A 144,179-nucleotide genomic window follows, 5' to 3' on the forward strand; every position below is an offset into this window, starting at 1 on the left:
AACCACTAGAGAGCTGATGGGAAAGAGACTGTTTCATCCTTCATAAAGAACAGGGTAACAGCTGACCATAGTTATACACAAGAAGATTGGCATCTTCTCTGAAATCCAGTCTCAGAAAGTTGCCTGGAGCCCTGAGAAGGCTTGCCCAGGGTCATGCAGGCAAGATAGGCCTGCAGCACGACTTGAACCCAAGGCTTCCTGGCCCCAAGACTAGCTCTCTGTTCACTATCCCACAATGGCTTTGTGGAAGTATAGAAGGAGGAGCTCTAGGAAAAGGGAGCAGAGGCTGTAGGGAATTCCTTCTGTATCACATGGTCCCACTGGGGCCTGGGCCTTAATGGAATACAGCTCCCTAGGAGGGGCCAGGACCAAGAGTTAGTTATGCTTGAGGAAACCCATAGATAGCAATGACAGGTAAAAATTAACCACTATATTTTACTGATTAATACTGATGTCAGTGATTTCATTTTTTAGATAATTAAAAGCTTGAAAATTTAGAATTGAAATTTTGATCTTAGGTCTTGTATTTTGGACTATGTGAGTGAGGCACCTACCACCTCCTCCAGGCAGTGGACCCTAATTACAAGAAAAATATTTAAGAGGAGAAAACACCTAAAGTGTCCAAAATGCCCACCTAAAGTAACAGAAGGACCCCATTGCTATATCATACAGAAAAATGACACAAGATTGTACATGTTTAGCTGAAGGAGTAGGATTGTGTTAAGCTCTTTACTGAAATAAAGATATCTGTATCTTTGACAGCAATGATAAACATTAGAAGTCAACTGAAATATTCTGAGCACACCAGGTGGTCAAAATTAAAATTTTCTACTGTGCATAATCAGCATGACATTTTGAAACTTTAATAATTAGTTCAATTTCAAAGCAATGCTTCTCCAAATTGTTGTCTGTCTTCAACTCCATGTGGAGTTTCCTGTGGAAGAACATAGTCTTTGAAGTCGTGGGAGCTCTGCAGGGATGATGATGAAAATTTAGCCATTTAAATTGACTATAAGAGACCTTACCAGTGACACTGACTGTGCTGGCCAAGTTTGGAACCTGAAACAGCTTCTGTTTGTCATGTATCCAAAGCAACAATGTTGTGGCAACTTACTGAAATCTATAAAGGGTTCATGCTGTCATGGAGAATCAATTAACTAAAGGAATTCCAAAAAATTGTGAAAAATAGGCCTACATTTACCCACTGCACTGGTTTCAAGAACACTAGACTAAAAGTCAAAAGATCTGTGTTCTAGTCCTGTTCAGTCATTGACTTAAATGTGTGACTTTGAGCAAATCACTCCCCTCATCCCCAGAGGCAACACAGTACAGTGGAAAGATGACTGGATCTGGAACCAGAGGTTCTGGATCAAAATAACACATCTCTTTCTCTCTGTGAAGTGTATTCTTCAACATACATGTTGCTATTCCCTTAAAACTCTCAAAGTCTGCTTGGTCATACCTTCGATCTTGCAATAACCCCCAAATTTTCCATTTCCATGCTCAAGAATTCTGAAGTTCCTTTTTCTGATCATAAGTTTTTATCTTTCCATCAATCCCTAGTCTTTACTCCTCCTAAAATGACTGTGTATTCCCCAAGAACACTGATTCCTCTACTCCACAGTATTCCCGGCCTTCATCCTTGCTCTAGCTACAACCTCCTCTCATCCCAATCTCAACCTCAGTTCAGTTATACACTATTTGAATCCTGAAGCCCTTGTTCTCTGGTCCTGTTACTGATCAATCCTTGCCAAACACAAGCCTAGGTCACCCCTTTGTTTGCCTCCTTCACAGCCATTCACTTGCTATGAATCATAAAACCATGCTGCATGTGGCCATTCCATATTTAATGCTATTTAATCTCAACTGGGCTTTCAGTGCATGAAGCAATCCTTCTACTCCTCCATCGATTCCCTAATCCACTCACAACCTCAGCTATGCTAAGCGCTCCCTTCTGTCCTCAAGCCTCCCATATCACAGACTTTCCCTACACTCTCAGTAGAGGAATTTGGCTTCAGGCCTCGTGCAAAAAAATAGAGGGCATTTACCAAGAGCTTCCTCTTCTCTCCTTCTCCTTATCTAATATCCCTCTGACATCACCTCCCCCACCAATGTCTTCCTTCACTCCAGTCTTACTTGAAGAGTGGTCCTTTGGTTTTCCAAGGCCAACCCCTCTTCATTCATCCTTGATCCTCTACTCTCCTGTCTTTTTCCAGGAGGATGTCCCTAGTCTCTTTACTACTCAATCTGTCCCTATCTATTGATTCCTTCACTTCTGTATAAAACATGCCCACATCTCCTTCATCCTTAATAGTCCTTACTAGATACTACCATGGTAGCTATTGGCCTATTTTTCCCCCCCTTATTAACTAAATTCCTTGTAAAAGCTGTTTACCCTGGGTATTTGCACATATTCTTCTCTCACTCTGTTACGTATTTCAGACTGGATATCCTGTAGGCATCTCAAACTCAGTATGTCCAAAACAGAACTGATTTCTGTTCTCCCCTCTCCCCATCCGCTCCTTGCTCAAATCTGCTTCTCTTCTGAACTTTCCTGTTTCTAGAAATCAAGGGTACTAGTATCCTTTTAGTCACCCAGGCCCTCAACTGCCCTTCCATCCTCAAATCCTCATTCTTGTCCCACATATCGAATCAGTTGCCAAATCTTGTATTTTCTCTTTAAAACAAATCTCTCTTGCTTATCTCTCCTTTTCTCCACTCACACAGCTATCACTCCAGTTCAGGACCTCATCGCCTTTTCTTTGGGCTATTGTAATAACTGTCTATTGGACTTGATGTCTTAAGTGTCTCCCCACTGCAGTCAGCCTCCACGCAGCTGCCAAAGGGATATCCCTAAATTATAGGGCTGACCACGTGCCATACCTTCCCCATATTGAGGAGGTGCTTTTCGGCACCCAGGATGTTCCATTCCCCGTCTCCATGCTTTCGCACTGACTGTCACCTGTGTAAGCTCATGTGGGCTTGGGATTGGCTTATTTTTGTCTTTGCATCCTCATTACATAACTTGACTTGGCCCCTAATACATGCTGCATAAATGCTTTTTGAAATGAAGAAGGCATTTGATGCATTCCTTCTTACTCCTTAAACAGTGAAAAGCATGTCCAATAGGCAGGTAGAGATACAAGACTAGAGATCGGAAAAGAGGTTGGGACTTGATAAAAAGATCTGAGAATCCTCTACATAGAAATCTTCATTGAGTTCATGGGAGCTGATAATATCATTCAGGCAAGATCATGTAGCAGGAGAAGAGGGAGCAGACCAGAACCCTATGGAACCCCATGGTTCCATATTGGACATCTCAGACTAGATACTCTATAGACACTGAACTGAACTCAGTGTCTTTCCCCCAAAAACCTTCCTCTCTTAACTTCCCTTTTACTGTTTTTTTTTGAGGCAGTAAGATCTGAGGACAGATTTGAACTCAGGTCTTCCTGACTCCAGGGCCTAGATGCCCCCAACTTCCCTTTTATTCTTGAGCACACCACCATCCTCCCTGTCATTCAGGCATTGCAACCTAGGTGTCATCACTGTTGACTCTTTAATCTCTCTTACTTCCTTTGCACTCTCACCTCCATATCCCATGTGTTTCCAAGTCCTGCCACTTCTACCTTCATACCATCTCCCATTTATGCCCTGTTTCTCTCCTCTGACCCTGCCACTACCTTAGTATAAGCCCTCCTTTGGAGTATTAAGTTTTACTTCTACATAATCTGAGTTTGAATACCACTGGCCTCCTCTTCCCACAAAACACTCTATTGCCCACCTCTACATTTTCACTGACTGTCCCTCTAAATGCTAATGCCTTCCCTCCGAGATTACTTGCAATTTATCCAATATATATTTTGTTTTTAAACAGCTGTTTGTATGTTTCTCTCCCATTAGAGTGTGAGCTCCTTAAGATTATTTTTGCCTTTTGTTTGTATCCTTAGCTCTTACAACAGTGCCTGGTACATAGTAGGCACTCAATAAATGCTTGTTGACTTGGTGAGCTGTGGTAGAGGGGGAAATCCTTGGTAGAAAGACTTGGAATATTAAGACCCATAAGAAGATGAAACATTGCCTCATATTACCCAGTAAAAGCAAAAATCATTGCTTCCTGAACTGTCAACTAGAATAGCATCTGTATGCTAATTTAGACCCAGAGAGAATGACTTCTAGGAAGGTACTTTGTAAACTTCAAAGTCAGGCACTTGAACTTGGCTTTTACAATTGGAATGCTACTTCTGTTTATTAGTTTAATAATTTCTAATGATTTATCAATGGCACAGTGGTGGATGATTATCCCGGTAAGAAAAAGGAGAAAAGAAGAAAATCAAAAATCATCAAAATAAACATTCTCAGCATTAAGAGCAAATAGTCATTCAGGCTCCTCTTTGGGAGGCCACTGTTGGAATTTGGAGGCACTAAATTACATTAGAGCTTAATTTAAAGGCCACGTGAGTTTGTTTTACAAAAATCCAATACATTATACAAGGGTCAAGCAATGTTTCTTCTTCCCTCTGGATAGTGATTGTCAGATTAGCAGGACCATTTACAGCCAAGCTTGTTTCCAGCTTTGTTTAAAGTTTGGAATCTTCAGCATTTTTCGACCTAGGCCAGCATGGCTACTCTCCATTTGATTTTCCTTTCCACTTACATAATGGAGCTTTTCTGGCTGGAACCTAGTAATTTTAAGATTAGAATTCTTTGTTTGAAAGGCAGAAACCATTGGCTGACCTTAACCCCTTCCATTTTCTATCATGATTTTATCTAAAGCCAGCACACAGAACCTCCATTTTTAAAGGCACAATTTCATTTTTCGCTATTATTTGTCAGGAGAAAATAAAGTCAACCTAAAGCTTCTGCTCTCTGAATTATTTCCTCATCCTTTGTGTAAGGGAAAGTTTCAAGTGGCTGCTGAATCTCTTTATGCAAAGGTTCATCTCCTGTCCTAAGCATTGGCTCTCCAGAGTTCCTTAGAGCAAGAAAGCTCATACTCTTGGTGACCTATTCTGGACTCCTAATTATCAATTCATGTGGAAATTTGTCTCATTCAATCCAATCCAACAAACATTTATTAAGTGCCTACCATGTGCAAGTTTGGCAGCTAGTTGGCACAGAGGCCAGAGCGCCAACTCTGAAATCAGAAGGACCTGATTTCAAATGTGACCTGGGACGTGTCCTTGCTGTGTGACCTTGGGCAAGTCACTTTGCCTTGGTTCCCCATCTGTAAAATGAGCCGGAGAAGGAAATGGCAAACCACTCCAGGGTCTTTGCCATGAAAATCCCTAACAGAGAGTTGGATATGACTGAAATGACTCAACAAGAAAAATAATGTACAAGTCACTCTACTAGGCACTGGGAATACAAAATAAACAAACTCAACAGTTCTTGTCCTGTCCTCAGGGAGTGCTCCTTCTTGGGTTGGGGAGGGGGAGATGCAACTTGTAAATAGTTAAGTATACACAGGCTAATTTGAGGAAGAGGGAGAAAATACGGACAGGAGTATCAGGAAAAGATTCCTTTTGGAGTTTTCACCTGAGTGCAGCTTTGAAGGAACCTAGGGAGTCTAAGAGATAGAAGTAAGGAGGAAGGGCATTACAGGCATGGGGCATGACCTGTGCAAAGATATGGAGATGGGAAAAAGAGTACTGACTTTGGGGAACAGGAAGTAGGCCAATTTGGCTAAAACACAGAGCCCCTGAAGAAATGTAAGGTGCCATTAGCCTGGAAAGGTAGGCTGGAACCAAATTGTCAAGAGCTCCAAATGCTAAGCTGATGCGTTATATTATTATTCTAGAGGCAATATGGAGCCACTGATGCTTCTTGAGCAGATACATGACATACCCAGACTTATACTTTAGGAAGGTTTTTTTTTTCAAATCAAAGCATTATACAGGGGAGGGATTGAAAACCAGAAGCCCAGGTGTGGCCTCCAGGCAAATGGGGACCTTAGGTCATTTATATCTGCATACATTATCTATGGAGAACATACTTTGTTTACCTTACCCACCCACACCACTGTGTAACCACCAAAATGAAGTGATTTTGTTGTTTGTTTGTTTGTTAGGGTTTTTTTTTTTTTGGTGTTCCCACATTGGGAGTTACTCACTTTGAAGAAATCATGGATGTAACATTCAGTTTAGAAAATGTACACTTGGAAAAAAAACCCACCCATTGCTAGAATTATCCTTATTAGTGCTTAGGATGGTACAAAACAAGGTCATTATCTGTTTTATTTCCTCACTGGAGTCAAGTTTACCCAAGTTAAGCCTTTCCAACTGGGCTGTGTTGTTTTTTCCCTGCTGTATGTATTTTCAATCAAAAAATATTTTCTGCTCTGCTTAAATGGTACATTTGATTGACTAGATTGTGTTGCTAAGATAGCCCAAAGCACCATATTGACTTTTTCAAGCTGATGTTTACATCTGTGCAGCAGAATGGACCCCAGGAGTACTAAAGATAAGACAGAGTGTTAACCAGGACCACATATGTAGGGAGTGAAGTTCAATACCCCCTCTTATCTTCCACAACCTGGGTTAGCTATCTCCAGAGGGAGGAACAGGGAACTGATTTTGTCTTCAGTCTGTTCTTTCATTAAACATTTAAATATGCCCTTTGGGGCCTGGAAATGAATTTGGATAGTATTCTGGGCCAGGCCTAACTCAGGCCAGTCCAGTGATTTCAGGCTTGGAATTAAAATACAGTTACATACTTGTGGACCATAAAATGCAATCAAAACAATTTACTAAGGAAAATTACAAATGTTGGAGAGGATGTGGAAAAATTGGAACTCTAATGCACTGTTGGTAGAGTTGTGAACTGATCCAACCTTTCTGGAGAACAATTTGGAGCTATGCCCAAAGGGCTATAAAATTGTGAATATTCTTTGACCCCACTACTAGGTTTGTATTCCCAAAGAAATTTTTTTTTTTACAAAAAGGACAAGGGCCTATATGTACAAAAATATTTATAGCAGCTCTGTTTGTGGTGGCAAAGAATTGGAAATTGAGGGGATGCCCATCAATTGGGGAATGGCTAACCAAGTTGTGGTATATGATTATGATAGAATACTGTTGTGCTATAAGAAATGATGAGCGGGATGGTTTCAGAAAAGCCTAGGAAGACTTACATGAACTGATGAAAAGGAAAGTGAGCAAAACCAGGAGAAACAGTAATGGCAATATTGCATGATCAACTGTGAATAATTTAGCTATTCCCAGCAATAAAATTATCTAAGACAGTTCTGAAGGACTTATGATGAAAAAATGACTTATAAAAAATCTACCTCCAGAGAAAGAACTGATAGAGTTTGAATGTAGAAAGAACCATACTTTTTAAAAAAAAAAAACTTCTGTATTTCCCTTGGGGTTTTTTTGGTCTGTGTTTTCTTTTGCAGCATGGCTAATATAGAAATATTTTGTGTGACTGCATATGTTTAAGTTATATCAAATTGCCTTCTCAAGTTGGGGTGAGGAGGGGAGGGAGGGAGAAAATTTGGAACTCAAAATTTTGAAAAAAATAAATGTTAAAATTTTTTAACATATAATTTAAAAAAATAAAATATAAAAATTTGAAAAAAAACAAGTTAGAATGGTTAAAAACAATACAATTCCTAAAGTAAAAATTATATCAATTTAAATAAAATATTACTCACCTTTATGTTTCACATTCACCATGGCAAGCAGCCATGCTTGGTCAGAAAGGAGTTTTTGCAGGGTAGTAGTAATTCTGCTAAAACTTCTGAAGCCAATTCCATGCCTCAGATGGTCTGGAAGCCAAAACAATGACAATCCCAAGAAGAATTCACCCCTAAAGGGAAACCAACCTAACCTGCATAAAACAGTTATTGTTCCTAAGCTGGGTAACTTCTCATGATATGAATCTATGGGAAGGTTTCCATGGATAGTAAGTTTCCCTTTATTCCTTTCCCTATACTCATACCAGCCCCCAACTGGAAAGTGTGAAAATGACACATTATTCCATTGGCCCTTAGTACAACCCAGGCCACTTTGGAAATTTCCATTAGCATAGCATCATGGAATCAGAATCCCGGAAATTCAGAGCTGGGAGGGACTTCAGTGGCCATCAAGTTCAACCCATCTCCCACCCCCAAAAGAATTTCCCCTACAATATACTCGACAAGTAGTCATCCAGCCTTTGCTTAAAGACCCTAGGGAGGAGAAAATTTACTCTGTATTCAAGCAGATCATTTCACTTTTTGAATGCTCTAATTGTTAGAAAGTTTTGCCTTATATCCAGCCTAAATTTGGGCTCATTGCAGTTCGCACCCAGAACAAGTCTAATCTGTCTTTTACATAATAATATTTCAAGCACTTGAAGACAGCTGTCACCTTTCCTCCAGCACCTTTTCTTCCCCTGACAAAACATTCCCTTTCTTTCAACCCATTGTCATAGGGCAAGGCCTTGAGGCCCTGGTGGGCCTCTGGATGTTTTATAGTTTATCAGCCATCTTCCTAAGTTATAGAGCTCAGACCTGAACACAGTCCTCTAGATTTAGTCTGAGCAAGAAACAGTACAAATTAAAATCTCTGGTGAATCAGTTCCAGTTTGATAACAGTTATTCTAATGTAATCCTTCCTGGGACAGTGAATAGTTTTACTAAGAAACAACTACTCACTTCCATAGAGACTGCTTTATTCTTTTTCAAAGCATTCCTTTAGCATTTAGTCCCCAAGTATGCTAGTCTGCCTCAGATATCTGCAGAAATAGCCACAAGAAATGGCCAAGCAGGTTGGCACCAATCAGACACATGTACATGATGCAAGCCTGGAGTTCGTTTGTAGAAAGATTCCTTTCTATCAGGGCTGAATCCAGGCAGTACGAACAATAACAGAAGGGAGATTTTTATTTATCTCGATGAGCTTGGATCCACACGTAGTATGCAACATCATGGAACTAAGTCTTATTTTCTCATTAATGAGCAATTTAAAAAATTCAGTGCACCTAGACAATGGAGTGATTCAGTGGGAATTGGTCTTGAAAGACCTTGGATAAGGATAGTAGAGCCAAAGAGCTCTGTAACCTTGGACATGTCACTTAATATTTCTGGACCTCAGTTTTCTCATCTGTTAAGTGGGGATAATAAAAGGAGTTTTACTGCACAGCTTGTTGTAAGAAGAAATGAAATAATATATATGAAAATGCTATGTGTTATAAATTATGATCTCACCTTCATCTGATCTAATATGATTTTGCACTCTTGTGGATTGAACAAATTCCAATCTGTTTAACATTTATCTCTGTATATGGCTTATCTTGCTGGATGGATTCAAAGTTCCTAGAGAAGAGAAACCTTTTTTTTTCTTTTTGAATCTTTTTAAAAAAGGAAAGTACCTAGTATAGTGTTTTAAGCTCAAGTGCTTATTAAGGTTGGTTGAATAAATGAATGAATTGGTTAATAGTGTTTAGTAGAGCAAGAGGAAATGTGGAATCATAGATTGAATGCTGGCCTTAGGTATGGAAGACCTGGGTTTATATGCCACCTCTGACATTAGCTCTGTCTGAGCAAGTCATTTAACCTTCATACACTTCAAGAAACTCCCCATCTCTAATCTATACAGAGAAGGAGAGATAGCATATTTTGTTTTGGGCGGGGAGTTTCCCCCTGCTATTTGGAGAATTAGAGTAATATGACATTTGTAGGGTGGAACGCAACTGTTGTACCTTAAATATGAGATGAGAAAAATGACCTTTCGTAGCAGTACTTTTTTTTTTATTCCATGGCTACGTTTCTTTAAAAACCAGTTAGAGCTAGAAGAAACAACCATTTGATCTTTGGTAAATATTGATAAATACTAAAAAACATTTGCCTTTTCATGAAGTGTGCTTGTGTTTCAGAGAATATTTTTTTTCCTTCAGGATACATAAGTCATCTTCCTTCATGGTTTGCCACTGTACTATTTCTTGATCAGACCAACTCAAATATTGGTTCCAAATGAAGTGAAACAAGAATAATTGAAAGTGGGGGTGTCTTTCCCAGGAGATCACATGAAAGTAGATTGTGCAGTCATGTACAAATAGGACTTAGTTATGGAAGGGGAATAGACCCTGCAGTTCCATGTGATGGTATATGGACAGTGCAGTAGGAAAAATATCCTTACACAAATTTTTTTTCTTGTAGTTGTTTTTTTCTTGTACTTCATCACACCTCCAGAAATGACTGAGAAATTTTCCATGGGCTTGCAATAGTTAAAAAAGTTGAGCACTTCCTAATTATTTGACCAGTTTTTATATAAATAATGAGGCAAACAAATGAACATAGCTCCAGCTGGGGTTCCTTTGCTAAGCCTAATTCCAGTGTGGTGTCTTCAGGATCGGAAAATGAGTCTGAATTTTTCAAGCCTAAACCAGAGGAAAGTGAAGTCAGGAAGATTTTACAATCCTGGAAGGGCTTCAAGTCCGGTGCCAGCAACAGAGTAGGTCTACTTTCCAAAGACAAGTGTACTAGGCGCTTGTGATCCAAAGAAGGCCAAACAACCCCTGCCCTCAAGGGGCTCACAGTCTAACAGAGGAGACAACATGCAAGCAACCATGTACAAACAGGATCTAGACAGGATCTATTAGATGCAATGTCAGAGGGAAGACACTAGCATGAAGGAGGACTGGGAAAAGGCCTCTTGTAGAAGGTGAGATTTCAGCTGAGACTTCAGGGAAGCAGAAGGTAGATGAGGAAGAAGAGCATTCCAGGAATGGAAAAAGCTCAGAATGGGGAGAAGGAGGGTCTTGTGGAAGGGACAGAAAGGAGCCTGTTGGTGTTGGATCCAGGAAGCAAGGTGCAGAAAGACTGGAAAAATAGAAAAGGGCCAGGTTATAAAGAGTCTTAAAAGCTAAATGGTGGATTTTATATTTTATCCTGAAGGTAATAGGGAGTTTGTTGGTTTGGGTGGGGGAGGTGTGACATGGTCAGAATTGTACTTTAAGAAGATCACTTAGATAGCTAGCAGAGGATGGTCTGAAGAAACCTAGATCAGGCTCCTTAGCAGTAAGCTCCTTTGTGATGAATTCTTTGGCCAGGGCAAGTTGTGAATCCCAGAAAAGCACAAACTAGCCCTTAGTCCTAGAATGCGAGCCTTCTTCCCCACCTTTCCATTTCCCATCTTTATCCTCCTTCCCATTACAGCCTTTATTTCACCCTGAAGGATGAGAAGATACAAAAACTCACATGTTGGGATTTGGGTGGGGGTGGGACGCCGCTTAGGGCTGGGTGGAGGGTGGGGCAGGGACTACAGCTTTCCGGGTATAACGCTTTTCCGGGTATATCGCTGGGCGGTGCCGGCTTAGGATGAAGCCCGTCCATATAAGGCAATGTTATAGCTCTCGCCACTGGATTGGCTGCAATAGGTTATATAATGTACGGGGATAGGGGAAGAGAGTCAGAGTCGAGCAGTCGCCGTGGAAGATGTACCAATAAAGACTGTGAGCGAGATCCTCTGGCGTTCTGTCTGGTGAATTCCGGTCTGGGTGGAGGCCAGGCCGGCCGGTGACGACCGAAGGCTCGGTGTAGGAGCAGAAGAGGTCCCCCGGGGAGGACTGCCCGCGACCCCCGGCCCAGGAAGAGGCCTAGGGGGAACGCGGCAGGTTGGCGCCCGAACAGGGACCGGCCTAGGACGGCTGGACCGTTGCAGAGTTCCGGAAGAGCCCCGGTGATAGGGGGGACTAGCCCGACTAGGGCGGACCAGACAGCTTCTCCGTGCAGGTAACGGGGGAAAGGCCCGGAGATGGGGCAAGCGCGCAGCCTCCCTTTGCTGCGGCCAGAGGATCGGGACTTATTAACTTTACAGGTCAGAACTGCTTTGTCTAAACGGGGGTTGTCCGCCTCCACGGAGCAGCTAAAGCGGCTCGTGGAAAAGTTGCTGGTGGTGGCTCCGTGGCTCATATACTCGGGGTTTCAGCCGGACCGTTTTCCGGTCTTACAGCAGCAAATGCTGTCTTATCAAAAACAGTGCCCGGGTTTTCTTCTTCCGGAGGACTTTGGCTTGATGGCCGCCATTAAGGAGTTGCTCGACCCCAGGCCTCCTCCGGACACCAGCACGGCAGAGACTCAGACGGAGACCCGGCCGCTCGGTGGGGGCCCGGGAGGGGAGACTGATCTGACTGAGGTGGTGGTAACTGGGCCAAGGCCCGCGGCCTCTGCTCCCCCGTTGTACCCTTGGGAGGATATGCAGGAGGCGGGAAATGAGCGGCCTCAGGCGGAACATACAGGACAATGGCCCCTTTTAGAGACGAAAAGACTAGTCTCGGAGAACTGCTACCACGCTTCAGGCGCAGTTCGACTTTTTGGAGCGGTGGGCGCACCCAGCAAAGATGGCGCCGGTTTCCGGCCGAGGGAGGAGTCGCGGGCGATTCCCTCCTGCGGGGAAGGGGAGGCGAGGGAGGGGTGGTGTGCCAGAGGGCCGCCCACTGCCCCGCCCTCCAGAACAGGAACGCAGATCTACTTCCTCTTTTCCCCACTCTGACGGCGAAAGCGAAAGCCGCTATGAGCGGCTCAGCCCGGGGGATAGATCAGGCGGGTACCTTCCTCTGATACCTCGCGCGATCCGCGAAGCTATGCGGTCCGGAGAGGTGGTGGACTCAGAAATCTCTGAGGCATTTCCATTATTTCTGGATAATGGTACCCGAGTTTTTCAGCCCCTGCCGCTGAAGACCATTAGGGAATTTAAGCAGGCGGTGCAGGAGAATGGCCCCGCTTCCCCCGTTGGCACAGCGCCTTCTTTCTAATATGACTGTCTCCACAGTCTGGACCCCGCGTGATTTCGATGACCTCGCGTTGGGGGTCCTGAGCCCTGTGGACTACACGGCGTTCCAGGCTATCAAAGAATCGGAGGCTAGAGCGCTCCAAGCGCGCACCGGGGGGCCCCCGGGGCGGGTAGACCTGTTGTTGGGCCGGGGACAATACAGTGATCCCCGGGTACAGGCCACTTTTAGTAACCAGGAGCTGGAGGATGTGCGGGTAGTGCATCAACAGGCATGGCAAAGGCTGGGGCGTACCTCTGCAGGAACCCCAGCTGGCCTGGCCGATATGCGCCAGAAGCCAGGGGAGAGCGCACTTGAGTTTGCCACGCGAGTGCGGAGATACGTGGACAGCACGTTTGCAGGGCCGGGCCGGGAACTCATCATTAAGCAGATCCTCCGAGAGGGGTTCCGGGGGGAGGCGAAGACAGCTCTGGCGGCCTTGCCCCCCGACGCCACCCCGGACCAAATGATAGAAAAGGTGATGTCCCTCGCTCCTCCCTGTCCCATGGAAGTCTTGGCGACGGCCATAGAACGGGACCGGAGGGATCGCTTGAAAGAGGAGGCCGCGAGAAATGACGCCCTGGTAGAGGCTTTGAACCGCCTCGCGGTCTCCCGGGACTCCGGATCCGACCGTCGGTGCTTTAAATGTGGTCAGCTGGGTCACTTTCGAGCCCAGTGTCCACAAAGCTGCGGGTCGGGACGAGGCACCCCAAATTGCTTCCGCTGCGGAAAGCCTGGCCATATGGCGAAATTTTGCCGCTCCGACCAAAGGAACCCCACCCAGGAGTCGGGAAACGAGCACGGGGGGCCGAGAAAGCGGGCAACTCGCCCCCCCCGGGTCCAGTCCTTACGGCCCGAGACTCAACCACCCTTCCCTCGTGGGGGGCAATAGAAATCCCGGTCCAAGGGCCAGCAGGAGTGCTCCTGGCCACGGGGAACCCTTTTCAGTCCCGCTATACCGTTCCCACCCAGGTGCTGGCCCCCGGTGACCCGTTACTGGTAGTTAACCCACACCCTATTCTAGTTGATATTTTTCCAGGTGAGGTCCTCGCTCAGGCAGTGCCGTTCCAGGACACAGAGGCTGATTCTTGCCTTTGGATGGAGAAGATCACAATGGACCGCCCCATGATGATCCTCCTGGTGGAGGGACAGCCAGTGCGGGGTCTCGTAGACACGGGAGCCGATCGCTCCGCGCTGCCCCGCAACCAGTGGCCTCCTCAAATTCCACGCCGACGAGCTGGCAAGCCAGTAAAGGGAGTGGGAGGAGTAGTGGAGGCATGGGAGGCCGCCAGGCCTATGACTTGGAGACGGGACGCGCTTGAGGGCCAGTTTAGCCCTTTGTGCGTTCCCGGTCTCACCTATGCACTATGGGGTCGTGACATCCTTGCCTTCAGGGCCAAATTAGGCCCTCCACTAGCCCTTACAATTCTCCTGCCTTTGTCATTAAAAAACGCGGTGGAAAAGGCCGCTGGAGACTCCTGGTGGACTTGCGGGCCATCAACCGTATTATGTTACCAATGGGGAAGCTCCAGCCCGGGCTTCCTTCTCCCACGGCCATTCCGGCTGGATGGCCTTTGGCCGTGGTGGACATAAAGGACTGCTTTTTCTCCATTCCCCTCCACCCGAAAGACACCCCCAAGTTTGCGTTCTCTCTGCCATCTACTAATGTTTCTCGTCCCCACAGGCGGTTCCTTTTCTTTCCTTTTTCAGCCATGTGCCCGACACCTGGACTTCGCCTGCTCGGGGGGTTCCTCATCGTTCACCGGGAGCGGCGGTTCTCTCTTGGGAGAAAGAGGGAAAAAATTGGACCTTGACTCCTCAGACTGTTCCCCCCCAGGACGTTTGCGTCCAACCCCCTTTCTTCTGGCTCCTCATCAACGCATCTCTCTCCGACCCCCTTCTCAACTGTTCAAAGGTTGAATGTTACCTCTCCCCTTGCTGGAATGGCTCCTTTGCGCCAACTGCGGTGGTGGCCCTACCTGGCTGCTGCGGCGGCCTTCCTCGCCCTGCTTATTGCGGTCCGCGTTCTTTGCGCCCGCATCTCCCTGCTTTCTCGCCGCCAGCGGGTTGGTTACCGCGCCCTGCGGGCCGTAGGTGTGGGGGAGGACCCCTCAGGTTGGTTGGATCTTGATTCCGCTTTGTGAGCACTGCCCTATGTTTCCCCTTCTTCCTTTTAATTTTAGTTTAAGGGGTGAATTGTTGGGATTTGGGTGGGGGTGGGACGCCGCTTAGGGCTGGGTGGAGGGTGGGGCAGGGACTACAGCTTTCCGGGTATAACGCTTTTCCGGGTATATCGCTGGGCGGTGCCGGCTTAGGATGAAGCCCGTCCATATAAGGCAATGTTATAGCTCTCGCCACTGGATTGGCTGCAATAGGTTATATAATGTACGGGGATAGGGGAAGAGAGTCAGAGTCGAGCAGTCGCCGTGGAAGATGTACCAATAAAGACCGTGAGCGAGATCCTCTGGCGTTCTGTCTGGTGAATTCCGGTCTGGGTGGAGGCCAGGCCGGCCGGTGACGACCGAAGGCTCGGTGTAGGAGCAGAAGAGGTCCCCCGGGGAGGACTGCCCGCGACCCCCGGCCCAGGAAGAGGCCTAGGGGGAACGCGGCACTCACAGGAATCCATTAACAGACAGAAAACATAGCAGCACTCAAATAGCACAGAAGATCCCCTTGGAAAAGAACTGAACCTAAGGTTGACATTTGGGCAACATTTAAGATGAACGCTCCCGTAAGGTATTGCACCATGTCCCCAAGACTTATCATACCAGTCCATGGTTTGGACTCCCCACACAAGGTAAACATAAGCAATCCCCTGGGACTTATTTTGCTTAGACAACTCACTGTAATGGAAAGGGGATGTGCCAAGGTCTAACAGTCCTGATTCCCAAAGGCCCGCCCTGCCCCCAGTAATGAGACAGAGAGACAGGATGGTGATTATCAGAAATGCTCTAATTATACCTCTTTCTATTCCCAGATGCCATTGCATTGGGTTCTGGAACCTATTAAAATCCAGACTAGATAAGAGCCTGGTGAGGGCACCTTGGCATGGGCACCAGTTGCATTCATCTATGTTACTTTTCTGTTTTCTTCACCTTGATAGTCCCTTTTCATATTTACCACTGGACAGGAGGTGCCAAGTACAATCGTACAAGTATGCCTAATTATGGACTTGCAACCCTTATGGAAACACTTGGGTATCTGATTTTTGTCTCCATGAAATCTCAATTTAAAATTAGACTCCTGCCTGACTGTATAAAAATCCACTTCCCACATCTCCATTTGGCTATTCGCATCATCCCGTGTTGCTCATGGTAAGAATCCAAACACAGACAATCAGCTCTTGATTATCTGCAGGTGCAGGGCCAGCCCTCAGCAAAATCATGAAGTAACATGGTTTGTCTTAAGTGGCCCTCCTCCTTTTCTGATCCCCTGTTCCCTTTTCAACCTCTCCTCATCTCTCTTCTGCACCTGGCATCTCTAGTACTTTCTCATTGCCCTAGGACTCCAACTTGGATATAATCACGAAACATCTTAGAATAGATTAATGTCTAACCTTTCCCAGGAATACTTAAACGATGGCATGGGAAGGATCCCAAAGGAATGAATTTTCAGTGTTGGCATTTTCAACATTGTAGCACCTGAATGGAAGAAATATTTGGGGCAAAAGAAACTTTCTAAATTGCAAGCTGTAGGCTCTTCCTCTGCTTATGCATGAGGCCAGTCCCATGCTTGCTGATTATTCATACCTGGGTTTATCTTGCAACTTTTATTTTAAGTTTTTTTTTATAGCACCTAATGCAAGATGGTAACTAGAGACTTTAAACAATCTCCATTTATTCTTATTTAGTACGTAGCCTCTTCAATTTCCCATATGCAAAAAACAGAATTTGGGATGAGGGATCCCTAAGGTTCTTTCTACCTCCAACCATATATGAATTTCCATGCAACAGAGAAGTCCTTTTAAACCACAAAATTTAAGTGTTCTTCAGCTTAGGAAAAATTTGAGTCAGGGAGAAGGGAACCTGAGTGATTTTAATCTGAAAGGTGCTATTCCCTATCCTCAGTAAGGGTGGGTGGGGAGCAGGAACTAGTCAAACCAAGAACAGAGAAATTGTTCTGCTTTTAAGTTTCTCTTGAGTAAGATTATCATGTGACTTCACTAATTTATTGGAAGTATTGGGAATTCCCCAAACATCTGACACACTCATATTTAAATGGCAGTGCGAAAGCATATGTCCGAATCAAGCCTGTCCTTTTTTATAATCTGTCTTCTGGGATGGTCCATACCTGTTCTCTCCCTTCCTTTAGAGCAGATAATTATAAATTGAGTCAGTATAGGGATGTTGTAAGAATTAGCTAAGAACTTTGAGAAATAAAAGTGTTATATAGATGAGGAGTGGCATATATAAACTTTCTATTAATCTTTTTTTTTTTTGAGACCAAGTCACCTTATCTTGCCCAGGCTGGAAGTTCAGTGGCCTTTCATAGGCCACTGCACTTTCCAGTACTAATTGGCCCCAAAGCTTTAACCTGCCCTACTTTTTCTAAACTGAGCTAGTTCTCTCCTCTTTAGGCAGCCTGGTGGTCCTTCACTCCTGACAGGGGTGAGTGTGGGGCTGTACTTAGTGCAGACACATGATTGACTTTAGCTCTACCGCAGCTTGGAATTCTTGAACCCAAGTGATCTACCAGCCTTACCCTTCCCAGCAGCTGGGACTACAAGTGTATGTCACCTTGCCCAGCCTCATAAACATTTACAAATAAGGAGAACCATCATCAACTTTTAGGCAAGCAGACTAGTTTGATAAAACTGACATTTGATAGTTGAGTTGTCATATTGGCTCTTGTTGACTTATGAAAGGTAAGGCTAGGTACCTTTCCCATGTTTTTATATCTATGACTTGCTGTATGGTTGTAGAATCATAGAGCCTCAGAGTTGGAAAAGAGCTAAGTGTCCATCTTACCCAATGAGTGCCCGACTGAGAATCCCCTTTACAATAGCCTCAACCAGTGGACGTTCCAGCCTCTACTCAAAGACCTCCTGGAAGAGAACTGCTGTCTTTTGAGGTAACCCATTGTGCTTCTGTATAGCTCTTACTACATGGAGCTTACTAAATCTAAAGCTCTCTACAACTTTCATTCTTTTTTATTCCTTTGGCCTTTTGGGGCCAAGATGGCCTTCCCAGAATAAGCGGATTACTTCCAATCTCACCACCATGCTGCTAACTCATGCCTTGGATACCACCTTCCTCATAGCCTCTTCTTCCTCTGATTGGAGGGCTGGAGGGTGGAGTACCAAACTCCACCCAGTTCCTTCCTTTCAGAGGTAGAAACTGGGCTTCCAGCTCACTTTATTCTCCATCTGTCTGGTTTCAACTCCATTGAACAAGATAACCCCTGGTTTCCTCCCATCCCCTGCCTTGCTTTCCAGCTCCTTTTTGTGTGTGTTGTTTTTCCTCATTAGATTGTAAGTGCCTTGGGGGCAGGATGATATTTTTCTTATTTGTACCCCCAGCATTTAGTACAGTGCTTGGCACACAGTAGGTGTTTAGGTGGTACAGGGCAGTTAGGTGGCACAATGGAAAGAGTTGCTAGGCTTAGAATCAGGAAGGCCTGAGTTCAAATCCGGCCTCAGACACTTGGCACATGTACTAGCTGTGTGACCTTGAGCAAGTCACTTAACCCCAATTGCCCTGCCAAAACAACAACAACAACAACAACAAAGATGAGCTGGAGAAGGAAATGGCAAAATATGCAGTATGGGGTCACAGAGAGTGAGACATGACTGAAACGACTAAACAGCAACAGGTGCTTAATAAATGTGTATTGTATTGTATTATTATATTGTGTTATAAGAACAAGTCTAACCCCTCTTACTCATGGTTATGTTTTAAACACTTGAAGACAGCTATCACATCTCCTCAGTCCCAAGTCTCCATTCTACATGTCACGTGTTCCTAACTCCTTCAAATGATCTTTGTTCTGGACCTTACGGTTCTTTCAATGCAGCATAAGATTACATTCACATTCTTAGCTACCACAAAATGTTTTGGACTCACATTGAGTTCACACTGGTGTAGATTATAAGACTACAATTTGGTGTTTTTGGTATAGTTACATGGGACAAAAAAACCCAAACAATATATTTGTTTTTCAGATTTTCTTTTTAGGTCAGCGAAATAAAATGGCAGAGTTTGGACTTTCAGCTCTAGATATGGGCTGCTCTTAGTTTCATAGGCTTTTCTCTTCTCTGATTGGCCTGCTACCAAGTTGAGATAGGCTGAGAGCTTCCAAAAGCAGCCTCTGTCAAATGTGCCAGCCCAACCCATAATCCTTGTTTCCTGCAAGTCTGGCTTTCCTTCCACAGTATTGTCAATTTCCTTCCCACCAGGGAACACTCTTTACCCAACCAGCTTTAGGGGACAGAATGAAAGTTGCTTGGCAACTGGAAACTATCACTCTAGGTTCTTCTAATCTGGGGTCCCTATTCTTGGCTCAATAAATCCCTTGCCCTGTGAGGTCCACATCCTAAATGAGACAAAAGAGTCTATTCCTTGAGACCCCTTAATCTGCCAGCCCCACCTACTTCTAATTTAGCTACAGGATTTATTGGTAGCATACAAACTACCCAGAAGATGTAGGGGCAAGACTGCTGCATCTCAAGTGAAGGGAGCTGGGTTGATGAAATCCTGACTCTGCCAAATATTACCTAGGACTAATCACTTCATCTTTCTGGGCTTCATTTTCTTCATCTGTAAAATGAAAGAATTGGATCTACTTTGAAGCATTTATTAAGTACCTGCCATATGCCAGGCATTGTACAATAGTGGGAACAAATAAAACAGCCCCTGCCCTCTTTGGGAAGAGAAGACATGTACACATATGTACAAAGTAGCTACAAAGAAAATGCAGTGCAAGCTAATTTTGAAAGGGGATCAGAAAAGGGCCCAAGTGGAAGGTGAATGAACTTTGCAGGAACCTAGGAATTCTAAGAGGGGAAAGTGAGAAGGGAGCAAATTCCAAGCATGTGAGACAGCCAAAGACTGTCTATGCAAAGACACAGAGGTGGGAGATCAGAGCTAAGTAGGAGAAAGTTTGGGAATCGCTTTAAATACCCAAGAGAAGAGTTTGTATTTGACTGGAGAGCCAATAGAGAAGTACTGGAGGTTATTAAATAGGGGAGTGATATGGACAAGCATATGCTTGAAGCAGGGAGACCAATTAAGAATCTATTGCTTCTGGGTCACATGAGCAACAACATTAGACATTTTCTCCAATCCCTGTGACCTCTCAAACTCTCCAAAACAGAAAGATAAAGCAACTTCAACTGTTTCTGTGGTCTAGGATACCTAGAATCCAAAAGTTTAAAAAACCCAGGAATTGATGTTTGCTGATGCTGAGTTCACTCAATACCCCTCCCTTACCTCCTATGCTATTGGCAGTGAGGCTGCCCTAGCAGACCCAAGGACACAATACAGGCTTTCCTCAAAATCCGCCCCTGCACTATAGTCCCTCCTTTCTCTTTCCAATTCATGGAGATGCAGGCTCTAGCCTGTGGAAGTTTGGTCAGACCTTGACAGTCAGTTTGGCCATAGCCCTTCCAGAGCAAAAGCCTACCAGGGGCTGCAACCCAGAAGCATCAGTGCTGCAAAGCTTTGAATTGCTGGTGCTGGGCCAGAGAACAGAGGAATAGAGGGGGTGGGACATGTCACAAGTTCAGGATACTATGTATGTGGAGTGCTATGCTACACTCTACCAAGCCTGAGGGAAAGAACACAGTATCCATCAGGGGCCAGTTCTGACCAACCCAAAAGTCAGTTGGGGCAGAGATGTGTAGAGACAACCTAAGGAGCATAGGTCTCCCAGAATAAGATGCAGGATAAAAAAATATCTTTCACATACTAATGAAGAAAATAATAGAAGAGAACTACCTAGAAGTTCTAAACATAGAAAATGAAATTCCAATTGAAAGAATTCACAGATCAGCTCCAAAGAAAAAAATTAACGAGCATGCAAACTTCAAGACACAGGGTGATTAAATTTTAACAATTCAATTCAGAAGCTAGTTGAAGCAAGCCATCAGGAGAAAGACCTTCAAATACAAAATAAATGGGCATTCAAATAGTGCAAGACTATTCTACATCCACTAGAAAAGGGAAGAAGGAATGGAATCATGTGTGAAGAGCACCAGAGTTCAGGATGCAGCCCAGGGTGACCCATCTTGCAGATCTGAGCTAAACAATACAGTACAAAAGATGAATATGAAATAATAAAAAGGAGTTCAAAACATTTTTTAAAAGAAAACTAGAATTAAGCAATTATTTGCCTCTCAACCACCTCAAACAACAGAAATGCAGCAAGGGTAAATAGATGTTGCAGCCAAGCACAGTAACATCAACAGAGAGATCAATAAGAGACTTTTTTCTAAATGTACAGGAGGAAACAAGGGTAAAGGCAGAAATGTGGTAGAAGTAACAGTGAAGAGGTGGACCTGAGGGCCTTATGGACAGAACCTGGCAACACCCTGCCTATAAGTTGATACTTCTTTTGTGAGACTACATTACAACATGAAAGGGTGTATATAAGGGAGGGGAGCAGGAGAATAGAGAGTAGTGAAGGATGTGCTGGGGTCAAAACAAGAGTTAGCAATGAAAGAAAAGTGACCTCTCTGGTCTCAGAAAGAGAAAAAGCCTATAGGGGAATGGATGAGGAAGAAGGGAAAAAGATCAAAAAAGGGAAGGGGAAAGAAAGGAGGCTTTATTTGGAGGTAGGAGGGGTTTCACACTGATGAATGCTTTTTGTGCTAAAGAGAGATGGTCAGTAAGAGGAGATCAGGATTTTATACTGCATGAGGCCTACAGGATTTGGTATTTGGGAAGTCTATTGTCCTGGAAGAGGGAAAGTTGGAATGCCTGGGGGCAACTAGTACCTGGAAGAGTGGGAGAGCATGGATACAGGAAGGAGATTTCCAGGTAAATGTAGAAAGAAAAAAAAGGGTCAACAAGAGAGAGTATAGATCAGTGGTGGGCTGCATAATCAGGGACATGGTGGGGGAGGGGCCTTACCATGGGGCAGTATCCTCTCTGACACCTACAGTAATTGGTATTATTCTAGAATTGAGACACAGTGGAAAAGGGGAATCCATGTGGTAAGCCCTACATGGCAGTGGCAGAAAGCACAAGAGGGAAGCCTATAGTGGATAACTTGGAAGCTTTGATTGCAAGAAGAATACAGAGAAGAGAGAGACCAGACAATTATAGCAGTCGTGAAACAGAAAACGAAGGTCTAGAGTAAACTGAAAGAGAAGATAGATAATGAAGAGAGTGAGAAAAAATCCTTTTTGGAAAGGGGCGCAAAAAATGAAATTTCAGAACTAAGGAATAGGACTAGCTGAAGGGGAAGAAGGAAGGGGGAAATCTACTTGACTAACTGAAAGGAAAAAAGAAAGAGGAGGGAGAAATATATAACCAGGTAAAAATACGCTCATTTTCCAAGCAAAACATAGTGAGCCCTAAGACAGGGTGCATAGACACAACCTAAGGATCATAACGCAGTAAAAGTAACTAATAAAGCCTTAAAAGGAAGGGAATATCAGACAAGAAGAAGGGATCAGGGTGAGGGGAAGAGAGCCAATGGGAACAGGGCCACTTAAAAAAAAAGATTAAAGTAGCTGAAGGAACATAATACTGCATTGACAGCAGAAGAGGAAACTCGAACCTGAAAAAACTTCCGCACATACAAAATTAATACATGTAGGATAAGAAGGGAAGTGGCTGAATTGGGGAGAAAAAAGTCTTTGTCTATCTGTCTGATAAGTGTTTGGTATACAAGATATACAGGAGCAGCTAGGTGGCGCTGCACTAGGAATGTGTATGTGTATATGTGTGTATGTGTATGTATATGTATATGTGTGTATATATGACTAATAGTCATTGTCAGGTAAATGATCAAAGGAATGAACAATTTTCAAAAGAAAAACTCTGAAGGATGCATAACCATGTGAAAAAATGCTCCAAATCACTAGTGATAAGAGAAATTCAAATGAAAACAACCTCATCCCCTGCAAATTGGCAAAAAATGAAAAAGAAATGGCAACAATCCATGTCGAAGGGGTTGTGGAGAGGGAGGCACACTAATACATTGCTGGTGGAGCTGTGAAATGGTACGACCATTCTGGAAAGCAATTTGGAATTATTCAAGTAAAGTGGCTAAAATGTCCACACCCTTTGAACCAGTGGCTCCATTACAGAACTCATACCTTAAAGAAGCCGCTGACAAGAACAAAGTTCCCATATACTCTAAAATATTTATGGCAGAACATTTTGTGATAGCAAAGTAAATGCCCATCAGTTGGGAAATGGCGAAACAAATTGTGGTACATGAATGTAATGGAATATTACTGTGCTGGCTGAAATGATGTGTGTGAGAAGCTTGGAAAGATCTAGTCCTGGTGAGAGGCGATAAGGGCTCTGACCAGGGTGATGACTCTGTGAGGAGAGCGAAGGAAGTGGATCTGAGAGAGACTGTGGAAGAAGAATTGGCAAGATGTGGGAACTAATTAGACATGGGGGAATAGAGCGAGGATGCAAGGATGACCCTGCGGTGGTTAGCCTGACACCAGAAGCAACAGAAACAGGAGAGTCTGGAAGGGGTGGGTTTGGAGGAAAAGACAATAAGTCCTGTTTTGGGGCCTGTTGGAGTTTGAGATGTTTATAGGACATACAGTTTAAATGCCCTATAGCAATTGATGAGGTAGCTCAGGAAAGAGACTAGTCTTCGATATCATAATGATGATGTTAATAATAACAATAGCGACTAACATGTATTACTCTTTAAGATTTGCAAAGCATTTTACATATATGAGTATCTCATTTGATCTTCACAGTAACCCAGTCAGATGTAAATGAAGAAACTGAGGTTGAGAGAGGTTAAATGACTTGCCCAAAGTCACAGAGCCAGTGGCTGAGACAGGACTCCAACTCAAGTCTTCCTAACTCCAAGTTCCCAAGTCCTCTTCAGCAGGTATCTGAGAGATGCTCATTGAGTCTAAGTAGCTTACCTCCATGTTGTTTTGTAGCATGAAATCTAAGATTCCAGATTGTCTTTCTGAGGAAATTACAGCAGTCTTTTTCAGGGCAGTTGTTCTATTCTTATGGTATGAAAAAAAAATATATATGTAATGAACCAGACCAGACCCTGTTGGTTACTTCCTGTCTGTTTATCATGCTGTGAGAACCAAAAATCAATGAATCTGCCCGTTTTATGCCCCAAGGCTGGAGGAGTGGGCTATTGTAAGCTTGAAAAGAGAAGCCTTCTTGGATTGGAAAGAAAGCGGCCTTGTGCCTGGTCACTGGGTTCCCATTTCCTATGGGGAAAGCAGAGTTTGGTCTTTTGAAGGATGACTTTTAGCACCTTTCTCTTTGACAAGAAAGACAGGGCAAACTTAAAATGTGCTGAACTGAAATGTTTATACGTAAAAGCAGTCCAGCCAGCCAACCATAGTCAGATGAATCAATAATTAAAGGATGGATCTCTATTCCTCTGTAGTACGCGAAGCAATAAATGGCTCTTGAGATTAATTAATAATCGAAGTGAAGCTGAGCGCTTAAATCAATCTTAGAGGCTGTTTATTGTAAGTAGACCACAAACAAACCTTCATATCAAAATCAAGGGAAATCTCTATTCAATGAAGAGGTTTGGAAAACACAGCATTTGCTTTCCGAGTGACTTTCTGGGGATGAACTGATTAATGAGAATGCAACATTGGTCAGAGTTTTGGTAGAGAAGGGAATGCTTCTCCAAATGTCAGCTCCAAAGGATGAATTATTTTGTGAAAAGGGATTTAGAGTTAGTGATTATTTTAAAAATTATGTCACTTATGTCTTTGTGTCTGAGAGCAATCAGGTTTTCAAATAGCTATTTTATAGCAGGACTGCAAGGAACACCCCTAGTGTGTTGAGTATACTCCTTTAGAGAACTTATGGGAGGGATACAAGGAGGACAGCTGCATTGGCTAGACATCCACGGATGAGTTGTAAGCTGCACTGGCAAGATCACTGACACATGGGCATATCGAGGGTATATCTGGGAGCTGAGAGAATCACAGACAATTTTGCTTGCCACTCATTAGCTTCGTGTCCTTGGGCTGGTCATTTTTCCTCTCTAGGCCTCATTTTTCTCATCTCTTCAATTATAGGGTTGGACCAGATTCTAGATGGTCTTTAAGACTGCTCTAGTTCTAATATTCTACAAATTCCAAGAGGAATTTCAACCTTGCTCATCATGGAATTTTCCTTGCAAAGGCCTCCAGAACTAAAATATGAAATTCAAAGGGTTTGTGTTTATTTATATTATTATTATTTTTAAAAAGATGAATGAATCAGGCCCAACCTGATTCTGAGGTTAAAGCTTCAGTCTCCAAACTAATGAATGAAAGAAGATATATTTTGATTAGGGCAAATTAAAAGGCAATTCTTGGTGTTGCTCTCTGATTGGCATCATTCATAAGTACAAACAGGCCAATTCTAGCAGGGCAGAGAAGGTTTTGCATGCTTGTACTATGTACAAATTAGCAGGGTTTTATGAAAAATCACAGCTTCCTCCTAAGAGTAACTGGTTGTTTAAACGGATTTGTTTTTCTTTAAAATTTTAAGAGAGGAGATGGTAGTTACAACACTGGAATGGTGAAAAAGCATTTGATTTAGCAGAAAGGGATTTTATGTTTCAAGTTTTATGGGCTTTTTGTTTTTAAGAGAACTTCATTAAATGGATTGTAACCATCTATTTTCAACCCCCATCCCACATAATAAGTAATTCTATCAAGTCACCTTTCTTTTTTTCTCCAATTTTTAAAATATTTTTATTTAAAGTTTTGAGTTGCCAAATTCTATCCCTCCCTCCCTCTCTCCTCCCCTCCCTGAGACAGTAAGCCATGAGATATAGTTATACATGCGCAATTATGTAAAACATTTCCATGTTAGTCATTTTTTACAAGAAGACCCAAAAGAAAAAAATGAAAGAAAGAAAGTGAAAAATAGCCTGCTTCAGTCTGTATTCAATCAATATCAGTTCTTTCTCTGGAGGTGGATAGTATGCTTCATCATTAGTTTTTTGGGATTGTCTTGGATCATTGAGAATACTGAGAATAGCTAGTCATTCACAGTTGATCATTGTACAATATCGTCGTTACCGTGTACGATGTTCTCCTGGTTCTGTTCACTTCACTATACATCAGTTCATGCAAGTCTTTCTGGGTTTTTCTGAAATCATCCTACTTGTCATTTCTTATAGCACAATAATATTCCATTACAATCATATACCACAGCTTGGTTAGCCATTCCCCAGTTGATGGGCATTACTTTGATTTCCAATATTAGGCACCACAAAAAGAGCTACTGTAAATATTTGTGGACAAATAAGTCCTTTTCTCTTTTTTGGATGTCTTTGGGATATAGATCTAGCAGTGGTATTGTTGGATCAAAGGGTATGGCACAGTTTTATAGCCCTTCCGGCATAGTTCCAAATTGCTCTCCAGAATGGTTGGATCAGTTTTCAACTCCATCAGCAGGCCGTTAGTGTCCCAGTTTTCCCACATCCCCTCCAACATCCAACATTTTCCTTTTTTTATCATGTTAGCCACTCTGATTGGTGGGAGGTGGTACCTCACAGTTGTTTTAATTTGCATTTCTCTAATCAATAGTGATTTAGAGCATTTTTTCCTATGACTATAGATAGCTTTGATTTCTTGGTCTGAAAACTGCCTGTTCTTATCCTTTGACCATTTATCAATTGGGGAATGACTTGTATTTCTGTAAATTAAGTCACCTTTCTTTAGGTGAGAGAGGCATTCCACAGAGTGGCCTGTTATCCCTACATCACTATTATCCACCTGTGTTCTGTGAAAAATTTCAGTTCTGTAGAACTCAATACATTGCTACACTACGGAGCACAGAATTGGAAAGAAAAGAAGCTACAATGAATCACACCTGTATTCACATGACCTAACATCTTTTTTTCCTTTATGAGAACTGAAGGCTCTCAGGCTCAAAATTAGTCCCAGTAGGAGGGTAACAACTCACTTAGTCTCCCCTCACAGACTGTTTTAAAAGAATGGTATTGGTTCTATATCATTAGTGGAGAATGCCCTGAAGGTTGCCCGTAGACTCGGCAACATTCAAAATGGCACCAGCCAGTGTTGGCCACTTCTGTCAATCTTTAGAGACAGTTATTTAATTAAAATGAATGTTTCTCCCTTGAATCTTACACTCTATGTCAGCATCTTTGATTTGCCAAGATTTTTTTTTCAAACTTAGTTAGACAGATGGTCGTCTCTATTTGAAAGACAAGGCAAAAAGCCAAAATAAAAACTGCCAAAATGGCAGGCTTCTATTAGAAAGGGAAGTCTGGGATTTCCTATTTTTGACATGTATTATCTGGAGGCTCAAAATAGTCTTCATTTTTTATGAGATTAGGAGTTCAAATTTATAAAATGCGCACTCATGCTTTGTTAAACCTTAAGCTAGAAACAATGTTTTTTTTCATGTGGATTGGCAGTTCCCACAACAGGACTTAATTTAAGGGATTTAGGAAAAGGATAAGAAAAGGAAAAGTTACTTTGAAGGTCACAGGCCTACCTAATTCAGGCCATATGACCACCTGTCCTTTGGGCTGGTGCAAAAAAGCCAATTTGGCCAGATTGTATGGAGGTACTTCATTTCCTGTGATTTTTTCCCCCCTGAAGAATGTTTGTCCATTTGGACACTGCTAATGAAACATCTTGAACCTGGTCAGAAGGTAAGCTCAGAACAGTTTCCCTTAGAGGAATCAAATTCACTGTAGAAAGAAGAGACTAGTTGGGTTATTAAAATTCTTTGGAAAATCTAAGCCCCCCCCCAAAGTGTATGTGTATATATATGTATTAACACAATATATGTAGAGATATCTGTATGTGTATATGTAGGGCATACATATATGTACAGATATGCATATGTGTGTATGTATATGTATTTTACATAGATGCACAGTGCCATAGTGAGTAGAATGGTGCGGTTAGTGTCAGGAAGACTTAGGTTCAATACATTGTATATTTTCACTGGCTGTACATACCTGGACTTCTCCCCCTCCAAATCTCTACCTCCTGGCTTCCTTCAAGTCTCGGTAAAAAGAATCTCACCTTCTAGAAGAGGCATTTGCATGTTCCCTGCCTCCCTCCCTGTATTCCTCCTTCCCTGTACTGCTACTGCCTTCACCTTGAGGTCACTGTCTGTATCTTATTTGTACCTAGTTGCTTGTATGTTTTCTCCCTCTTTAGTTCATAAGTTCCTTGAGCGCTGAGACTGTTTTTTTTAACCTTTCTTTGTTCAGTAAGATGGCTTCTAAGAGTTTCATCCCCACCATGACCAACCTGCTGGTTGGCAAACGTCACCATACTTAGTTAGACTCATCCTCAGGCAACAGACATTTAGACTGCTCCTGGGTTTTGACTCGAAGTATTTCCAGCTTGATGTCACAGCACTCTCCTGGCTGGGTCTTAGAGAAGCCAGGGTCATGTCTGCTCCTGGGGCAAGAGTTTCTGATTCCTTAAGGACTGAGGTACAGGGAGCAAAAGTGTCACCCAACCAGCTATATGTCTTTTACAATCACTAGATGACTCACATCAATTGATTTTTTCCTTGTCCCCTAACATGAAGACATCTCACATAGGCACATCATTTTTTGCTTTAGGGCTATTAGAGATGGCCTGTGGTGTTTAGCACTTTAACAGGAGCCTTTTGGACAACCTGCTGGTAGTGCTTTTATCATGTATTGCTGCTTTAAATAAAACCAATTACAACAACTATTCTAAAGTTTTGTACAAAGGACCCTTTTGACGTTGTTTTTGGTACATTTGGTCTAGCTGGCAACAAACCTTCCAGTGTGATTTTTGCCTTAAATGGAGGCTATTAAAGTTAAGTCTATACAGTGCTAACACAACTAATGGAAAAGTGAACAATTTTGTCCAACAATTTTGTTTTCTGGTTCTGTGACCCCAAGCTTTTGATTTTTCTCCTGGTGTCATTAAGTACAGTCTATCTTAGAAAATGGTTTTATTCTTTATTCTTCCTGATTCATTTATTTTCTATAAAGATGTTGTGATGCAGAAGCCCATTGGTGGATGTGAAATTGGGCAGTGAGGAATGAGTTCTATAGAAAAAAGAAGACTACACTGTACCTGACTTTTGGAGCTCTCCTACAACTCTAAATGTGATTCCTCAACAGGTTATGTTTAATTTAAAACAAGAGTTAGGTTGTCCTGTTGATGGCAAATAAGCAACATGTAACACTCCTGGCAAAGTTACCATTTTGACAACATGAAATTTTCCCATCCAGCTGGTCATTAGGCCTTTCCAACTGTCAATGTCTCTTGCAATCTGCTTTAATAGTAGCACATAATTAGCTTTATACAGATCAGAGGCATTGGGGGGTAATATTCCAACTGAAATATCAAAATCCCAAGAAAGTTAACTCAAAGAGACATATGTCTCCACCAGCCTTCATGACTTTGTCTTTAGTTCCGAAGACTGTAGCAGTTGATTTATGCAAAGAACTTTGAGTCCTAATAAGAAGAAATTGCAATTAAGCACTTACTGGAGTTCTCAAAGAGATGTACAGGAAGATGATATAAACATCAATATGTTATTGGTCTACATGGTTATCTTTTGCAAATGTGCTTTAACAATTAAATCATAGATGTGCCAAATATTCTTGGAGAATAATGATTTGTAACATCAGGATATGTTATACTAAATTGGGATCCGTGGTCATGCAGAGTATGACCATGTTATATGGATAATATGATTAGTCTTTGCAAATTTGTATGTTTTCCATTTGACAAGAAAAAAAAGTCGTGTGTGTGTGTGTGTGTGTGTGTGTGTGTGTGCAGAGTTGTCAGTCTTAGTCTTAAAGTTAGGAAAACAGACATGCTCGCTTAGAACTCAAGGGCCCTTTTTATCTCCTGGACCCTATTTGTAACTCTGAAATGTCATTGATTGATACATATGATTGCGCTCTAATCAATAGTATTCAAATCCTCTTGGCTTTTTTTTTCATGTCTTTGATTTCATTGGCTTAGGGAATTCCTGATATGGAAAGTCCCTTCACCAATGAACTTGAGATGGCTACTTCTCTGCAACTAAATATTTACAATTTGACTCTAACCCTGACCCTAAATTCTTGCCTCCCACTCCAACTCTTCCATTAGATTGTGAGTTCCTTGAGGGCAGGGGCTGGTTTTTGTTTTATTTTGGTTTTGCCTATCATTGTTTTCCTAGTGTGCCTAGCACATAGTGCCTGGCACATAGTAAGCACTTAATAAATGCTTGATGACTGATTGAATGCAATTTATATAAATTATATAAGACTTTGGAATGCTGCCTGGGTCTTATAGCTAGTTTGTGTCAGAAGCCTCAAACTTCACTGGGTCTTTCTTATATTGAGGCCAGGTTTCCATCCACTAAGCTATTCCTCGATTACTTAATCAAGACAAATCTCTATGTTCCTGGGATGAAGACACTATGCTTTCCTTGGTTGGTTGGGAAGACTGACTATCGCTCTACAGAATGTTTTGGTGAAATCATTTCTTATGGTGATGTGGAAAGCCATGCTCTGAGATGTACTGCTGTGAAATCCCTGGACAAAGCCCTGGAATACGGAAGGTGTGTGTCTTTGCTTCTTCCTCATGAAAGAGAAATACCCACCCTGTGGGTCGTTTCTGAACCTTTTTAAAGTTCCTCTGCAACAAACTGGTTTGAGGACTGCCAGTGGTTAAAGATTCTCGGTTAGTAAAAGATGGGGGCTATGAGCCAGCAAATCTGCCCATGAAGGGCTTGCTGTTCAGTGGAGCAACTCCAGGATGCCAACTGTGTGTTACAGCCCATAATTTGGCAGGGCTCATGATGTCTACTCACAGGAGACTGGTGAGTTTACCATCCACCAAAGACTGTGGGATATCTGCTGATAAATAGGCCAATAGCCAGAATTCATTGGCAATAGGAAGGAAATGGCAGTCTAGAATTTCCACGAATATCCTAAGTGAAAAATGTTCCCTAATAAAGTCTGAACTAAATGTCAGGTGGGATTTCTTTATTTCTTGGGAGCATTTCATAAGCCCATGCTCTGTGCCCAAGAGAGCTGCCAAGAAATTCCTGACTAGTGCTTCTCATTTTCCATCAATTTATTTGAGTCTCTTGGTGATTATACCGCATCATAAAATAGAACTGTGTTCCTGGCTTTAAATATTTGTTTATAAAACTGTTTCATATATACTGCCTACCAATATCTGCTACAATGGAGTAAGAAAACTTGAAGAACACCCATCCTCTCTCTCCTTTACCGTATGTCTCTTCCATTTGTCTAACACATTACCATATATTATTGCATCCGATCCTCAAAACATCTCTGAGCTGTGAGCAGGGCAGGTGTTATTATCTTCATTTGACAGACAAGGAAAATTGTTCCTTAAACTGTGACTTAACCACTTTCAAATAACTAGTTAGTAATAGAACTGAGACTCAGAGAAGTCAGGTTGTTATTCTGTTAGGATACAGGATTAGCCTCTCCCCTTGGATCACTGCCTTGTTGGCAGAGGGGCTTGCATAGCTCAGTGAACGTAGGAATTAAGCCATGCAGGGTTCTCCAAGATGGATAGGTCACAGTGGAGAGTCCTGATCCTCTGGAGACAGAAACGGCAAACCAGTCCAGTTTCTTTGTCAAGAAAATCCTATGGACAGTACGAAACTGACAAAAGAGATGAGGTCGAAGATGAGCCCTTCAGGTCAGAAGGTATCCAGTATGCTACTGGGGAGGAGCAGAGGATGACTACAAGGAGCCCCAGTACAAATGAAGCAGCTGGGCCAGAGATGAAAACTCAGCTGCAGATGTGTCTGGTCGCAGTGATGTGATGTCTAGTGCTGTAAAGATCAATATTGCCTGGGAACCTGCGAGTGTGGAAGTTGTATGAACCAAAGGAAGCTGGATGTGGTTAAAACAGCACAGGGAAAATTAAACACAGATATCTTGGGTGTCAATGAACTTAAATTTAATTCAGATGATTACTACATATACTAGTGTGGGCAAGAATCCCTTAGAAGAAATGGAGTAGCCCTCATAGTCAAGAAAAGGGTGAGAAAAGCAGTACTGGGGTATAATCACCTTATTTATTTAACTTATGTGCATAATATGTCATGCAAAATGCCAGGTTGGATGAGTCAAAAGCCAGAATTAAAGTTTCCAGTAGAAATATCGACAGTCTCAGATACGCAGATGATACCACTCTGATGGCAGAAAGTGCAGACGAAATGAGAAGCTTCTTGAAGAGGGTGAAAGAGGAGATTGTAAAAGCTGGCGTGAAGCTTAACTTCAAAAAAACAGGTCTTGGCAACTGGTGCCATCACTTCCACCACTAATAGAGATAGAAGAAATGGAAACAGTATTCAATTTTATATTTCGGGACTCAAAGATCACGGCAGATGACAAGTGTAGCCATGAAATTAAAGACTGCTTGCTCCTTGGAAGGAAAGCTATGGCAAATCTAGACAGCATAAGAGAAAACAGTGACATCACCTTGCCAACGCAGGTCTGTGTAGTCAAAGCTATGGTTTTCCCAGTAGCGATGTATGCCTGTGAGAGTCGGATTGTAAGGAAAGCTGAGTGCCGCAAAATCCATATTTTGGAATTATAGCCCTGGAGAAGACTTTTGAGAATCCCTTGGAGAGCAAGGAGATCAAATCAGTCAATACTTACAGAAATTAATTCAGGCTATTCACTGGAAGGTCAAACACTGGAGCTGAAACTTAAATACTTTGGCCACATAATGAGAAGATGAGACTCATCGGAAAAGACCCTGATGTTGGGAAAGATGGAAGGCAAAGGGAAGAGGAGACAGCAGAGGATAAGATGGAGAGATAATATCAAAGAAACAATGAACACGAACTTGGAGAAACTTTGGGAGATAGTGGTGGATAGAAGGGCCTGGCCTGCTGTGGTCCATGGGGGTCGCAAAGAGTTGGACACAATTGAACAAATGAACAAGACGACACCAAAATAGGGCTAGATTTAGGGTAGATAATGAGCATAAAATAGTTTTATAGAATATTGTGAGTTCATTCCATTTGTTCATTAAGGGAATTCCAAGAAATGGAAGCTTATTATCTTTTCCCTGGTCATTTTCTGTGCACTTATCTCAGTATCCTGAATGTAAGCTGGCTCTCCAAGACCTCCCAGGGAATAGCTATCATAGAGAATATCACACAACCTGGGAAATGTATGTAGATACCTTTCTGTCCAGAATGTGTGTGTGTGTGTGTGTGTGTGTGAGAGAGAGAGAGACAGACAGACAGACAGACAGACAGACACACAGAGAAAGAAAGACAGAGACAGAGAGACAGAGAGAGAGAAACAAGAGACGGAAATGGAGAAAGATTTATTACTAATTCCATGTTGGGTATTCCCTTCAAAAGCAGCTAGAACAGGTCAAGATGTGTCGTACTGTTGCCTTGGTGGCTGCGAGCAGGGTAGAATAAGGAAAACTGAGATCACTTCGTGAGTCTATCCTTTGGACCTACCGGAGGAAGTGGAGGTGACACAGACCTAAGCAAGCTGAAACAGCAGAGTGCGGAGAGACTTATAGTGGTGTGGCAGTGTGGACCAGATTGAAGAGAGCTAGTAGCTTCCTGGAATCCAGCTGATGGCGATGCCATTACAGTGAGATCGGACAAAACTCCAGTTTGCTCTTTCTTTCCTTTTGTGTTTGCTCAGAGCACTTGCTGAAGAAAACTCCGTTAGTTGTTTTGTTTTGTTTTTTTTAAAACTTTCCCAGTCCTTGCCTTTTTGTCCCTCCTCAAACTGGCTGGGAGGAAGGGTGGTAAAAGAAGGAAAAAAAAAAACTCAAGCTGATCCTGCAGCTTGTTATTTGAAAGCCTTTGTTTTATTGTTTGCTCGGATTTTTATATAGTCTTTGGTTGTGTTGGTAAATCAAAAAACCATTAGGAGTAAATTGCTGAATCTTGTGAATTTGGGAGACTGTCTTGGAAGAGAATGAGTCCGGTCCACAGGATGGGAATTCTATGAGTTAGATGCGCAAGATCCTGTGGCTGAGGAACTCCAGGCAAGCCGGTTAACCTCTCTGAGCCTTAGCTTCCTCATCTCTAAAATGGAGATAATAGGACTCTGCCTACCCCGTTTGGTTGTTGGGAGGAAAGTACTTTGTAAACCTTAAAGAATTCTATTAATTGGAGCTCTTCTTACTTTCAGTAAATGCTTAGTTGATGAAGCAATTTCTTTTTTTCATGGTGCTTATCATATCAAAGGGATCAAAGCCATTTCATTAACTCCTTGCAAATGGATATCATTGGAGTCCCCACTGAAGGGTGTCCACCTGAGGGACAGACATAGAAGGCAAAGAGGGAGGCAGGATCAAGCAAAATTTGTGCTAGAATCAGTGTGAGGCAGAAGGGTGAAGGAAGGTTTCCCAAATTCGCCCACAGTAAGGAAGAGCGACCCAAGTTGCAGTTCTAGCTTACCAGATGCTTCTAGAAACTTTTTTTGCATTTGCAGTTATTAAATAAGAAACTAAGGCTGATCTTATAAGCACTATTCACTTTCTTTTAAAACACATTCTATAGGCTTGAAAGAAATTTAATCACTAGACTGATGATTCACACCTGCCTAAATCATCACAATATTGATTTGGAAAAAGCTATTTGATATCTGAGAAGCTTTTTGTGCTGCTTATAATAAACCTTTGTGCCCTATGGAAAAATGAATGTTATATTTTAGAACTTCAAAGGGTTGTTTTCAAACTCAGTGCCTGTGGATTCGTGTTGGGTTTTGAACTTTGAAGAATGAGCTTTCCCATCCTTAGAAAAGGGCCAAGAGACCCTGGCATGTTGTAGTCACACGTGGCTTTGCAACTGTAAGAGACTATGTATCTTTCTGGTCTCCTGAATGCCCAGGAAACACTCCAAAAAGTTTTTTTCACTGGCATTTCTGCATTGGGTTTCTAAGTGGTGCATAAACAAGCTAAGAGGCATAGTACTTATAAATAGGAAAAGGCTAGTATAAACCTGTAGAGTGCTTATGCCTGTGCCAAAATATGTGGCATCAGATAGCACAGGGGAAGTTGAAAGAAAAGTTAAAAAGAGAGAATTACTGTTTTGTGTCTAACTGTGTGATACTTTAAAGAAGAAATGCTGGGCTGGAGAATGATTCATTTAATAGAAAAATGATAAGCCTATCCTTTTTACCAATCAGAAAGCCAAGAGATAATGTGGTAGTGAAAATAACACTAGCCAACACTTCTATCAGCGTAAACCAAGTTTGACAAAACTCTCGGCCTGTGTTGTTTTGCCCATTTCTTTTTTGGCCATAGTTTGGGAAGGAACCTCTGCTAGGCCCCTGCCCAGATGGAGTCATGGCCTACAGCTCAGCTATGGGACAAGTTTGCTGTCATCAGCCCAGCAGCCAAGTACCATGGATGTAGTAGGAAGGGACATAGAAACTGTTATAGGAGCTTAACTCTAGAGTTGGGGAGTTGGAAAGGTCCCCAGAGACCCTCATTTTGTCAGTGAGGAAACTGCAGTGAGTGACAGAGCCAGGATTTGAATCCAATACCAGCCCCACATACCTTCAAACATCTCGAAGCATGTCAAGTACAAGCCAGAAAAGTAGAAATGACCCCAGGACCACAGTTGTTGGAGAACAGCAATTTAGCAATAAGTCCATCAGTCCATCATGAGTTTCTCATGTGTGCTAAACATTGTGCCAAACTCTGGATAAGACATAGTCCCTGCCTCCAAAGAGCTTACGATAAAGTTGCGGACATAGGACACAGAAAAGGAGAAAGCGCATGTGTAACTAGCTAAGGAATCCCCTCTTCTGTGCTTTAAGAGTTCAGGAGAGGATGAATGAGAGGCCTGGGGTAGCCAGGGAAGAGAGGTAGCACTGGAGAGGAGTCTCAAAGATTGAAGAAGATTTGAATGGACAAAAAGGAAGGTCATTCTAGGTGAGAAGAACAGTGTGAGTGAAGACAGGAATGAACATGGTCTGTTTGTGGGTCAGTGAGAAGCTGGGTCTGAGTGGATGCATGTTGGGGAATAGAAGGAAATAACAGGACCTTCTCTTGAATAGTGTGTTCAGTTCTGGACACCTTGATTTAAGATGGAGAATGTCCAGAGGAGGGCAGTCAGGGTTGGTGAAGGCCTTGAGTCCAGGCCACATGAGGATCAGTTGAAGGAACTGAACATTCTGGAACAGTCTGGAGAAGAGAAGACTCAGGATTAGGGGAATGGGGGTGGGAGATGAGGAGGGTGTGAGATACAAGAACTGGGTTCAAGTATTTGAAAGGCTCTCATGTGGTAGAGGGATTGGACTTATTCTGTCTTACCTCAGAGGTAGGAGTGGCAAGGAGGCCATCTTAGGCCCAAAGTCAGGAAAACCTTTCTAGTAAAGAGAACTGGCCAAAGAAAAAACAGGCAGTGTAGAGAGGAGACAGCCCCACCTTGTCAGGCAGGTTGTAGCAAAGATTTCTTGCATGTATAGGCTAGACTTGCTGGCCACTAAAATCCCTTTCAGCACTCGGATTTTGTGATTCTAGGAAATAAGGCTGGATAGAACAAAAGCAGATCATAGAGAGCCTCAGAAGCCAAGCGAAGCGAGTTGGGTTTTTTTCTCTTTGTTAAAACAGCAACTCCAACAGCAACAACAAAACTTTGTTTTGCAGATGTGGTTCATTTATTTGGAGGGGTAAAGAATATTGGGAAATGAAGATGATATAAAACAGAAGGAATATGTATATAAGTATATACATACTTATATATGAAAGAAAGTGAAGCGAGGGAGTTTGGGCTTGCCACAGTAGGCAAAGGGATGCTATTCAGTGTTCTTGAACAGGGGAGTAATGTGAAAGCAGTTTTTAAGGATAAATAATCTAGTTTAGAGGTGGAATAACAGTCTCTTTGCAGTGGTCTCGATCTTCTTTCCCTAGAGTGCCTATATACTCTATCTCACCAAATACACTCAATCACAGGACAAAAGAAGGAAAAACAAGTGGAATGTTATCTTATTTTCTTTTCTACTATCATGTCTTTCTGTGAATCCAACAAATCTACCAGAATAAAGACTCATCACAAATGACATTGCCCACCATGTTGCCATCTCACAATACTCACCAATAGTCAAATCAGACTCAAACGCCACCTTCCTGCTGTCTGAGATTCAGGCCTGAAGGTTCCGATGTTATGCACTGCATCCTGGGACATCACCAATCATCCTGACTTTTGCCCTGTCCCTGGACTTTGCTGACTCTGGAAGAGAGTGAGGCTGATGACTTTGTGCAACTCTTCCTCACTTCAATCCGATTCACACAGGAGTCAAGACAGCACCCCACAATGTCATTGGTCCTCTTTGAAAACAACGACAACCACGAAGTGAACAAACAACACATACTCTATGGAAGGAATAATTCCCCCATGCACAGGCTGCTCAGAGTTTTCTTTTGTTTCAGCCTCCCCTATCTCATGCAAATACTGCCCCCTTTCCTAGTTTACACCCTCCACATTGTCTTCCTGATGGGTGCACAGAATCCCAGGACTCCCCAAGTACCAGAGAAGGCTTTGTATCCAGTCTTAATACCATAAGTAACACGATGGTATTTGGTGTTATTGGAAACCCAATGGGCATTGACAGCATTGGGAAGATGATAGTAAAGCGGCTAACCTTCTTTAGCACTTACTATGTGCTAGGCACTATGCTAAGTGTTTACAATTACTATCGTTTGGTCCTTACAACCCTGGGAGATAGATGCTATTATGATCCCCATGTTACAATTGAGGAAACTGAGGCAAACAGAGGTTAAGTGACATAGCTAGTAAGTGTCTGAAGCTGATTTTGACCTCGAGTCTTCTGATTCTAGACTGGCACTCTATTCACTGCACGACCTAGCTGCCTGTAGATAGAGAACTCCTTCTTCTCATTGAGATGGCAAAGTATGGGGGGAAATGTCTTCATAGTACTTAGAAGATCTTCACCGTGCTATAACACTTACCCATGGAATTCAATTCAATAGACATTTATTGAGTGTCATATGCCAGGGACTATACCAGGTGCTGGGAATGCACAATTGAAAATGGCCTTGTCTCTGCCCTCGAGAGACTTAGGTTCTACTCCATATGACTAATAAAAGAATTATCTTACTACCCCTATGAAAATCTCATGCTCCTTACAAATGAAACATCAATTAATTTTTTTCCCTCTCTTTTACTTAGTTCCTCTAAACTGTGCATAGTGAGGATACTCTTCTGTTCTAATTTGGCACAAGCTTCTACCGTTACTCTCAATCTGTTAGTTATACCCTAGTAGGTAGTCTCTATCCCAGCATCTATTTCCAAATTACAAGAAGTAATATGCATTTTAATTGGATCCCTGTTATCTATCTGAAAACTGCAAATGAAATAATTACTTAACAAGATTTTATCCGTTTTTAATGACTAAATTTTACTTTCAGGTAAAAAAAAAGTTCAGCACTTAGCAGCAATTATGAATATAAAAATACAGTCTAATGATGTAATAAAATACAGTACATAAAATGCTGCCGAAATATAACTGGTGGTTAATTAAGAGATAATGTCCATGGTACTGAAGAGTGTCATAGGATAATGGCCTCTTGGCAAAAATGTTAAGGTGTATGAAAAGCTGTAATTTCCTGTACTGGAATGTAGTCTTTAAAATGGCAGATTGATTGCTGTTTTGGACCAAGAGATGAGGATGATACGCTGTAAGCTCTTGGAGGGCATGGTCACTCTGGTTTTTTGTCTTTGTGTCCCCCGTGCCCAGTAACAGGACCTGGGCACAAGGTATGCACTCGACAAATGCATATCAGTTGAATGAATGAATAAATAAATGGGAATACCAGAAGGAGGACAACCATGGCCCCAACAGGAGGGACTGGATGTTGAGAGGTGGAGTCCTTCAGCTGAATGACTGCTCCTCTTAGAGCTCTACTTCCATGTGTAGAAAGGAGATGCTCATCCCTACTATGCCTATCTAGCTACTTTGGGGGAAGACAAAATGAAAGAAAATGTGTGAACATGCTTGACAATATTTAAGAATTCCATAATTTGGGGTAAGGTAAAAAGAAAAAAATGGTGCTGAGAAGATTGGCTTGCTGAAGTTATGTTTTAGGGCTTTCAATTAGATGATGGTATAGCCTTCATAACTCCTTCTCCTCCCAAATTAAATTTTGTATATGGATATGCACATCATGAAGGTACTATGGTATACTCTAATTGTTCAGATAAATGGAAAATAGGATGATGATGGTGGTGGTAGTGGTGGTAGTGGTCGTGGTGGCGGCGGTGGTGGTGGTGGTGATGATGATAATGAAAACAACTTGTCCCAGGACCATTTTTATCTGAACCTCATTCAAACAGAAGAGGCCAATGAGATAAAAAGAACCCTCTCAAAGCCCAAACCATCATTCATATCATGGCAAGGAGGGGAAAGAATAAGATAAAGTAATACTCTGCAGGGTGACATATGTTGAAGACTCTGTGTGAGACTGCCGTAGTAGTTGTGAAGCCCTGGCAAGAGCCCTGCAACCTTAGTTAATTAATTGGGCTTTGTTAGTACCTACCAGTGATTGGGTTAGTACCCTAACCAGTAAGATGGAACTGTTTTTATGAATCTAAGGAACAGAGGGGGTGGCACTGAGTTGCAAACTGAAGCTCTTTAGAACCATTGTGATGATCAGCGTGACCTAGTGGGCATTGAGGCAAGAGGTACTCCTTGTACCATAGGAGGTCAAGACACACCGGAACCAATCAGAAATACCAGTATCTTATCTGCTGGAAATACTTTGGTGCAGATGGCACTGACCACTAGAGTGGGCAAATTTTCGGTGCACATGACATAGACTAGAGATGTGAGTGCTTTTATCATATGCCAGTGCTATGTCAGAATGACTTTGGAAACACGTCTTTCCACTTATAGGCAAAGACTTCATGTTACTGTTTTTGTCATTCTTATTTCTCACTCTAAATTACACAACAACATGTTGAAGGTCAGCATGAGGCAAATGTAAGAAATAACTTCGTTCCTAAACATAGGTTAGATAACATAAGAGCAGAAGCTGTTGAAGAGCATAAAGGCTTGGAAAATCTATGGGACACCCAGCAGAGGTCACTGTGGAGGGCGGTTTGGATGAGGAGCAGTTTTCACCGTTTGGGAGAAGTGTGCCAGTCTTAGTGGCTGTGTTCTAAAAATGTCAACTTGCCCAATCTCTCCACAAGGAGGTACAGAGCATTTTTCCATAGGCTCACTAACTTGTATGCACCACGAGCACCAACATTTCTTTTTTTATTATTATTTTCAAATAGCATTTTATTTTTTTACAATTACATGTAAAGACAATTTTTAACATTCATTTATTTTAATTTTGAGTTCCAAATTTTCTCCCTCCCTCCCTTACTTCCCCTTTCCCTGAGATGGTAAGCAATTTGATATAGGTTATACATGTGCAGTCATACAAAATACGTTTCCATATTAGTCATGTTGTGAAGGAAGACACAGACCCAAAGAAAGAAAAGGAAAAATAGTATGCTTCAATCTGAATTCTGACTCCATCAGTTCTTTCTCCAGAGGTATTTTTCATCATGAGTCCTTTGGAGTTGTCTTGGATCATTGTACTGCTGAGAATGGCTAGTCATTCACAGTTGATCATTGTACAATGTTGCTGTTACCATGTCCAATGTTCTCCTGGTTCTGCACATTTCCGTTTGTATCAGTTGGTGTAAATCTTTCTAGGTTTTTCTTAAATCAGTCTGCATGTCATTTCTTGTAGCACAATAATATTCCATTATAATCATAATGCCACAACTTGTTCAGCCATTCCCCATCCCCTCAATTCCAATTCTTTGCCACCACAAAAAGAGCTGCTATACACATTTTGGTACAAGTAGGTCCTTTCTCCTGTTTTTATCTCTTTGGGATACAGACCTGGTAATGGTGTTGCTGGATCAAAGGCTATGAACAGTTTTATAGGCCTTTGGGCATAGTTCCAAATTGCTCTCCAGAATGGCTGGATCAATTCACAACTCCACCGACAGTGCATTACTATCCCAGTTTTCCTACATCCTCTCCAATATTTATCATTTCCCTTTTCTGTCGTATTAGCCACTCTGATAGGTGTGAGGTTGTACCTCAGTTGTTTTAATTTACATTTCTCTTATCAATAGTGATTAAGAGCATTTTTATGTGACTATAGATAGCTTTTATTTCTTCATTGGAAAATTGCCTATTCATATCCTTTGATCATTTATCAATTGGGGAATAACTTATATTCTTATAAATTTGATGCATTTCTCTATATATTTGAGAAATGCGTCCTTTAACAGAGATACTTGATGTAAAACTTTTTCCCAGCTTTCTGCTTTCCTTCTAATCTTCTAATCTTGCATTGGTTTTGTTTGTGCAAAATCTTTTAAATTTGATATGATTAAATCCATCTATCTTATGTCTTGTCTTGTAATGTTCTATCTCTTCTTTGGTCATAGATCCTTCCCTTTTCCATGGATCTCATAGGTAAACTATTCCTTGCTCTCCTAATTTGCTTATGGCATTATCCTTTATGTCTAAATCATATACCAATTTTGACCTTATCTTGGTATATAGTGTAAGATGTTGGTCTATACCTAGTTTCTACCATGCTCCAGTTTTCCCAGTTCTTGTCCAAAAGCTGGGAATCATGATTACTTTGGTCATTTCCTACTGTGTCTTGAGAACACCAACATTTCTCAGCAAAACTCTTGCCCCTTGTTCAAGGTCTTGACAGCAAACTTGAGCATCATACTGTTATTTATTTTAGCATTCTTCTGGGTTGAGGTTGTACCTCAGGTGGTAAGTCCCTTACCTTATCTAATCCCCCAGTTCTTTGACCTTTCTTTTCAGTGTGCTTATAATGTTTCTATAATTCTTACGCTCCTCTGAATTTCTAGTCCAAAAACGTCACAATAGCACTCAAGCAAAGTCAAGCCATCTGGCCCACAGACTGATCTATAACAGCAGAATTCTACCAATAATCAAAGAACAATTCACTACCTGACCAAACAATCAGTCCAAAATACAATAGGACAAATTAGCAGCAATGTCAGGTGGTAGCCAACAGCTACCAGCAAGGCAAACATAGGGAGAAAATACTTTAATCAGAATGACGTTCCACTCACATTTCAAACAGGCATTTGTTTAACAGTATTTATTTTGGCACCATCAAATAACAAGTATTAATATTTTAATGCACTAGAGTAATGGGGAGGGGATCAGTGTACTGAAAACTGATTCTTAGATTTAAAAAAATGAAAAATACAATTCCAGAAGATATAATTAACAATGAAAGAGAGATACAGGGAAGAAAAGCATACACTCACAAAATAGCATTCAAAACAAAGGGAATGCCAAACGATAACTTCAGTAAGAAAGAAGAGAAAATAGATTGTAACAAGGAACATAATCACATGTCAAAATCGAAGGGAAACAAAAGGAAAAATCCAGCAAAATTCAAAATGTAAATAAATCCAACATCCATTAATTTTCTTTAAAAGTAGCCAGTATTGTGCTAAAAGAAAAATGTAAAGAAAAAATAATTTTAATTATTAAAAAATAAATTTTAATTACAAAAATTAAAATTCCCAAATAGGTGTTAAAATTAATACTTAAACTATTATAATACATGTGTAGTAATATTGAGCAATAATGCAGGCAGTTTCACATAGGAGAAATAGAAGAGAAAAACTGGAATTGTATTTAAACTCTCAAAGCAGAGAAAAGAAAAAAAATCATCTGGATTGACCCTCTGTTTGATGCCCAGTGGTGGGTGCTGTGGAAAATAGCCTGGATATCTAGCACTTTTAACTCCTCTTGCTTGGGGGAAATGCACAGAACTGATAAAATCTGTTTCCAACCTCTAGGCCCTGCTTGGGTAGTTATCTTATGTTGAGGTCCTTTACTGCCCCATCTTCTCTCTTGCCTTGAGGGATAGAGAAAAATTCCAAAAGTCCTGGATGCAAAGTGAATGGTCTGCTTGGAGATAATGAGATTAGCTCTTGAGGGTTTTAATCTAGAGCAAAGATCCCAGTTCCACATGGCTTAATTTTTCTGCAAAGCTAAGAAGCTTAAAAGTACATATTATAAAGAAGTTTTTTTGAATGTTGCAAGACCTCCAGGCTAAGATTGCTAAGATAGGAAGGTAGTTTCCTAGACTATAGACTTTGGCATAATTAAATATCCAGAGATTTCTTCCTCTTCCTCCCCCTCCCCTTCCCTGTGCCCTTTATCCTTCCAATATCACATTCTTGATAACAGAAAAGGTAAAATATCCCCCCCCCCCGAAAACTCATGATGCAATTATAATTATTTAAAATTTATCTAATAAACCATTGTTTAAAATGTAAATAACAAGGAAGCAAAAAAATTTAAAATAGAAAAACTTGCCAAGCCCAAAAGGTAGATTGCTCCCACCTGTTGTCTTTGTTCTAGTCAAATGATGCTAAATGAAGCTGGAGAAAATAATGAAATTATGCTGAATAGATGAACTACAAATTTTTGTTACATAATCTCAACTGGGCTTTCCCTGCAGCAAGGCAATTCTTTTATATGTCTCTCATTGATTCACCATCGAACTCACCACTGGGGCTATTTCAAATTTTTATATCCTTCATCAGACTTCCCATGGCACCCTCTGCTCTCCTACATTCTCAGCTGCTAACCTGGCTTCATATTTCACTGAAAAAAATGGCGGCCATTTATGAAGAGCTCTCTCAGCTCCTTTCCTCATCTAACATCACTAAGATGCCTTTCCTCACTATCTTCTCCTTCATCCATGTCTCCCTTTTCCTTGCTAAGGCAAACTCCTCTATATGCACCCTTGATTCCATTCCATCCCATCTTTCCTAGCAGATTGCCCCCTCTGTTACTCCCATACTCTCACCAATCTCCTTATCTACCGGCTAATTCTCTGCTTCTTATAAGCATTCCCATATCTCTCCTATCCTTACCAGAAGCCTTCTAGTTGTTCTCCCTGCGTCAAGTTTCTACCTATTTTTGTCCGTCCTCTACTCATCAGCTAAAGTGGTCTTTCTAAAGAGCACATCTGACCATGGCACTCTCTCCCCCCAACCCCAGCTCAGTAAACTCCAATGACTCCCTATTACCTCCAAGATAAAATATTAAACCCTTCATTTGGCTTTTAAAGCCTTTCACAGCCTCTCTCCTTTCTACCTTTCTAGTCTTCTTACAATTTACTTCCTTCAGCATACTCTCAGTTAGAGTGACAATGGCCTTCTTGCAGTTCCTTGCACACATTACTCCATCTCTTAACTTTTCATTTTCCACATCTGTCTTCAATGCCTGGAATGTGTGCCCTCTGTACTTCAGTGTCCTCGATTCTCTGGCTTCCTTCAAGACTCAGCTCATATCCTACAAACTGAAGGAGGCCTTTCTGGGTCCTCCAACTACTAGTGACTTCCTTCTCAGACTACCTCCAATTTACCCTGTAGATATCTTGTATGTACATATTGTTTCCCTTGTTAGACTGTAAGCTCCTTGAGGATGAGGGCTGCTTTTGTCTTCTTTTGTATCCCCAATGCTTAGCATAGTGCCTACAGAGTAGGCGGTTCATAAATGCCTATTGACTAGTAATGAATCAGATGTTGCCTGTTATGAGGTCAGGGAGAAAGAAAGTAGAAAAGATTTATCACTGTCACTGTAATTTCTCTGAGAAGCTATATTTCATTCACTTCCTACTAGAGTCTTAATAACCTGAAGGGAAAGGAAAGGACTCTGACTATTATCAAGTTTACAACCAGTCTCCTTATAAGCATCTTTCATATGCTGCTACTTCTAGTACTTCTTCCATTTCAGTTCTTTCTCTCTTCAACTTTATTTCGCATCCCTTCCCAGAGAGATTTTTTTAAACTGCCAATGTAGCAGAAACTTCCATTCTCCAATTCTTATCCTATAAAATCTTCCTCTCTTCCTGAATGAAGAGGAAATACATCTTCTGTAGTCTTTAGCATCTTGAGCCTCCTTGCAAGGTAGCCAGTCCAAACCTTGTCAGAAGGACTGTTATATTCAATTAACTCACATTTCAAAAGTAATACTTAATAATGAAATAGATGTCAAAAATAATGTTAATGTCTTAGAGGATTTTTAAAAGGAAATAGTCAGGCTTAGATTGGAATTTTGAAAAGCCCTTTATGGCTTTGATGGCCCAGTATCCAACTGTTAGATCAACCACGCAAAAAAGAGTCATTCAAAAGAGCTGTTATTATCATGAATGAGCACTTTCTTCTGCAATATTTGACAATGAAAATAAAGGCATTTCAGGGCCTGCATACAGTAGTGCATGTTGTAGTTTTTGCCATGGTAAGAACCAGAGGAGGAATAGTGATGGATCAGGAAATGCTCCTGAGGATAAGCAAAATCTAATAGCATAGCACATTTGAGAAAAGTGTTGAAGACCTGTGGAAGATCATATCAATCTCTAGCCTTTACACATAGTAGAAAAAAAGAAACATGAATGGAATCTGGAAACAGAAGTATATTAAAAGTTCTATCAGTCGATCAATTTACAGTTATTTATTAAATACCTACTATGTGCTAGGCATTGTGCTAGTCCCTGAAATAGAAAAAAGTCTCTGCCTTCAGGGAGCTTACATTTCAATAGAGACATTATATACATATATATATATGTGTGTGTGTGTGTGTGTGTGTGTGTGTGTGCATGTGTGTATACATATGCATGCATACATATGTATGTGTGTACATATATATCTATCTATATGTGTGTGTATGTTTGTAAGAATATATAATATATACAAAAGGAGTACAGGGTCGTTTTGGAGGGAGGGCACTAGAAGCTGGGGAGATCAAGAAAGGCTTCATGTAGAATACATGGAGAATTACATGGAGAAGGAAAAAGACTGGACAGGTAGGAAGGGGCCAGGTTGTGATAAGATTGAAATGTCAAACGAAGGAGTTTCTACTAGATCCTAGAGGTAATAAGGAGGTACTGGAGTTTATTGAATACTAGCAAACCCTAGAAATATAGGCCAATTATATATTTATGTGTTTTTAATCAAAGAGCTCACATCTTGTAATGCTCAAAAAAATCTAGAGATATTTGTAAGAAAATCATATATTGGCTGAGAAACAAAAAAGGTATGCCATAGAGTTCCAGGGAAGCAAATAGCAACCCATTAACAATTTGGTAATTATTTAACACTACTTTATTGATTATCAGAAAGCCTTTGACTCCCTTCTGTACTCATGGCTTAGTTATGTACTGCAAATATGTCACAGAACTGCAGGCATGATGATAACCCTAGAATATTTTACGTCCATATGAAAAACTTTTCATTTAAAAGATAGAACCAACATAATAACATAAGGAACAACTGATATAACAATTTAAGCCTGTTATGGTTCTGCCTTGCTGAAAATCCATTATCTTCACTCCTGAATAGAACTGAGTTTGGCTTTCAAGTCAAAGAGGAAGTGGTTCCTAAACCTTATATTAATCATCTGATGTTCAGAGGTGATGCCAAATTATATGGCTCTACTGAAAAGAACATTAAACAGTTTCTTCATCTCCTTGAAATTTTCTCCAATGATGTTAAAGTGTAATTTGGACTCTATAAATGTAACATTCTCAATTTGTGCCAAGGAAGAATAGGGACTGTAAGCTTTAAACACATTTAGAGAAATTGATATTTAGGACAGACCAGTCTCGCTGTATACTTTTTGGTATGGTAATACGAATGACCTGTGCATTAGTCCCTAGAACATTAAATGGAAAAGTGTTGTAGCAGGATAGGAACTTGTCCTGATCAAATGAATTAACAAATGGACCCTCTAAAATTCCAACTCTATTGTAGACAAACTATTTTGTCCTACATAACTTCTTTTCACATTTGTTGTTCAGTCATTTCAGTCATGTCTGACTCTTTATGACCTCATTTTGGAGTTTTCTTGGCAAAGATACTGGAGTAGTTTGCCATTTCCTTCTCCAGCTCATTTTACAGATGAGGAACTGAAGCAAACAGGGTTAAGTGACTTGCCCAGGGTCACACTTACTAGCTGTAAGTGAGGCCAGATTTGAACTCAGGAAGAGGAGTCTTCCTGATTCTAAGCCCAGTGCTCTATCCACTGTGCCACCTAGCTGCTCTCTTTTTATATTATATATTTATGTATCATAAATGTATATATAATGTGTTTATATGTAATATATATGTATAATATGTATATGCATGTATGTATGTATATATGTACATATATATACCTATATATACATATTTATGTGTGAAAATGAGATCCCCGCCCCCCAGTAAATACTGTGAACAATTAGGTAGGAAGGACTTTGAGACCGATCATTTTCTGTGATAATCTGTCAGTGGTCTCCCTTTTAAAAAAAAGGCAAATAAATAAAACTCAACCACTTAAATATGAGTATCCGTTCATTTCTTTATGGCCTTTTTTTCCCTATAGAAAACTCTTGCTGGAGAGAACTGGCACATTTTCAAGAGATGGGTCAGAGTCATTTTCACGATGACACTGAATAATGCAGATGTAAGACCAAAGACACTGATTAAGGACCTTAAAGATGCAAAAACGTCATCATTCTAGATTTTAAAAGTCATTTCCTAAAAAGTTATTGAAGCAATATAAAATTGCTATTTATGTTCATTCTGGCTTATTAGTTGAATGTGAATTAATAATGCATATTTATCTTATTCCCTGTAAAAGGTTTTAATATCAGCAATTATAATTGTCAAGATATTAAATTCAATTAAGGAGTCCAATGTGCTAATTTTTCCTCTAAGCATCGAAGTCATTTTGAAGTTTTAGGGGCATAAGGAGCCTTCCCAAGTGGGAAACAACTTTTTAAGTAAACAGAACAAGATTAACCTCAAAAGTGAGCAAAAAAAATGTCTATTTTGATTTGGAAAAACGCTAATGGAGACAACGAAATCCATGTATATTAATTTTATGGCAGAGAAATTAATAGCATTACTGCATCTTCTGACCTCTCTCACATTCCTCTTCTTCCCTCTCTTCCTTTCCGAGGGGCCCGACCACGTCTGTCCCACTCTGCCACATCATGCTTTGCCATCCTCGCCCTGGAGAAAAGAATAAGTCTTAGCTCTAGCATTTAACTATTGTGGTGAACATACAGAAGCAAATTGCTTCACTTCTCTGCTCCTCACTTTTCTCTTCTATAATATGAGTAGTTTGGACTAAATCCAGGGTTCTTAATGCGGCATCCACAAGGGGTCCATGGAAAGATTTCAGGGGATCCTTGAACATTCACATTCATTATCTTATTTCATTAACCTTGCGTTTCCTTCATAATTCTGCGCATTTCTTTTATCCATTTAAAAACATGATTCTGAGTAGGGTCCATGTTGTTGTTCAGTCATTTTTAGTCGTGTCCAACTCTTTGTGACCCCATTTGAGGTTTTCTTGGCAGAGATACTGGTTTGCCATTTCCTTCTCCAGATTATTTTACAGATGAAGAAACTGGGGCAAAGAGAATTAAGTGATTTGCCATGGGTCACACAGCTTGTAGACGTCTGAGGACAGAGTTGAACTCAGAAAGATGAGTCTTCCTGCCTTCAGGCCCAGCATTCTATCCACTGGGTCACCTAGCTGCCCAAGGGGTCCATAGGCTTCCCCAAATTGCCAAGGGTTCCCTGACACAAAAGAAAAGTAAAGAACCCCTGGACTAAATGATCTCTATGCATCCCTTCTAGCTTGAAGTTTTTGATCTTCTGGACTTAAGACTATTAAAAGGATTTCTATCTGGGAAACACTGATGTGCCCTTTAAATATTGAATCATAGATTCATAGAGCATCATTGTTTATTAAAACTCTGGTCTATTCAAGTTTGTTTTCAGTAAGCCACTAGCAGTGGCTCCATCTTTCCCCTTCCCCACCTCCCCATACTGGTTTTTTTTCTGTTTGTTCTCCAACATAGTTTGGTGTTATTAGGGGATTTCATTTGCAAATGGGGAAGAAAGACAGACAAATCCAGCGGACTCATTGATAAGCAGAGAGCATCGTACTGTTATCGGGAAGGTATGTGGCATGGTAACCGACTGCAGTGGGAAAAGAAAGAACAGGAGAAAATAAATGTAAATATCGGTGAACTCATCGCCCCTGTTGCTGTATTGATTTCATTCATTGTCTGTGATAGATAGGATGAGTAAGCAAAAAAATTTAGCTTCAAAGGCATCAATTGAACAGGACCAGGGGCACAGTACTGGAAGAGAAACATGATAAATGTTGCTTCGTTAAAAGAAGAACAAAAACTCCACAATCCTTCTTCATGAGGGATTCATCATTTTTCTTCTTGGTCTCCAGCCATCTTAATAAGCATTTGATAAATGTCCATTTAGTCGTAACAGAAAAATCACGTTTAAAATCTTGGTTCATGGGTCATCTTTCAAACGTTTCATCTTCATAGGAAAAAAACAAAACAAAAACTCTATTGGCTTCCCTGTACAACTGCTTAATGTCTTGGGTTTAACTTTCTAAAGAGTTGTGGAGCAGTACTAGGAAATTTCATCGTGAGTAATAGCAAATTTATGGCAAAATAGCGCATAATATATATTTCCAGAGCAACATTGAAAACTGTTTATAGGAAAATGCTGCTGATGATATTGGTCTCAGTAGATAGCACATTATTGCAACTGCATATATGCAGACTTAAGATGAAGCTATTCTCAGAGGGATTCCATGATATTCAAATATGGGGGCCTGTAAAAATTGTAAAAACTGTGGGAAGAAGGTTGAGAATACAAATATTTACAACTGTTAGCGCGGCTGCCAGCTGCCATACGTATGCATATGGAGGATGCAAGACGAATTGGAAGGGAGAAAAGTACAAATGCTGTTCCTCTCATTTTACATCCGAGGTGATTCATTCAATTTCTTGCCATCGAGTGCATTGTCTAAACCAGAGAGTTCTGCTAGGAGGCATTTGTCTGGTGAACATGTATTGGATTCAGAAGAAAAGAAGAAGAGAGAAGGAAAAAAGAAGAGAATCGATGGGGGTGAGGCTTGGTGTGTGATTTTTTTTAAGATGGACATTTTGACCAAATGGAATCTATTCAAAAAGATATAAAGATAGAGTGCTATCTACTGCCTACAAGTCTGTAGCTTAATAGTCACCTCAAATGTTGTGTTCATAAAGATCTCCATAGCCCAGAGGGAAGGAATAATGATGATGATTCATGAATCAATCCAAAAGCATTTATTCTGGACTTAGTGTCTGCCAAGTGATCTGCTATGTCTTCAAGGAGTTTACATTTCTGAATGAAGATACATACAGGTGTAAGGATGGGAGCCCGTATCCACCCATTAATCGCAGAAGAATGAGCCATTTCAGTAGCGTCACTTAATTAAAAATAAACTAGGAATTGGACATTGAGGAGATGCCCATCAATTGGGGAATGGCTGAACAAGTTGTGGTATATGAATGTAATGAAATGCTATTGTGCTATAAGAAATGCTGAACAGGCAGACTTCAGAAAAGCCTAGAAAGATTTATATGATCTGATGCTGAGTGAAGTGAGCAGAACCAGAATAACACTGTACACAGTAACAGCCGCAGCATGCAGTGACTGACTTTGATAGACTTGGCTCTTCTGGACAACGTAAGGACCTGAAACAATTTCAAAAGACTCATGATGGAAAATACCATCCACATCCAGAGAGAGAAATAAGGAGTCTAAATTCAGATTGAAGCAGACTATTTTTTTGTTTTGTTTTGTATTTTTCTTTCTCATGCTTACTCCTGTTCATTCTAATTCTTCTATACAACATGGCTAATGTGAAAATATGTTTGATAGGAATGTATATGTAGAGCCTATATCAGACTGCATGCCGTCTTGGGGAGGGGGAGGGGAGAGAGGAGGAGAAAATTTAAAACTTACGGAAGTGAATGTTGAAAATTAAAAATAAATAAACTTTTTTAAAAAAAAGTAAACTAGGTATTAAGAAGTCCTTAATCAACTTGAAATGATCATAGGGGCTTTGGACCATTGAATGAAAGCAGATGTCAGTCACCTAGGAAATATCTTGTGATTGGTTGAAGAAGAATCGATCATGTCCCAATGGGCTATATAATAAAATAGCAAACTGTGCAGAACTAGCAGTCAAGTTGGAGAGGACTCCAAATTCAGGAGTTTAGGAATCCAGGCCAGAGACGGAATCACTCTTGGGGAGAGGGAGAAAGTCCCAATAACTACGTTACCAGAAATCAATAGGAGACGCTGAATACAGCTGGGAATAAATAAAGACATGAAAAGGCCAAACAAAAGGTCTAATGAGAAAAGGCGAGTGAAGGAGGTGGAATTGACCATGTTATGACTTTGTGAACTCCAAAAGATCAGAAGACTTGGAAGTCTCATCAGCATTGGTAGCCACGTCCACTGGCCCCAGAATAGCATCTGTATGAGGAGCTGGATGGGGGGGATTTTTTATCAAGTGTTCCTGGTTCCACCCTCTGGGGCCAAAAAGAAGAAATCTAAGCCCTCTTCCACAAACTAGTCCCTCAGATACTTAGACAGCTATTACGTTTCCTGAGTCTTCTTTCCTCCAAACTACACATCCCCGATTCTTTCAACTACCCCTTATATGATGTGGGATCCAGGCCTTTCTCCAACTTTTTTACCCTCCTGTAGATACTCTCTAGCTTATTAATGTCCTCCGTTTCAGGTGAGCTCTGATGAGAGCACATGACAAAGGTACTACCCCTCCCTGTGCCTAGAAGTTATGTCTCCTCCTGCTGCAGCCCAAGGTAGCATTAACTTTTTTTGGCTGTCATATCACACTGCTCACGCATACTGATCTTTAGGTTCACTTCTGAACAATTTCTTTTTATGAGAGGTGTTGGGGACATAGAAACAATATTGGGCAATTGATTGGATATGTGGGGAGAGTGAGGACTAAGGCTGCAGTGGTACCCTCTATAACATTAAGAATTGGGGAGACTGGAGTGGGTTTTGCAGGTAGGAGATAGATGAAGATCTAGCCAAGCAGACTGAGAAGGAGTCATCACACAGGTGAGAAGTCGTCAAGAACACAGCAGAGCCATGAAGACCTAGGAAGGAGAGGGTATCCAGGAAAACAGTGATGAGGACGAGGACGAGGATGACAGCTGGCATTTTGGTCATGCTTTAAGTTTTTCAAAGTGCTTTATATACATCATCTCATTTGATCTTCAGAACATCCCTGTGACTTTTGGTCAATTATTTTGCAGACAAAGTGGAATGAGTTGTTTGGGGAAGGAACGCATTCCCTTTCTTTGAGGGTCTTCCACTGATTGGTAGATGGCCATTTGTTGAGAATCATCTGGAAAGGATTCTTTTTTCCAGTGCAGGTTGGACCATTGTTTCTAAGATCCCTTTCAACTCTGATATTCTGTGATTCCATGACTTTCATACACAACCTGATTGAGAAAACATTTCCCAAAGCTGATGTGCCTTATTCTGGGCCTGTTGGACTGGCAAGAGAATGAACGTCCACACCATTTGCACAAACAATGACTTCTGTGGAGGATTCATGTGCCTGACTTAGAACTCCTGAGACAAAATGATTCCAAGTCAAGGGAAAAGCTTAAGATAAGTATTACACTTGTGTTCTAATGACAGGCTTAACAGCATTTTTTTTCCTCATCAAAAAGAAAGTTTTACTGGTAGCTTTTGTTTTGAGCACCCCTAGCACTCCCCAATATACTGCATTCTCCCTTCTTCAGAACCCTCATTTATAACAAAGTCAGTTAAGCAAAATGAAACTACATGGCAAAGTGACTGGGATTGGCAGCATATGTGCCAATTGGCTTTTGTTGGCCCCCGCCTCTCTACTGCTGTATCGGGAAGGTCCCAGAACCAAGATTAGACATTCTGATCTGAATGCTGGCATTTTAGCGTCATTTTAAGATTAACTTTGAAAAGGGCCAAATGAAGAATATGATCACATGGAAGGGAGCAAATGGAGGAAATGGGAGATAGCCTTTCCATATGGAAACATTTGTCTGAAATGCAGCAAGACCTTCCAGTGCTGATTTGGCCCTAATTGCCATGTGAGCGCATACAAATCAATAACATAGGGGAAAAAAACCATCCTTCATTCGGGGCTTGCTGATCACCATTAAATTTTTTTTAAGGACTGAAAGCAGAAAAATACAATGCCTTCCTACAGAATGTTTCAGTTGGTTGGAGATGATTGGCTCATTAGGATGCAGACCTGCAAATTATCTCCGGTGGTTCTCAGCATCTGGAGACATGTTGTTTACCTCGTGTAGACATGGTCTATGAGTCAATATACCCACAGAGAAATATAACTACTTTGTGTTACTAAGCATGATTACTAGTTATAAAAAGGCCATCATCTGATATTCCAAATAGCATCCTATCTATTTAACACAGTCAAATTTTTGAACTTCAGCTCAGTATTTGGATCTATGGTGTTGCATGCACGATGATTTACAGGCAAAAAATAAGCTAATGTACAAATAAGGCATAATAATTAGTTATGTCTAAACTGTTACTTATGATAAAAATGAATCATAGACTCAGAGTTGGAAAGGAACTCAGAGAACATCTAGTCCAACCCCTTCATTCTCTAGAGGAGGGCACCGAGGCCCAGACAGTGTCAAGAAGACCAGGGTTCAGATCCAGCTTTGGTCACTTACTTTGGTAAATTCCCCTCTGTTTCCTCATCTGTAACATGAGGGTACTATTCCCCCAATCCCTACTTCACACAATTGTGCAACTCCAATTGATATATATATAAAGTGTTCTGCAGGAATTCAGAGCTGGAGGGGACCTTCTAAGGGCACTTATCTTGGATTTTACATGACTTGGGCACTGGAGAATATCAGAGAAAACTTAGCAGCAGTCTCTTGCTTTGGCCAGAGAGCAGGAAGACCTGCGTTCAAGTGCACGAATGAGTTATGTGGCCAACACCAAGTAGCTTCCCATCTCAGTGCTCTGGGACACTCTCCAAGGCTGTCAGGGACGTAATCGAGTTCCCCAGCAAGCTTGGTGTGTTTGATGTGTTGCTGCTCACACAACAGGAGACATGATTTTGCAAATGCTCAGACAACAGCTTCCCCTGTATACCTGCAGCTTTCCAAGTCTTTCTCTCCTCCCTGGAATATTTCTGGTCTCTAAATCTCTGGAACCCCCCTGTCTGTCTGTCTCCCAAGAAGCCCTGGCTTCTACTCTGCCTCTTGTTTGCAGACTGACCCAGGTTTGGTTGAAAGCCTAGGTAACAATGACAAACAAGTTGCTAATCTTGGTTGAGGGAGTTTTATACTGTGAGTCCCCAGGGGCCCCCAGGCCAATTGTAGAGCTGGACCAAAAAAAAAAAGAATATCAGAGCAGAAGGTAACCTTGCAGATAATCTGTCTCAACCCCTTAGTTTAACAGATAAGGAAACTGAGATCTAGGGAAGAAAAATGACTTGTCCAAGGTTTCTCAGCCATTCACCAGGATCTCTTTCCTCTATACCTACTGCCTTATTTTAATCTGTACATCATTTTTATGTCTGGACTTGTGATTTCATGAGTGTAGGGAACTCCTAGTGTGAAAATCCTCTCCCATGATGTAGGTCTGTCTGTTACTTTCAGTCTGGGATACCTAGAGGCTAAGCAACTTGCCCATGGTCACAGAGCTAGTATATTTCAGAGGCAGGAGTTGAATCCAGACCTTCTGGACCAGCCCCTATCCCCTATGGCATACCTCATCTCAGGTATTTATTTATGAGCAGTTATTTTAGAAAATGAAATAAGGAACAGCATTTTTCTTATAGATGAAATTTGCTAAAAGATAATTGACTTAGAAGGCATTCACATTTATTTCCTGTATTGGTCCAAATACTTTATGTATACTGTTTTCATTCTAATTTCATTATAAGCAGAGCTTTTTCAAATTTCTATGCTTTCCTCTGTTTTAGAGCCATGGTTTCCAAAGTGGAAGATATGGCATGATCCCAAGAGAAATAGCCAATCCTGAGACTTTTTGTTCCAGTAGAATCCTACATGCCTTTCTAGCCTAACACCACCCTACTCTTCCCCCTCTCTCTGCTGTGTAAGCTCCTAACTTCAGCCCCAACCTGGCACCCAGAGCAGTAGCTGTGCAGGCTCCATTGGGCAAATTCACCTATTCCCACATACCTACCCATGACCCCTAGATCACCTCATGGTTTCAGCCAGTACCCTTCTAGGATTCTCTACTCTAGGGTAGTGACTGGTGAGTAAGAAACTTCTTTTGGTTTGGGGTGGGACAGAGTGAGTCACAGGATAAGCAAATATAAATGGGTGGTGACAGATCCCAGATCTTATTATATTACCTCCCCCCCCCCAATTTTCTGCTCTTCCAAACTTCCTTATTCTTTCAGTCATCCGGGTTCTCATAATCTCTGTGTCATCTGCAACTCCTCACTTTTTTTTCACTCCATTTATCTGAAAATTTGCCTAATCTGATTGTTTCTACCTCAGCAACATCTCTTGAATATCCTCCTCTGTACTCACATGGCTACCCCAGACATTCCAGGCCCAAACATTGCAATGGCCTCCTAATTGACCTCCCTGCCTCAAGTCTCTCCCCTCTATCCTCCACTGAGCTGCCAAAGTCATTTTCCTTAAATACAGATCTGTAAAGTGGGGATAATAAGAACACTTGCCTCCCAGGAGGGTTGTTAGGACTTACTGTGATAAGGCATGTAAAGAGCTTTCTGAGCCTCTAAGTGGGACAGAAATATTGGTTACTGTTGTTTTTGTGGACTGTGTTAACCCTGTGGATGGGTTACAATGTATCATGGAATTATAAGTAATGCCGATGGAGTGCTGGACTTGGGATCATGAAAACCTGATTTCAGATCCTGCCTCTGATACTTACTAGCTGAATGACTTTAAGTCACTTAAACATTCTGGGCCTCAGTTTTCCAGCTCTGAATCAATGATCCTATGCTCTGTATCATTGGAGGGGATATCTTTCTCAATGAGATTATAAATTCATTTGCTAATTGGAGTATGTGTGTTGGCAACCAAAAATGGGCTCCTTAGCACTTAGTCAACAAGTGCCCTTGACTAGTTTGGCTTTTTCCCCTGAACTGAATGCTGTTTGTATGTTGGACTGGAGTAAGCTTGTCGGCCCCTTCACCTTGCTTCCCTTGCTTAAGCTGATGGAAAGAACCTGTGCTTTCCCGGTCAACCCCTTCACCTTGCTTAAGCTGATGGAAAGAACCTGTGCTTTCCTGGTCAACCCCTTCACCTTGCTTAAGCAGATTGAAAGAACCTGTGCTTTCCCTGGTGTACCTTACACCCCCGCAGAAGCCGGATGGTTAAAAGCAGCTCCCGTTGGAGCCAGAGGCTGCTATAGCCACAGCCACAGTTACAGCTGAAGCAGGAGCTGCCAGTGGCAGAGCTGACCTATGGGAGGAAGCTGAACAAGGACTTCAGGCCAGTGGGTAATCTTTTTACCATAGAGGGGGAAGCATGATTTTGCTTCACGCAATCATGCTTCTCTGTAGCCTCCTGGTTACTCTTTCAAGGTGTACTTATTGGGCCTGGAAGCTTTTGATCAATATGTCAAAATGGGGTTGCTGGTTCATGGGTTGGTTACTGTGGAGCCTAAATATATGTTTTGATTCTTCTGCCTTCTACTTTGAGAGTTTCTTATATCCGGCGGTTCCAAACCTTTCAGACATGTTTATGATCCTCTTTGAGATTATAAACTCTGCCCTCCTAATACAGTATGTTAGCACAGAAAGTGTTGTGGACAGTGTATGGATGTATGTGTACATGTGTGCATTGGCTGTGTATATGTGCAACTAGTTTCAACTCCTTCCATGTATCTCAGTAAAGTACATTTTAACATGTATCCCTATTAAATTATATCTCACTAGATTCGTGCTAATGTTTAGCTGGTCAGGATCTTCTTGGATGCAGATTCTCTCATCCAGGGGGCTGGCTATCCCTCTGAAGGTTTAGTTCGTACCACATTTGATAAGCAGCACATGTATCCATTTATTGAAATCATTGATAAAAATATATTTAAAAACCTGACAGGGTCAAGCACAGATCCCTAGGTCTCTCTTTCCAAGTTCCCATTGAATGTTTGATGAGTATTCTTTCAACCAGTTCAAAATCCATTGAACTGAATTCTCTTTCTTTGAGCCCTCCATTTAACCAAGTATGAATCTATCTCATTGTGTAGCAGTATTGTAATATGAGGTAAAGAACATTGGACTTGGAGTCAGGAAGTCCTGTGTTCTAATCCTCCCTCAGACACTTACCTAGCTGGGTGACCATGGGCAAGTCACATGATCTCTCCTCTCTTCAGTGCCCTCATCTGTAAAATTCGCATAATAGTAGCCCCTACTTCACAGGGTCTTTTTGAGGCTCAGATAGAATAATATTTGTAAAGCACTTTGCAAACTACTATAAATAGAACTACATAAATGTTAGTGGTTCTTATTGCTATGGTCCAACCCACATCTCTGTCTTTTCCACTTCTCCTATAGACTTTTAGTTCATGACATCTTACCTATTGTTCCTCAGAACCCTTTGAAATCTGTTCTCAAATCTAGGGTGCATGTTGGACTATGGCTTTCCTAAAAAATTTTAATTATGGGGCAGCTAGGTGGCACAGTGAGTAGAGCACTGGCCCTGAAGTCAGGAGAACCTAAGTTCAAATCTGGCCTCAGACACTTGACAGCAAGTCACTTAACCCCAATTGCCCTGCCTTCCCCCTCAAAAAATTTAATTATATCTTATTTTTTCTATGTCCTTCATTTTCAAATATATCTTGCCAACCCCATTTTCTTTTTTCTTATAGAAAAAAAGGAAAGAGAGAAAAATGTCCAGTAAAGTTAACCAGCATATTACCTGAGTTAGAGCATATATGCAACATTCCCTACCCACAGTCCCCTATCTTTGCAAAGAAGGGAGAGGGTTAATTTTTCCCATCTCTTCACCAGGGCTAAGCCTGGTTAATTCGATTTTAGTTTTTTGTTCTTTCTACCTGCATTGTTGTAGTCGTTGTGTGTGTTGTTTTGCTGGTTCTATATGCTTCTCTCCTCAATTCATATTAATCTTCCCATGTTTTTGAATTTTCGTTCTTTCTTCTAGGGCAGTAAGATTCCATTGCATTCAAGTATGACAATTTGTTTAGCCATCCCCAAATCAGTGAGCATCTACATTGTTTTCAGTCCTTTGTCACCACAAAGAGTGCTGCTATGAATATTTTGGTGTATTTTGGACTTCTCCTGCTCTCTTTGGTCTTCTATGGGGGTAGATGTCGAAATATAGACATTTTAGTCATTTTCCCGGCATGATTGGGGATCGCTTCCCAAAACTGTCTAACTAGTTCACAATCTACCAATACTTTGTTAATGTACCCCAAAATTGGAGTGCAGCCAGCATTGACCATTTCTGTCTTTCGCTATTTTCGCCAATGTGTTAGGTAGGAGGTGAGACCTCACAATTGCATAAGACTTTGAGCTTCTTCTAAATACTCCCTTTCCATCACAAATCCTAAGATGGAGTGGTTACTTCCCCCTCACATTCCCATCGTTCCCCATAGGAGGGTTCACCAAGGAGTATTTTTCAAACATGAGAAGAATGTAGGTTCCTTGGGACAGGGACTGTTTGGGTTTTATCCTTGTGTCCTCACTACCTAGTTGGCAGTTACACATAGTAAGTGCTTATTGAATTAAATTAAAATTCTAACCTTGATACTTCTACATGTATGACCTTGGATAAGTCACTTAATCTCTCTGAGCCTCTGTTCCTTATAATCAAGATGAGAATGATGATATTTGTAATCTATGTCTCACAGAGAGTGCAATTTTAAAATTTTAGAGAATTATATTTGAGCTCTTATTATTAGCCCAAAGGAATGAATGTGGAAGAAGTATTAGGCTTGTTTTGTTTGTTCCCAGGGGGCAAAAACAGGAGCCAAAAATGGGTGAAAGCTTCCAAGAGGTTTGATGAGCTATCCCAAAGACCTGTGGGGAATGGCCTGGTGAAAGGCCAGGCTTTGTAAATAGAGGCTACAGGACATGCTATTTTGGGGATAATGGGAAGGGAGGAGGGATTCTTTTTCTGCTGTGGGTTATACTAGTTGGTCCCAGAGGTTGCTCCAACCCTAAAAGACTGTGATGCCCTGATTCCAAGATCTCTAGAGCTGCGGATTTCAGGCAGGGGCTCTGGCTGCTTGGTAGGGGAAATTCTTTGGGTTCAGGTCACATAGTATAGTGCTATCACTTACTCTGTGTACTTATTAGTAAGGATGGCCTTTCATCCACGTTTTGTCTGTCCCCTCTGTGATCAATGGTTTTCCATATGCCATTTTTCATAAATACACATTCTTTTGAGAAGAAACAGTGCCGGTATGTATATGTGTGTGTATGTGTGTGTGTATGTATGTGTGTGTGTATGTATGTGTGTGTGTATGTGTGTGTGTATGTGTGTGTGTATGTGTGTGTGTATGTGTGTGTGTATGTGTGTGTGTGTGTATGTGTGTGTGTATGTGTGTGTATGTGTGTGTATGTGTGTGTATGTGTGTGTGTATGTGTGTGTGTATGTGTGTGTGTATGTGTGTGTGTGTGTATATCTGTATATATATATGTATATGTATGTATATATATGTATATCTATACACATATACTTATATATACATATACATGTGTATATATGTATATATAATTTGCTTTTATCCTTGCTATTTAAATTCAAAAGCATATAAACTCCTTTTTAGTGTCAACTTCTTTTTGCTCTATTGTCATTCTGTGAGAAGGAAGGGTACAAGCATTAGGCCAAGAGAGGCTCACTGAAGGAAAGACGAGAGTCCGTGGGTTGAGGGTAGATTATTTCCTAAAGGCTCAAGAGAAAGTGTCACCTAGTGTGGAACAGTGGGCTCCTCAGACTCAAATGGAAAGAGGGGGGCACTAAACAGTATGTAAAAAGCCCTTCAGGTGCATATAAACCTAGAAGACTGCACATCAATGTCATTTATATTCTGTTGGGTTTTTATTTGTTTCATTTGTTAAATATTTCCCAGTTACTTTTCAATATGATTCTGGTAGCACCGAGGAGTGTTATGGACTCCAAGTGGCAGCCTACCAATGTTTGTCACTTCTGAGGTTGGAAGATAATGTGCTGGACACATTCAGGAAGATCTGAGTTCAAAACACACTTCTGACATTTTTAACTGTGTTACCATAGTAACATCACATAAGGTCTATAAGTATTAGGGAGTTCTCCAAGACTGTGAGTTACAGATGACCAACCACATTACAGGTCCTTGACTTACATACTCTGTCTCATTGTGGGAATCCAATAAAAAAAATCATGGATCTGTGACTTACTGAATTATAAGATTTGAAATCAGCCAACGAAGATTACCTAAAACCTTTGGAAATCACAAGTCCAATCCCTATCCCTTTACATGTTTTTCATTCTGCTTGTATCTTGAGCTAAGCCACGAAGGCCCCTCTGTGGTAGCATTTGGAAACCCTAATGAATCATGCAGTAGTTCAGCTCTGACAAAGGTTGAGTTATACCTCCCACAGATACATTACATTACAAAGCTGTTGTATGACTCTGCTTTGTAATGGTAAAAATCCAATATTCCCTTTTAAAGAAGGAAGATGAGCTAGACTCTCTTAGTATGTAAATTGAATCAAAACATAATTTATTTAAAATGTATTTTTGTTTGACTGCCACATACTCTGACAATGTGAATATTAACTCTTTGAACTGAGCATTTCCTGTGCCTCCCACCTTTCCTTGGAGAGGAAGGGCAAAATGTGGCATATGCTGTCAGCCATGGTCACTGTGTGGCTTGGCTTTGAGGAACTGTTTTTATTTTTTACAAAGGACAGCTCTCTGGGTCCTGGCGAGTGTCAGGGTAGTAAATGTGAAAGTGACTGGGATGTAAAAACAAGAACATTAATAAAACTTAAAATACAAAAATATGAGAGCCTTTTTTTTAAGAGCCCTTTGACTCACTCTCCTCCTTTGCTTTAAGACATAGGGTGGCCATTGATTCCCATGGCAGTGTCATAATTAACACCCTGATTGATACTCTGTCATTCTATGAAATAAGCCTAGGTTTGCATTAATTCCATATGGGTGTGCATAAGTAAAGGGAATCCATAATCTATTTAATCTATACAATAGCCAAGCTAATGTAGAGGCTTCAATGTACTCAGAAACCTTTGTTCTCATGCAATTCAATCCCAGCTATCACGAAAATATATTTTATTTATCCTAATAGAATATAAGTTCTACCTTTGCCCATCTATCCTGTGTGATTCTCAACCCTGTCTTCACATAAATTTGAAGCAAGAGGCCCACCCAGCATTCTGGGGGCCTTCCTTATCTTCTCTAGACATTGCAAGGATATCAGTGGAACATTAGACCCCTTCATCCAGGCATGTGCTGGAGCCAACTTGAACCAGCTCCCTGGAGTTGATTGTTAAATTTTTAGTGTAAACGTTCATGTCTTGGAAAAAAGTAAATTCTGCAGAACAGGTCTTTATTCATTGTTTTGTTGATTGTCCAGACTTAAGAAAGTGATGAAGAAGGTGTTAATAATGCGAATTAAACATAAAAGTGCCTCATGCTTCTTTTTTCTCCCCCTAGGGAGCTGGTTGTTGAACATTTACCAGCACATTGCTAGGGTCATGAGTCATCCCTCATTTTCACTACATGATGAGCTCACATATGCCATATTGGAAAAAAAGAGAGAAAGAATAAAGAAAAGCATGATTATAGTCACATGTGAAAGGAGTTGTTTTCCCAGTGTGATTCAAGAAGTGTTGTCTCCACTAAGAGCAGTGTGGCAGAGTGAAGAGAGAGCTGGCCTGGAAGTCAGGACGACCCAGGTTCACGTCTCGCCTCTGACACAAAAATGGGTCTTTGTCCATGGGCAAATCACTTAGCTTCTCAATGCTTCAGGAAACTTTATGAAGACTCTAAGTTGCTGAGAAGGTGCTGCCTTGTGTTGGTAAAGGTGTTTTCCCTCCCCTAGAAGTTCTCCAGCTCCTGTTCTTTCTACTGTATCAGGCTGTTCCCTCAGTGGTGCCCTTAAGCATTTTGAATGAGGTCACATGATACATGGCTTTAAAAATGGCTAATTGAAGTAAAATTCTTTACCAGGAATAAGTCTGTGTTCTGATTAGGAAATCAAGCATAATTTTGGCCTACTCTGGCTAGTTTGACCTGAAGTAGCAATCTGTTTGGTACTGATATTTGTTGGTGATAAGGCCTCAAATTTCATTCCTTCTTCTTAACAGCAAGAGAATTCAGTGGTCATGTGATCTTAGCCATTAAAAAGGAATATTTACTTAGAGTTTCGTAGTTTATCCACTGGGGATGCAATTTCATCGTTTAAAATTGTTTTTGGCAAACCATAAAAATAACCACACTGCTTAACTAGTGAGAGTTGCTAACCTCTGCTCGGAAACAAAATAGGAGAAAAAGTGAAAAACTGCTATTGTAGTAGCCTGATCAGACCGGACATTGGGTATGATCTTTTGAGTTCTTTGGAACTTGGCTCTGTAGCACCCAGTCTAGAGGAGTCTGAGGCCCAGTCCTGAGCAGCCCAGGAAATCTTTAGGCCAAGGTGACTTCCCTTATGCCTCTTTTCAATTTAAATGATAACTCTGCTCTTTACCCTCTGGGCTTGAGCCATTCGCAGTGGACCAGACTTTTACCTCTGGCTCTGTTTCTCAGGTAAGATTAGGCCAAGGCCTTTGTTTTGTTTTGTTTCTTAATCTTGCTGGGGTTGGAGGGAGAAGCAGGAAGGGAGCAGAATGAGAGTTGAAAAGGAAAAGAACACTGTTGCTTATTAATAATTAGAAAAAAATCACAGCAAGCTGATGTCCAGGCATACGAATATGTATAGCCAATATTTCCAATCATCCGCTGCTCCAGCTGGCCTTTTCTAATGCCGTAATTAGGATCTCAGCCCAGAACCCATGTAAGAGAAAGTCATGAGCATTTGAAATTGTGTCCAGTTTTATGCATCTGTTCATTAGAACAGAGGATACATTTTCACTATGTTGTCTGCAGGCCTAGATTTACTTTGTCCATCCAAAAGAACCTTATTATAGCCCTCAATAAAACAAAACTGAAGTCATCTTTATCAAAATTTAGATTTGCTGAATTAGCTGAGCACATGAATATTTGGTTTTGAAATTCAAAGAGTAGGCAGTATTTTTCTAGACTTTTTTGACAGCACAGATTCTTCTATGCATTTCGGTACAGTGTTAGAAAAACTAGTATTCTGTGAAATTTTCCATGCGTTCTAGTGTCTGTTTGCCTTCCTCATCTGCAGAACGGGGATAATTCCTCCAGTGCCTACTTTACAGGGCTGTTGTAAGATAACAGAGAGAGAGTACATTGCCAGTTGTAAGGTGTGATAGACACATCAGTTATTGTAATTTACCCGTCATTCTTTCCGTGTTTTATATTATGTTTCCACTGTGTCTAGGCATGTCATTGTATCAAAAGTGAAGACCTTTGGCCGCTAGGTGGCGCCACAGTGCACAGTCAGAAAGTCCTAAACTTGAATGGGGCCTCAGGCCCTTACTAACAGCAGCTCTATCCTGGATAAGTCACTTAGCCTCTCTCGACCTCAGCTTCCTTCTCTGTAAAATGGGGATGATAATAGCCCCTCCCTCCCGGGATTGGTGTGAGGCTCAAATGAGATGATGTCTGTAAAACGCCTTGCAAAGCTTAAAGGCAGATAGAAATGCCATGTTGTTGTTGTTAGAAAATGGGTGTTTGTGGCAGGGATCAGCTCGAGATCATCAGTAGCATAGCATGATTCCTCACATTATGCCCAGTATTCTCATCTGATTCTATTTTCATTGCAATTATCAGAATAGCAGAGGGAAGGATCTTTGAGACATGTAAGATCTTTAATAATAGAGTTAGGATTAAGATCTTTTTTTTAATTAAATGTTTTACTTAAAACCTGGTATTAAACCTCATCACAATGAACTAAACTCGCTTAATAGCTATTTGCATTCAAATTAATTAATTTCAAAGGTTAAGACATCGTAAATTTTCAGTCACTCCCTCTCCATCCCTACACCGTCCTTCTTTGTTCACCCATTCCTTCTCATTCACTTTTTCTCTTCTATGGTTGTGGTTAGTGTGTATTGCATTATTCTGGTTCTTCTTTTTGTCCCAATCATATTATTTTAGAAAGTCCTCTCCAGATTTCTTTGTATTCCTTATACTTGTTGGTCATGATGGCATTATAGTATTCCATTAAATTGATTGGGCAGCTAGGTAGTGCTGCAGTGGACAGAGCACTGGGCTTGGACTCCAGAATGTTCCTCATCCTGAGTTCAAATCTGGCTTCTGACACTTCCTCGCTGTATGACTCTGGGTAAGTCACTTAACTGTTTGCTTCAATTCCTCATATGAACTGGAGAAGGAAATGGCAAACTACGCTAGTATCTTTGCCCAGAAAACCCCAAATGGCATCACTATGAATCAGACATGACCTGAAAATGACCAAACAACAACATAACAAAATACCACAATTTCTTTAACCATTCATTCCCCTTTTGCTGAATTTTTCAGCGACTTTCTTTTAATTACACATAGTACTGTCATGAAAATCTTTGAAGAGAGAACTCTTTTTTTATACCAGTGCTGCTCTTTGTAACACTTTCAGGATATATTCCTAACAATGTGCTGAGCAGGTCAAAGGTATGGTAGTCTTTGTAATGTTTACTATGTGTTGCTAGATTGCTCGACAAACACATTCTACTAGTTTGTAGTTTCACAACAGTGAATACATAGACCTGTTTCTCCATGACCCTGCCAGCATAGAGTTTGTTTACTTTTAATTGTATTTGCCAATTTGATGGATTAAAGTTAAGATTTTGAGCTTTGAAGGATTCTGGGGGAAGAGGGGAAGTTACCATGAAAAAATTATGTTGAACAAAGGCCTTCCCCAGCCTTCATTGTTTACAGGAAGCTTTGATTTGACAGCCACTCTTCCAAGAGAAACTTGAAGTATCTCACAGATATGTAGTGTGTACTGATCTGCTAGAGAGCTGTAGCTCTGAAGAGCAATTTGACCACATGACCCTGTTTCAGAATAATGCTGGAGAGGCGAAGGGGGAACAAGAGGTAAGTGGGTGTGGGGATGAGAAGCCATGTATGTTTGTCGGAGTTGCCTAACAGCATATAATATTTCCACTGGCACTCAAGGAGTTGAGTTAAGTTTTCAGGAGACACATTGGCTCTCTCCCTTGGTGAGTTTCAGAGAGTGGCAAATAAAGCTATACAAAGCAGTAAATCGGTGCTAATTTCCCTAGCCAATTGTTTATAGGAAGCTGTGACTAGAAGGCTACTCTCCTAAAAGTGAAGTTTGGTATATATCACTGAGCAACAGCGTCAAGAAGTTCCGAGTTGATTTTCATCTTCCCAGACCTTGACTGTAGGAGTCGGGGGCCAAGTATGGCAAAGATGCAATTATTTTCCCCGTGGCCGGCAATCCTGGAATTTGGAACAATCGGAGGTGGAGGAGACCCAAAGGGCAAAAGAGAACTATATAGTGGGCACAAGTAGCTGGAGCATAGAACTCTCATCCAGGATGCCCTTTATTTGGGGTAAAGATTGTTTTGTTTTTGTCATTGCGTCCCTAGCGCAAAGTTCAGTTCCTGGCCCAGAGTAAATCCTTGTTGATTGATTAATGGAAGAATTTTAAGAGACATAGAGAAAGGACTCTAGCATTTAAATACATCCCCTATGGAGAATTTCTGGGAGGACTTGGCAAAGAATCACACAAGAAGACAAAGTGTGGAGAGATTACAATTGAAATCTATAGACCAGGGTTTGGTAAACTGTGGCTCAAGTGTCATATCTGGCCTATGTCAGATTCGGCCCTCGGGCTATAGTTTGCCAGCCCCTGCTATAGACTACAGAGGGAGTACCCATATCAGTGAATACTGAAACACTGAAAAGTGGAGAAATTAGTCAATCTTAATAATATCTGGAAAGAAATATTTGAAAAATGTAGTCATGGTATCCTTGTGGACAAGAAGACAGAATGTGTATCAGGTGCTTGAACAGTTAGGCGGGTACAAAAATACAGATGTCATCCTGGAGGAAGGTCTCTAATGGGGTGCCTGCTCTCAGTCCTGTCCTTGTTAACTTTTGTGTCAGTCTTTTAGATGGAGGCGTTGACTGTATGCTTACTGAATTTCTGGCTGAGAAGAAAAGTTAATAGGTTAGATGAGAAAATCAGGATCCAAAAAGGTCTAGACAGGATGATGGAACAAATCTAACAAGATTAAATTTAATAAGTCTAAATGTCAAGCCCTGCACTTAGAGCCTGAAGATCAATTTTATAGGAACAGGATGTAAGACCTGTCTTGAGAGCAGTACTTACGAAAAGGGTGTGGGAGTTGTAGTTGAGTCATTCTGAAAGCTCAGGAAGAGTAAACAGTGGGACCCGACTGAAACAAAGAACTAAAGTAACCTGAAGTGGAATGAGTAAGTTTGTAAGCTGTACTAAGCTGTGGGGAAGATCCATGTGGATGAGATTCCAGGGACACTCTGGTAATACAGTGAGCCCTGAACGAAGGAAGAGATAGTCTTGTGGTAATCGGTCATGGACTGATCACATGAGCAGTATTGTGTTATGGCCTGGGTGCCACATTTTGTGCAAATGAAGTGTGCCAAGGGTAGAGCATTGCCTCAGATTGTCATGTCACATAAGGAATGATTAAAGGGGTTGGAGGTGTTGAGGCTGGAGATCAGAAGATCTAAGAGGGAATGTGAAATTCATCTTCAGATAGCTAAAGGGCTGTCCCATGGAAGAGAGCACAGACTTTTTCTTTGGTGTAACAGAGACCACTAGGGGGAAGGTAGATTTTGCCTTACTATAAGGAAGGCCCTTCTAGAATTGTCATGAGGTACTAAGCTTAGGAACCGTACTGAAGATCTGAGAGTGCATCTCAATTCCACCAGCAGTGATTGAGGCAATGGTTACACAGGTAGGAGGCATACCCATTTCCTTACAACTTTGCTGTCATTGAGTTTCATCACTTTTAATTAGGTGGCTAGTTTGATGGGTGTGAAGCAGCAATAGGTGGGATTAGGAGCTTTAACTTTGAGGGTTACAGCCTAGATGACCCTTTGTTAAGAATGTTGTAAAGGGAATTCATATTCTTAGGGGGGGTTGGACTTGATGATGTCTAAGGTTCTTCCTAGCTATAATGTTTTAGTATTTTATGATACAAGTATCAAAAATGCCTGCCCCCCATCCTTAGAAAAACACCATTTACTAGGCCCAAACATTCCTTTAAACCACCATCCTGTATCCCACCTCTTATTCTCAGCCAGACCCCTAGAATAAAAGATCTGCACTCATTGCCTTCACTTCCTCTCCCTTGATTTGTTCCCCAACCCTTGGCATTCTGGCTTTCAATTTCATCAGTCAACTAAAATTATGCTCTCCAAAGTTTCCAACGATGTCTTAATTGCCAAATATGATGGAGTTGTTTTTTTTCAGTCCTCATCCTTCTTTATCTCTATGTTGACCACATTCTCCTACTGGATATTCTCTCTTCTCTGGATTTTCATGACACTCCTCTCTCCATATTCTCCTCTTACCGGTCTAATGGTTCCTTCTTAATCTCCTTTGCTGGTTCATCATCCATATCATGCTTCCTAACTAGGGGTCTTCCCCAAAACTGTTCTGGGACCTCTTCTTTTCTTTCTGTCTTTTTAGGCAAAGCAATTAGTGTTAAGTGACTTGCCCAAGGTCACACAGCTAATAAGTGTGTCAAGTGTCTGAGGTCACATTTGAACTCAGGTCCTCCTGACTCCAGGGCCGGTGCTCTACTCACTATGCCACCTAGCTGCCCCCTTCTTCTTTTCTATCTCTATACTTTCTTGGCGATCTCATGAACTCCCAAGGATTTAATTATCATCTCTGTGTAGACGACTACCAGATCTATAAATCTAGTCCCAGTGCTTACCTTGAGCTTTAGTTCTACATTACCAGCTTCCTAGTAGACATTTCAAACTGCATGTCTTAGAGACATTTTAAACTTAACATGGCCAAGACCAGTACTTATTAACTTTTCCCCCAAACCATCCCCCCAGCAAACTTCCATGTTTCTTCAAATATACTACCTTTATAACATTCTCTCAGGTTTGTAACCTTGGCATTATCCTGGATTCCTCTCCCCCCATATATCTAAGCAGTTGCCAGATCTTTCCATTCCTATTGTCACAATCTCTCATATCTAACTCCCCCAGCTAGCACAAAAGCACAGTTCCCCATCATCTATCGTCTAGACTACAATGACCTCTCTGCCTCCGGTCTCTCCCTACTCCATTACATTTTCCATACTGCTGCCAGAGGGACTTTCCTTAAGCAGAGATATGATGACCATGTCATTCCCCAGCTCATTCCAATGGTCCTCTATTGCCTCTGTCATCAAATATAAAGTCCTCGATTTGAGCCTTTAAAACCTTTCATAACCTGTCCCTAAAGCCTAACCGATTACCACAGCCTCACCATCATACATGATTCTCTGCCCCCTCCCCCATGCTCTGTACAACAGCCAAACTGGTCTTTCTGTTCTTCACTCAGGGTGTTCTCTCTCTGTTCTTCTTGCCTTTGCAGTGACTGTTCTCCATGCCGGAAGTGACCAGCCTTACCTGTGCCTCAGAGCATCCCTCTCTCCCTTCAAGAAACAGCTCCTGTTCCACTTTCTTCATGAAACTTCCCCTTATCTCCCTAACTACTAGTGCCCTCCCTTTCTAATTACGTCAAATGTAATTACCTTGCATGTATTTTGTGTAACGTGAATATTTATTCTGTAAGTACTTCTATATGTACATGTTGTTGCTTCAATAGAATGCAAGTTCCTTTAGAGCAAGGATTGTTTCATCTTTTTGTGTGTGTTCCCCAGTGCCTGGCGTAGTACCTGGCATACAGTAGGGCCTTAATAAATACTTGATTGAGATGTCCACTCCTCTCTACTCTGAGAGCGATTTTCACTTTAAAAATAATGCTTTTTGCACCTTCTTTCATTTCCAAAATCCACTGTGGCCCCCAGTGCGCTGGAAACATTTCAGTGATTTAAGACGTATATTTTGGGTTCTTTGTAGAGAGTAGCCAGGAGGTATAGAAACAAAGCAGGAAGGAATATAGTAATTAGTTTAGTCTGAAGTGAACTAAAACCTTTCTCCTTGTAAACAGGGCTATCCTAGGAAAAAAAAAACAGTGTCCTGGTGGCATGGCCTCCTTTCCCAGCCTGCTCCCTAGCCTTAGCGCCAGGCTTTGGGGCTTTCTAAAGTGACAGCTACCTAATCTGATCACCCTACTTGTTTTCAGGAAAGGTTAGAGCACATGTACCACCCCCCTCCCTTTCTTCATGCTGGGGTTAGAGTTGTGCTTTTAACTGCTGCCTCTAGGCAGAATTCTTTCCTCTCTTCTTTAGTTTAATCCAAAGAAATGATTATAATGGTGGGAATTTCAGGCCAGGTAGGGAGAATGTGCTGCAGGACAAAGAGGCTGAGATGTTTGAGCTAAGTGGCACCCCTCCAATCCTAAGGTTTAGATCCCTACCTAGTTAGCTTATATGTAATGCCAGCTCCTTAACACCCCCTCATTAAAGGTTTCCCACTGAGTCTACTGGGGATGAGGGGAAGAGGGAGTTGTTTATTATTTTTTTCTTTCTGGGAACTCATCTCCAGTTTTATAATGGAAACTGGTAGGCAACTGAGATCCATTTTACAGAAATTAGCTTTACAGCTATTTTTTTTCTTGATAAACACTTTATGCATGGGAGATGATACTCTGTACTGCCTTTTCCAGTGTTTATAGAACTTTCTCATTATCTGGCCGCCAATTGGATGTCAATATCGACAGCTTAAGGATCAAGGCTCCAGATCTGGTCTCATTCCGACACTGTGATATACTTGGCTGAACATTGTGTCACAGTGTAATCCATTGCAGCCAGTGCCAACAGAGATAGCCACACAGCCATTCAAACCTTTGCTGTTGTGAAATTGCTCAGTGCAAGGTTTTGGTAGGCTGGCCAGGAGCCATCTCTAGTTAATGTTCAGGTTCTCCATCTGCCAGTATTTAACACTGGATGAGTATGAACCCATAAGCTAAATAGTGCTCTCAGAGCTAGGACTATATCGTAAGGGCAAAAAAATAAAGTGCTCTGAGATTTCATTGAATCAAAAAGGGAAAGAAAAATACCCAGCAAACAGAAAATTAGTCAAAAAAAAACAGAGGATGGGGCAGAACCATTTTATACAAGAGAAGTCTTTGTTGCTTAGCAACTTCCTCCTTCTTAGATTTAGTGCTTCTTCAGTAATCATGGGATCATAGACTTAGAAATAGAAGGGATTTAGCAATCATCTACCCCATCCATCTCATTGTACAGTTGAGGAAACTGAGGCCCAGAAATGTTAGGTGGCTTGTCTGAGGTTATACAGGTAGAAACTATGTATGTGCAGACCTGCAATTTGAACTTTCTTCCTCTGCTTCCAAACTAATGTTTATATACTGTACCACACATGACCTTCAAGTCCCACATTCTTATGCATGGTTGCTATTCACAGGATCGGGATGTGAACTGGAATGGGACATTATAAATGATCTAACCCAACCTCCTTATTTTGCAGAGAAAGGAATTATAGAAACTGGGCTTCCTTCAAGCCTGGCTTTCTGGCAGGACCTTAGTTCTTTCCTGGGAAGAGATAAGAAGCCCAGGGTGATGCATCAAATGACATAAGCAGTTAGGGCTTTGAGAATTTTCATAGCCAAAAGGATTTAGTGAGATCTAAGAGCCATCATCTTCCTTCTGTGGCTTGTCAGACAAAATGACAGTGATCTCCTTCAAGGTTTGGAAGGGTAGAAATAAAGCCAGGATTTCCACTGGTCTTAACATGATGAAATGAATTTCAAATTTCCTTTCTGAGTTATAGAAAAGTCACAAAATTGTTGAATTTGAAGGGCTCTCAGGGGCCATGTAGTCCCAACCATACCTGACTTAGAATTCCTTACTAAGTTGTACACAAAATATGGTTTTTCTAGCCCCTGCTTGAAGACTTCCAACGAGAAGCAACCCATTACCTCTCCAGGTAGCTCATCTTTCTCTTGGACAGCCATGGAACCTGAGATCAAGCCTACATTTGCCTCTTGGCGACTTCCTCCTCTCGCTCCTAGTTCTCCCTTCAAGGGCCACGTTGAAACAAACCTAGTCTGTCTCTCACACGAGAACCCTTCAGATACCTAAAGACAGCTGTCATGTCTCTCCTGACTCTTCTCCTCTTCTTCATATTGAGTAACTCATCCTCATATGACATGAAGTCCAGGCCCTTCATACCATCCTGGTTGCCTTCCTCAAGATACTTTCCTGCTTACCCATGTCCTTCCCAAAATGCAGCTGCCAGAACATAGCATTCCACTGATCTAAATGTGATGATTCTTTGTCACTTACAATCTCAGAGAGTTGCCTGGGCCAATAAGAGGTTAAATGATTTGCCTACCCCAACACAGCTACAGTAGCATATGTTAGGGGCAAGACTTGAATCCAGATCTACCTGACTCTAAGGCAGACCCTCTCTCTACTACACCATGCAGTCTGTTGGAGCCTCCTGGAGCCACCTTATAGTCCTGGATCTTGGGGTATTGGGCACCTCCAAAGTAATGCTACAATAGCCCCTGCTTTAAGGGATACTCAGATGCCACCACAAACAGTTGCCTACCCTTAGGTGTTTTGGAATGCCAGGTGAGTGAGCCAATTCTTTGCAAAGATCTTGTTCCAAAATCAGAAATGCTAGATCTGCATATAGACCTGACTAGTTTCCATTTATCATCTGTTTTCCTAACCTAGTAGTTGAACAAAAAAAGTCACTTCAACAAATATTCAATAAGCACCTGCTATGTGCTGGTCACTATGCTGGCTGCTGGGGATGCAAGTATAAGAAAGAAATAGTCAGTTTTCAAGCATGTAGGGTAGTCTGTGCAGAAATGCAGAGGTTGGAGGTAGAATGGTGAATTTGGGCAAGCTTGGCTAGAACATAGAGTCCCTAAAGGAGACTAATGGAAAATCAGCCTGGAAAGGTAGCTGGGAGCCACATTGTGTAGGCCTTCCAGTCCAAAGAGTCCTAGAGGTACTCAGGAACCACTTAATATTGGTGAGTAGGTCAGTTTGTCAATAGACATTTATTAAGTGACTGTTATATGTCAGGCACCGTGCTAAGTGCTAGAGACACAAAGAAAGGCAAAAATATTCCCTGCCCTCGAGTAGCTTACCATCTAATGGGGGAAGCAACAAACAAATAAATACAAAGCAAGCCATGTTCAGGAAAAATAAGAAAAAATTAAGATGGAGGGCACTAAAATTAGAGGGGTGGGAAAGGTTCCCTGTAGAAGAGGAGATTTTAGTTGGGACTTAAAGGAAGCCAGGTAGGTCAATAATCTGACCAGAAAAGTGAGAGACTTCCAGGCCTGGGGAACAGCCAGAGAAGAATGTCCAGAGCTGAGAGATGGAGAGTCTCATTTGTGGCACAGGCAGGAGGCCAGTGTTGCATTGGTGAGTAAGGTATAAGAAGACTGGAAAAGTAGGAGGGGGCTAGGTTATGAAGGGCTTTGAATGCTGAGCAGAACATTTTGTATTTGCTTCTGGAGGCAATAGGGAGCCACTGGAGTTTATTGAGTAGGGGGATGACATGATTAGACCTAGGCTTTAGGAAAATCCCTTTGGTGACTGAATGGAGGGTGAATTGGTGTGGGGAGAGACTTGAGGCAGGTGGACCCACCAGCAGCTATTGCAGTGGTCCAGGCCTGAGATGATGAAGACCTGCACCAAAGCGGTGGTGTCAGAGAAGAGAAAGGGGTGTATTCAGGAGATGTTGCAAAGGTAAAATCACCAGACCTTGGCAGTAGATTGGCTCTGGGGAGGTGATGTGGTCAGACCTGTGCTGTAGGAAGGTATTTTAGCCCCTGCATGGCAGGTGGATTATGTGGGAGAGGAAAGCTGGGAAGCTGACAGAACAATAAAAAGACTGTTACAGTAGGTGTGAAGTAGGTGGGAGCTGCAGGGCTCTAGGGAAGAAGCAGGGCATGAGAGATACAGTGATGATAGAACCAACAAGACTTGGAAACCTAGTGGGTATGAGCAATGTAGCAAAGGGAAAATTCCAGGATGACTCTGAGGATCTGAAGAATGAATAGGAGGCTGCTACCATGGGGCAGAAAGAGGCAAGCATAGAGGCAGGTCTGCATTAGGGGGAAAGGTGATCAGTTCTATTCTGAACATTTTGAGTTTGAGATGCTAATAGGTACATGTAGGTTTGAGATGTCTGACAAGCAGTTGGTGATGCAAGAATGCAGTATAAGAAAGAAATTAGTTCTAGATATAGAAAATCAACCAGAATAACCAATAAGCACTTATTAAACACCTACTATTTACCGGTCACTGTATGGGGATAAAAATAAAAAACAAATGAACGATTCTATTGTCCAGGAGCTTCCATTGTAATGGAGGAGAAAATAAGGACATAAATGACGTATATGAAGAATCACTATAAAGAGAATAAATAGAAGGCAATCAGACACAAGGTAGTTTGAGAGGGAGAATGAAGCAGGAAAGGCTTCATGTGGAAGGTGGTCCTTGAACTGAGTCTGGAAGAATGTAAGGAATTTTATGAGGCATCAGCTCAGGAGGGAGGGTGTTCCTGGCATGGAAGATGGCTAGGACAAAGACACAGACATGGGAGATAGAGTGACATGTGAAGAATAGAGAGGAGGCCAGTTGGCTGGATCACAGAGTACAGCAGGGAGAGAGTTGTCTGTACAGAGAAGGTAATTAAAACCACACTAGGTGATAAAGTCAACAAGAGAGGAGCATGGAAAACACCATCAGATTTGGCAATTAAAATATCACTGGTAGCTTTGGAAAGAGTATTGGTTTTGGAGTCAGAGGTTCTGTACAGCTAGAGTGCTGGACCTGGAGTCAGGAAAACTCATCTTCATGAGTTCAAATCCAGCCTGAGATACTTCCTAGCTGTATGACCCTGAGCAAGTCGCTTTAATCCTGTTTGCCTCAGTTTCCTCATCTGTAAAAATTGTGCTAGAGAAGGAAATGGCAAACCACTCCAGGATCTTTGCCAAGAAAACCTCAAATGAGGTCATGAAGAGTCAGACATGACTGAAATAGCTCCAATTCTCGCCCTCCCACTTAGTGCCTTTGAGACATTGGAAACCATACTCTCTTAGCCTATTTCCTCACCTATAAAATGGGTGGCAGTGGCATGGGGAAGGAGAAGGGATTGGACTAGATGATCTCTAAGAGCCCTTCCAGTGCTAAATCTATCTATAATCTTCTGACCCAATTTCACTTACAAATTGAAATCACTGGCCACCCCTTTAGGATTCAGCTGGTTTAACTTTTTTTTCCTGTTTTTTCAAGCAGGCTTGATGTCATATCATACGAACATTTAGAGTATAATCACTCTGACCTGTTTGCTGGCTGACTCACACCTGGCTTCAGTGGAAGAAAATGACACCCTGGATGGCAAGGCCATTTGGTTACTAAGCCTGGTTTGGTTCAGCAGAGCAATAAGAGTGTGTGTGACTCCATCTTTGTGTGCAAAAGGAATACCTATGTGGAGTGGAAGATCCATTCATTTTAGCTGTCTGGCTGCCCAGTGAAGACCACCCCATGATCAGTCCAGCTGGGACGATCTGAATTCATCAAAAAGATGGCTGGAATGAATGAATTGTCTGTGTGCGGTGACTGCTGGCCCTACCACTTATCAGCCTGCCCTGACTCATTCCAACAACCTCCCATGTATTGTTTGCTTTTTTGCCAATTTTGCTGTTAAGAAAGGGCAACTCTTTTATAAATGGCAATAATAAGTCCATTAGCATGGCAAATATAATAATGTAAAAGATTCTGATTGCATTTGTAATGACAATCAATTTCCCTCTCTAATTACATTAATTATAGCATTACATACCTTTGCAATTTGCTCGGGATTGTACTCAATTAGGTTCCCGGTGTATTTCAATAAAACATTTTTGCCACTGTCATAAATCTTTGGAACACCAAATTGGGGAGATAGTGGCAACAGAAGATTGATCTGCTGTGGTGGGATTCAGTAGGAAATCATGTATTGTTACTGATCACTAAAAGAGTCATTAATTTATGGGAGCTGGGCTAGAGAATTTGGCATGTTTAAAAGGGATTTCTAAATCATTTCTCATTCTCGCCACCGCTTTTCTGAAAACAACAGCTACAAGTTTTAAAGTGGTTTAATTTAGCATTATTTAAAAAAAAAGCACAAACATCCCAAAGACAAGGTGCCTGGGAAAACCGAGTATGTGGGCATATCGAGCTCAACAGCAGCTCAACCATCACCAGGCCACAGTAGGGCTGAGTAATTGGGGTCTGACAGTAATCTTTACTCTCTGAGAAATGGAACTGATGACAGCAGCTCAGCTAGTCAGTCTAAAAAGCAGATGGTTGCCCCCAAGAATTGCAGCAGCAGCAGGTGACTAGCAGGTGGGAGGAAGCTCTGGCCTTCCTTTGGAGGTAGAAAGATTCAAGAGGCGATTAACAGGGACAGCCCTGTTTGAAGAGACTAATTGCAGTGCTGTAAAAAGTATCTATTCCCTGGTTGTTAGTGGAAAAAAAACCGGAATCATATACATATATATATGCATATATATACATATATATATATATATACATACACACATATATTTAAAACACAGAATCATTGGGATTTTGTATTGAATGTATTGTTTTTGTCACGTCTGGGTTTGAAATCCGTGTTTTATAACCTTCTCTTTATTTAGGGTTTTAAAGTACCTATGCCTAATTATAGTAGATGACACATTGCCTACAAATTTAAAAACAGCCTCCCTCCTCTCTCTGTCTCTGTCTCTGTCTCTCTCTCTCTCTCCCCCTCCCTCTTCCTCCTTCTCCCTCCTCTTTCTCTCTCTTCCTCTCCCCCTCTCCCTCTTTCCCCTCCCTCCTCTCTCTCTCCTTCTCTTCCCCCTGTCTCTCCCCCATCCCTCTTCCTCCTCCCTCTCTCTCCCCCTCTTTCTTTACACTCTTCTTTCTCCCTCTCTCCCCCCATCCTCCTTCCATCCTCCCCCCCCTTTCCCCTCTCTCTCTCTCTCTCTCTCTCTCTCTCTCTCTCCCCTTTTTTTGTCTGGAAAATGTGCTTGGAAGATTGTGGATTATTCAATGACAGGAAGCTTCTCAGCTTTTCACCTACGGGTGGAAGATTTGAACACCAGCAATGCAGCACTCCTGATAAAGAAAGGAACCTGGTATTATTGTCACGAGATTGTTATTTCTATGGTAACCATGATGTCACCAGTGCCTGCAATGCTAAAAATCCTCCCATTTCTAATAACTTGAGCTGATCTGGGTAGGACAGAAATGTAAAAGGGAAAATTTTAATTAATAGATTTTAACTGCCAGATGCAGTGATAGAGATAATGTTGGGGAATTTAAAAGCCTGAAACTTGGTTGAGACCGAAAGGAAATTGTAGTAGAAAATTGGGATTTTGTGCAAAGGCAAAGCATGTTACTGATATCAAAACTATAACATAGAGTAAAGGAGATGTAAATACAATAGAAAATGGTCTATCCCCTGTGTTCTAGGACAAATTATGGAAGAATAAAGGTCAAAAAAGAAGCCCATGTTGGATGCATCAATAAGCTGCTATGTAAGAAAAGCATTAAGCAAAGTGTCGATTATGACATGATATTTGGAGGGTCCTTGACCCCCCTGGACTGTGTTTATTGTCTTTCCACTGTTAAGTACCTATAACCTTTTGTTGTTTTCTCATTCCATTTATTTTTTGTTGTTGGTTTATTTATGTCTGGCATTTGAATTTCATTGATTCCAAGATGTATCATATTCCCTTCTAGACTCAATGAATCTTCCCCTGTAAAAAGGGGAAACAGACAAGTGAAACTAACTGGTACAACAACAGCATCATCCAGTGCATGCAATATTCTGTCTCCCCAGCCCCCCACCTATTTGTTATTGCTGACTTTGGCAAATGCACAGGATTTTGTTCACTAAGCCCTTTCCTCCTAGAGATAGGTCAGCTTGGTGCTGTCCCTAAAAGGGACAGGAACAGACTTGCAATCCACATAAAAGGAATAGTCTTGGGCTTTGGCCAGCTGCTTAGCGATCAGTCCAGAAGTATTCATGAAGTGCCTACTAAGTGCCAGGCACTGTTCTAGGAGCTGCAGATACAAAGACAAAGAATGAAACCATCCTAATTTGTTCAGTGATCGTTGATGCTAGGCCTTTGGGGATGAGGTGTCCACAATGAAGCTGTTCGGTGGGAGAAATCATCACAGTAATGCAGGGATCTGCCTTCCCACCCAAATGGGTGGGGCCCCTGAATGGAGCATGGTTGAGGAGGTGAGCCAATGGAGTTTGGGAGAGAGAGGTTAGAGGGCAGGCCTTTCCCTTCCCCTCCCTACCCTCATGTTCAGAGGGCCATCAGGGCTGGCTGATCCAGAGTTTGGCCTCTGCAGTTTAGTTCCTGGGTTGTTTCTGGGAAGCAACTCTGCTGCAGAGCTGGCCAGTTTTCCAAACTAATGAAACTCATTGTTTTGTGTCTAATGTTTTAAATATTTCACAGGGGACAATCCTTCCCCATTAGATAGACATCGCTTGCCTTGCTCGCTCATATGCCTGCCAGCTCTATTACTTTTCTATTGTTATCTGACTACAGCTATCAACTACATAGACACTGGAGTGATAAAAAATGCATCCAGCTGACACGGAAGCCGGAATCCAGCTGACGATGAGCTCTGTAAATCTCTGCCTTATAAACACTCTTCTCCTTGATAACATATTGAGAAAAACACAAAATAAGAATCACTCTTTGCACCGAACTGACAGCACAAAGTCACTTGGTGTTTTGGGAGGCAAAAATGCACCATCTCCCCAGAGATTCGGGGAAGTTAGATCATTGAGTTTGGGTTGGTGAACATGCATGTGACTGATGCTTGGGCTCTGAGCAATCGGGCCTAGAAGTTCCTCTCTAGGATGAGACATGAGGAAAGGGCTACCTGTGCAATGAAAAAATATTCGAATGATACTCTAGAGGGGAATTGGTAGCCAACCAATGCTTTTGGACAGCTGAGAGAGAGAGAGAGAGGGAGGGAGGGGGAGGGGGAGAAGAGGGGAGGGGAAGGGAGGGGAGGGAAGGGGAAGGATAGCATGGAAAAGAATGGGCCCCAGAGGGTAGGAAGATCTGGTTCCCAGTCCTATCTCTGCCCCATACTGGCAGTGTGATCCTTGACAAATTACTTACTTTCACAGTGCTCTTGGCAACTGTCTAAGATTCTAAGCTGCAGGTACTAACCTGGATTGGGTAGTTTCCTCATCTGGGCGGTCCTGGTGTCAATGAAACCACAGGGAAATGAGATGGGTTAGAGATTGCCCACAAATGGGCATTATAAGAAGCTATGAGAGAGGCTGCAGATGCCAGAAGGGTTAACCTGGCACCTGAACGGCAAGATTAGGACAGCATTGGAGAGACAAGTCTAGTCCCTATCCCCAGTCACACTTTCTCTCTGTCTCTGTCTCTCTCTCTCTGTCTCTCTCTCTCTCTCTCTCTGTTTCCCTCTTTGTCTCTGTTTCTGTCTCTTTTTTGTGTTTATGAACTGAAACGTTCACAATTGAATTCTAAGAAATTGACATTTTCTGGGTCTAATTAAAGCGATCAAAAGAAAGCTCATTTGTAAGAGGTGACATCTGAGCCATCTATAAGTCTCCAGTCCCATAGACCCTTCTCTTTGGTTGGCATGGTGCAATGGATAAAGCATTGAGTCTGTGCTCAGTTCCCATTTTGGACACTTGCTACCTGTTGACCTTGGACAAGCCACTGAAATTTCTTGGGACTCAGTTTCCACCTCTTATCTTTTGGTGTTAACCAAAACCTGGTTCTCCCCATAAAACTGCTCCCCTGCCCAGAGGACCCTCTCTAATTTGGAGTCATCTTTCTGTCATAGACCCCTGACACATCCAGCACTGCTCCTCACTGCCACTTTCAGTCCCTTTGCCACCATCATTCCATAATACATTCCCCTTGGAGGTCCACTCCATTAGTCTATAGAGCCTGGCCCGGATGCTTTGTACAAACATCTACTAGCTCCCAGGCTCTTCTTGTTCTTCTCAATAAGTATAGTACCTGGCTCTTAATCCTACTCCCCATTCCAAGTCCTTCTACTCAAGGATTTCCTGCTTTGAACTCAGCCTCCCAGTTTATCTATTCCCTCGACTCCTATGACCTACATCTTCACTGTCAGCCACTCACAGTAACAGTCACGTCTCACCATTGCCTATAACTGTGCTATCCCAATTATCTTGAGCTCTGAAATGCCAAATCTCTTATCTCCATCCCTCCCTCCTAAACTCATTATTTTTCTTTCCTATAAACTCTAACTCTTCTCCCCTCCTTGTTCTTTCAGGCCATTACCCCTTCTCTGACCTCTCTTCCTTACATGGTCTTAACCCTATGGCTGGCCAATTAAACTATCTAGTGTCCTCTGCTTCTGAATCCTTTAGGCCCTTGGCCTTTGCTCAAGATTTACCAAACCCTAACTACTGGTCACCTGCCCCCAATCCACCTTCTCCACTAGGCTCCCTCCAAATGCTTGTTATCTAATCTCAATGCAGTCCCCACTGCTACATAGCAGTCCTTTGATTCTTCCCAGATTGAGCCTCCCTCACATCTATCTTGTTCTTCCTACTCACTGGGTCATTAGTCTAGTTCAGACTACCATCTTTCCCATGGATTACTTTAATGGTCTCTAAAAATTAAATGTAAAATGTTTTCAATTAATAAGCTTTATTTTTCCCACCACCACCACCACCACCCCCAACCTTTGAAACAGATATGCCTAGTTAAGGAAAACAAATTCTATATTGGTCATGTTAAAAACTATATCTTATTCTGCAGCCCAAGTCCACACCTGCTTTGTCAGGAGGTGAGCGGCCCTCTACATCATCAGTCCTCTGGAATTTCGGTTGCTATTTTTCTCGGTCAGAGTTCTCAAGGCATCCAAAGTTGTTTGTTTGGTTGTTACAGTAAATAGTTAATCTCTTAATTGGTTCCCTGCTTCTAGTCATTCCCTCTCTGTAATCCATCCTTCCCATAGCTGCTCAATTAACATTCCCAAAACACTCACTTGCAACACCATGTTACTCTCCTGCTCCAAAACCTTCAGTGGCTTCCTGTTGTCTTTGGAGAAAGTACCTTTCCTGAGCCTGGTATTTAAAGTCTGCCTCAATCGGCCTCTCTTTAACATTAGCCTGCTCTCCGCATCCTGTTTCAGCCAAACCATCCTGTTAGCTACTCCTTAAATATACCATCCCATCTCCTGACACCACGCCTTTGGCACAGGCAGTCCCCCCTGCCTGGAAGGCACTCCATCCTCACCTCTGCCTTTTAGCATCCTTAGCTTCCTTCAAGGTTCAACTTGCTCCCATCCCCTGTGAGAAGCCTCTCCTGGTACTCCAAATTATTAATGATTTCTCCCTTTTTAAATTAGCTTATATTTACCTGAAAAATAATCAAAGCATTTGTATGGGAATGAGACAGTAAAATCATGCTTCTCAACAGGCTACATCATTTTGATTGTGAAGCTCACTATCTGAGACATTTTGTATATGAAAAAGCTTTCTCTCGAACAGCGACCATCAAGTGGTGTCAAATATAATCTCCCTGAAGGCAGGGACTGTTTTGGTTTTTGAATCTCCAGCCCTTAGCACAATACATGGCACATTGGTGGCATTTAAATGCTTGTCAAGTAAGGGAATGAATGAACTCATTTGGAGGATCTGGGTTCGAATGTTGACCCTTCTATTGGTGAGAATTTGAGCAAGTCCCTGCCCTTCTCTGGACCTGAGTTTCCTCTTCTGTTGGATTAGATCATCTTTAAAATCCTTTGTTCTTCTGTAATCCCAAATGGTTTTCTCACAACTCAGTTAGAAAATTCCTAGGACAAAATCACCTCCAAGGAAAGGAGTGTGTCTAACTTTCACTTAAGGTGCTCCAATAGCCCTGCATCCTCTTCTTTCTCCTCTCAATAATGGTCAGGTCAAATCATTGCTGCCTGCCAGAGGACAGTTGAAAGCCATATGGATTGACAGAATAAATTCTGTCATTTAGAGTAACGTAGAGCTTGCTGTACTTTCTTTTTTGCATAATAAATATGAAAAGATGTTTCAAATGATAGCTAAAGTGGGCATTTATCCATGTGCAGGACACATTCTCTTACTCCTCTGAGGCAGGAATTTGATGAACATATGGGCATTTGATGAACACATAATCATTTTATAAACATTTGTTTTGTAATGCACTCAGCAAAGGCATGGATTTGGTGGCGGGGAGTGGGAAGGGGGGGGAGTAAGAAGAGGGATTTTTGTAGTCCATCACTTTGAGTGTATTATCTCATGCCCAGATTAGAAGCAGAAGTCGATGCTGGACCTATCTGTTGAGCCATAACTGTTTATTTCAAGATGCCTCTCTGTTTTGATAGATCTTTCAAGTAGTTGCATTCCATTTTTCACTATCTCCATCTAGCTCCGAGCATCCAAGTGCTTAAGATTCAGAAGTCAGGGCCAGGGAATTCTGATGACTGTTTTAATATCATGGAAAATTTTAGCTGTTATTAAATAGCAAGCTGATCTTAAATTTTCTCAAGGTTTATGAGGGTAGTAAATGAAAAATGGGGCACAGACGAGATGTTTACTGGTATCCTTCTCTTGAACACAAAATCATCCAAGGTGTGTATCATCATTAAATGTTTCATCCCACAAAATGGCTCCTCTCAAAAAACGATATGGTTTTGATTGATTCAGTACTGTCGGGAAAATTCATGATATTATATGAGTGAGAGCTCTATGTGAAGACATCATTAATGCTCAGGATGGATATTCTAACTAGAATAGAAGGGAATCTAGTTTCAGAAACCAGAATAGTGCAGTGGGATGTTTTTGGCCAGGATTATTTGTATTAAAAGGAAAGAAGAATCTTTTCCTTGGAAGACTGAGGATATGGGTGGCAAACTAAGGAGGTTCATACTATTGCTCCATTTTGGGCAGAGTTCTTACTAGGGTGGGGCGACTGCAGACTCATTTGGGGGTGCCACAATTTTAGAGGGACATGCATGCTCCCATTGTAGTGCTCAAGCCATACCTAGGGTTGATGGACATGACAGCAAATGTGCTTTCTTTGACTGTCATCCCACCTGGCTCTTCCTCTGCTCCACCTCCTCTCATGCATTGGACTTTGGGAGGTCATCCACTATGTTCTGGAGGCATGGGAATGATGCTTTGAAGAAATGGTCATCCTTTCCCTGGCAAGACTGAATCTGAGTGCAAGTGGATAATACAGGCACCACTAATGGAGTAATAAAGGCCAAGGGGGCATTGGAGGTGGGCTAATGAGGTGTGCCCATACTCTTAACTGAGCTTTTCCACAGCCTGGCCCAGCCCCTAATGGCTGCTTCCCCTTAAGTAACCTCCCAAATTTCCAGCTGTGGTTCCTTACCACCTCCACTCCCCACCTGAGAATTCCTTTTTGTAGCTCTGCTGGTGGGGATGCCCTTGGGTCAGTATGCTGAAGCTGAGGCTCTTATACCATTTCCCTGTGAGTCTTCTAGCTCCCTGGTCTAAGTAAACATGCTTCTGAGGGTCTCATGAGCTCTGATTTAGAGAGGATTCTGAGCCAGATAGAACCTAGTACCCAGAGTACCTAATAAGGGGCTCCTCCTGGTACATCAAGCCTGCACCAACTTTTAATGAGTCTTGTCCGCTGCATTTCCCAAGTAGCTCAGGGCTGTGGGTGCCAGACATGAACACCCTACGAGCAACATTTCAAGGGCAGCAGTCAGTGCTAGCCAGCTTGGGAAGGGAGCAGGGATGGGGCGGGGGAAGGTTTTTATGTGGGTCACGGAATGAAGACAAAAGATTATGATAGAACTGGAAGAGAAAACAAGAAGCAGCTTGGGAACTTTTCAAAAGGATCATTCCAAGGATTCCTTTATTTCCTCTAGACGATTCCATCCCTTCTCTTTGCCAGCCACTCTCGCTAGGACATGCCAGCTCAGATCCAGTGGGAAGGAGGGACCCTCTCTCTAACTTATTTCCAGGAATGAATGAATGAAAAAGCATTTCTTAATCACTTACTGCCCGCCAAGTACTGGTCTAAGAACTAGATAAACAGAAAAGACAATCTCTGCCCTAGAGGAGTTCCCATTCTAACAGGGAGAAGCAACCTATACAGAAGGTTTCAGCTTCAGAGCAGATAGGCAAGTCCCATGGTCCTTGCAAGGCCACCTCATTATGGAAGATACAGCCTGAGAGAATGAGATTAATTCCACCCCATCCCCCGCCCCCTCCCCAGAACTCGGCACATAATGATAGATGCTTATTTGCTGCCTGACAAGCCTGTGAAGGAAGAGCTACATGTACCTTTATTCCTATTTTTCAGAAAAGGCAAATGTAGTTCTGAAAAGTTAAGTAGCTAACCTGGGGTCACTTAGCTGATATGTATGAGGAAGTATTTGGACCTAGGTCTACCATAGGAGCTGGCACTTTAGTGGAGCTGACCTAGCTGCCTCTCCAAACTGTGAGTGAACAATGAACATAGATCCTAGAGTCTTAAAGTTCTATGACTCCTTAGGGACCATTCAGTCCAACTCTTTTATTTTACAGATAGAGAGACTGAGGCCTAGAGAGAGGAAGTGGTTCGTACAGAGTTAGAGGTAGGATCGATAGGACTAGACCTAGAACTCAATTTTCTTGACTCCCAGTATAATTTCTTTCCACCAGACCATGTCACCACAAAGATATTTCGTAGGGGTTAATCTTCCCCGTTAGACAGACATCCCTGGAGAATGAAGGGGATAAGTTCCAGAGAAAAGAGATCAGCCTACTCTTTTCTCTTCCTCAATCTCCCATAGCTCTTCCCCCTCAAAGTCTAAGTTCTAGGCCCAAATCTGGCTTCATGTAATGGGAAAGAGAGAACCATGGCCCTCTATTCCAATCTCCATCTCTACCTGCCTGGCTCTGGACTCCTTTCTGGATCATTTTCTGCCATGTCCTTTGTCCTTCAGAAGCTGTGATATCAGTTTTTCAGAAGCTGTAGGGCACGGAGGAGCAGAGATGAGTAGATGGGCAGAAATAATTGTTCTCAGCACGACCCCGACAGAGCTACTGTGCTTAGATTGAGGAGAGCAGCCCAAACAGGGTATTCTTTGTTCATATATGGTCATTATATTCACTGTATTCCCATATGGTTGTCCTTGCTCAGAGATGCTGAGGCTTTTACTCTGTGGTTCAGCAGCCCTGAATAGATACAACCCATGGCAATCCCCTGGCTGCTGCCATTCTCTCCCAAGGCAGTCAGTCAGGCATGGCCCCTGGGTATCTGCTCAAGCAGAGCAAATCTGCCCCACTGCCATGGTAACATAGCAAGTGTTCCCCTGAGAATGAGACAGTCAAGATTTCTCAGGATGCCAGCGCCACTTCTAGAACTTGGGACAGAGACGCAAGGCAGTGGTGTGAAGGCACTCATTGCATCACAGACATGGAGTTGAAAGGCACCTTAGAGGAACTCTGAACTAGGCCTCTCAATTTCTGGATAAGCAACTAAGCCCCGAGGAGCTTAAGTGATTTGCCCAAGCTCCCATACACAGTCAGGAGCAGAGGCAGGATTCAAACCCAAGGCTTCTGATTCTAGTTACAGCCTTCTTTCTACTGTACCATGAAACCTCATTGTTTTCCTGCTACGCAACTTTTGCAGATCCATACTCTGCCATTGAAGGATGTTGAGGGTTGAATTTCTCTCTAAAGTAGTCCTTTGCTGTTGGGTCCTCCATTCTTCCATTATAAGGATGAGGATGGTAATAACTATATGTCTATAATACCTTAAAGTTTGCAGATCACTTTATATCCATTACCTTACTTGAATCTCAGCACAACCCTCTGAAGTAGGTACCGCAGGTCTTCTTTTTCCCATTTTACAGACGAGCAAACTGAGGCTGAGAGAGGTCAGATGGCTTGTCCAAGGTCACAACCCTAGAAGCAGGATAAAATTGCCTACATCTCTATGAGCCACTCTCAAGTTCTTTTAGCTGGTGCACCACTTTTTTTTTTGGTGTCTCAGCTTCCCTGAGTTCCTAGCTACTGACAGCAACCAGAAAACAAACGATACTGTGAGTAGGTTGTATGTTGTCTCACCTTTTCATTCCCCTCAGTAGAAACCATAGGCCTCTTGTGTCCCTACATATCTTTTTAAGGGAAAGCAACTGCTGTAAGCTCCTTGAGGCTAGGCCTCTTTTTCATTGTTTCTTTGTGGGCTCCTCCTAATCCACTTTGGTTGGGTTGGGTTGGATTCCATCTGATTGGATCTTGTTGAATTGCATTGGTTTGGATTCATCGAGGTTGCCATGAAAGTCATGTCATGTTAGTCTGGAAGATTTCTGCCCCAGTTCCAGTGGTCAGTCTGCATGGAATATTGCGCCATTTAATTTGCATTCACGGAGCATTGACCAGGTAGCATGAGTATTGTATGCCATTATGTTTCAGCAACCTGATTCACCATTATAACCCTAATGTTTTAGTGATTTAGAACTCAACCACCTCTAGATTAGGGAGGGTCCATACAAAGTGATTCAATTGACTGTGGCATGGTCAATTTCCTCCTTTAGACTGACTTAACAGTTGCTTGTATAGCAATCCATCAGAGGCAATGTGCCCTGGTCCAGTTGGGTTATTAAAATAGACAAAAACAGTGCATCATCTATGCCGTGATCCTTTTTTTTTTGGACCTAGGCAATGTCCTGTGAAGTGGCTAGAGCAGTGCTGTGCATAGCAAGACACTCAATAAATATGTGCAAATATGATGGGCAAAGCAAACTTCCACAAAATGCCATTGGAAATGAGCAGCCAGAGTCTGCTAGAAATGGAAGAAAATATATGGCATTTTAATAAGCCCTTTAATTTGCATCTTCCAATTGCTGAGATATCTCAGATACCCCAAACTGAATGGAGAATTAAGCTAGGCACTTAGTATTTTAATGGGCTTTTTTTGTTTATTTTCTTCATTATAATGGTGACATGCTGTATTGACACACTTTCATTTTGTAGTCTGGTCCCAATGGAGTTTCATTAAACTCATTCCCTCTGTAATCTCACATCATGATGGCATTTATAACACAGTCTCTACAGATTTCTATTTAAATTATCATGAGATTTTTATGCATTATTTATGCCAAAATCTGTCCTGTCAAAATGCTTATACTTTTGGAAAAAAAAAAAGATGGCATTACTTTTATATAAAACTATTTTACAAAAGTCCATTTAGTTGAAAATAAAGTTTCTGACCAGTGAGAATGGGCCTCTCATATGGAAAAAATGATTCCAGTGGCTATTTGAGATACACATGTTGGAGTTGGGAGAATGATAGATAAATATTTTAAAGAACTCCAGAAAAGAAAATGCCTATGCATATTAATGTGTAGTCAGGTATCCCCTTGCTCTGTGAAGCCAGTCATAAAGAATAGGACACATGCCAAAAGACTGGTGATGAACCAATGTTGCCCCAATTTTCAATAAAAGAAGATAATTGGAGCCTACAAACTATAGGCTGTTGAGCATGATTTTGATTCCTGGCAAAGTTCTAGAAAACATTATTGAAAGGATGGTTTGTGAGCATCTAGAAAGGGAAGCAGTGATCACAAATATCTAGCAAGTATCAAGGACAGGTCATGACAAATTAACACCATTTCTTTCCTTTTTTCACAGGGTTCTTTAACTGTTAGATCAAAGGAATGCTAAACACATAGTGTATTTCAACAAGGCATGTGACATAGTCTTTCATGGTATCTTTATGGACAATATGGAGATATATAGATCAGGGCAGGAGTTCCTAACCTTGGTTCTGTGAGCTTATTTTTAAATAATTTTTGATAACTTTGAATATAGTTTCCTTTATAATCCTGAGCATTTTATTTTATGCATTTAAAAATCCATGCTTCTAAAGGGGAGGGTCCCATAAACTTCACCAGACTGCTCAAGGGATCCATGACACAAAAAAAGAGTAAGACCCCTTGGAATAGAGGATAATTAGGTAGATTCACAACCAGTTAAATGCCTAGACCTTAAAGCTAATCTTAAATTTTAAAATCCTAGGAATTAAGATTAGAAATGGAATTAGGGTTTATGAATGAAAACAAAGAAACAAACAAAAACATTTGCTATGTGTGAATCACCCAAGATAACAACAGAAAAACAAGACAGTCTCAAGAAGCTGCTATTGTAATTGGGGACAATAACACATGGCTGGGAAGGGTAGCAGAAAGATCTTTGGTCTATTATTATCACATTTCCATTTTTTGACTCTGGACTATTTGACAGTGCCAACAACATTGGTGGCAAAAACTTTTTTCCTGGTTCTATAGTATCTGTGACTGCTGAGGAGATGGAGGCTGCAAGCCCTACAAAGACAGTTGCCACATTGCAACTCCACAGGGACCATTTCCCTAGCAGATGGCTAGAGAGGCCTGGTCAGTGCTACTATACTAAGATTCTTGGGTGTAGGATCCTGGGCTGCCTCTTCTGGGGTCTGAGAGGAGATGAACTTGAAGGGAGATGTCTAGTGGTGTACCCTGGAGATTTGTCCTTAGTCCTGTGCTGTTCAACATCTCTGTCAGTGATTTGAATGAATACATAGATGGCTTATTTATCAAATTAGAACACAGAGAAGGAAGGGATAGCAAAATGTTATATGACATATTCAGAATCCAAGAAGCTCTCGACATGCTGGCACGACAGGTGAAATTTAATAGGAATGGATGTGAAATTCTATTCTTCAGTGCAAGGAATCAGCATACAAGTACAACACAGGAGAGCCATGGCTGGACGACAAGTTTCCATGTCAAAGATCAGAGCGTTTTAGTGGACTGTCAACACTAGTGTTCAAAGCACCTGAGGAAGGGGATAGCTTGGTCTTTTGGAAAACAGAGACCGCTTCTGTGGAAAACCGTGATGAACATTTGGCAGAAGAAATCCCCAGAGTTAAAAATGCCCTGGAACCTGGTTTGTATTTTAGGGCATTTGCAATTCCTTGTCTCCTATTGTGTGAAGGTACATTGATCACTTGCTATGAGTCACTGTAGTCAAAGGAAAAGATCCAGAGGAGGAAAAAACCCCAAACTCCAGAGTGCTCATGCCTCAGAATTGTGCAGGGTAGATAGAGCTTATAGTAAAAAGAGGCAGAAAACTTTATGGCTGCTGACATGTGATTATTCAGAAAAGAATGCACCCAGCCTGACAACTTCTGCTAAACCATCCTCATTAGGCAGTCTCACAGTGAATGACCTTTCAGCCAGAAACACGCTTGGGTTTCCAGAGTTTGCATCTCTAGGTAGTTGCCAATTAGTCTTTTGGGGTGATTTCCTTCTTAGTCCCTCTGCTCCCTGCTTTCCATCTTGGCACCCAGTCCTCTCTATTCTAACCTCACCCCAGTGGAAAGCCCTGCTGTTAACACAAGTGAGGTTCTTGTACATGGCATGGGCACCATGGCTGTGGCTTCTCATGAGCCTCCCCTCCCCTAGTAGTGCCCTGCACTTGCAATTGCTTCCTGTTCTTTTGTCATGGGAGTCAAAAAGCCAAGCGAATTTTCCTGCCCATCTTGGCCATTGAGCATGAGTTTTGATTCTTTAGAATGGGTGTAATGACACACCTGACTTCCAACCCCTGGAGCCCTCCAGTGAAGGGCATTTTCCTGTGGTCCCAGGGATTGTTTTGGCCCTTTGGCAGGGGACTTGGGAAGAGCAGAGATATGTAACTGGCACCTCTGGTTTCTGAGGCAAGCAGCATGAAAGGTGTTCTCAAATCCCCCCCTTTTTTCTAGAGACAAATTCAGTTGAAATGAGAAGCCTGGGACCTCAGAGTACAAGTTTCCATGGTAGAAGAAGCCATACGACAATATCCCCATGGGGGATGAAACAGAAACATTGGGACACAGGCTCCAGATGGGCAGAGGCTTAAGGACACTGTGAGCCACTGCTGGGAAGACTATCTTTAAGGGAAGGCTGTGGGCATAGCTGTCCTGGAAGAAGTATATCTGGATGAGTGGAGCACCCTTTCTGGTGCTTTCCTATTTTAACTTGTTATTCTTGCTGATTGGGTGCTAACCTCCGTTGTTTCCACCTGATGGAGGATTATAATTGTTATCAATACGCTCGAAGTTGTGGTACCTTAGCCAAAGTTCCTAATCCACCTCCAGTAAGCTAATTATATGCCCCAGGCAAGATTTGTGAACAATTGTGTTCCCACATCCCAATGGTATGGATTGCACAGTAGATACAAATATTATACATTTTTCATTAGTCCTCAGCTTTATTTGCCTTACCCTTTTTATAACTCTGAATATAAGTCCCATAAATCCATAGGTTGGCCCACTTAGCATCAAGTCACCCTATGCTGCTTGTCCTGTTCTGACCTCACAACTGACCTCTTGCCACTGAGCCCTTAGCTTCTCTATTGCAATTGATCCTGCAACTATATAGCCTCGTCCCAGTTACTGAGGCCCCCGTCTCGTTTTCGCTATGCTCACACTCTTGATTCCATACATTCCTCACCCCCTATTTGCAATCTAGGACTGGAGTCCTGTCTTGCTTTTACTTAGCCTTTCCAGGGACCAAAGTCCTACGTATCTCCACAGTTCCTGTGTCTTGAGCATAAAATCCTGGGATTTTAGATCTGGAAGGGAGCCTAGTCAAATGAGAAAATGTATAAAACATTTTGTAAACCTTAAGTGGTAAAACTTAGCACAATACCTGGCACATAGTAGGCACTTAATAAATCTTTATTGATTGATTGATTGAATGAATGCTTGTGCTCTTTCCATTACAGATGCTAGAGAGAGGCAGCTTAGAGTGGTGTAAAGGCTTTGCAGGCTTTGGACGTGACAAGAGCCTGCTGATGGCTCTGTCTGCCTTCAATCTCTCCCCATTCCAGTCCAGTCCAGTCTGGTTCAGCTACCAAAGTGATCTTCCTAAGATGCAGGTCTGATCATGTTGCATTCGACCTCCCCACCTGTGTAAATTCCAATGGCTCCCTATTGCCTCCAGGATCAAACATAAGATGCTTCTTTGGCATCCTAAATCTTTCATGCCCTACCAGTCTTCTCATACTTTACTCTCCATAACATCTACTTTGATCCAGGGATACCAGCCTCCTTGCCATTGCTCATGTAAGACAATCCATCTCCAGACTCCAGGCATTTTTACTGGCTGTCTCCCATGCCTGGAATTCTCTCCCTCCTCATCTCTGCATGCTTTCTTTCCTGGCATGGAAGTTGGGTGTCAATAAGTGGATATGTCATTTTGTAAAGCTCTTTATGTACCCCGTCACCACTCATTGCTGCCCAACTTTCCTGATGCTGAGCACCTGGCTGCCATTGGCTTCTCCTGCTCAATTGCCAATCTTCCTCCTAACCCTCACTTCTGGGACCTTTTGAGATTGCTTATCCTTCTCTAGTGAGATCTCACTTTTGTCTTTGTACCTATTCAGCTCCAGTGCTGGCAAAACTGGCTTGAATGATCCATTGTTTTGTGTTGAGCTTACAAGTTTATGGGAATAGTTTTTTTTTTTTTGAAAAGGGGAGCTTCCTGACCCTAGGTTCTGATTTAAGAGTCATGGAGGACCTAGGAGAATGCAGCTTGTTTATTATATATGCTGTATTATCAATGTGGCATTGCTGCCCGGTTCCATGCTTTTTTAATGTATTCCACTGTATATCTTGGGTCCCCTAAAACTAGGACAGCACAATTAGATGGAAAAGCAAGTGGTTATTAGCTGAGCAAGTTTGGATGCATCCATACCCCAGAATGGAATGAACTAGGTCCCCTTTCTGTGTGGAGGGGAGGATGGGGGACTTCTGAAGTCTCTGAATCTTTTCTGCCTTTGGAATCTCCCCAGGCCCTCTTTCTGCCAGACCTATTCGTTTTCTCTAGTCCAATCCTAAGGTCTCAGTAGAATGACTTATGAGAGTAGTGCCCTTTTCCCAACATCACTATCTACCAGAAAAAGAAGGGGAAAAAAAACCCAAACATTGAAGCATTCCAAATAAATTCTCTTCCAGCCTGGAGCTCCTTACCTAGGAAAGTTTTATAATCTATTATAGAGTTTCAAGAGTAAATCTAAAACAACCATGAAAGTGCCTTTACACTGCAAAGAAAGCCTTGGGTAAACTTTTCATGTGCTTCCAAATTCCCTTTGCTCAATAAATCAGGTGAGGGCTGTAAGATTCACAAACTCACCAAGGCAAGCGAGGGTGGTTTGATTTTGCTCTTGAATTAAAAATGAGGCCATCATGACCATGAAGGGCAGATCCTGGGCATGAAGCTCTTTAGAAAGCAACCAGAAAGGCAGTATTGTCTAATGGAGAGAACATAGTACTGGTTGGGAATCTTCCTTGTTGCCTAGGTGTGTTACCTTTTTTGAGCATGACACTTAGCTCTGTGGACCATTAAAAAAGTTTAATGATGTCTTTTGTTTTTTACATCATAGTTATTTCTGAAAATAACCTTGTGCTTCTCTTAAAACACTCCCTTGGGTGTGTATGGAGGAAATTAAACAAAAATACTTGATACAGTGACTTCATGTGACCGTGTCAACAGCATTTGGCCCTCGTAGTCACTCACCTCTCTGCTGAGAGAAGGGAAATATGTTTTATAATTCTTTGTTTTTCAATTACTCAAAGTCTAGCTTTCTTTTAGTTGCAGTCATTGTGTATATTCTTTTGATTCTGTTAATTTCACTCTGCATAATTTTGGGCAGATCTTCCCATGTTTCTCTGAACTCTGTATTCATTACTTATTGCACCAGAATATTCCGTTATATTAATGTACTACTGTATACTCAGCCAGTCCCCAAATGATGAGCACCTACTTTGTTTCCAATTCTTGGAGTCTTGTTATGAATATTTTTGGATAGTCTGGACTTTTATTTCTGTCTTTGACCTCCTTAGATTATATGAGCAGCAGTAGGATCATGGAGTCAGAGAGTTCATATAGTTTAGCCACTTTTCTTGTGTAATTACACATTGATATATGGAATGATTGGGTGAATTTTCTGAGAACCAAGGATGCAAACACACTTGCCTTTTCTTTACCTGACTTCAAGGTGTTATGTCAGGAATAGCAATGACTATCAAATGTTTGGGCATTCTATTTTCAAAGACCTAATGCAACTAAAATAACAACAGGGGAATGGAAAATTCCTTTGGGGAGGTAGAAAGTAGGGTCATGCCACATATAGTTGGTGCTTTCCCCATGGAGATTTACCTAGTCTGCTTAAGTAGGCTATTAGGTGTATCTCAGAACTATTTTTTTTTTGCTGGTTGGGTAAGATTTGGTTCCCTTTTGGTCTCTCCTTGGAGCCTGGCCTATGCTGCTAAGCATGTCAAGTGGCCTTCAAGAAGGAATAAGGTAACCTTCGCATTCTTTCAAGCGACATGATCGATTACATGGTCTTGATAAATCTGAATCCAGCTTTGATGTTCATGGTTTCACACACACACACACACACACACACACACACACCCCAAATTTTCTTTCCTTTGCTCCTTATTTGGGGAGAAAAAATGGCAGCTGAGGTCTATGGTGTTCTCAATGAACATAATGTGTATTCTATTTTAATAGCATTTTATGGTCACCATTTTTTATTAATGCATGCTGAATATGCTCTGCTTTTTATTGTGAATAACCAATAAAGGATGGTAGTAAAAATAGTCATAACACTATACCACTTTCTTCCATACTTTTATCTCCTACTGTAAACTTTGATGCCGCTCAGAAATGCAATTAAAGTAAAATGAACTCACAAAGAAAACATTTAGACCAATGACAGCAGCCAGTTCAACTCCCTGTGGTTTCTTTCACTAGGCATGTTAATAATAGTTCCGTGTTTGCCTGGATTTTTTTAAAAATAGAATCTCCCCTACTTCTAATGATCTAATAGAGAGGATTAAAAACTACTCACATATTTCAAGAAGATGTTTCATTGACATCTGGACTTGGGGGAATTTGATGAAGAATGTTCATTTTTCATTGAGAGATCAAAAGGTTGATCTGAGATGGAAATACTGCACTCATTCATTCAGTACACATTGAGCTGTGCTATGAAGAAAGTTAAGGATTCCTCCAGGTTGAGGTGAGAAAGAAGTACATGGGTGAATACTTGAGATAAAGCATGGAGGCTGGAGATGGTAAGTGCCACATGAGGAACAGTTAGTAGGACAACCTGAGCAGTCTTTGACTGGGGGACGAGCAATAAGCAGTTATTAGACCCCTACTGTGTGTTCAGAGCTGTGTTAGGCACTGCAGATACAAATGCAAACAAAAGGAAAGACAGTCCCTGCTCTGTCTATGACTGGAAGGGTCATAAATTTAGAAGCTGAAGGGATCTTCAAGATCATCTAGTCCAACACTTCTTAAACTGCGGGTCAAGACTCCATGGGGTGGAAAAAATTTGGCAACAGTAAAAGGTTTCTGATCATGCAATGACTGAGAATTAATCAAAAATCAAATCAGTGATGAATCAGAGGTGTTTCTGGCAATGCTTGCCCATGTTGCATCTCATACTTGCAACTTCACTGCTGCCTTGGTTCTGAACACACATCATGCGCACTTTGCACTGTGCATGCCCTCAGGCCACACAACGCCAACTGCTGCTGAAAATGGAAATGAGGTGACAAGTTGAAAAAGTTTAAGCCCTGATCCAGTCTACCTTGTCTCCCTCTGTCTATCAGTGAGGAAATGAGCCCTCAGAGCATTTAATTGATCCATTCACAGTTACACAAATAGCAGAGGCAGGCTTTAAATCTTCTGACTTTAAATCTTTCCAGGGTTTGGCACAGTGCCTGGTACATAGTAGGCATTTAATAAATGTTTATCAACTGACTGACTGACTACATTGCCTCAATTACAAATTAAAAGATGTTTTTTGAGTGACCTATATGTGCAAAACTGTGTTAGGTGTTACAGTTGACATCAGGAATGTTGTCATCATTGTTTCATTCAACTTCACCTTGGTTTCCTCATCTGTGAAATAAGGGGGTTGACCTTTAGATGACTTTCAAGTGTGCTTTAGAGCCCTTTTCAGCTGTAAATCCTATACTCCACAGTCTCTGCCCTCATGGTGCTCACAGTCTAGCATACCCAGGTTGGGATATGATGTACACCAATGAACATATTCCTCCCCTATGGATTGCTTTATGTGATTTAACTTCAGAGGTCTTCCTGTTATCCTGAGCCATAATGAGAAATCTTCACTTCTACAGCAGCACAAACTGTTCCAGGGCAAACAGCATGAAATGAAATAGGTTTTCAAGACAAGGTACTGGTCCCCCAGGAACGTGAATCCCAGGACACCCCAAGGCCGTTGTTGGGGTCAGGAAGAGTTTATCTTGGTTATCCTGTCAGAGGAGGAAGGAAGTTACCTGGAAGCTTCTGTTTTCATCTAATTCTTCTTTCTAATTAGATGCTAAGCTCTGTGGCTTCTGCTAGCTAAAGGGCTGCAAAAGCAAAGGCCAAGTGGCTGCTGTCTAGTTATAGCTCTGATCTTGTTTTCTCAGCTGTATTCCAGGTATCTGTGGGAAAAGCTACCATCTTACATTCCTTTGGAGTCTCCATGGTACCTAGTAATAGTGAGCACTTCAACCCTCAAAAAAGATGTTAAATGAAATGAAATGAAAATTGACGTTAATGACCAAATCCTTTTGCATCAACAGAATTACCATTTCCAGACTACCTGCCTCCACTACTCATTTAATATATTACACATGAGCTTGTTTTCTGGGAGTTCAGGAGGACTCAGAAAATGTGTGTGTGTGTGTGTGTGTGTTGTGTGTGTATGTTGAGAGAGAGAGATCTGCATGTATAATATGCTCCTGGAAGTCTCCGATATAAACTTAATAGGATTCTTAGGGGTTTTTTTTTCTGAACGAGTTTTCCGTTCATTAGAAAGTGTTGTTAAAAATTCTGATTATTTTCTTTGAATTTAAAAAAGAATGGGCCGCTTCTCCCCCATCGGATCTCCTAATCTTAGCACTTCTCTGTCTCGGAGAACTTCCTATTTGTCTACTTGCCAAATGAATAATTCATATTTATAATAAGCAGAGATTGTTGGGAGAAAGGGGAGCTTGCTTCTGATGATCCTAAATTGTTTATCAAAACCACCTCCAAAGTGTTGCCTTGATTTTCTTATTGACTAATTATGATTTGAACATGTTTTGGCACTGGCACACAGCAGAGAATCTGATTGCAGTCGCCTGGTGCTACAAACTTGTCCTTTCTTACCGTACCTACGCATTTCCTTTGCCTTTTTAAAATACATGCTCTTTGAAAATGCCAGCACTTAGAGTGTCTATATGGGCTGCCTCTCTTTCCACAAAATTTCAGCAGCAGGCAAAACCTTGGTGGGGAGGGGCTAGAATCAAGTCTTCCTTTAACAATCATTAATATATGAGTGAGCCCTTGTGGCTGCCTGGGAACAAGTGAGAAGAGACGCTACAGAACTCCAAAGGCCTCAGTGAATCTACATAAACTTTAAAGTTATGAGGAAAGTTGGGGGGTGGGGACGACAGCTGGTGGTGACAACAAAATCATCTGACATAACTTCCTATTTGGAAATTGCCTTTTCATCATTTCACCTCTTCTTTCTGATTGCTGCCACTTCAGCACCTCCCTTTACAAAGTAATAATGGAGGCTGGCTCCTGGGGCCATTTGAAATTTTATGCATTACTAGGGTGTCTCCGAAGAGAACCTTCTCACTACACATTTACAAAATGTGGCTTGGAATCTGTCTTGTTGAATGAGGCAAATATTGGCTTGACATTTTAAGACAATGGTGAAAAACTCCCTTTTTATGTCAACTTCAAACAGAAGTGAGTTCCTGAAGTTTGAAAAGTTACACAAGTCTGTTCTTTGGTTTCAAATGAAGGACTGAAAATATGACATAGTCTAGGCTGAGAGAAGCCCTCTTGATGAATGTCTTTTTCTATAGGTACAAAGAGGGCTCTGTGTTTTGAATTTTGATGAGGGTAAAAAAAGAAAGAACGAAAAATAAATGGTAATGCTTTTGTACCAGTGATGTAGCATTTAAGTGGAAAGAATCTTGGATTAGGAGACTTGGGTTCTAGGCTTTGCTCCGTGACTAAATAACTGTTAAGCTGAGAAACCTATTTGGCTTTTTTGTATCTTGACTTCTTAGACGAGGACATTAGAATAGGCCATGGAATCAGAGTTTGGAGAGACTTGAGGGGTCACCTAGTCTAACCCATACCCAACCCACACCTAAGCAATCCCCTCTGTAACATGGGTGACAAGTGGTCCTATAGTTTTTGTTTAAAGACCCTCAGTGACAAGGACCACACTCTCAGGAGGCGGTTCATTCTACTTTGGCATAGCTTTTTCTTACATAAAGCTAGTCACTGCTTCTAGTTCTGTCCACTGAGGTCAATGAAAATAAGTCTTATTTCTCTTTCGTATGATAGCCCTTCCAACACTATTGTTCCTTGACTTTCACCTCTCTCCACCCCTAACCCCCAATCTTTTCTTCTCAGATACCCACTGAAAATCCCTTCAGTTCTAACATTCTTTAAGTCTAAGACTCTTAAGTCTCTAAGTCTAAGTCTAAGATCCAATTTGTCATTGTATTTGTGAGTGGGTAAAGCCAAAACATCTACAAAAGACTGATACAAGATTATTTCATTATAATATGATTTGATACATACAGGATTTGGAATGGATTTGTCTTTAGATTGGGGCTCATTAAGCTACAGGGAAGTAAATGGTGATGGATAATTAAAAAAGGTGGTGATTGCCTTTGGAATGCTTGTAGCTAGTCTCTGAATTCATTCAGCTAATGGGTTTATAGAAAGGTTATGTGAGGCAGGCCAAATTAGTGTGGAGTTACAAGACAAGGTGTAGCCATCTTAATCCTAGGCCCGGCCGCTACTAGTGAGCAAATCTGCTGTGCTCCATTATTTCTAGGGATTCTTCTGCCGCATTTCAAGGCTCAGTAGCATCTCATTCTTCCCATTTTGATGGAGGAAATTTTAATATAAATGGTCCAGAGGCAAGGGACTATCTTGTTCTTATTTTTTCATCCATCAGCCAATTAGTCTTTTTTAAGCACCAGACACTGTATCATCCTCAAGTGCTGGGGATACAAAAAAAGGCAAGACAGTCCCTGCCCTCAAGAAGCTCACAGTCTAACGGACTTTATATTTAATGTTCTCTAGACTATTGCATATATGGATAAAATAATTGCTTTTTGTAGGGAAATTGTAAGCTCATGTTTGGTAGGCTTGCTGAAAGCATTCTTAGTACAATTCTAGTAGCAGACCACTCTACCTCTGCCTTTGCAGCTTTCCCTAAATGTAAATAAGCCTAGATTAATTAATTCATTGGACCTGCATGAAGTGGCCTGTCCTTTAGAAGGGGAACAGATGAAAATGTTTTATTCCCATTTTGCTCCAGTGCACAAAGCAAATTCATAAACCAAGCCCTATAAACTTCCTGTCTTGGTTCAAGTAGATATAAAACACAAAACTTTTTTTCAGGATGACCTTCAGCCTTTACTGGAGCCCTATCTGCTCTTCCAATTTGCCTCATCCTTTGTCGATGTGATTTTGATTTCTTCTCCTAGGTCTTTACATTTTGAAAGCTTTTTACTCCATGTAGCTTAGAAGTTATGGGTATTTGGTAAATTGACACTTATTAAGAACTTTATTCTCATGTTTTTATGGATCAATGTTATGTCTAGGCAATTATGGTCATGCTCTGGTTCTGGTACAATCTATTCATTGTGTTCTCCAGTACGTTTTAAGGTCTATATTTGTTGTATAGGGATTTGTTTTCTGCCAGTTCATAAAAGACAGTGAACTTCTGATGTTTAATTTTAGCCACTAAGTCATATCTTGCTAGACACTCAGAAGGTGCAAAATTCTTATAGGTTGCACAGTTTCTAGCATTTTCCTTATATAATCTGCATTGATTACCAAATTCAGGTTCCTTAAAAATAACTTCTGTAATTTCTAGTAATAACCCGATCCTAAGCTGCCATCATAAATCTCTCTCATTTCCATCAACAAATATGTATGAGTCAGTCATTTGTGTAACCCTTTGTCAACATATTGATGGCTGATTTCATGTGGATGTTGCTCACGCAGGGCCTTTTGATTGCATTCTTAGATCTTAGTTGTTCCATGGTCTCCATCTAGAGGTAAACTATTTTCTTTTTTGTATACCCAGTGTCTAGCTCAGTGCCTGGTATAGTAAGTATTAATCAATGTGTATTGAGATTAATTGAATAATGCTGGGAGACTAACTGAACAAATTGTGGTATGTGAGTTTCATAGAATAGTATTTTGCCATAATACACAATGAATAGGGCAACATGAGGAAACTTATATGAACAGATTCAGTAAAGAGAAAGCAGAATCAGGAGAACAATATGCACAATAACTAATCAACATTTAAAGACAATAGTACTCTGATTTTACATAATGTCTAGTCCTGATAACAAACAGAAAGTAGATTGTTGCATATGCTGTCAGAAATAGTTCCTATTTGCCAGGAATAATTTTGGCCTATGCTTTAGATTGATTTTTTATTTAAATTAATAATTCATTTACTTTATCTTTTCTATAAAACATGTCGACTATGTCAATATTTTGATTTTCTTTTGTTTTTTAGAAAAAGCAGACTTGATAATGGAGCAGATTTCTCTAGATCTTTTATCAAACAAAAACTAAAAAGAACTTACAGAAGCAAAGAGGAAATGAAGGAAGGAATAAAGCATTAATTAAGCACTTACTGTATACCAACAGATTATTGTTATAGAACTACTGTGGATTTTTGCAAATGGAACCTTCATATGACTGTATGACTCTGGGAATTCTTCTCGCACAGATTTTGCCTCTTGTAATTTCTTTTTGTGAGTTGGTGTCTCCCTCAAAATCTGTCCATTTGGGTGTATGTGTTGGGTAATAATTTTCTTGTCTGTAGGTTCCTAAGGGAATGTAGTCTCTAATCAAAGGGCACATTAGCCTATGCCTGTGGACAGTCAGAAAGAACCTAGAGAACTAGACTAAACGAGAATCTGATTATGTGGGGTCCCTGCCATTGCTGGCACCTTGACCCAAATTAGGTTGTTTCAAGATAGTATCTCTACCCTTCAAGCACAATCAACAGTGGAAAAGTATCTTTACACAGTGAAGGAAAACAGAGGAAACCAGGAAATTATGTCCAGATTTTCCCTGTCTTTATTTAAAAGATTTCACAATAGAACCCATGTGTTCCTTAATTAATTGCTGGACATCCCCCAAGCTGGAGAAAAATAAACAACACACATCCCTGCAGACTTCTCAATGAGCATGATCAAATCCCATCTTGATTTCTAGTTTGAGTTTTTGAGTGAAGGCACCAAAAAAAAAAAAAAAAGAAAAAAAAAGGAAGAAGATTTGGCTAATCCATCGAAAATAGTAATGAATGTAAAAAACCAGATGCAGCCTATCTTCTTGATATGAGCAGGAAGTGTCTAGGGGGCACAAACAGTCTGTCTTGCAACGTTGTATAATGTCTTGTCCATATGCTGGCTATTTTTTTTTGGGGGGGGGGTTCTTGTTTTTCATTTTGTCTTAATTTTGGATGAGAGTGAAATATCTTCTGGCTTTAGAAAATGAACAGAGCTGGAAATAGTCTACATGAAAGTGATTCATTTGGGGGTTTACATAGTTAGACACAATGAAGATATGCTAGTGATACAATATGGGGGCACCTTTAAATTCCTGCTCTGCAATATATCATCTAGCCAGCTGAGCTTCTCTAATATAGAAAAAAATACTTGGTCTTTGGGTCTTTTTTTCCCTGTGTCCATTAAAGGGGGGTGGGGGTGGGGAATACTGATTCTGAGACTTCCTAAGATCTACATTGATTTAAGCTTGAGACCTCTGTGGTTTTTTATTCTGATAATGTACCCTGGATTGACCACTGTTGAAAATCCTGTTTGGGGTGAGGCTTTGAAAGTTTTCTCGCGCATCTCCCAATACCCTTTCCGGCTCAGTTTCAGTCAGCATTTCAAGTTATAAGAAAAGCACATTCTGGCTCTGCTTGAAACCAGCATTCTTCCTTCCTTGCTTCCTTGCTTCCTTCCTTCCTAGTCCGCGGTTACATCACTCTGCCACCCTTCCAGTGCAGTCTAGAGGCTATTTCTCAACTAAGCTATTTAAAGGACTATCATCTGGAAGAAGGATTAGCTTTATTGTGTGTGTCTCCAGATGGCAGACCTAAGCTCTGTGGGTAGAAGGCAGATTTCATCTCGGTATAAGAGAAAAAACAAAACAAAGAAAACTTAAAAAACCCCAAACCCTAACAATTAGAGCTGTCTAGAATGGGCTGCTGCATGAGGTCCATTCCCATTTACTAGAAGTGTTTAAGCAGAGACTTCTCAGGGATTCCTCCTTTGTGTGGAGAGTTGTAGGGGGTAGCTTAGAGATCCCTTTTAAATGGAAATGTGACTTTGGGCAAGTTACTTACACCACTTGGGGAGTCAGTATCCTCAAGTGTCAAAAGAGGAGTTAAGACTAGAAGGAAGGAAGGAGAGAGAGAGGAAGGGAGGAAGGAAGGAAGGAAGGGAGGGAGGAAGGAAGGAAGGAAGGGAGGGAGGGGGGAAAGAAGGAAGGAAGGGAGGGAGAAAGGAAGGAAGGATGGAAGGATGGAAGGAAGGGAGGGAGGGAGGGAGGGAAGGAAGGAAGGACAGAGAGAGGGAGGGAGGAAGGAAGGGAGGGAGGGAGGGAGGGAGGGAGGGAAGGAGGGAAGGAAGAAGGACTAGAGGTTAGTTTAGTGTTACTGTGTTTACTATGAGTCAGGTACTGAGCTTAAATAATGGGGATACAAATAGGAGGAAAAAAAATAGGTTCATTGCAACAATAAAAAATGTCCAGTGCAAGAGCCTTGGTGATTGGGAAGGAAAGGCATGAAGATTATAGATGGTTCACTTACAACAAAACCAATGTAGTCAGGACAAAGTCACTGCAGATAACTGCCACTAGGGAGATGGCTATAACCTCTGGCCTAACAATCTCTCCACTCTTCTCTCTCCCTCTTCCATTGAGCTTCAAGTAAAGGTGGTGCCTTTTAAGGATTAGAGCAGTTGAGCTGAGAAGAGCAGCTATTTAAGTAATTAGCATTTCAAAAAGAAGCAGATAACTGGTGATTCTACAATGGAACCTTGGCTCAATAAAATGGCTGAGCTTGCCTTCAGACCAGAATTCACTAAGAAATCTATTGAGTTTCTATTTGAATTCCTTTCTCTAAAGGGCCTCTCTGAATACTATTTCTACTTACTTACTCTCCTCCTTGATATGTCTACTTTGTTTTTTAAAATAATGTTTTATTTTTACCCAATTATAAGTAAAAAATAATTTTGAACATTTACTTTTTAAAGTGTTTAGCTTCTTTCCCCCTTCATTGATATAGTTTATACATGTTCAATCATGCCAAACATTTCCATATTAATCACGTTGTGAAAGAAGACACAAACACACACACACACACACAAAATAAAGTGAAAGATAGTATGCTTTGATTTGAATTCAGACTCTATTACTTTTTTACCTGGAGGCAAATAGCATTTTTCATCATAAGTCCTTTGGAATTGTCTTGGATCATTGTATTGCTGAGAATAGCTAAATTATTCACAATTGATCATATGAAATATTGCTGGTACTGTTTATTATGTTCTCCTGGTTCTGCTGACTTTACTTTGTATCGGTTTGTGTAAGTTTTTGCAGGTTTTTCTGAAATCATCATGCTCATCATTTCTTATAGCACAGTAGTATTCCATTACAATCATAATACCCAAGCTTGTTCAGCCATTCCCCAATTGATGGGCATCCAGTCAATTTCCAACTCTTTGCTACCACAAAAAGAACTGCTATACATATTTTTGTTTATCCATTTCACATCTTGTAGTATTCTCTGTCTCTCATTTGGTTATAAAGTCTTCCTTTTTCCCTACATCAGACAGGTAAACTATTCCCTGCTCTCCTAATTTGTTTATGGTATCACGCTTTATGTCTAAATCAGGTATCCATTTTGACCTTATCTTGGTATATGGTGTGAGATGTTGGTCAAGACCTAGCTTTTGCCAAACTGCTTTCCAGTTTTCCCAGCAGTTTTTTTTTAAAATAGTAAGTTTTTGTCCCCAAAGCTGGTGTCTTTGGGTTTATCAAACACTAGATTACTATGGTCATTTACTATTGTATGTTGTTTAAATAATCTATTCCACTGATCAGTCACTCTATTTCTTAACCAGTACCAGACTATTTTGATGATTACCACTTTGCAGTATAGTTTGAAATCTGGTACTGCTAGACTACCTGCCTTCATATTTTGTTTTCATTGATTCCCTTGATATTCTTGACCTTTTGTTCTTCCAGATAAATTTTATTACTATTTTTTTCTAGTCTATACAATATTTTTGGTAGTTAGATTGGTATAGCACTGAATAGATAAATTAATTTAGGTAGACTTATCATTTTTATTATATTGGCTAAGGCCATCCATGAGCAATTTTAAAATTATTTAGATCTGACTTTTTGTGTGTAAAAAGTGTTTTGTCTTGCAGGTAGACTCCCAAGTATTTTATATTGTCTGTGGTTATTTTAAGTGGAATTTCTCTATTTCTTGCTGCCAGACTTTCTTGGTGATATATAGGAAGACTGATGATTTATATGGGTTTATTCTATGTCCTGCAACTTTGGAAAAATTCATTATTTTAAGGAGTTCTTTTAATCGATCCTCTAGGATTCTCTAAATATACTATTATATCATCTGCAAAGAGTGATAGTTTTGTTTCCTTGTTGCCTATTGTAATTCCTTCAATTTCCTTTTCTTCTCTTATTATTAAAGCTGACATTTCTAGCACAATATTGAATAATAGAAGTGATAATGGACATCCTTGCTTCACCCCTGTTCTTACTGGGAAAGCTTCTAGCTTATCTCCATTACAGCTAATGCTTGCTGATGGTTTTAGATAGATATTATTTATCATTTACAGGAAAGCTCCATTTATTCCTGTGCTTTCTATTGTTTTTAATAGGAAATAATATTGAATTTTGTCAAAAGCTTTTTTTGCATCTATTGAGATAACCATATGATATCTGTTGGTTTTGTTATTGATGTGATCAATTTTGCTGATAATTTTCCTAATACTGAACTAGACCTGCATTCATAGTATAAATCCTACCTGGTCATAGTATATGATCTTTATGATATATTGTTGTAATCTCCTTGCTAATATTTTAATAAAAATGTTTGCATTAATATTCGTTAGGGAAATGTGGTCTGTAGTTCTCTTAAACTGTTTTTACTCTTCCTGATTTAAGTATCAGCACCATATTTGTATCATAGAAGGAACTTGGTAGGACTCCATTGATTTTTCCAAGTAGTTTAAATAGTATTGTAATTAATCGTTCTTTAAATGTTTGGTAGAATTCACTTGTGAATCCATCTGGCCTCAGGGATTTTTTTCTTAGGGAGATTATTGATGGCTTGTTCAATTTCTTTTTCAAAGATGAGGTTATTTAAGTATTCTACTTCCTCTTCTGTTAATCTGAGCAATTTATATTTTTGTAAATATTCATCTATTTTGCTTAGATTGTCAGATTTATTGGCATATAATTGGACAAAATAACTTGCTAATTGCTTTAATTTCTTCTTCATTGGTGGTGAATTCACCCTTTTCATTTTTGATATTGGTGATATTTTTTAAATCAAATCAACCAATGGTTTACCTATTTTATTGTTGTTGTTTTTTTTTTTCTGAACCAGCTCCTAGTTCTATTTATTAGTTCAATGGTTTTCTTACTTTTAATCTTATTAATCTTTCCTTTGATTTTCAGGATTTCCAGTTTGGTGGTCATTGGGGATTTTTTATTTGTTCTTTTTCTAGTTTTTTTAATTGCAAGCCCAACTCATTGATTTGCTCTTTCTCTATTTTATTGATGTAAGTATTTAGAGATATAAAATTTTCCCCTAAGTACTACTTTGGCTGCATCCCATAAATTTTGGTGTGTTGTCTCACAGTTATCATTCTCCTTAATAAAATTTTTGATTGTTTCTATGATTTTTTCTTTGACCCACTCATTCTTTAGGATTAGATTATTTAGTTTCCAATTAATTTTTAATTTATCTTTCCATGGCTCCTTATTGAATGCAATTTTTATCATATTATGATATGAAAAGGATGCATTTAATATTTCTGCCTTTCTGCATTGATTGTGAGGTTTTTATGGCCAAATACATGGCCAATTTTTGTGTAGGTGCCATGTACCACTAAGAAAAAGGTATATCCCTTCTATCCCCATTCATTTTCTCCAGAGGTCTATCATATCTAACTTTTCTAAAATTCTCTTCATCTCCTCAACTTCTTTCTTCTTTATTTTTGGTTAGATTTATGTAGTTCTGAGAGGGGAGAGTTGAGTTCCTCAACTAATATACTTTTACTGTTTATTTCTTCCTGTAACTCATTTAACTTTGGATCCTATGCCATTTAGTTCATATATATTTAGTACTGATATCTATGGTACCTTTTTAGCAAGATGTCGTTTCCTCCCTTATATAGTTTATTTAGATCTAGTTTTGCTTTTGCTTTGCCTGAGCTCATGATTGCTACCTCTGCTTTTTTTTTCTTTAATTTCAGCTGAAGCATAATAGATTCTGTTTAAGCCCCTTACCCTTGCTCCATATGTGTCTCTCTATTTCAAATGTGTTTCTTATAAACAACATGTTGTAGGAATCTGGTTTTTAATCCACTATGCTATCTGTTTCCATTTTCTGGGTGAGTCCACCCAATTCGTATTCAGTTAACATTACTATGTATTTCCTGCTATCCTTCCCCCCCGCTTCTCTCTCTCTCTCTCTCTCTCTTGCTCTCCTTTCACCTTGTCCCTCCTCACCATTGTCTTGCTTTTGACCACTACCTGCCTTAATCTACCTTCCCTTCTATCAATCCCACTCCCCTCCTCTTATTCCCCTCCCTTCCTAATTTCCTATAGGGTAAATTAGATTTCTATACACAACTGAGTATGTATGTTATTTCCTCTTTGAGCTAATTCTGATGAGAGTAAAGTTCAAGTGATGCCCACCCTCCCATCCTTACCTCTACTGTAATAGGTCTTTTGCACCCCTTCATGTGAGTATTTGTCCTATTTTACCTGTCCCTTCCCTCCTTTCCCAGTACAATCCTCTTTCTCACCCCTTAATTTTGTTTCTTTTTAGATATCATCACATCAAAGTCAACTTATACCTGTACCCTTGAAGAGGTTAAAGCAAAAAGGATGATGGTAAGGAACTATAGGTTTCTAGGGGTGCTTGAGACCCCAAAATACCTACACGTCGGGTCCTGCCAAAAGAATTCAACTCAAGCCTTCTCAGCCAAGGGAAAAGAGAAAGTTTATTAGGGATTCACCATAATGGGCTGTCTTAAGAAATCCCACCCTTTGTGACACCTGTTTTCACAATCGGACCAGATTCAACCTACTGAATTAGATTGAATCTGAGCACCTTCATGGAGGCAAGATGGAGATTATATACACAAAGATTGTAGGAGGGATTGAGGGATGGTCTGGGGTGACTAGAGGAGGGGTTTAGGGAGGGTCTTGAGGTCTAAGGAGGACCAGGTGAGGTCAGAGTCCAGGAACCAAGAGAATGGAATTAAGGATGGGAAGTAGCTGAAGGCATGGATACTGATATATCAAGGGTGGGGAAGTAGCTGGACAATAAAGGGTGAGGCTAGGTAGAGATTTGGGCCTAATGATAATGTAAGGCTTATAGCCTTAGGGGAAGGCCAGATCTAGTTGGAAGATTCAAGGACAGTTCAAGGGGGCTCCCAGAGACTGTATTCCAGATTCAAGGGGGTTCCCAGAGACTGTGCCCTAGTGATAAAATTCTTAAGAGTTACAATTATGATCTTTCCCCATAGGGATGTAAGAAGTTTGACCTTATTAAGTTCCTTATGATTTCTTTCTTGTTTACCTTTTTATGCTTCTCTTGAGTCTTGTATTTGAAAATCATATTTCTGTTCAGCCCTCATCTTTTCATCCCAAATGCTTGAAAGTCCTCTATTTTATTGGATATTCATTTTTCCCCTGAAGCATTATATACTCAGTTTTGCTAGATAGGTGATTCTTGGTTGTAATCCTAGCTCCTTTGCCTTCTGGATTACCATATTCCAAGCTCTCCAGTCTTTTAATAAAGAAGCTGCTAAATCCTATGTAATCCTGACACAATATTTGAATTGCTTCTTTCTGTCTGCTTGTAGTATTTTCTCTTTGATGTTAGAGTTCTGGAATTTGACCATAATATTCCTAGGAGTTTTCGTTTTGGGATCTCTTTCAGGAGGTGATACTAGATTCTTTCCATTTTGATTTTACCTTCTAGTTCTAAGATATCAGGGCAGTTTTCTTTCATAATTTCTTGAAATGTGATGTACAGGCTCTATTTCTGATCATGGCTTTCAGGTAGTCCAATAATTCTTAAATTATCTGTCCTGGATCTATTTTCCAGGACAGTTGTTTATCCAATGAGATATTTCACATTTTCTTCTATTTTTTTTCATTCTTTTGATTTCATTTGATTATTTCTTGACGTCTCATGGAGTAATTAGCTTCCGCTTGCCCAATTCTAATTTTTAATGAAATATTGTCTTCATTGAGCTTTTGTGCCTCCTTTTCCCTTTGGCCAATTCTACTTTTTAGGGAGTTGTTTTCTTTAGTGAATTTTTGTACATCTTTTTCCATTCTTTGTGCTTCTTTTATCAAGCTGTTGACTATTTTTCCATGATTTTCTTGCATTACTCTCATTTCTTTTTCCTGTTTCTCTTTTCTCACTCTTATTTGATTTTGAAATAATTTTGGAGCTCTTCTAGAAGTTCTTTTTGAGCCTGAAACCAATTGATATTTTTCTTTGAGGCTCTTGATGTGGCAGTTCTGACATTTTTATCCTCTTCTGAATTTGTGTTTTGATCATCCCTGTCATCATAGTAACTTTTCTTTGGTCATGTTCTTTTTGTTTATTTTTCTAGCCTGTTTCTAGACTTTTAATTTTGTGTTAAAGTTGAACTCTACTCCTGGGGTGGAGGGAATACTGTCCCAAATTTCTTGTTGGGAAGTGGGGGAATGGGGTCCTAGCCACTGGACTGTTGCACTGGGGCTGCTGGATCTAACTTCTGACCTGTGCCAGGGTATGGGCTTATTGTACCTTGAGGTGTGCCTCAAGGTGTACAATGGCCTGCTCTTCTGGGGGGTGTGGGAGCCTAGCTGTGCCAGTGGTCTCTGGGGAGCCTTAGCCTCTGGCCTGCTGCATTAGGGTTGCAGGCCTTGCTGCTAAATTGCCCAGAAACTGTTTGCACTGGACTGTTTTCCCCTTTTACCAAAGACAGATGAGGAGGGAGTATATACCAGGTATGGGGGATTGACCGTGCAAAGGAATGGAAATAGGAGATGAAAAGCCACGTGTGAGGAATAGAAAAAAGGCTGATTTGGCTGGATTACATAGTACATGAGGGAGAATAATGTATAGTAGTGCTAGAAAGACTGGTTTGGGCCAGGATGGGAAGAGTTTTAAAAGCTAAACAGAGGAGTTTATATTTTATCCAAGAGGTAAGAGGAATTTTAAGAGCTTTCTCAACTATTAAATGGAGGTAAGTATCAGGCTTCCCATTTGATAAATGGCAAATAGAACTGATTGATCAAATCTTTTGTAAATACCAAACACAGTAGAAATGTTAAGTAATGAGTGCTAACCTAAATACCCTGCTTAGTGCAGTTTCCAGCTACAACAATGGTGGGAAAAGATTTTCAGCAATAGCACTTACATATACCTCTCAGGGCTGTGGAGAATAACTCTATAAGACTATAAATTACAGAGAAGGTGCTGACCTTCACTGGTAGAGGGAGCTTCTTTATCTGGGAATTCCTTATACTAGTGAAATCACTGGTCTAGTCCCTCCCTATTGCTGACTCTTTCTTTTAATTTATATTTTTTCCTTAAGAATAGCAAGCAATTTTGCTCCTCATTGATCAAAACTAGCAGGACATGAGCATCATGTCTTCAGCCATATGCTCTATGGGGGTGTGAGGCTTAATGCCAAGTCCAGAACACTGCTTTGTACACTTCTGCTAATGACCAAGCACTTCAGCAATGATGAACTAAATACATACTGACCCCTAACCAATGGTCCATTTTTTTTTTTCTAATTTGGAACATATAAGGCCTAGGTAAATGTCTTTAAAACCTCATCTTAGTTATTAATTTCATCCTTCTCCCCAAATCTCAGTCTGCTAGGGACTGTCCTTAGGTAAAAGGGGCTGCTAAAGAACACTGAAGGAAAAGGCTAAAAGACAAGGAGGTATGGGGGAAAGGGGAAGAAATAAAGGGTCTAAATAATCCATGAACTAGATAATTGACTCCTAACTAACCGAAGCAGAAGACTTTGGAAAAGGAATAATAACAGCCAGTATTTAAGTGACTTTTTATGGTTTGCAAAGCACTTTACATATATTTTCTCCATTGACCCTTCCAGTAGCCCTTTAAGGTGGGTGGTATCATTCCTCTTCTACAGATGATAAAATTGAGGCTAAGAGAGGTCAAGTGACATGCTTGGGGTCATATTTTCTTGAATTTCAGAACTTCTATTTTTGTGTTCAATTGTGGGTTTTTGGAGTTATTGTTTTTCTAATTTTTTTTCAGTTACATGACCAATGTATTGATCTTTTTTTAATTTTCTTTTTTGTTGATGAAAGTGTTAGGAGATACAAATTCCCCTCATGAACTGCTTTAGCTGCATTTCAAATATTCTGGTATGTTGACTCATTATTGTAATCTTCCAAGATAAAATTATCTATTGTGTCTATGATTTGTTCTTTGATCCACATATTCTTTGGATTATATCGTTTAGTTTCCATTTAAATTAGAATTCTTTCTTTCTTTCTTTGGAAAGTATCTATTTTTTATTAATTTTAATTTTATTTTACTAATTTTTAATTTATTTTTAATTTTTAGTTTACAACACTCAGTCTCACAAGTTTTTGAGTTCTAAATTTTCTCCCCCTACCTCTCCTCCCCCCACCCCCCAAGATGGCATGTAATCCAATATAGGTTCTACATATACCTTCGCATTAAACTTATTTGCACAATAGTCAAGTTGTGAAGAAGAATTATAACCAATGGAATGAATCATGAGAAACAAGAAACAAAACCAAAAAAGAAGGAAAAAAAAAAGAGAAAGCAAATAGTTTGCCTCAATCTGCATTCAGACTCCATAATTCTTTCTCTGGATGTGCATAGCTTTTTCCATCATGAGTCCTTTGGAGGTGTCTTTGAACCTTGTATTGCTGAGAAGAGCCAGAACTATCAAAGTTAGTTATCACAGATACCATGGGTCTGTAATCATGTGCAATGTTCTCCTGGTTCTGTTCCCCTCTCTCAGCATCAGATCACTTAAGTCTTTCCAGGTTATTATGAAGTCTGTCTGCTCCTCATTTCTTATAGCACAATAGTGTTCCATTACATTCACATACTATAACTTGTTTAGCCATTCCCCAATGATGGGCATCCCCTTAATTTTTAATTCTTTGCCACTGCAAAAAGAGCTGCTAGAAATATTTTTGTGCATACATGTCCCTTTCCTACTTGCGTGATCTGTTTGGGATACAGCCCTAGATAAGTGGTATTGCTGGGTCAAAGGGTATGCACATTTTTATAGCCCTTTGGGCATAGTTCCAAATTGCTCTCCAGAATGGCTGGATCAGTTCACAACTCCACAAACAATATAACAGTGTTCCAATTTTCCCCCATCCTCTCCAGCATTTATGATTTTCCTGTTTTGTCATGTTGGCCAATCAGACAGGAGAAATGTGGTACCTAAGAGTTGTTTTGATTTGTATTTCTCTAATTAATAGTGATTTAGAGCATTTTTTCATATAACTATAGATAGCTTTAAGAATTCTTTCTCAAAATACCCTACATTCATTAATAATTTTATTGTTGTGATCAGGAAAAGATGGTTTATTTCTGCTTTTAAAAATTTGTTTATTAATTTTTTATGCCCTGGCACATGGTCAGTTTTTTGTAAAAGTGCCAAGCATAGCTGAGAAATATATACACTTCTTTTGAATCTCATTCAGTGATATCCAAAGGTTTATAATATCTAAATTTCTTAAAATTATTTTCAGGGCTTTAACTTCTTTCTTTCTTTGTTGTTATTCTTGTTGTCATTTTAGACTTGTCTAGATATGAAAGGGGCACAGTGAGGTCCACAATTATTACAGTTTTTTCTGTTTATTTTTCTCTATAAATCAATTAGCTTTTCCTTTAAGTATATAAATGTTATGCCATTTATTGAATATATCTTACATTCAGGTATTATTTCATTTTCTATTGCCTCTTTAAGTGTAATGTATTTTCCTTGCTCATCTCAGTTAACAATGTCTATTTAACCATGTCTATTTTTGCTATTGCTTGTCTTGATGATGTGGTTTGGGGTGCTAAGAACCCCAAAATGCAAGGGTACAGGGTGAGTCTGTCTTGAGAGAATTTGACCACTGAAACCTTCATTTAGTCAGAGTAGTGAGGTTTTATTATAACACAGGTTAGGTGGGAGAGATTCCTAGTGAGTCTTCACTTAATGGGGGTGAAAATGATACTTTTATACAGAGAAAGGGAAAAAGGTTCAGTGAAAAGATCTTGATGGGATTAAGGAGTGACAAGTAGCCTGGGGTGGTTCAAGGTAACAGAGAATGAAGGGCTGGGTTGGGTGACTGGGCCACAATGAAAGGACAATTGAAAGAATTATATTGGATTAGGCCAGACGTTTCAGGTGAATGCCAGAGATTTGGGTTCAGAGGCTTTGGGGTCCAGGTCCTAAAGCATGGTCTTCTTCTTTTAGGGGTCCAGCACAAATCCCATAACACCGTCACTGAGACCATGATTACATTTCAAAATTTATAGGACAATACAGGAATATGCTGATAAAGGCTTAACAACTAGGTTCTCAAGGGGAAAAATATAAGCACACACAATTTTAATTGTCATTATTAACACTTTCTTAAGTCTAGACAGTCAACAAAACAATAAATCAAGCCCTGATTTCTGGCAGTTGCTGATTTCTTAAGTGTAAATACACTGAAGTTAAACAGTTAGTTCTCACAAGTTAGTTAAAATTGGTTTTAGCACACTGTAGATTCGTGAGAAATCCTCTCTTCTATGTTTGTATACTCTTCTCACATACTCCAATGACAAGAAATAGTAAGCTCTTCTTCACCTCTTCATTTCTTCTCTAGTGTTTTCTTTTTCCCCTCTCTCTCCTCTCCTTGCTTAAGGACAAGAAGATAAAAGAGAACCACCCCCAGCTCCTATGCTTATTTGTCTTTGTTCTCTTGAAGACCTTGATGACAGTGGGATTCAGAAGGAACACCTATCTCTTTATTCCTCATTAGAATGTAAGCACTTTATTAACATTTAGGCCCTTACAATTGTTCAGATGTGTTTACTTTCCCAAGTTTCTCTTGTTTTCCAGTGTTTGCATTACAAAGATCCCCACCCCCCTTTTTAAGCTTTTCATTTTTAAGGCTTTAAAGTCATTTATTGTATTCTGTTAAAGGTCCATTTACTCATCTTTAGGAATGTATTTAGTTGTCTAGGCTAAATCATTCTTAGTGGTAATCCTCTTTTGTGTTTTATAATATAGTATTGTATGCCAAGTATATAGTAGTTTAAGTGGAGAAAATGGGCTTCTATAGATACCACAGCAAAGGAAGCAAGGAGTGATAGCTGAAAGTAAGAGACCAGACAAAATGACACAAAAAAGGCATGACTTAAAATTATAGCTGTCTGGGGCCATTTAGTGCAGGGGCAAATATCACTACACATTTTAATAGGTCCTGAGGAAATTATAGCACAAGGTAATAACAACAACCGTGAGTTGTTTTGTAAGGTGATATACAAGACATTTAAAAGAGCTTTCAATCCAAAAGCATTAAAATTAAAAATGAACAACCACGAACATTTGGTGTTCAAATAAATAAACCCTCAGCTACTTGGAAAACCCACCTATGGAGAATTACTTCTCTTTTGAAGGTTCTTGAAAGTTGAAGGTTTATAGAGAAGATCAGCTCCTTATTTAAGCTGGCAGGTGGGATTAAACCTAGAAGGTCTGTGATCACTGATATAAACAAATTACTCAGAGAATTCCAATAACACTTCCTCTTTGTTGGCTCCTCATTTTATCCTTCTGTTCATGTCTCTTTGTATTCCTAAAGCATATTAACATAGTGCTTCTCTCCTAAGTGGGGAGACATGAGCACAGACTTGTACTGATTTAAACTATTTCCCAAAGAGGAGGGCAGTGGAGGGGGGCAGGAAGAAGCATATCTCACCTTGAAAAATACTTAAGAATGGAAGTACTTTCTAGTGGAATTTGAAAGACACTTTTAAAAGTGGTGCTATGATAGCTGGTTGCATGATGTTTTTTTTTCCTTGGGTCAATCCCACTTATAACACTGTGAAAGCAGAATACCCTATTGAATATTCATTACTTCACAAGTAGTTTGGCTTTTGCTGAATCCTAGGAGAAAATGATCCCAGATAAAAGGAATCTTTCTCCCTTATTCTCACCCCCCCACACACACACACCTTCCACCTCTTGCCTTGAGTATGTTTGTTTCTGCCATGTGAGAGGTTGTGTTCTTCCCACAGCAGCTAGCCTCACTGTTTGAGAATCAGCCCTGTGAGAAGAGATGGGTCATCCCATCTACTGGGGGAAGTTGAGGCTTATATCTCACTTGAGTTTGGGAGCTCTGAGCTACAGTAGGGCTGTAAGCCCTAAGCTCAGCACAACTATGGCAAGCCTCTGGTATCAGGGGATAGAGGGCTGGAATTGGAATTAGGAAGCCTTGAGTGCGAATTCTGTCTCAAACACTTGTTTTAACCTGTTTTCTGAGTTGTAAAATGAGGGCTTTAGATTCACAGGGCTTCTAAAGGCCAGAAATCTTCCAGCTCTAAGTCTGTAATTGTGATACTTCTTCCCCATGGCAGCTATTAAAATACTTGAAGACAGCTATGGGTTCAGAGAACTTCAGTTCAGGTCCCAGCTCTGCTATTTACTATGTGACCCTGGGCAACCAATTTAACTTACCTAGGTCTGGGTTCCTCATTTGTTAAATGAGAAGTTGGATTAGATATCTTCTTAGTTGACCTTTGGGGCAGCTAGGTGACTGTGAAGTGGCCAGAGTACCAGGCCTGTGGTTAGGAAGACTCCTCTTTCTTGGTTCAAATCCGGCCTTAGACACTTACTAGCTGTGTGACCTGGGGCAAGTCGCTTAACCCCATTTGCCTCAGTTATAAAATGAGCTGGAGAAGGAAATGGCAAACCACTCTAGAATCTCTGCAAAGAAAACCTCAGATATGTAGCAACAATTTGGCTAGGAGCAGCTAGACTCAACAAAGGTACTTAATTACCTCAGCATTCCAAAGGAGAAAACAACAAAAAGTCCTGCCCTGATTACCATTACATTGTCTTAGTGCTGAGAAACATTCCAAGACAAAAAAATCCCATTTTACCTGCCCCATTCAAACAAAGGCCAGAATCATTAAAGGCACTTAAGAGAAGAACAGCGAAAACACCCTGCCCTGATTATCGCTACAACATAGGATCACCAAGAGTCAGAGGCAACTGATGGAACAACAATAACAGGAGGTCCCTTCTAGAGTTAAATCGTTTTTGATCCTATGATTCTCTACTCTAGGCTAAACATTCCCATTCCTTCAAATGATCTTAATATGGCATTGACTCATGACCTTTCATCACAATGGTTGCCATTCTCAGTGTGCCCTCTCTAAAATGTGGCATCTAGACCTGAAGACAATACTTGTGGGATCCATGGGCCTTGCAAAAGTCCTGAGTGTAGCCTGAACCAGATTCAAATATAATTGGTAAATGTTTAACAAAATAAATAAAAATATTATCAAACACCAATAATGTTAATATGTAGTTTCCTGAATCAATATGTGGCTTGGGATCTGTTTCTGTTTGATACTACAATTCTAGACAATTATCATTTCCTTATTCCTGGAAGTTCTTCCTCAATCAGTGTAGTCCAAAATCACATTAGCTTTTGGAGGGGGCTGTTATACTCTTGATACATGGTAAGTTTAGTCTTATAGTATCCAACAAATGATTGAAACAGGATATGAAAACAAGGACAAACTCAGAGTCAGAGAATTTTGCAGTTGGAAGGAACCTCAGAGGCCATGTAGTCTAATCCATTTGTTGTTCTTCAATTGTTTCATTCGTGTCTGTTTCTTCATGACCTCATTTGGGTTTGGGGTTTTTTTTGGCAAAGACACTGGAATGGTTTGCCATTTCTTTCCCCAGCTCATTTTACAGATGAGGAAACTCAGGCAAAAACGGTTAAGTGACTTGGTCAGGGTCACACAGAAAGTGTCTGAGGCTGGATTTGAACTCATGAATTTAAGTCTTCTTGACTTTCTTGGTATCTTATCCTGCCAGGAGGTCTTCAGAATCTTCCTGGAAGTGATTCAGTTTCCTGGCATGGCGCTGGTATACTGTCCAGGTTTCACAGGCATACAGCAACAACATCAACCCAACAGCATTGTAGACTTTCAGTTTGGTAGGCAGCCTAATACCTCTTCTCTCCTGCACTTTCCTTCAGAGCCTCCCAAACACAGAGCTAGTTCTGGCAGAGTGTGCCTCAACCTCATCATTTACATGGACATTCCTGAAAAGTATACTACCAGGGTAAGTGAACTTATCCGCAGTATTCAAAATTTCTCCGTCAGCTGTAACTGATGGTTCTGCATATGAATGACATGGTGCTGGCTGGTGGAGAGCCTCTGTTTTCTTGGTGTTAATTGTCAGGCCAAAATTAGCACAAGTAGCAGAGACTTGATCCATATTTTGTTGCATCTCAGCCTCAAAATCTATGAGGACTGAGAAAGGCCTGAGTTGGAAAATGGTCCATGAGCTATACTTTGAAAGAAGCTAGGGATTCTACAAGTTGAAAGTGAGGTTCCTTTCCCTCTTATGTGGGTACCCCTCTTTTCCATCTAGTTCTTTGTTACTACAAAAAGTACTGTTATAAATATTTTTGTGTGTGTGGGCACAGTCAAAATTATTGATTTCCATGTGAAAACTCCTATTTGATATGTTCCTATGAAATCTAGAGAGCAGTAAGGGAAATAAATATGTAGGAAGGAGGAGTTGGGCAGGAGCATCCTGATCAGTTGATTTCCCCTTCCCCATGCCAGTTGGTGAAATCACAGAAGGGGTAAATTACAGACAATAAGTTATTAATATGTTAAAAAGGTTAAAACATGTTTATGCCCTGTTATCCTTTTATAATGGGAGGAAATTTTCCCTGATGGACTTGGAAGGCAGTTTGTTATTGGGTGGCCAAAGATTTGTCATATCCCTGGAAGTCTATTAAAAAAACCTCTTAGCCAAGGCAGGAAGCAGCTTCATGTCATGTGATTTCTATAGTCTAGAGGAGAGTTGGCTATGGGGGAATGACTCAGCTCTTGAGGGAAAATTATTCCTTGCTTTTCCTCTGACATCTCTACCAGAGGGTAGGGGGGAAAGAAGGGAGAAGAAATATTTTCCTCTCCCTCCCTCTCTCATCTGGCACTAAATTTAGCTACATATGCAGTAGGAGGTACTGTACCAAACAGAGAGAAGTCTGAGTGGAGAGACTCTCAGTGGAGACAGCTCCAAGGAGAGTGACACCTGGCAGCACAGAAGAGAGTCAGCTATGGATTTAAGAGAGAAGTGGCCCTGGCCATCTAAAGTTGAGCTCCAGAGAGAAGGCAAGCCTATGTAGCCCAACTGACTGAACTGCTCAGCAGAGATGTTACACTCAGCAGGTAGTGGAATGATACCACAAAAAGAAAAAAAAAAGTACACTGGCACTCTGTAATGCCAGAGCTATGAAGTGCCTTGGTCACATTTGTACCACATACATGTGCCTCACTACCAGTATTATTCTGTGTAGGTATACTTTCTTCCCAATGACACTATGTTTGTGGGAGAGTGCATCTAGGTCAATGGGAGGCTCTGTGAGTATTGTTCTTAAAATGCCATTTCAATAAGAGCTTTGCTTTGAGCTAAATGTGTCCTCTGGCTGACTATTTTTAAGTTTATAAACAGATTTTAATTGATAACTCTTGTATTTATATGGCCCAGATTTTTCCCCTATAGATCTTCTCCTAAAAAGCCATCTCTTATTTGAAAAACAAAAGGCAACTGGCTGACTGTTAAAGATAAATGTACCCGTGGGGGCTTGTGACCTTTAGTTTCAGTAGTGTGGACCCACAGAGTACTACCATACCTGAAAGTAGCCACTTTCCTGGGGACCTAACATCCTAAACCATGAGTGTGAATTAAGGGGGGTAGCCCAGAGAACAGCACAAGCTGCTCCCCATGCCATATATTGCATATGTGTGTATATACATATATTAAATATATGTGTGTATATTTATATTTGTATTTCACATCTACTTATGGTTGTTGAAGGTATGCCTTGTGTTCATTTCCCTCAGATGACCTGGTATTTCTCAACTCTTTTCTTCTTCTTGGGAAAAAGTTAGAACACACCTGTCAATGTAGGCTGACAGACTTTTTCTCTCCTGGACCTTCTCTGACCTACTTCTGACTGGGTGCCAGTTTTTCTAACTTCTCATGCTGGGCTTGGAGCACATCAGCTATGCCCTTTTCTCTGCTCTGGAGAAATTACAATCCGACTGTAGCCTTGTTGTCATGGGCTGATTTAAAATAGGCCACCTGTTTTAATTCCAACAAACTATTAGAAAAGAGCTAAATAACAGTGATAAAAATGAGTAAACGAATTCCTTGCTTCATATTCCTTGCTCTTTCACCCCATATTGGAAACGCCAACATACTCCACAAAAAGGAACCATTGGGATTCAGTGGGTCTGATGGAATGAATTTCCTTTTCTTTTTTGGCTACATATTAATGCTAGAGATCTTTTGTGTTCCTCACTTCTTATTAAAGGAGATTTCTTTACTAGAAGGGGACAAGAGCTATTGTCATTCTAATGTTTGGTAGCATCAGCATGTGGCCTATATCATGTCCAGTTCTTGTGCTTTTGATGAACAAAGATAGACTCATCTAGAACTCCTTTGAATCAGGTGGCCATGGACAGACAGGGGTCTTTCTCTTCAGTCATTTAGTCTTTTCTCAGACTAATGCTTGGTTGTGGTCAGGTAATCACCGATATACAATCAAATCTGTTGTTGCCTAATTATACTGGTTCAGTAATTGAAAATGCAAATCCTTGAAAAATATATTTTTTGATGATATTTTGAAATGTATCTTTTTTTCTCCTCTTGACACTCTTTAACAAAGCTTTCAAAATACTCTCCAAATAGTCTCTCATAAGACTGCTAACCATGGATCAGTATTGTTGGAGGTGGTTCAGTAAATGCAGATGTTCCAGGGAAAGATGGCTCAGACTCATACCAAACATGCCTACCCACATCACTGGGGAAGCACCTTCTTCACTAACTAGTTTTCTTGTTTTAAACATCTAAAAATGAATATACACAATATAGAACTCTATTGATCACTTAGGCCCTTGGGAGCCTGGAAAAAGTAGTGGAGTCTGGGGACCTGGGTTCAAGTTCTGCCTCAGATACTTAGTGGGACCATGGAAATGTCTTTGGCTTCCTCATGTGCAAAATGAGGCTACTGAGAGGAACAGAAAGGATTAAATGTATGGGAGTTATTGTTATCACCTCTTAGTCATTGGCTATTAAGCCATAGGAGGCTTGATGGTTTGACAGGATTTTACTGTGAAGCTATTAAGCCACGTGCAACTTGTTAAGGCCAGTGTTTCAGAAGATTACCTTGCATTACCCTGAAGGTTTTCCAAAGTTGCAATTTTGGTGATAGACAAATTGACTTCACAAAGCATCCCATTTCAATTCAATTTCATGTTTATGAAGGGTCTACTACGTGCAAGACACTACTGAGCCTAGATAATAGTGAGCTTCTAGAATGAAACAATTTGTATGTGGAAGAAAAGGTTTAGAGATTTGGTATGAGGTTATATTTCTATGTACAGGTAACTGGCAATTCTAGTGGAGGGAAAGTCAACGTGTGTGTGTGTGTGTGTGTGTGTGTGTGTGTGTGTGTGTGTGTGTGAGATGGGGAGAAGCAGATCCCCTATAGTATCCAGAGGCCAGTAGGGGACACCATGGTGGTCGATCTTGCTGCTGCTGACCTTCGATATCTTTACTGGTATGGATCTCCGGGCCAAATGATGGTCCACAAGTTGCTTGCTCCCATGCAGAAAGGTCAGCAGGGCTGTAAGGCGATCCTGGGTGGGTGAAGCAAAGACCCTGTGGCTCTGTGCTACTTAGAACTATCTATTTGCTTCTTTTTAGGCAACACCTCAGGAACTTCCGTAACACAATTCACCAGATTAGGAGCAAGTTTCTTCTCAATGCGATGTTGCCATTTTTGCCACTAATGTGCTCCAAAAGCATAGTCTTCTAAAGTCCTCATTATGTGATGGAACTCTGATATATTAATAATGGAATAAAAATATGTGTCTACAAGTGGCAATATGTTACTGCACTGACCCCAAATTTCCCTATCGTCTATAGCAGAACAGAGTGTGGCTTGAACCAGATTAAAATGTAATTAGGAAATATTTAATAAAAGAAATAGGAAATACAATAAAACATCGATAATGTTAGTATGTGGTTTTCTAAATCAATATGTGCCTGCAGGGATCCTTATATAAAATTTAGTGGCCCCTGCTTCTGTTTGAGTTTGATGTTACCTTTCTGAAGAGCAAGTAAAGTCACCTTATCTCACCTCTGCTACTTATTAGCTGGGTGATCTTGGGCAAGTCCCTATCACTTCTGGACCTCAGTTTCTTTCTCTGTAAAATCAAGGGATTGGGATCAATGGCCTCTGAGGTCTCTTCCAACTCTACATCCTATGAGCTTCCAGGGCATTTCAGTTTGAAATCTGTGTTCCTTCTTGGGTGCCATGTGGACAAGAGTGTCCAACACTAGAATTTAGTATGTCTGTCTATGATACTTCAGTCCTACATGAGCACATTTCAGCTCAGATGAATTGGGATACCTTTGACCTTTGAACTGTAAGAAAATAGAGCCCTAGCATTTAAGCTGACATGCAGTGTGTCAGACAGAACTAGGGAAAAGTAATTAGTTGTCTGTTCATTTGCAAAGCCTGGGTGTAGACACTGAAGGGGAAAGAAAGAAGGTTATTGCTCAAAGTTATAGACCATATGTGCTATAATTAGAAATAGGGCCTAAATGAAGTTATTTAGACAACAAAAATGTGCTAGGATCACAAGATGGGTACACTATGTGTTTTCCTATGGTACTGATAATGAAAATTCTGTTAAGCCAGCGGCTGTGTGTAATATAAATGGAGACAAAAGGAAATAACTCCAAACCAAACAAATTCTCTGGAGCTTTTCAAGGAGATCACAAGGTGGGCTTGTTCATTTTCAGGTATGCTATTGCACTGCATTGGGGAGAATCCAAATGAGTACGCTGCATACTTTGATATGGATTATGGTGGCTGTTGTGTTGATTGCATTTTTGATCTTGCCGTATAAAAATATATTGTGCACAGTAAATAATAAAAGGGCTCTGCCTTGGTTTGTGGAATAGCAGCGATCCAGGAGTCCTGATGTCAAGTTAACTACTCCATATACCTGCCACTGAGCTGTACTTTCCTCTCATTGTCTATGCCCCCGAGGAAGGGTTCTTTGCCCACTCTGCAGCACCTGCTGGGATGTGCGGAGCTCCTGAATGCCAACTGACTCGTATTGTTTCATGATTTGGTGCTGACTTTTAGGATCTAACAACCAGAGTTGGCCCTAGGCAGAACTATGGAGCAGTTGTTTGTCCTGGTTGCCTTTCCAACCTCCCCTTTGAGGGCCTTTTTCTGTGGGTGGGTGTCTCCCTTCATTGCCCCACCTATCCTGTGTCTCATTCCTGCAGCTGGCTGTCAATCCCCACTAAGGTATTATGAAGAGACTTTTCGTGCAGCACTTGTATTTTAATTCAGTTAAGTATATAGTACATTCAGAGTACTATGTTGGATAATTAGGGTGTTCCAAAGACGAATGAGGCCCAGCACCTGCCCTCATGGAGCTAACTTTCTACAGTGGAGATGACAAGTACACAAATCACAGAATAATGAAATCGCTGGGTTGGACAAGCCCTTAGAGGATATTTAGTTCATTCTGTATTTGAATATGAATGCCTTTTATGACATCTCCAAAGAATGCTCATCAAGCCATCCCTTAAAGGCTTTTGGTGAGGTAGAAGCCACTTTCTCCTGTAGCTTGCTTCCCTTTCCGAGAATGAGAATGTTGATTGTGAGGAAGCTTTCTTTCTTTACACTGAGCCAAAATCTGTCTCTTTGTAACTTCTGCCCATCGTGGCTGGTTCTGTCCTGTGGGGCTAAGCAGAACACATCTAATCCGTTTTCTCCAGGACAGGTTTTCAAATACATAAAGGCATGTTCCTTCCTCTCCTCCTCCCAATGTTCTTTTCTCCAAATGAAATATCCCCAACTCTGCCAAGCAAATAATCTCTTGATCCAGAACCATACTTTGGCTTGGGTAATCATGTCCAGTTCTTTAGAGAATTTCTGAACTTCTTCATCTTTTGTAATCAATGTTGGTACATGAGCTGCAACCATCTTTATGGGCTTGTCTTCTCTAAGGTAACATGACCAAGTGTCTCATAAACTTATTACTCTTGGACATAAGATGAAACGAGAGACAGCTAGGTGGCATGGTGGATAGAATGCTGGACTTGGAGTGAGGAAGACCTGAGTTCAAATCCTTCCCTAGACACTAACTGTGTGACCCTGGGCAAATCCCACAGCTTCTCTGAACCTCAAGTTTCCTCAGATATAAAATGTGGACAGCAATGGCACTTCCCTCCCAGGGTTACTGTGACGATCAACTGAGACCAGGTTTGTAAAGTGCTTCCCATACCTTAAAGCAGGTCACTGATGCTCATCATTAATCTCTCTTTGCATCTCTTCCAGGGAAACCTGTGAACCATCCTTCCATTTGACGGTAACATCTTCCCATAATTTCCTTTCATTCATGTGACTGTGGCTTCGTCCTTTTGTAGTGGATCAGTTTGTCCACCCTTGGTCAAAGTTCTCACAAATAGAGCAACAACATCTGGAAAGATCTTTCCTTTTATGCTTGTTCTAATTGGATTTCCATTTGTACGTAGGGCTAGGTCCTTGCACATCTACTAGATTCAAAGCTCTTTGAAGGAAGAGGCCTTAATCTATTTATCTTACCTCTACTGGCTTTCTCTGTACATAGGAGACATTTGATAGGATCAGTTATCATCTCTACAGCCCGAATGATTCCTAGATCTATATACCCAGCTCCAATCTCTCTCCTGAGCTCCAATTCCCACATGACCAACTTCCTGCTAGACATTTCAAAGTGGATGTCCCACAGGCCTTAAGATTGCTGAAACATTTGTTTTGCATAATGTTTAATTGTTCATAAAATTTACATTTACATGCTCATAAACATAATGCACTTTGTGGTTACAAGCATGATCTCTTTTGATCCTCCCTCCAGCCCTGGGAGGAAGGTACTGAAATTGTTGATACATGAGGAAACTGAGGCACAGCTAAGACACAATAGACCTACAACTCCAATTCAGGTCCTCTGACTCCATCCCACTTCTCAGTTTAAGCTAGACTGAAGTCCTACAAAGATTTTGCCTTCATTGAGGAGCAGTTAAACCATTCTGGCCCCTCTCCCATTCATTTTTCGGCCTAACAGGCATCTCCCATTCAGAGTCGTTTTTGCATATTAATATTCATTCCTTCTACTGGCTTTCCCTCCTCTTCCAACTGATGTCTTATTAGTTGACATAATGAAAAGAACGAATTGACTAATCAAGCTTTTTATAGTACGAAGAGCGGAGGAAAGATTTTAAAAAATAATTATATGCATATAATGCATGTCATCAAAATCAGTGGCATTGTTAATGAGAATGAGCTCACAGCACAGTCACTTGGGGAAGAGAGTAACTATTTCTTTCCCCCTCTGATCATCATGCAGAATGTAGAAACAAACTAGAAGAGATGTGGACCGTCAGCAACTGTAAAAAGAAAGTTTCCAATTTATAATGGGATTAATGCTATAAATATCAGAATGTGGCTCGGCAGCTGCTAACTCAGGCTTTTGGACACCGTGTTGTATGTGCCGAGAGGCGGGCGGGTGCTATTGCACACTAGTGATGGGGGCCGACGGGCTGCAATTTGCTTATTGTCTTCTGATGCACATCCATCGGCCATATGGCCAGGGGCTTCCTGGGGAGCAAATTGTCCATAATATGCTACCAGCATGAGGATGGGCTAGTAAAAGTGTATCCAAGTGGTGGAACAATCTCAGAAGATTTTGGTGATTATCCAGATTGCGGGACTTTTGAGCCAATTCATCATGAACAGTGTCTCCTCCACCCTCCAGGCCATACCATCGTCAGTCAGGTGGGCCTATTACTTGAGTTGGAGTGCCAGAACTATTTCCTACTGTCTTCCATGGGGTGCGGCTTGTTTGAACTCAATCAAGGGGAAGAAGTTTCTTTTCCTCTCCATATCTGGGCAGTCCTAGAGAAACCTAGAGGAGATGAGGAAAATGAATCCCAGAGAAGTTCTGACTTGGCCAAGATCACACTGGTGATCAAGGGCCTCTTCCATACCAGGCACTATTTAAAATATCTAAATGCAGATACAAAGAAAGGAAGGAAGTAGCAGAGACAAGATTTGAATCTAGGTCTTCTGAGGCCAAATTCTTTCCACTGTACTAAGGGAATTCCAGATAGTACATAGCAGAAAACAAAGCAAATGTCCTTAATGTAGAAAGCAGTATTGATCCACTCTCCATGGCATATGTGCTCCAAGTTCTTGTCCTCCTAGTAGGGTGGTGTCATATTAAATCATTCACACTATTACAACTGGTAGGATCAGGGGTACACTTTGAGGTCAGAGTACCAGAAGGAGCCAACTGGTTTGTGTGGGGATAGAGTAATCCTATGCACTTGGCCTCCTTCATTCCATGCCTGAACTCAGCGATGATAAGGTATACCCCAAGCTCAAAGAAGAGGAGGTGTGTATAATCTAAATTAGAGCCATAACTAGGAATTCCACAACCCAGGTCATTTTTTTTACCTGACCAAGGAGGAAGGATAGAGCTCTGAGAACACCCTGATGAAGCTGGTATGAGCTGCCATCACCATTGATCCCGTGTTGTGTGTGGGACTCACAGGCAATCTACACTGATTGGCTGTGCCTGTTGAGTTAGACAGTGTCCAAGTGCTGACATGGTAGAAGAGATTTTTCCTTCCTTTCTTTGCCATCTGTGCTTTGAGATGCTTCCCTGTCTTGTTGGCACCCACCTTGTCAGAACCTTGGGGCAAATCCCTATGGCCTTGAACTAGCTCCAGCTTATCAAAACACCCCAGAGCCAATGCTATTTATTATTGTTTTGATCACAATCCTGACACTTGTGTTTAGTGAATGAAAACAGTGTGCTTCTTGGGTTTTTCCTTAGGCAAACAAAGACATTTTGCACAAAGTAAAACTCAAGGTCAAACAGCGTGGTGACACGCTTGACTTTTATGGTTCTCAGGAAATTATTTGAGATGAAATTTATTCAATTGTCTCCAAATGAAATTGATTCAATTGCCTGTAAATACAAACTATTGGGCCAGTCGCCTTTATTTCTTTTGAATACTAAATCCGTGTGTGCTTTCTTAGATTGTAGCTGCAATTCTATGGTCTGTAATCTCTCAGAAAGGCCACCCACACTTGCTAATGGCAAGTGCTCTGGAGGAAATGGGTTGGTAGATTTTCCTCCTTATTAAGTACCACCTCACATAGAACTCCACTATATTTTTAACCAGTGAGTTGTGACAACCCGGCAACACATCTAACACCACCTAGCTCATCTGTGTGTTATTTAAAATTGTGATGAACAAATCAATGGATGTTTGCATTTGCCTGAAAGATGATATTAGACTTATCCAGACCACTTGGGCTTGATAACATGAGCTTAATAGCTCAATCTCACAAGAACAATTTCCTTGGGAGATCTGCAGATTGTATGTCTGGGCTCTTAGCTGCATATCTTGTAGGAACTGCCTGTGGCTTGGAATTCATCTTAGCCTCTCCTGGCAAAAAGATGTAGTCTGTGTGATTGCTCATTCACTCACTCCCTGGGCTCTGCACATATATACCTCTTCACTTGTACATAATGTTAATGGATTCGTGCCTTATTTGATTCTGGTATTTGTTAAATGCTCGTTCATGTCTACCCATTCCCTTCTCTTTAGCTCAGACAGTAAGATTCCAGACATTGAGGGTCATATTTGATTTTTCATTTTCATCAGCATTAGTGGCAGTAACAGCGAAGGTTCCTGGAGTGCTATATGCAGGACACTGTGTGAGGGGCTGGCGGTATCAAAAGGTATAGGGCTCGAGCAGATCTAATTGAAAGGAAAGGCAGACTAGACAGTATCCTCCCAGCCCAGTTGCCTTCTCTCCTCCCCTTCAGGCATCAGCCTCTCCAGATTCTCCCTTTCGGTTGGTACAATCAGGGAAGCCATTTCAGAGCAGGTAGGTCTCAAGGTAGGAAATGAAGGGAGAGTAGGCTTTAGATAAACAGAGAGGGGAGATGTAGAGCATTCCACATAGAGGGAATGATATGAGCAAAGCCTTATCAGAGCTCCTGAATCCAGCAGATTTATTTAATCAATGTTTATTGATGATGCTCCAGCTAAACTTGTAGTTCCCCCATAACTTAGCACAGGACTATGCCCATGCTTAACACATACTTGCTGAATCAAATCAAGTTGAATGTTGCTGATGATTTTAAGTGAGGCAGCACAATGCAGGGGAAAGACTGCTGGGCTTTCAGAAGACTGGAGTTCCCATCCTAACTTCTACTTATCAGTTTGGGGTTAGCCTTTTTTTCCTGAGCTTCAGTCTCTTTATCAGTAAAATTGGGTCTATAATTCTTACCCTTGCTTCCCACAGTTATCCTTAGGATCAAATGAGATGATTTATATAAAGTATTTTGCAAATTGTAAAGTACTATAGACACGTAAACCCTTCTTAATATGATTCTCCAAAAAGTCCTACTCTGATGCCTCATCAGGTAATGGATGTGACCTTGGGTCCTCGAAAGCTGTGCCAATGTGGCATAACCTCTAGCATGTTCTAACATTCTAGAAAGGCTTTGAATATGGTTCCAGCAACAAAACAAGTCTATTTTCCAAGGAGCAACCTAGGTAAATACTGAGGGGCTCAGCACCAGTAAGCTGTCCACTGGGTGATGGTTTCTTTGGCCATGCCATGAAATGAAGAAAAGTATGAAAGGGTTCCTACGCCTGCGTAATCTTCTTCCATTTCACGGAATCACAGAATCTTCCAGTAATCCAGGTTCTGACAACCTTGGGCTCATCTTTTACACTGTACTTTCTCTTACCCCACATTTCCAATCAATCGCCGTAGCTTGTAATTTCTGCCTCCGCATCTTTCCCATTGATCTCCTCCTTTAATTCACATAGATGCCATTCTGATTCAGGCCTGGAAAATTGCAATAGCAACTCTCCTTATCCCAACCCATCCTCCACATGGCTGCTAAGATCTTTTCTAAAATGTAGGTCTGACCATTTTGTTCCTCTTCTCAGTATATTCCAGAGACATCCTATTTCCTCTTAGATCAAGTAATATTTCATTTCCATCTCATCCTTTTTAATTTTTATTTTATTTAATTTTTATTTAATGTATGCAATTATTAGTAGAGCACTATGTATCTATATCTATTTTGTTGTGCAGTCATTTTTCAGTTGTGTCCAACTCTTTATGGCCCCATTTGGGGTTTTCTTGGCAAAGATGCTAGAGTGGTCTGCCATTTCCTTCTCCAGCTCATTTACAGATGAAGAAACAGGCAAACAGGGTGAGATGACTTGCCCAGGGTCACACAGCTAGTAAGTGTCTGAGGCTAGATTTGAACTTTCAAAAGTGAGTCTTCCTGACCCCAGGCCCACCACTCTCCACTGTGTCACCTAACTCTGCTTTATGTGTGTGTGTGTGTGTGTGTGTGTGTATACACATAGTTTATAAAGAATATATTGGAGATAAATAGTCAAAATTATTTTTCGCCCATGTAATATGTGATCAAAAGGGTATGGAGGCCACTGGACTATGTGACTTCCATCTAAGGTCCTTAACTTAAGGTTTAGTTCAATAAAACTGTAGTTATTAGGCAGTAAAATCTTGCAGTCTTTTGCAGCCTCATTGTTGAGGATCTGTCTATTGTGATCTGGGTGATTGTTTCCTCCTCTTTGAGCTCCTGCTTCCTGTAACCCATCCCCTTCCCGTGGAACTGCCTGTGTAACCTTGAGCCCCCTAGCAGTCCCAGTGATCTTGTGATAGCTGTGCTCTCAATTGAATAATCCTGTAAAGCAGATACCTGATGCTTTTCTTAGGCCTTGTCCAGATAACAGTCGCCCCCTGCTAAGACAAATACCTAACTGTGTATGGTTTTATTTTTATAATTCTTATTTTGGCTGTTACAAAGCTCTTTTGGATTTTCTCTATCTCTACCCATGTCAGACATCATGCCCCCTCCCCTTTAAGATTAAAAACCTTCAGCTCCATTAATTATGAAATAAAAACTACATCACAAATATGCCAAAAAGAAATCTAGGCAAGAAGCTGGAATAGGCTGGGGGTTAGGGCAAAGGCTGAGCTGGGTTAACTGACATGCCCCAGCTTTCACTGATGATAAATGGCCAGAGTAGGACTTGAACCTCTGCCTCCAAACCTCAGGCTCTCTCTATTATTCCCATGATATCAGGGCACCAGACATTTCTTCCTCAGTGCTGCAGACTAGGAACGTGATTTTTAGCAAAACTCCCTTATAACGAGAACCAATCAGAAACACCGTGGAGTTCATTAATATGGAAGTTATGTCTAACAGCATAGTTCTAGCTTGCATATGATTTTCTTCTTTGTTAACTAAAACAGAGATCTGTCAGGTGCATAAGTGTTGAACCAAAGTCCCTGTGTTAAGGTGGGGCGGAGCAAAAGAGGATCCATTAATTAAAGGTCTGGGCCACTTGAATTTAACTGAGCCTCCCTAATGTCATCTAAAGGGCTGATCTCAACTGTCAGACTGAAGCAAAGGACTAAAGAATCCAACTCTTTCAAGAGCTTAGGCCTCTGAGCTGGTTCCCTCCTATAATGACCCAGGTCATTACTCCATTACAAATGGCTTGTTGACTTGTTGACCTAAGACTAAGATGTTTGTCGGGGATAAAAATTAACCATCTCTTCAGGAAATCAGTCAACCAGCAAACATTTATTAAGGGTGCACCCTGCTTAAGTGCTAAGGATGCTAAGACAAAGTGAAATAGTTCCTGCCCTCAGGTTGTTTACACTCTAATGGAGGTGGGATAAATACATGCAAAGGATATCCTCAACACCAAATCATTTCTATGGGAACTTGGGAGAATCAGGCCAGGCCTTGTGTGGAAGGTCATTTGAAGGAAGCTAGAGGTGCTCATGAATAATAACAGCCCTTTAGGATATGCAAAATGCTCTCCACGGGCTCTCTCTTTGGAACCTTGCAAAAACTCTGTCTAGTAGGTGCCATCATTACGACTCAGACAAGTGAAGTAATTTGCTTGGGCATCATCTAGGAAGTGTCTGAGGGGGGTTTGGAGCAGCCCTCTCCCACTTTTGTCCATATCAAGCTGTGTCCTGGGGTGGTCTTGGAACCTTCTCACTGACCTCTCCTGCCTCGCTCCTCCTTTCCTGACTGCTGATAAGGTTTTTGGTGAAGCCTCCTAGCCTCCTGCCTGTGCCCCCACCCCCTTCCCTTAAAATCAAAATCCTTTTGACTGTTTTCCAGAGTGAGCTACCTCCTTATCAGCACCCTGGAAGGCTAGCGAAATCTTATTTCCCATACCTGCTTAAGATTGCTTTTGGCTGCTGGTCAGGAGATTGAATGGAATGCCACTGAGCTGAGCCGGGATGGCTGTCTCCATCTTTTGGGATGCAAATAGAGAATGAATTCTTCCCCAGCAGCAGGTCAGCCACCTGGATTGAGTTTTTCTCCTACCTGAGGGAGCTGATCCAATCTCCCTTTGTGCTCCTGTACAAGGTTCGTATTTACAATGATTTCTTAATGAGTTATGTCAGAGCAGAGCTGGTGGTATGGCCATCCGGATATCAGGGCTGCCTAAGCAGAATGGTTAATGATGTCCGCCTTGCTAGTTGGGCTGTAGGACATTGCAGATTGAACAATGCCAACCTTTAGATGCCAGATTCATAATAAATGGAACAGTGCCACCTTTCGGTCAGAGAGTAAGGGGAGAATGAGAATAGCCAAACTGGATGCAAGTCATATTGAGAACTTTTCAAATGACATGCCTGGGGTGAGGGGGGGGGGGGGCAGTGCAAGGCGGGGAGAATGAGACAGGGAAGAACTTCTGGGTAATAGGAGCTCAATTCTTTTCTTTTATTCTTTTTCTTTCTATAACACCTAGAGTTTGACTGTGTACATTTGTATGTTACATAGAATGGTGGCATTTTAAGAGGGACTGGATTATGTTACATTCTAATTATATTTGTCAGAGGCATGAATTACGTATGCATTATGCAGATATGAGGAAGGGTGCCATGGTTACCATTGTGCACTTGGAAACTTCTTTTCTATGGTGACAATTAATCTGAAGTCATATTTGAAGGAGAAGAATTTTGACCAGGAATCATTAATACTCCATTTGAAAGACAGAAACCAGATTTGGCAAGGCAGCATGGTGGGGGCGGGGGGGGGGGGAGCGGGGGGAGAGGAGAGGGAGAATCTTTGCACATTGGACAAAAATGACCTCTTGGCACTCTGTAAGAACCATAACTAGGGCAGGGCAACTGGGACATTATCCAAGGGTGATAAAATTTAGAAGGTACTCCTCACTTCTCTCCAGTGGCCACACACCGTGGGACCTCTGTGCCTTTGTCCCCTGGCTCCAGATAGAAAAAACAGTCCTCCTTATGATTCTGCTTTCTATTTCCTTTCCCCACCAAACCTGGATGATATGCTTTTCCTCAGTACCACGAAACACCAAGTAATTAGAATTTTACTATTGGAAATCTCAATTAACTAAGGTTAGCATTTGTGGGATTTTTTTCCTGCACTTGTCACTTGCCTTTTTCACCTAAGCAAATAGGAAAATAAGAAAAAAAGCAATCTGGTAATGGGAATTTACAAGAAAACCACTTCCAGGGTATGTTGTGGGGTCCTGCCTTATAAAACCATCGCATATATTCTGAGTAGTGATCCTGAGGCCCTGCAATATCCTGAGCCTTCAAAGAAATATGTAAGACTATTCGTTGTCATATACATAGTAGAGCATGAAAAGAAACTTTGTAACAAGACTTTTTTAGCAAGCAGGATAGAAACAAAATAATTTTCAGTATAATCCTGAATCAAAAGAAAAGTTCATTTGAATTTCAGTAGAAAACTCAAGAGATACAATACCTTAACCAAAAAGAATGAACCTCTCATGGTAGATTTAAAGTACTAAGGCAGTTCAGGAGAGATTTTTGAGCTATAGACTCTCCACAAAGAAATCACTTTAATTCTCAAAATTAAATCAATGTATACATTAATACTCTTGATTTCAATTCAAAGCAGATATAGAGAATGTGAAAAATATGTTGGAATTTAAGGCTCAGGACCAAAAAATGGAAGAGAACAAAGGCTTGTAGACTAAGCAGAAGTCCCATGTCTATATATTGTCAATGGGGAATCGACATTCCTCAACAGTATCATGATTAATTCCTCCAAGAAGAGTGTTACTGTGTTTTCGGGTGGCTTGCTTAATAATCCCTGACTAGATAATGATTTGCCTTTTACACTCCTGGGACTTTTTGGTCACACCTGTTTTGCTCATCAGCCAATATATTGTTTTTATTTTTTGGTAAGTGTTTATGGATTTTTTGAGTGATGCAAGCTGTGAATGGTTTGTATAAAGTACATAAACACATGATTGGCCTATATCTAGAGGGGTCACTGGAGTTTTCATCTTTTGGTAATAACTATAATGCGGTCTGTTTAGAAAGATGGAATCAGGCTTGCATCAAAGAGGAAAGTAGGGAAAAGTGCTTTGCTAGTAATTAACGCAGCACTGTGAAGTGTTTGAGCCAATAGTTATGGATCTTATGTGGACCTGCTGCTTTCCACTTTTTCAAAGAAGCTAGAGTTTCATTCACTTCCCTTAACATAGCTATTCTGTCATTCACTTGATCCAACTGGCACCTTTTGAACATGGATGGCCAGTAGTTTTTACCTCCCCATTCAGGGGTTCTCTCCTCTCATTTCTTTGTTTCTCAAGTCTCTACAGTATTATTTTTCATTATTTTGAGCTAGTTTTATTACTCTTGTTGTTTATAAGGCTTTGACACCATGTATTGTCTCAAACATGGGTTTGTTTTTATTTCCGTTGTTGATTACGTGTATCTATTTTCCAGATTCCATTTCCTATGTTTCTTTTTTCTTGCCTTTAAACGAACAACATGATGGTCAAGTTTTCTACTGGCTAGGGATATCAATATGATTTTCCAATGTATTTTTGCAGATCTTCAGTAGTTTCCTCAAGCTGATTTATTTGCAACTTGTCCTTAGAAATGTTCCTTGATAGCGTCACATTTCCTCCTGTGATTCTTACCAAGGTGATGGCTACAGAATATACTGTTGTATTCAGGTTTCAAAATCTTCTTTATATTCTTTGTGAAATATTGGAGGAGAATGTGTTCTCTCATGCTGGTTATAGCAGATACCAGCTTGCTTGGATTGCTCTGTTTTGATGTAGTTGGCCTGTTAGGTGGATTCCTACCATTAAACATAAAAAAGCTTTTTCAGAATTCCACCTTAAGTATTCCCATCTCCTTTTTCATTGAGAGTTGATAAAATGTGGTATGAAGTCCTTGCTTGTAGCTGGTAAGGTGTATTTCTCTATCAAAACCTATAAAGATTTTGTTATGAGATAGCACTAGTACCTAATTAAAGTGTGTGTGTCTGAAGGGTATTAGTATTTCTGATTGTTCTGCTATATCTGGCTTTCTTGTGGTACTTCAACATGAAAGAACATCCATTTGCTTCACTGACCTTCTAAGAAAGTTGATCATCATGGGGGCTCTGAGTAGGGTCAGCCTGTTGTGTCACTATACATCATTGGGGCTGGTATTCCCTTACTTTGCCATTCCTGCTCTCCCCAACACACAGACAACACGGATGATGAGTTGGTCTTCAAGGACATCATCATTATTGTCATCACTGTCATTCGCTACATCAAGGAGATGTTATTTCATTAGAGAGGACTCTTCCTTTATGGATAATTGTAACCTATAGTTACGTGGCACTTCAGGTTTAGAAGGCCCATCTCACACATAAGATAGAGCGAGTTGCATTCTATTAATTTTATAGATGAAGACACCGAGAGGAAAATAACTGCCTTACATTTGCACATTTGGGCAATATCCAAGTTAGGACCCGAACCCAGGTCCTCTGATTCTTACTCCTGTTGCAGTCGGATACAGGTTTCAATCTTTCCGTAGCTCAACAGACAGGTTAATGAATTGTTGTGGTCATCCTAGTAGTGGAGAAGACCTGTGGATGTGGATAAGCTGGTTCTCAACAATCAACACTTGTCACTTGTCTTATGCTCAAAGCTTTTTCAACTTGCTGGGACCTAAGAGAGTCTAGGCAGTGATTATGTAGCCAAAGTCACCCTCTTCCAAGATACATCAGAAAAGGACTTTAATATACAAATTTATCAACATGGATTAAGTAATTTAGTCAGCTCCTACAATTATTGTTTAACATGGCACTAAATCAGCCAACAAATATGCATTGAAAAAAAACTGTCTCCACAGATGAATGTATGTGCTTTCTTTTGTCAGGCAGTAACCATTATGTAACTTAATCTGTTTTCCCTTTTGCCCTAAGAGCCAAGTTCGGTGTCTAGGTGTAGAAAGTATTAGCTCATCTCAGGGTTTTGATAACACCCACTATTTATGCTCAGCTTAGATGAGAACTGCTATTTTTATTTTGATTTATCCTCAAGTCTCTAGGAAGCCATAATTTCACCAGAGTGTGTCCTCTCTCCACTGAACCATGCTGCATTCTTTCCATACGTTAGGTGGATGATCTTCATGAGTTGTGGTAACAACAATATCCCTCAGTTTAATTTTGCAAGCCATCCTACATGGACGTTGATGGGGCTAGAAAGTTAAGAAAAATCCCACACTCACTGTGTAGAAGGCATCATGCCCCTGTTTGGGAAAGAAAAAAGCGTTTTACATGGGCCTTGCCCTCAGGTAACTTACAATCTAAAAGTTGTTGTCATTAAACTAAATGGGAATGAGTGGATTGCAGTTTATCCTGTAAATTAAGTTAATTTCTCTAAATTAACATTTAGCAGTCAAATAGATGTCTTTAAAGGCCTATGAGATAAATCCGGTTCTGAACTCAAATAGAAGCACCTCCCAAATAAGTAAAGAACATGCTCATTTAGGAGCAGTCTAAATTTCTCTTTGCTTTCTTGATGTTACTCTTTGACCTTAATTTGAAGTAGTCCTACACCAGGAACTAATTTTTTTCATTACCTTAAATATTGTTTCAATATATTTTAATAGCATATCTATCTATCTAATGAATTTCATAACATACCTAAATTCTGTGAAAATGTGGCAAATGATGGGAATGGGGATGATTGATTCTACATAGCTATTCATGTTAACATATTTAATTAAATATGACATTGTACTTATGGGAAATTGATGTTAGGAAATCATAAAGTTTGACCTAGGTTTTCTCATTTAACTGTCTAGAAAGTCTTCACAATTCGGTGTTCATTTATTTCATAGTGTGTGGCATGTAGTAAACACTTAACAAATGCTTTCTCATTTATGAATACTTTTCCTTTCTGAGGGGCCTCCTTTAAAGTTCTTTTACAACAATAATAATAATAACTGACATATAGATCATGTTGTTAAAGTGGCTAGTCACGTTACCTCATTTGATTATCACAATGACCATGTGAGGGAGGTACTGAAGATATGATTTTATCCATTTTACAGATGAGGATACTGAGCCTCAAAGAAGTTTGCTGACTTGCCTCTGGTCCTGCCAATATTGTTAATGGACCTGACTCATCACTATGAGTATTTCCTCTAACAATATGAACCAGATAAACATGTCCTTTCAGTCTGTGTCATTCTCATCCATGTCCTCTCATAAACTCACAAGGGGTCTGTGCAATAAATTTGGAGCCTTTCTCTAGATACTACACAAGTATCAGTGAACCCAGAACGGGGGCTGCCCATTGGCCCAACAGTGAAGGCCAGGATAAAGTCTGCCCACTCCTTTACTGGCATAGCTCAGTATGAGGGCTTCTCAATGGTTATCCCAGTGCCCAGTGTAGCCAAATGTGGGATCTATCCATTGGTTGTCTTGGGATAGCTCAGCAAGGGAGCTTTCCATTGATTGTGGGAGGGACAGGTCATCCTGGAGGCTTTCCATTGGTGGTTTTAACGAAGCCCAGCATGAATATTGCTCATTGGTTGTACTGGTATGACCTAGTAGCGGTGCTGCTTATTGGTCATTCCGATGGGGTGGAGGGGAGGGGCTGCCCATTGGTTATACTTGTATAGCATGGGCGCTGCCCATTAGCTGTCACATTAGCTGTGTAACTCTTGGTCACCTAGCTGGTAAGCACTAGGCAGGATTTAAGCCCAAGACTTCAGGACTACTTCAGGCTGATGGTTCTATCCATTATGCTAAATAGCAGCACAGATTTGAGTGTATACCCTTCATTCAATGCACTTGTGGTTAGCAGTAGACCTAGACAAGGCTTTGATGGTTAGTGCTTGGCTCTGATGGACGAACAGGCCTTTTGACTTGGCAGCTGCCCCTGTTTCTTTAGATGGGGGTTGGGGAATCCAGTGTTCCCTGTGTCAGCAAGGAGCCTTTCCCCTCTGGCTCTGCAGGGACTCCAGCTGCTACTGGTCAGCTGCAATAAAATAATCTCTGTCCTCAGTTATATGCCACCCAATTAGCAGCAGCCGGGGTACTAGATGAGTGGTCGCTTAGTTGCTGGCTCTTTTCAGAAGGCTGAGAATGGTAATTACGGTAGGACCATATTTCAGCGAGTGCTACAACAGACAAGGCAAGTGAGGCATTTGTTTAGAGCAGCTGGTTTTTTGGATGGACAAAAACCCAGATGGAGAAGTTCCGAGTGACTGAGCGTTAGTAAGGTTATGCTGTGTGTTGGCACCCGACTGCTGGGGCTTAGGGAGGACTGCAGTCGGCCATTGCCAGTTAAGAATCTGGAACAAAGAAGCTAGAAGATAAAGTTGATCATTGGGAAGAAAAAATGACATGACGAAAATGAATGACGACCCCTTCTTTATGATTTCTTCTTAATTAAGATGATTTGACACCATCTACTTTAAAGATTCAAAGTAAAATTATTTCATTAGGTTTGTAGTAGAATTTATTTAATGAAATCACATTGCATTTTTTTCTCCAAGTGTGGGAAACTCTGAGCCATGCTGGCTGCCCATTAAAATAAAATAGTTCTGGGTCTGGCTCTGGGCTTATATGGACCCAGACTGATGGCGGAGGAGGGGACCCAAGCAGACCCCCAAAATGAGGGGATGAGGTGTTTCAGTTTGGCTTGGCCACCCCCAGAGTAACTCCAGGAAGTGTCTAAAAAGCATAGCTTAGCTAATGTCTAGGGCCCACCAAAATGTGGGTAATGGGTACCTGCTAAAAATGGTATTTTTTGTCTACTGGGGATGTTAGTTAGAGAGCTACTGTTCATTTCTTCCACCACAGAAATTCTGTAGGGTACCATGGACCCCAAACAAAATGCAGACAGTGTTGCACGGTGACTGCAGAGATGGTATCCTGGTTGGGAAGATCTGGGTTTGAGGCCCTCCTCATCATGCTCTGGGTATATGACCTTTAGTGAATACTTGACAGCTCAGCGAATTTTTTCCAAGACTACAAATTGCAAAACAGTTGTTTGCCAGTGAAATAACATGCCTAGACCAAGGAAGGGTGGAGGGAGAAGAGAGGAGGGTGAAACTTTGGGTAGTGAAAATGAAAAGCCATGAAGAAGACCAAAAGACAGCATTATCTTAATAAAACAAAACCTTAATATCCATATCTGTCATCAGTTGTCTTTTTGAGGGTAGGGTTGAATGTAAATCCCCTCCCCAAATATGCCAATTGCTTATTTACTTGAATAGTCTGTATTCCCCCCCTAAAGGACAGGCTCCCTCCTTTTTTCCTTCCTGCTGCCAGTCATCCATGCCGTTTGACTACGGGTGCTTCTTGTCGACAGGAACAGTCTGAACTTCAAAGAGGTGGGGAAAATGAGTAGCTGAAACCTCCAGGTAGGAGTTTTTAGTACTGTATATAACAAATTCTGAGGATGTTTACCCATTTTTTTATATGGAGGGCTACGATTTATGGTCCCTGCTGTGTTGGAGGGGAGAGCAAACTGTGCGCGCCTCACAGGCTTCTCATCACAAACAATAGTCTTTTTCAACAAAGATGGCTCTTGTTATGCTGTCTTCCTTAACACAGAATTCATGGCGGTGGTACATTTAAAGAGCTTTTCCCCCTGTATTTCTCTGCAGCTAAAAAAAAATTAGATTAAAATAAGAGGACAAGTGAGTATGTTTCTTTGTACTCTCCCTGTTACCTGGAAGGAATTTAATATAGGTGGAATCCCATCGCAGGGTATTAGTAGGAGACAAATAAGCTTCTGCAAGTGATATTTAACAATGGGCCTCATATTTGCCATCTCATAATTAATTGAAAGATGTAGAGAATAGAAGATCCTATTGTACTTCTTGTTTGTGGGTTGTGAAAAAGCATTTCATTTAGTCAAACAAAAGGCCACTTTATAGACGATTTCACAGCAGGGCCGTTTCCATCTATATATCAAGATCATTCAGGATTCCTAGGAGGATGTAACAACAGAAATGACCCTGGTCAACGGCCCTTTTGATCATAAATATCAGACAAGGCAGAAATAGGGAGATGCAGCTTGCCAAAGGTATTTGCCACTGTGGGGGAGGAGATCAAGGGTAGATTCCAGGTGGAAGAGGAATTCCCTGTGTGCATGTAAAGAGATCCTCCAGATACTCCTGTTTGCAAACGACATTGTGCAGATTGCCTCAAGGACATTGCAGAGCCTCCCAGAATAGATCATTTTTCATTCAAAGAGGTTTAGGCTGTCCATTCACACAGGAAAGACTAAGTGGATAAAGAAAAATTAGTGCCCAAGTTTTAACATGCATTTGAAAAACACCCAAGGTAGCTTATCCAACAGTATACCCGAGTATACCCGAGCTAGGTGTACAGATGGACAGCGAGCTGGACCCTGAGTAGAACAAGAGGAGAGTGGGCTGGATTGCTTTTGGGAAACTGCAAAGCTCTTTTATTGATCCGAAACTTACTATTAGAGTCAAGGCCCATCTTTCAATACTAACATTTTACCCATGCTGCTGTATGGCAGCAAGATGAAGAGCTAAAGCAAGGAAGGTCTCCAGCATGTGGGGTGGACTCTGAGGGAAACTTTTGGCAAAACATAGACAAAATTCATGCACCAGGAACAGACATGGGCAAGATCCATTTGAGGGTTTGACATTACAATCTTATTATATTTTAAAATTTTTCTTTATTGATTTTTAGTTTTTAGCATTCACTTCCATAAGCTTTTGAGTTTCAAATTTTCTCCCCCTCTTTCCCCTCCTTCCTCCCCAGACAGCGTGAAATCTGATATAGGCTCTACACTTACATTCATATTAAACATTTTCAGATTAGTCAGAAGAATTGGGACCAATGGGAGGAGCCACAAAAAGAAGAAACAAAACAAAACAACAACAGCAACAACAAAAGAGAGCAAATAGTATGCTTCGATCTGCATTCAGACTCTATAATTCTCTCTCTGGATGTGGACAGCATTTTCCATCATGAGTCTTTCAGAGCTGTCTTAGATGCTTGCCGTGCTGAGAAGAGCCAAGTGTATGAAAGTTAGTCATCGCACAATGTGGCTGTTACTTTGTACAGTGTTCTTCTGGTTCTGCCCACTTCATTCAGCATCAATTCATGTCTTTCCAGGTTTTTCTGAAGTTTGCCTGTTCATCATTTCTTATAGCACAATAGTATTCTATTATCTTCATATACCACAACTTGTTCAGCCATTCCCCAACTCATGGGCATCCCCTCAATTTCCAATTCTTGGCCACCAGAAAAAGAGCTGCTAGAAATATTTTTGTACATGTCAGTCTTTTTCCAATTTTTATGATCTCTTTGGGGTACAGATCTAAAAGTGGTATTGCTGGGTCCAAGAGTATGCACAGTTTTATAGCCATTTGGGCATAGTTCCAAATTGCTCTCCAGCTAAAGTATAATATATTCTGCTCCAGCCTTTTACATTTATTCCATGTGCATCCCTCTGCTTCAAATGTGTTTTTTGTAAACAACATAATGTAGGCTTATGGTTTTTAATCCACCCTGCTATCCACTTCCATTTTATTGGAGAGTTCATCCCCTTCACATTAATAGTTATGATTAGCATCTGTGTCTTTCTCTACATCCTGTTTCCCCTTGTTTATGCTTTTTCCTTTCCTTTCTCCCTTGCCCTCCTCACTAGAGTTTTGCTTTCAACCACTGCCTCCCTCAATATGCCCTCCCTTCTGTTAGCCCCATCCCTTTTCCCTTACTACTTCTTTCCTCCCTTCTAGCCACCCCCTCCCTTTTCTTTCCCCTTCCCTCTCCTACTTCCTATAGGGTAAGTTAGATTTCTGTACCTAAGTGATTATGTTATTCTCTTTCTGAGCCAAATCTGATGAGAGTAAGGTTCAAACATTGCTAATCTCCCTCCCTTCTTTCCTTCTACTGTAATAGGACATTTGCATTTTTATTAGGGATTCTGGACCTGCTACTTCCTACCAGACTTTCTCTGATTGGACTTGAGAGCTGCAAAATCCTACGATCCTTTGACAGTCTGGTCACCCAGGGGATAATCATGTATCTCAACGTGGAAAAATATATTCCCAGCTATGGAATAATAACAGCTAGCATTCACAAGGTTTGCAAAGCACTTTCCAGTCATGTCTTGTTTGATCCTCACGGCTCATTGAGGTGGGTGCTATTCTGATCCCTAGTGTCTGAGGCTGGATTCAAAGTGGGTCTTGCTGACTCCATCTGTTGAGCTAGCAGGGTCCAGCTGTCAGAGCACTATCAATGCACGATTCTATTAATCCCTTAAAATATGAGGATGGGATCGGTATTTGATTAAATATGCTAGATAGTCCACATAGTCATACTTTTCTTGTGCAAAAGATGGACAGATGTAGGCTAGACAATTATTCATTAAGGTTGATTCAAAGCTGGTTGAGTGGTTTGAAAAGAATAGCTTTTGATGAGTTAATAATCAGTGTTGGTGTGAAAGGTCTCTGGGTGTGTGTTTGTGGTCTATCCTTGATCCTTTGCTATTTAACATTTTTATTTGTGGGAATGGGATATCCTTCCCCCCCCCCCCCCATCCAGACCTGTGGATCCAGACATCATTGTTGGAAGCTCCTGGAATGAAAATTCCCTTCACCTACATAGATGTGTAACTGATTTATAACTTACAGTCTTTGAGAGTTCCCTGGGATATTGAGAGGTTAGGTTACATGTCCCTTGTCACACAGCTAATATATGTCAGAGACAGAACTTGAACCCAGGTCATCTTGACACCATTACTAAATTACTAACCCTGGAGATATTTTTTTACTTTTGCACATGAACAACTGATCACACATATTATACATTGGTTTTATAATACAAAGAAAAGCCATAGCAAAAAATTGTAGACATTCAAAATGATGGTAAAAATATAAATATTTTACATGGAAATAGTCTCTTACTACCAAAATTCTAAATCATTTTAAGCTTAACTAGAATTTTTTGAATGGAAAGACAGGCAGGCACTTTTACCCATTTTTAACACCTTCCTAGCCTCTCCTTTGACTCTTGTGTCAATTTTTTCATAACCTGACAGATAAAGTACCTCTCACTGGATTTTCCCACCACATAGCAACTTGATTGCAAAAGCAAGCATTACTTAAAGTTGACCCTTAACCTTGTTTCTCAACGTGGGCCATAAAGGCTTTTCCACACCCGAATCCCTATTTCCTGGTATTTCCACCCCACTGATGGAATTGTTTTCGCATTCACAGCTGCTTTCCAAAATGTTCAGGGAGAAGGCAAGTCAATCAAGTCCAATGCCTCTGCACTCCCATCGTTAGCTCAGGATCTTTTAACTGTGGGGGAAGTGGCTGAGTCGAAGGGCTACACGGTTTGTGCCAAGCTAGTTCTACTTTTCTCTAGTTGACAATCAGTGTGGACATCTGGCTCTTCTCCAGGTGCAGTTTTGATGGACACTGGACACTGTTCTGCAAATAGAAAAGATGTCATTACAGCACATCAATAGGGCCCGATGGCCCAGTGACCCCAGAAAGTTCCTTTCATTTGATGACTTAGGCCTCTATCCTGTTCTACTTACCACATTCCTTAAACAAGGAGAGCTTCGATTGATTTTTACAGCAATTCCCAGGAGCTTGTGAACAGGAAGAGGCTTTTCTGCAAGATGGAATTTTTGGAAAAAGACTTTTCCTTAACTGGAGTCCCTATTCTGATGGGTTATGGGCAGTTTACTTTTTGCACTATTGGTTCATGGCACCTAATTGTTTCTGAATTTGTTACAAAATCTGGCTTTAAATGAATAGTGAAACCTTACTTTATGTAGAGATATGAGGCTTGGAAACTGTTTTTACATATGTACCAATGAATGATTGAATTGCCTACAAATGGAACTAAAATGAACATATTAAACACTTACTATATCCAGAACACCGTGCTAAGTGTTGGGATACAAATGGAAAAGTCAGACAGTCCGTTCTCAAGAATCTCACAGTCTAACTTGGGGAGACATCATTTTTGGAGGGTTCAGTGTCAGGGCAGATGACAAAACCTAGGGGTCCATAGGGTACGTTTGCAGAGCAGGTGATAATGCCCAGGGTCTAGAAGGTACAGTGGAAGCACAGACGGTAAGGCCTAGTGATACTTATGGCACAGTAGCAGGACAGATGGTAAGGCCCAGTGGCCCCTGTCTTAACAGAACAACTGCAGTTGGTGACTCCCTGCTCATCAAAGTGGTGTGAGTGGCTTTTTTTGCCATGAAGCCAGAGGCCTTGCTACTTAGGGATCATATCTCTCACTGACAGTGCATGTAATGATCATATCAAACCCTGTTCCCTTTACCTTGTACTTGATACATTGCCTCATTAATTCTCATCTCAGATTGTAAGGCAAGTAAGAGGTGTATTCTGATAGAAAAGTCTTCAAAAATTACTAAAATTACAGCATATCCTTCATAGTTAATTAAATATTATTTATTAAATTAACTGGAAACAATTTTCCCATAAGCTTTCACTCCTCTTTCTGTCACAAGTATGTATATGTACATATGTGTGTATATATATATATATATATATACATGCATATATATGTATGTATGTGAATATAAAATGCCATAATCTCCTAGGCTTAAATAAACATCAAGAACATTGGCCATACAATTTATTAACAGTGTGATACATAATAAAACAAAGACATAAATAATAACTTACAAAGTATCATCCATGAGAAAGAATACTGCCAAAGTTATCCCTAACTATCAAATACAACTCTTGACTCCTCCACAGAAATTTGCTTCTCTCACAATGGTACTTAAAATTTCTTCTTAAGCATTTTCTCCATAATGTTTCTTCACAAGATAAGAGCTAAAATAAGTTTTCTCAGGAAATGTTTCTTCAGATTCTTTCTTCTTGACAATTAAATCACTCAGTCTCTCAGGAAGGAAGTTCTCATGGTCCTTTTTCTTTGTGCTCAAGAAGTCTCTCTTTAACTATGACAGTCTTTCCAAAATGATAATTCAACTGCCAGTCTCCTCTCAGACTCCTTACAGATGACAATGAAACAGTAGCTCCCCAAGATTCCATTTCCTCTTAAAGATAAAATAACAGGATTTATAGTTGCTGTGGGAGGGACAATTGAAGTTGGTGTTATATTTCTCCCCCAAGCCAAAATTTTTTCAGTCCTTGAAAAACTATATGGCAGCATATCAAATTCATATTAGTATTATCTACAATAAACATGTAATGCAAAGGACCACTTGATACAGGCATACCTTGGAGATATTGCAGGTTCAGTTCCACACCACCATAATAAAGCAAATATTACAATAGATCAAGTCACAAGAGTTTTTTGGTTTCCTAGTACATACAAAAGTTATGTTTCCATTATACTGTAGTCTATACATACCTTAATTTGAAAATGCCTTATTGCTAAAAAATGCCGACCATCGTCTGATCCTTCAGCTTGTCTTGCCTCGAGGTTGATGGCTACTGACTGATTGGGGTGGTAGTTGCTGATGGTTGGGGTGGCTGTGGCAACTTCATAAGACAGCAATGAAGTTTGCCTCATGGTTTGAGCCTTCCTTTCACTTGAACACTTAGAGGCTGTTGTACAGTTACTAATTGGCCTAATTTCAATATTATTGTGTCTCAGAATAGGGAGGCAGGAGGAGAGGGAGAGAGAGGGGGAATGGCAAGTCAGTGGAACAGTCAGGACACACAACATTTATCAATTAAGTTCCCTGACATTTATGGGTGCAAGTTCATGGGGCTCTGGAACAATGGCAACAGTAACATGGAAGCTCACCGATTACAGATCACCATAACAGGTATGATAATAATGAAAAAAGTTTGTAAAAATTTGAGAATTACCAAAATGTGACCCAGAGACCCTATGTGAGCACATGCCATTGGATGGCACCGATAGACTTACTCGATCCAAGGTTGCCACAAACCTTCAATCGTTCAAAAAAAAGCAGTATCTGCAAAGTACACTAGAGCAAAGCACAATAAGCTGCAGTATGCCCATGGACTATTTCTAAAACATATCGAGAGCAACATACGTGTGCACATTAGAACAGTACATGTGAGGAGAGGAAAAATGCAAAACTAGCAACAATAATAATATTGACAGGTAAATGTAATAAAAGCGTGCGCACGGTAAAAGTTCAAAGCAACGGTAGAAGTAATTTGACAAAGAACTGGAAACTTCTCTTCCAATAGTGTAATCTAGCCTTGTTACAGGTTAGATGGTTCAGGTTCCTCTGTGACCTCTCTACGTTTGTACCTAAGTTGTTGGAAGGTATAGGTTCACTAATAGAATTTTTAAATTCTCTGGCTTGCTTCTTTACCCTAGGGAGCTTTACAGTTGACGTCCTAGGGTGGAAAGCCAGTGCCTCCTCCCCCCTTGAGAACACGCTTTTGATCTACTTGAACTTGAGTTTGTCGGAGTTGCTCAGTATGCTTTCAGACCGCTGCTCAAACATTTTTACCTTTTCTATTAACTTCTCACAAGTCAAGGGTTGATTTTCTGAAATGACATTTGCTAAATATGCCTTTACCCCAGATCATCCTTGTGGTCTTCTGCCCATTTGGGTCATTTTAACTATCCTTTTTTTCCCTCAACTTGTATCTCTCTTTTCTCTACAGTCTCTATAGTCCACCATCCACTCACATTATCACTTTGGTTTCCTCTTCTACTTCATCATGCCGGATCATATTAACCCTTAGGCCAGGCCTGCAGCACCCCTGTAGATTTTGGAAGTACTCTCGATATGCTAGTTCAATTTTTTCAGCTCTCAAACACCTCATGATTTCAAAAGCTGGTCCTCTGGTACTTGCATTAAATTATGCATTTTATCTAGCTCAGTTGTCTGGGAGCCTTTTAGTAATTCTGTAGCATGCCCAGTCCAAACCTCGACTGATTCTTCCCCAGATGGGGCTCTTGTCCTGTGAAGATTTCCAATGTCAGCTCATGATATTTTTTGGTGTAGGAAATCTATACTCTATACTGCCAAGGGGTGAGGCACATTTTTTTTTCTGATTTAAGCATACCTTAAAACATGTAGCAGATAGAGCAATAAACAATGAAACAGTAGTTATATGCAATTAATATGTATCAAATCAAACAGTAAAATAGGCAAATTAATGTAATTAATTATTAGCAACACTGTCAGGCATTTTGCATTTATGATTCTATGTATCACAATGGATTTGTAATGAGAGAAGAATACCTGTGACAAAGGAAAAAATATTCAAAAATCCCAGATATAAGTCTTCATGTGTTAGATGTTAGGAAAGTGAATACAAGTGAGGAGTACCAAGGAAGGAGCAGAATTGGCCCAATCAGCCAAAATGGGTCCAAGAAAAAGAAGAAATTCAATGTACATAGATTGATCAGTTCCTCAGAGATTGCAAGTAACAGAATTATGTTTTGTTTTTTCAGGGAATCTTGGGAAGTGTCTGCTTTTCAGATTTACCTCACCCAAATGGGGCTGACGACTCTCAGCTGGTGCTGACTAGAAAAGTCAATCAGAGTATAATTATAGATTACTCAGACTTTGCATGAACCAGATTTTGGAGGACAGTGTGGCATCTATATGAACACATATGGTATTGGAGCAATCTGGGATTGTCAGTGGGCTTGGGTACCTCTCAGCATGTAAATATTAATCGACATTAAGAAGTAACTTTAAGGTTTAAATTCTTAGCAGGCCGATTTCTAAAAATGCCTTGCCAAGGGAGTACCCCTCTACTAACAATGGATTTGCTCTGTTACCTAATTACATCGAATCAACTCTGGGCTCTTGAGGACTGTACCAGTTGAACAGAAGCTCTGACAGGTCTACTCCGAGCAAAGGGTGACATTGCATTGGGAGCCAAAGGACCTAAGTTGGAGTCCTGGCTCTGGCACTAATTGTGTGGATTTGAGGAAATGAAGATGCAGGGACTTGTTGCTCTAACTCTACGGTTCCATGATCCTGTCACTTCCCTGAGCCTCC

Source organism: Trichosurus vulpecula, chromosome X, assembly GCF_011100635.1.
Source record: "Trichosurus vulpecula isolate mTriVul1 chromosome X, mTriVul1.pri, whole genome shotgun sequence".
NCBI lineage: Eukaryota > Metazoa > Chordata > Mammalia > Diprotodontia > Phalangeridae > Trichosurus > Trichosurus vulpecula.